Source organism: Dendropsophus ebraccatus, chromosome 15 (assembly GCF_027789765.1).
Source record: "Dendropsophus ebraccatus isolate aDenEbr1 chromosome 15, aDenEbr1.pat, whole genome shotgun sequence".
NCBI lineage: Eukaryota > Metazoa > Chordata > Amphibia > Anura > Hylidae > Dendropsophus > Dendropsophus ebraccatus.
In genome coordinates, this window is record NC_091468.1 from 49,333,172 (window position 1) to 49,477,350 (window position 144,179).

General features: G+C 44.0%; 2 protein-coding genes across 4 annotated transcripts in view; one reads left to right on the plus strand and one right to left on the minus strand.

Annotated features, from left to right (window-relative positions):
- Positions 1 to 2,915: 2,915 nt before the first annotated feature.
- Positions 2,916 to 104,540, minus strand: PAK5 (p21 (RAC1) activated kinase 5). 3 transcript variants are annotated; one of them, XM_069954674.1, is made up of 10 exons: positions 104,392 to 104,540; positions 71,473 to 71,696; positions 67,381 to 67,416; positions 32,779 to 33,561; positions 12,776 to 13,267; positions 11,287 to 11,420; positions 9,068 to 9,194; positions 8,810 to 8,935; positions 7,111 to 7,245; positions 2,916 to 4,955 (listed from the first exon to the last, which is right to left on the minus strand). In XM_069954674.1, the coding sequence occupies exons 1-10, from the start codon at positions 104,513 to 104,515 to the stop codon at positions 4,800 to 4,802; spliced, it is 2,337 nt and encodes a 778-aa protein (XP_069810775.1). In that variant the 5' UTR covers positions 104,516 to 104,540; the 3' UTR covers positions 2,916 to 4,799. The 3 variants fall into 3 exon arrangements, with proteins under 3 accessions (XP_069810775.1, XP_069810777.1, XP_069810776.1); XM_069954676.1 differs by lacking the exon at positions 104,392 to 104,540 and adding an exon at positions 84,242 to 84,306; XM_069954675.1 differs by lacking the exon at positions 67,381 to 67,416.
- Positions 104,541 to 132,049: 27,509 nt separating this feature from the next.
- The window catches only part of LOC138774302 (short-chain dehydrogenase/reductase family 9C member 7-like), a 17,743-nt gene continuing 5,613 nt past the window's right edge, over positions 132,050 to 144,179 (plus strand). The window contains exons 1-2 of the mRNA XM_069955042.1: positions 132,050 to 132,454; positions 142,876 to 143,028. Of these exons, the coding sequence (XP_069811143.1) occupies positions 132,085 to 132,454; positions 142,876 to 143,028 (523 nt within the window). The 5' untranslated portion in view covers positions 132,050 to 132,084. The remainder of the gene's footprint in view (positions 132,455 to 142,875; positions 143,029 to 144,179) is intronic.

Consider the following 144,179-nt stretch of genomic DNA (forward strand, 5'->3'; position numbering starts at 1 on the left):
CACACAGGCACAGAAGATGTAGGATTGTGACTATTGACAGTAGCATATGCAAGATTATTCAAAATTGAGGTTGAGAAATGCTTGTGAATACTGTTATACCCAAGGCCAGATTACCGGGGGAGCTCTTGGCCCCGAATTCAGGGGGGCGCTCCTGCCCACTGCCCTGTTTTGGCATTAGACTTGCCCACTAGGGATGATCGAACAGCGGAAAATCTTAGGTTCTATCGGACTCGAACCTAGTCGAACCTAGTTTGATTCCTGATGCCTCCCTGGTCCGTGGGGAAGGAGGAGACAGCCTGGGGGCCGCCTGGAATTCCGGGATTGAGATGCGGTGGGCAATTGAGATGTTTGATCATCTCTATTGCCCACCAGAGGATTGGAGCGTCGCCTAGTGGGCTCTGACGTAAGGGCCCTTTTACATGGAGGGATAAACTGCCGAATCAGAGCGATAGGCACAAATAGAAAATGATCAGCTGATAACAAGGATCATCAGTGTCTGTGGGTCCTGCTTAAAAATCATTGATCGCCGACCATACATCTCTGCATGTAATAGCGATGCTCGGCCAATGCCTGATGGCTGTGTAAAAAAAAAAAGCAACTTAAAGTAATATTGTCACACCCTTTTCTGTATAAGGACTTCTCTGCACAGCTGTAAAGCCTAAATTCTCCAGCCTTCATACCTTTCTTTACTATAGATTTCTTAGTGCTTAGTGTCTTTTATCATTGGTGTATTGTGCCACCTGGGCAGGGCTTTACGTCAGAAGCACCACTTAGCCCCGCCCCTCAGTGACATCACTGCCATCTAAGCCCTGCCCCCTTGACAGTCATTGGAATGGCCCGAATTAGGGGGGGTGGGACCTAGACCTTTAGGCCGGCCCTTTCCAATGGCTGCCACTGAAGATTCTACCCCTGTAGACTGGCTCTGAAGTTTCAGCGGTGGCTACAGTGAGCAGAGAGAACACTAGGAACGTGGACAGGTAACATATATACTACATTATTTACTATACATAGCAAGGGCTGCACGGACATGGCTAACGATGGGCTGCACGATTATTAAGCCGTGTAATAAGCTCAGTAAGTGAGCACCAATCTAGCACCTCAGCGCTTGTTCACATTAATGATGGGGACAGGTGATACGGCTCTTAGCCCATGGAAAGGATCCTTCAGTCTCATGGTGGGCAAGTCCAACAACACAGGGGGATGGCAGGAAGCAAGGCCACAGCGATAATCTGCGCAGTGTGGTAGCTTGATAACCAAAGGCAACTTTCTATAGCCACCAAAATACCTAATAATGGTAACAATTTCCAGTCACAGTTAGAAGAGCAAACTCGGAGAAACAATTTCCACAAGCCCCAAAATAAATGATGTCAATGTGAGCAGTAACACCTATAAATAGTCAATATTCTTCCAGTTCCAGATAGAATATAATTGGGACAATAATCATTTGATAACGAAAACCATGACTTGAAATGCATTGCAGATAGAAAAAGAACAAGATTTGTTTCCGTGATGAGTCTGAATGGATTTGCTGCTGTTTGGGTCACTTCCACAACTAGCAAACATTGCGAGCATTTCACAGGAAACTCGGCAGCGATAGATAGATAGAGCCGGCTAAAAATAAACAGCACAGCAAAGAGTACGAGCTGGAAAGAATGCAAACATAATGGAGTCATTTCATTCTTTCTTCCTCTAATCACAAAGATTGTCTCTTCATGGCTTCAGAATTAATAATTCTGCGATCCAGCATTGAATATCTATGAATCCCCAATTACCACTAAAGTATGTGATCACTTCATGTAAAAAAGAATACAGGCTCTTTTGTCAATTTCTTAAAGGGATAGTCCAAAAAATGTTAATTTATAGTTTATAGAACTATTCCCAGTATTGCTAGGATAGGCCATCACTTTGTGTACTATTACATAAAGCGATTATCGGCCAAGTAAGATCAATAATCGCTCAGTGTAATGGGGCCCTAATAGAGGTCCATATTATCACTATCTAAAGTTTACTATTTGATTGACTATGGGGGAGATTTATCAAACTGGTGTAAAGTAGAATTGTCTCAGTTGCCCCTAGCAACCAATCAGAATCCACCTATAATTTTTCAAAGAGTCTGTGAGAAATGAAAGGTGGAATCTGATTGGTTGCTAGGGGCAACTAACACAATTCCACTTTACACCATTTTTATAAATCTGCCCCTATGTGGGTTTTTTTCAGTAAATTATGGCATGGTTAGTAACTTTGTTGCAGAAAGAGTTGGAAATCCTAGGCTTGGGGGGTGTCTAGTGTGGCTTCATAATCCCCAAAATGATTCACACCCTTGCCCCCCCCCACCTGACCCTGATTATTCACTGAAAAGTACACATAGTCAAGCAAATACATTTACATTAGAGATGAGCGAATTTACAGTATAAGCGAAGTTAATTGTTTGTTAGCTCGGCAATCTGCTTATCAGCCTTCCGCTCCACTCTGAGTGGCTGGAAAAGTTGGATCCAGACCTGGGAAATTTCTGCCAGGACTGGATCCAGCTTTTCCAGCCACCCAGGGCGGAGCAGCATAGACTTCAAAGGCACAAGGCTGATAAGCAGATTGCCGAGCTAACAAAGCGATTTGCTTTGTTTATACTGTAAATTGGCTCATCTCTAATTTCCAGGAACAAATGGGTGCAGAGAGAAAGTAAAAAACTGGAGACAAGAGTGGTGCTGTTCTTGGAAGAAGGCGGATATGTTTTTCTAAACCTGGAAAACCTCTTTAATAGGCAGTTTTTTTTTCTAAAGATAAGAAAAGCCAAAACTTACTTTATGACTCCTCCCATATTAAAGGGGTATTTGTAAAAAAAAAACAGAAAAGACAACCATGCTCATTAATAAATAAATTTTATTTTGCATTGAAATAAATATGAATCAAGTGGCTGCAAAACACAAAGCTATCTAGGCCTAGAGTTGACATGCAAGTTCATTCAACAAGCAACACAAATGTATTGTCATCCATTTTTTTGACATTAAAAAAAAGAAGAAAAAAAAAAAAGACAGCAGCACAAGTGTATTGAGTCAAACACATCCTACAACATTATTACGATGAAAATATTCGGTAGATTTGGAAAATTACCCGCTTAAAAATGTTGACAGCACCTGTCAACTGGGACAGTAAATAACTGAGTATCTAAAGGAGAAAATAAATAAAATAAATAAATACTAAATATATATATAAATGCAATTAAATTAATAAACTAATACATGTCAAATAAATTAATAAATACATTTAAAAAATAATAAATAAATAAAAAATATAAAAAAAGGTTCCTCCTGGGTAAATTATAATGCTTGAGATTTTTATTTTATTGGTACAAGAAAAAGTGAACGAATTACCTACAATACCATTGGCTTTTGGAGCCCTACTTAGTTTATAGAGACAAATCCGCCTTTTTAAAGGGAAACCATCAGCAGATTATATGGTGATATGTCCCTATAGTGCACGGGACGCTAAGGATGAAGCTAATTTTTTTTACCTCAATCCTTCGCGCTTTTTTCGGGAGCCTTGTAATTTAGTAGATATGTAAATGAGGTGGTTTTGTGCACTGGGGGCGGGACTACTACCTCAGTGTGCCCCGGATGGCACGCCCTTCTAATGAATAGTTATCTGCCACTCTGTTGTGATGTGCCTGGGATTGATGTCACAGCAGAGTGCCACCCCAATATCCATTAGGTCAGGCTAGCTGGGACAGATAAGTGCACTGAGGGTGGTAATCCTGCCCTAGTGCACCAAACCACCTAAATTATAGAGGTCCCGAAGACGGCACAGGGGATCAAGATAAGCAGCTTACCTTCATCCTCAGCTCCCAGTACGCTATAGAGACATAACAGCAGGTTAGATGCTTCTTACCTGCTGATAGTTTCCCTTTAACTTTACATTAGGTTTTAATAATTGTTCTCAAATATGAATATAATAAGAAATAACACCCCCAATATAATTTTGTCAATGTTGGTAAATATGGATCATATAAATAGTTATATTTATGAATATTGTACATATTTTATTAGCATTAGACTTCATGGATTAAATACTGAATTTGTTGTATTATTCGGAATCGTAATTCTTATCGATTGGGTAACACTAAAGTCATGGCAGTAAAAGGGCCTTAACTATTCGCAAGCCACTCTATAGTCTTCAGATGTGCCGTTAAAGTTGGATGCAAGCAAAAGAGACAGTCGACACTGAAACAGAAGTGTGGGCATTTCCAAAAGGATTATAAAAAGTAGGAATTTCTGAAAATGTTTGGTAAATTACACCCGGTTTTTGGAACTGGCACAATGTTTTACAGAACATCAAAAAACTGCAAATTATCAAAAGTATTATACAGAAAATTACAAATTCATTTCAAAATACATTACACTCCTACCGTTGAAAAAAAGTGCATTTTACCTCAAAGAAGGATTTTACATTGTTCAAATAAATGACACTAAATTCCCTTTTTTTTGTTTTCAAATAAGCTTCGGGGGAGGAGGGGGGGAGGGAGATGTTGGGACTAATATCTAAATTCACGTCAAAAGAAACTTTTGTAAAAAGTCTGCATTGTCAATCAATTAAAAGGAAAAAAAAAGAAAAAAGAAACCAAAGCGAAAAGAGTGAAAAGTGAGGTTTCTGTTTCAGCGCACCCCAGCGTTTCATCTTGCAGTCATTGTACAGAAATATAGGCAGTAATGAGTATTAGCTGCTTTAGTTTTGCATTTTGTGTGTTTTCTAGAGTTGTTGGCGTTTCATCCTCTTCCTCCGCAGCCCCGGCCCTGAGGGGCAGGAGCTTAGTGATGTCTGTATTGCCGCATTAGTGGTATAATACATGACTGGGGTCCTGAGAGGTTCAAGAATGGATGTCTTAATAGGTCTTGTGCTGTTGCTCTCTGCGATGGTTCTCTCACCAACATCAAGTCTAGGAATCCACGTAGCACTAAAGAAACCTATGAAGAATAAGAGACATGTTAGAATTAGAAATTTTACATCTAAAGCCAAAAGCTGTATTTGGGGACAACTGGGGTCATCTACGGCCCTGTTCACGTCATATGTTGACAATGTATACGTTGAGAAGTTGACTTAGTCTGAACTAAATTTATTAGTGACTGACTACAAGGGTCCATTTCCTGAATATATCCAATATGAACAGAACTCAAACACAACTCAAAAACATGGATATGCGAAAGAAGAGCCCGTGGAGCCTCATTGAAGAGTCTCGAAACACAGGATTAGCCAGATATCCCTCCAGGAAGGACCCAGTCAAGGATTTCACTACATTGAGCGCTTTCATTAGCAGTCGGCAGTGTTATTGTTTGGCTGGTCTCCCTGAGATCAGCGATCTGTTTCTCTTATGGCTCTACAAGGCATTGCTCCCATCTAGCCAGAATCCTGCTCCACACTGATGAGGGGCAACACCCAGAAACAGCTGTATGCGGATGGATACCTGGCCTTGCTTTTTCCCTTGTCATTACATTGACTTATAGGGCCACTTAATATGGTGGTTTCCCTACAGGAGCCACCCCTTGGCTGGGTCCTTCCCGGAGGGATATTTGGCTAGTCCTGTGTTTCGAGGCTCTTCGATAAGGCTCCACAGGCTCTTCTTTTGCATATCCATGTTTTCCAGGGGGCAATGCACCTAGGATTTCACTGCATTGAGCTTTTTTTACTAGCAGCCGGCGGTGTTATCGTTTGGCTGTTCTCCCTGAGATCAGCGATCTGTTTCTCTAACTGTACACATAGCCTTATCTATGTACATAGTGTAAGACCTCATCTCGTCCTACAGCAGTACAATAGAGCTGCCAGCTGTCATTAAATTCCCTGCCCTGCAATGTCTCTCCCAGCCTATCCAGCAAAGCTGAAAAGGGAGCTAAAGACTACTGGGGCTGCCACTGGAAAAACTGGAAAAATTCAACATTTTAAATACATAACATGGATTGTTACAAAAACTAAGGGTGAGAGAGACTACAGAGAACTCTCATCCGGCTGGTTGTGCAAAGAGAGAGGCACTACACTCGCATACAAGTAATGGACTGAGGCCCCTCCCATGGAATAACAGGATTCTCAATGAAGATACAACTCCTTCACTACAATACACAGATGCTGGGCGTAGATACAACAACAAAAGTCGCATTTATTCAGACATGACGCGTTTCAAAGCCAATCTGGTCTGGCTTCTTTCTCAAGTGTCACCCTTGACACTTTAGGTGACACTTAAAAAAGAAACCAGATCGTCTGTGAAACACGTTGTGTCGGAATAAATGCTATTTACCTTAACCTGACTGCTTTCGTTGTTGGTTCTGCGTGTGGCACATGTGAATTGTAGTGGAGGAATTGTACCAACATTTTAAATAGTCACATCAAATGTGTCAAACAAATGTAGAGCTAGGAAGACGGTATTTACAGTAATACTCACCTGTGTGCTACAAAAGTATGCTTTTGGTACTTAGTCTGTTCATAATCCACAGCACATAATAGTGATACATAAAACTGTAAGCATTAAAGGGGTTGAATACTCACTTACCCTGCCCCCTCCCCACTGCAGAACTTCCTGATCTCAACCTCAACACAAGAAAGTACCCACTGATCAATGGATATAAGAGTGAAACACTTTAATCAGGTACTGGCACAGTGGGCACTTCCGTGTGTCAAAACAGTGTACAGGAACTGCTGTATTGAGGGAATGGCCTCCATTGTAAATTCTGTTGTGGGAGAACGGAGAAGGTGAGTATGTCTTCCTTTATTCTTTTATCCCGTGTGAGCCCATTTCCATTTGAAAAGTAAAAGGGAGATTTATCAAACATGGTGTAAAGTAAAACTGGCTCAGTTACCCCTAGCAACCAATCAGATTCCACCTTTCATTCCTCACAGACTCTTTGGAAAATGAAAGGTGGAATCTGATTGGTTGCTAGGGGCAACTGAGCCAGTTTTACTTTACACCAGGTTTGATAAATTCCCCCCTAAATCTTTGCACAATCGCTTTAAGGGGAAAAGCCAGGTTCAAGTGGTCGCCATCTTGCCTCTTCTCATCTCTTATGTTAGTGTCATTGACATAAATTGTTTGAGCAGTTCAGACTGTAAGCAAGTTGATCTAAATGTAATTACCTGATGAACATCTTTTACTCTTGGTGGCAAGTTATCTCGTATCCGACGCATTGCCTGCAATGGCGGTTCATTGAAGTAAGGAGGTTCTCCATCAATCATTTCTATGACCATGATTCCGAGCGACCATATATCCACCTAGAAAAGAGTAGGCATTTAGGGAAAGTCATCCTTTTCATGCCCCCTCAGGACCAGCTGATCATCAGGCAAGTGTCAATGGGAGTAATATATTAGGCAGGAACTGAACAGTTCTTGAAGTGGATATGTTGAAAACAATGCATCAGGGCAAGTGTAAGGATATGAGGGCTGAATGGTGATGGGTTGGAGCATCTATAAAACTGCTGATCTTGTTGGTGTTCCCAGTAAGCTGTGGTTAATGGCTACCAAAAGTGGACCAAGCAACTGGTGAAGGGATCAGCGGTGTTTAGACATGACTGATGTGTCCGTTTGCTTCTAAAGTAATGCTGGTTTAGAAATACAGGTAATACTAGACATAGGGCATTGCAGTTGTGTAAGGAACTGTGCAGTCAGAGACAGGTCAGGGCCCCCATGTTGACTACTGTCTAACGTAAAATAGGCATGTAAACAACAAAACTGGAACATGGAGCAATGAAAGATGGCAGACTAGTCTGATAATGTTTTCTTAAATCATGTGGACAGCCAAGTGAATGGGTGTGACTTAACTGGGAAAAGGACGGCATCAGGATGCATTATGGGAAGAAAGAAAGATGATGGAGGCAATATCCTTAAAGGGGTCAACCACTTTATAGTAAAATTGCTCAGTATTAGTACGGCCTCATTCACACGTTCAGTATGTGTTTCTGGTCCTTACATAATGTAAACAATTCTCCTCCTCAAGACACCAAAAAAATCAACTTTAAGGTAGCTCATCAATATCCATAAAAAAACATGTCTGCCATTGACTTCTATAAAAAAAACAAATACTGAAAGACTCTTCGCACTAGGACATGTCCTTTTTTTGGGGGGGTGTCACAGATTGGGGATCTATTGGGGATCAGTGTAAATTGCGGATCCACCATTACGGACACAACAATGGAAGATGTGAATAAGGTCTAAGTGTACTGCATCCAACTTCTTGGGCATCTGAGGAATCTGCTTGAAAACAAGTCAAATCCGAGTCAAGTCAAATGACGCACCTCACAACTTACAGGATTTAAAAGAAAGAGAAGTCCGGCAAAATCTAAAACTACAGTGCTGGCGGGGATGGGGAGGGACAAAAAGAAAATATACTTACCGGACCCCATGCCCTTCACAGCACCATGTCACCGGGTTCTTGGACCCCTCTTGATGTCATTTATCCCAGCTTTGGGGTTTGTCACAACCAGGTGGGAAATAAGTAACTGCCTGAGCGGGGCATCCATCAGCTGGATCGTTACTATGCAGGAGGGTGAGCTAGAGAATGCTGGCGATGGTCTAGAAGTGGGACATAGCGCTGGGAATGGGAGCATGGGGACCGGTATGAATACTTTATTATGCCACCCACGTGTCCCAAACTCTTTTTTGTTATTTTCGCCAGAAATCACCGTTAAAGGATTATACTGTGCCAGATACCATAGAAGACTTTCAGCGGTCTTAGCTGTTTGGGTAGGATTAAGGGGACCTACATTATATTACGCAGGTAGGTATAATATAATTGATTGGTATACATTATTCACGTAATAATAGTACATTGCATCCTAACCTCTGTTCCATATGGGAGTCTTGATATAACTTCTGGGGCCATCCAGTAAGGAGTTCCAACCAGAGATTTTCTTTTGGGAACCTCCTTGGACACTTGTGCACAGAATCCAAAATCAGAAAGCTTTATCTGCAAATACAAAAGAAAAAAAAAATGCTATCATAGTGACAGTCACGGATGTGTTGTGTAGTGTGCATAATACCACCACTATAATGGTCTCATTAATGGCGATAATAACTAGACACAGTAAAAGGCACTCACCCTGCCATCGCTGGTCAGCAGGATAGAGTCGCTTTTTATATCCCTGTGAATTACTCCCTGATTATGCAGGTAGGACAAAGCTTTCAGAACAGAGAAACACACCGTGGCTATTTGTTCCTCATTCATCCTGGAAAATAAGATGTCATTGTGAATGATAAACACTATTTTACAGATGGGTATTGCCACAATAACCATTATAACCTTAAAGGAGAAGTCCATACAAAATTTTTATTACAGAATTGTATTGTCCCCCAAAAGTTATACAAATCCCCAATATACACTTATTACGGGAAATGCTTATAAACTGCATTTTTCCCTGCACTTACTACTGCATCAAGGCTTCACTTCCTGGGTAAAATGGTGATGTCACTTCCTGGATAACATGGTGATGTCACGCCCCGACTCCCAGAGCTGTGCTGGCTGTGGCTGCTGGAGAGGATGATGGCAGAGGGATGCTTAGTGTCCCTCCAGTGCCCTGTGTCCCTCAGTGTCCCCCTGCCATCATCCTCTCCAGCAGCCACAGCCCGCACAGCTCTGAAAGTCGGGGCGTGACATCACTATGTTATCCAGGAAATGACATCACCATGTTATGCAGGAAGTGACATCACCATGTTATCCAGGAAGTGAAGCCTTGATGCAGTAGTAAGTGCAGGGGAAAAAAACGCTTTATGTGCATTTCCCGTAATGAGTGTATATTGGTGATTTGTATAACTTTTCGGGACAATACAATGCTTTAATAAAACTAAGACTTATCCTTTAAAATATGGCTGAATAACACAAACATTCGGCCAGGAGACTATACGGTTTACTAAATAAAGTCAGGTTACTGCATAGTCCAGTATGGGCAGTAGGAGAAAGTTACAAATTGGACTACTATTAAAGAAGAAATACGGCCATTTTAATCTGGCAGGGGTGAATTTAATAATAAGTTAGAACTTACCTCTCCCCATGTCTGTGGTGAGCGGTGGGATCGACCTTGGGAACCCCTGGAGAAAGGCATTTCCCCTGAGTTGTGATGACATCACAACTTGGGGGAAAATGCCTGTCCTGGCTGATGGACTGACTGCTCAGCCAATCAGTGACTGGAGCAGTGTCCCATCCCAATCACTGACTGGCTCAGAGGCCAGTCCATCAGTCGGGTTGTGACGTTTCATCGCTGGAGATCCTGGAGCCCCGCGAGGGTCCCGAGGCCTATCCCGCCGCTCACCGCAGGCACAGGGAGAGGTACATTTGTATTTGTCATCAAATTCACCTCTGCCCCTGCCGGCTGTTCGATTTTAAAGATGGTTGAACTTCTCCTTTAAGTGCACCCCTCTATTATAAAAGGTGGTCAGAAGAAGAAACCTATTATTTTTCTCTGCCATAAACAGCACTGAGGCAAAGGAAAGCATTGTTTTATCTCCTTCAGGACTTTACTATCTCGATTGCTATTAACTTGGGAGTGAGAACAGCAATTCATCACTGTCGAGGGATGATGTGAGATCATTTGCATTGTGTTCGTGACTTTTGCTTCTCAAAGTTAGTGGATCTTCTTAAATGTATGCCATGGTGCCGGCCTTCATAACCTTGGATGGGATTATATCTTACTATGTCTCACCTAAATGCAAAATACTTAAGAGACTCTAAAAGTGACTGTATTAATGTAGAGAATGCTAAGCACAAAACTAAAAACATTGTTCAAAGTCACCTCTATGTAGACAAATATACTAGGAAATACTCTGTAAAAAATACTCTGTAGTGCCTGAGACTGGACCCCTACACGAATTTGATGTGGTTCTAAGGATGGTCCTATGTAATCGATCGCCATCATGTTATAGAGCAGGAAGAGCTAAGTAGATTGGTATATATCTTTGTGGGGAAAAAATTCAGTATAACTTGTAACGTGTTGATTGAAATCCCTGCTCATTCTATGTTAAGGAGTCCAGTGGGCGGTGTCACTCAATGGACTGGACTCTTTAACATGGAAACATCAGAGAGTTCAATCAATACATTACAAGTTATACTGAATCCTTTCCTATAAAGAAATATATCAACCCACTCAGATTCTTCTGCTCTATATCATGATGTTGATAGCTTAGGTAGCACTTTCATGGTGACGAGTTCCCTTTAACTTTTTTCACTCAAATGAAAAGTGACATTTACACAGTTGGTGGTATAATGTAATCTACCCATAGATCTCAGTATTGTACAGAGCAGCCTTACCGTAAGATATAACATACCTCGTATGTGTCACAATGTCCGTCAGTGCTCCACCTTCAAGGAACTCCATAACAACCCATAACTCATCTCCAACCAGGTAACTGTTATACATGTCAACAACATTTTCATGATGGTAATCTCTCATAATCACTACCTGGGAACACAAAAAATATTCTATATTTAATTTAATTCTAAAGGTTCAGCTTAGAAAAATTGTAGAGAAGCCGATTTACAATTTTCAATAAATTATTATTATATATCACTTTTAGGATCTCTGCTTGCTGTTGTTCAGCTACTGTAGGAAGCAGTAGTGTTTTTTTCGAGAGGATGACAATCTGTCCAGGACTCACGGGTCCAGGGCTCATTACAGTTCACTTATCTGAGATCTTTATTGTAATGAGCCGTACAAGTCCACCTGCTGGATCATTACATGACCTGGACAGGTTCTCAAGAATAAGATATACCAAGGAACTTTCGCTTGAAAGTGAAAAAAATAATGATAAAAAAAAAAATTATATGACAATCATTAAAAAAAATTAAAATAATAATAATATTAAAAATAATTATTTTACTTTCAGGCAAAACCAGATTAAAATTATAAGGCAATGTTTTACGGTTCACAGTTTAAGGCTATGTTCACATAGCGTAAGAGACTGGCCGTCCAGTGACCCGGCCGGGTTGAGGAATGTCCGGTCTCTGAAAAGATTATCCCGTCCGCTTCTGCAGTACCAGACGGACGATCCTTTAGGCCACAGTGTTCTGATGCGGGCGCATGCGTGCGCGCCCGCATCAGAACTTTACACTGCACGCTATGGAGCGAGCATCCAGATTCGCTGGCTCCACGGTGTGCACTGACATGGGTTTTTGCGGCCGACATGTCAGTTGTTTGTGGCGCCGCTAGGAATCCCAGCTGGAGCGTATACTATGCGTATACGCTCCGGCCAGGATCCCATAGACAGCAATGCAACGCATATTTTCGTAATAATCACGGCCGTGATTTTACGAAAATATACGTTGTGTGAACATAGCCTAAATGTGTGTGCATGTATGTAAAGTATGTATATGTGTGCTGGTATATGCATGCACTATGCATATTTGTCCATGTTTATGACCATGACACCCAATTACAAAACTCTGTGCATGCCCCTGAATAGAATGGCTCTAAACTGATCAGCTACAAATCATGTTATATATGGCTGTCATTTTGAGGTAAAAAGATTATTTTTAATATAATATAATTTTTAATATAATGTGCTCTATTAAAGTCAATGGGAAATTGGCCGGCAGTGCACACATTGTACAGAATAACAGCTGTAACTGATTACTACGGTCCAAAAAATTAACATGCCTATAATTTACCACCTGCTTTTGAAAATTACAGGCGTTTTTTGTTTTTCACCTTTTTAGGCATTGCTTTATTTTCACTCACAATTACGACCATATTTTTATTTTTTTTTCCTGTGTGTGAACATAGCTATAAATGATAAATCCTTTATCCAGTCCTCCTACCTCATTAAAGAGCAGTTCTCGTCTCTGCTGTTTCCTGAGATCCATTTTTTTCACAGCGACTTGCTTTCCTGTGTGCTTTTCCGTTGCGATACAAACAATACCTGTTGAACCCTCTCCAATTTTAATAAAGTCATCCAGATATTCTCTAGGGTCTCCAGGACTGACCACAAGCTGCAGAGCTGCTCTAAACTGTTCATGGGACACTCTTGATGGCTGCTGATCTGAGGATGAGCCCCAGCTGGGAGGAGGGTAGATACTGGATGACGTACTTGGAGAACTGGGGTAAGAACCTGTAGACATGTAGTGGGGGCTCCCATGGAGCGGTGGCTGATGGTAGGGAGATGGCTTATGGTATACTGATGGGTACTGGTAACTGCTTGAGGGATATGTGGATTTGTTTTGTGACTGAGGTAGCTTTGTAGGACCTCGAGGATATGTGTCAGATCCAGTGAGTGGAGGGCTCAAGGATACCTGTGCTCGATCATAGTCTGCCTGCAAAGAAACAGAACAAATTTTTTTTCATCAAAAATACCATTTTAGGTCTCAGAATTGTTATACAATATGTAAAATCCCACAAAAGAACAGAAATGGGGTTTGAAGTCTATAGATATAAAGAAATAAAGATCAGAATAGACTTTTCCAATGAGCAGTACTTAAATAAAGTGATGACATAAAAAATAAAAAAACAGTATATATATATATATATATATATATATATATATATATATAGTTAAATTATGTACGATGTAAGTTTTTATTTTAATTTGGCAGCTCCAGTGATCCATTTAGTGCCCTATTGGGCTGCCCATGCTTCTGTATGTCACTCTGAGACAGTGGGTGGCCCCTGAGATCAGTGGGTGGCCCCTAAGATCAGTGGGTGGGCCCTAAGATCAGTTAGTTTACTCTATAGCAGTGCCTGGTTGTTGCCAATCATTCATTCTCGCTTCTCTGGGCCAGCTGACATGACTTGCTGTATTTTGTCTCTTTTTTGCTGTTACTAAAGACTAAATGGCCTTAGTGATGGGGCCTTGACTGCAGGTTTCCAGTAAGTGAGACACCTAGTGTACAGCCTTATTATTTAATTTATAAAGCGCCCTTAATTCCAGATCGCTATACAAGTGATCGGGGTTAACAAACAGGAATATTACAAGATCAAAACACATTACATGAAGGCAAATGGCAGACTGGTACATGAGAAAAGAGGACCCTGCCCGCGAGGGCTTACAATCTATAAGGTACTGGGAGAGAAACAGGAGGTAAAGTGCAGCAAGTCAAGTGTGATGCAGAATTATTATAGGTTGTAGCCTAGTATGAAGAGATGGGTTTTCAGGTTATTTTTGAAGGTCTTAATGGTGGATGAGAGCCGGATGTGTCGGGGTAGTGAGTTCCAGACTATGGGGGAGGCTCGGGCAAAGTCATGGAGGCGGTTGTGTGAGATACGAACAAGGGGGAGCACAACAGGAGGATACCGGAAGATCGGAGGTTGTGTGAGGGACGGTAGCGGGACATCAGGTCAGAGATGTACGGAAGGGACAGGTCGTGGATGGCCTTGTGCGTCATGGTCAACAATTTTAACGAATATGTTGGGCAATGGGTAGCCAATAAAGGGATTGGCAGAAAGGAAGTGAAGTGAGGGGAAAGGTGGATTAGTAGGGCAGCAGAGTTAAGGACAGACTGTAGGGGAGCGAGGGAGTTAGGTGGAAGGCCAAGAGAGGAGGATGTTACAGAAGTCCAAGCGGGAAATAATGAGAGCATGGACCAGCAGTTTTGTGGAGTCAGGGGTGAGAAAAAAGCGGATTATGGAAATGTTTTTGAGGTGAAGGCGGCAGGAGGTGGTCAGGGTCTGAATGTACGGTTTAAAAGATAGAGCAGAGTCAAAGGTGACCCCAAGGCAGTGGAGTTGGGGGACAGGGAAAGGGTGCAGCCATAGACTGTGATTGAGAGATTAGAGTATTGTATTTCATATAGAAACCGAGCACCAAAATAAATAAAAGTTATATAAGAATAAAAGTTATGTAGATAGGGGATAACTAGCCGATCAGTGGAAGTCTGATAGCTTGGTCCCCCACTGATCATGAGAATGGCGGGACTACCCCTATTACTCCCATAGTACAAAATGTGTTTAAAGTTGAAAAACGACTCGTGCAAACTTTCACTATGACTTTGTATGCAGCCGTCAAATGTTTTTTTTTCCACCCCTTTGTATTACGTTAAATATAGCGTCACGGCGTATAAGCCTATTTATCACTGCCCCTTCCCAATCATTGTGTATAGAGGAACTAACCAAAACTGAGCTGAGAATTACAATAGAGGAACTTTCAATTCAAGTGTGTTCTTTCTTCCTCTCTTTCCTATGGGAAGCATAATCTTGAGCCCATCTAAATTAACAGCATTGTACACTGGCATTGATAAATTGCAGGAAGAAAAGAATCCAAATGTTCTGCAGATTGCAATTCTAAATGTTAACATCAAAGGAATGATATTTATAACGTGTACATGGGCTATATCTGTGGCTAATGCAGTAAGTGCTACAGAGTCAAGCAGGGGACAATGGCTTCGAAAGGGGGTTAGAAAACCCTAATACCCTAGTGGTTAATGTTTATTTCAATAGACAGGTGCCATGTGTCAGCCAAGGTGGGGAGCAAACACTATCTTACTCTGGAGGATAGGCCACAAAGATCACTGTGATGCTGTCCTTGAATCACAATGTAAGATAATGTAATGGGACCTGACAATCACCAGATATCCATCCAGAATAGATTTATGGTCATGGTCGGCGAGTGACAACACAACCATATTTGCTTATATTAGCACTGATGCAACAAGGTTATGGAAGTTCTTATGAGCATCTTTGGACCAAAATCTATGGGTCCTATTACACAGGCCGATGTGGGCCCGTGTAATAGGACGCAATGGTCGTGCCTGGCACTGCAGCTTCTGGTCGGTGCTGGAGATCTCCAAGGTGATCCAGAGCTCCAAGCAGAGCACTAGAGTGTCACAAACATCAACCGGTTCAGATATATGAAAATATTTTTATTGAAGTCCCAGTAGACGTGTTTCAAATACAAAAGACATCATGATGATGATGTCTCTTGTACCTGAAGAAGAGGACTAAGAGCCCCGAAACGCGTCTACTGACACGTATAAAAATAAAAAGATTTACATTGATCTGGTTGATGATTGTGAAACTCTAGCGCTGCAAAGTGCTCTCCTTGGATCTCTGGGTCACTCTGGAGATCTCCAGCACCGATCAGATTATCTCCATACCCCCCTCCCCCTCCGGCATTTTGTGGCTACAGATCCCGCTGGACGCAACAAGGTGTTGTGCACTTAGCACAACACACATAGGCGAGTTCTTTTTAAGCTCACTGCTCCTTTATCTGCTGCTTAAACGCTACTACTCTATGGATGGTGTACTAGTCTTGCTAAATTGTACTGCAGCTGAGTACTATTCAAGTGAATGGGACGGACCTGTCTTGGCTAGTGATTGGCTGAGTGGCTGCGGTCTGTCAGTGCAGAGACCGGGGAAGGCCTCTGAGAACACCCGGAAACATGGTAAGGTGAGTTAATATTTAATTATTTTATACTACAATCATTAACTGTAGGCTGCGCATCCCTGTCACGCATAGCAACGCACGCCTGACGCCTGGGTACACGGTAGGGTGAGTTAATATTTTATTATTTTACACAAAAGGCAAGGGCTGCACGGACATCACTAACAATGTCCGTGCAGCCCTTGCTAAACGATTATCGGGCCGTCTGATAGGCCCAGTATACAAGCAGGTCGGCGCTTGTTTATAGCATTGATCGGGCCGCTATGGACCTGTGTAATAGGACCCGAAGAGTGCTTAATGTACCAAAAATGCGTTGGCATTGGGGGCGGTATCAGTGTGTGTGTGTTATTGGTGAAAGAAAATAAAGATGCAAAACAAATCTTCATTTACGCTGGAGTCAAGCCTTTTTCTTACACTCAATCTCTTCCTACCCTCTATCACACTATCTTTGCACAACGCTACCAAAGCCGGTTCCTCCTCTCTACATCTAGCTTGTATTATGTAATACCTGATAAGGTTATAAAATATTAAAACGTTCTCCTGTAACGGTTAGTCATCGCCACGCCGTACAACGGTTACAATGTGACTGTTACTCATCTAAGGTGAATCTGACACCCACGACTAATGTAATGCTTACAAATAATTATACTATTGAATTCATTTAATCAATCAATATCAGTAGCGGAGCACAGGGGTGTCCGGGGCATTCCACCGAACACTGCCATCACCTCCTAGTATTACCGCTGGCTGTCAGCCACAAGTCCCCTGATTCATGTTAGTTAAGCGAACATTAATCTGAATTTGGCAGCATAATCAAGGACCTAACTGAACTGTGAAATTGAATTCTGCAGTGGAACATCATAGGACTGTTTTATGCTAAGGCTGCAAAAAAAAAAAAAAAAAATTGCCGCAGAATCAATTTGTCACTGAACCCCCTCCACAATACATGTTTGCAATGCTGCAATCGGTAGGAGGGGAATGACAAAATTAGAATTACATGAAACAAAGCCACTCCGAAGACTTTGTCTAAAAAAAAAAAAACACGCAGCCCTCGGAGGTGAAACTGCAGTGAGGGTACAGAGTTGGCTAAATACAATTAAACGGAATAATCCTTTTGTTATAGACTTCGAAGCGCAGAAATAGCAGCAAATTTTATTAGGCGAAAAATGGCTTGTGATCTGGGGGGGGGGGTTGGATTGCTGAGCAAGCAGGGCGGCATACCAAAATATATTGGATTTTGGCTGCAGAATGGGGGCAAATAGAGCGATCATAACTATTTTCATGCAAATGGCTGCTTAAAGCTGCAGCTGAGCAAAATTAATGATGCTCAATGTATTTCACAGCTGAGCGGTAATTAGCATTGTGTGCGGCACGGGCGCCCTTAACCCCTTTGTGTAAAAAGTAAATAAATATATATATATATATATATATATATATATATATATCAGAAGATAGGAATAGGATCTCTTCTCAGAGCAGGGAAGGCAATGGATTGTAGACCTGAAGGACGCTCTGGGACTTTTTCGATCTTTCCTCTGCAGTATTTAATTAGGTTCCCCATGGAAGTGAACAGTAGGGAAGGTGGAGACTGCAGAAACCATTCAGGATCTGGGCAGCCAAGCGGACTGTGCTTTGACATGAAATCCATCACTCTACTGTGCCGAGATGCAATTGTGGGTCTTGTCTAAGAGCCGGGTCAACGATTCGTAGTACAAATGGATAACCGAGCGTGCTAATAACATTACGGGGTAGCCTGGAGGAAAAAGAAATCCTTATTTCCCTTATCCAAGTTTCTTTTCTACAGGACAAAGAGTAACACTTATATGTAAAAACCTCACCAAGATACATGTAACATCTACAGTCAAAGATCAGTCAGCTGAGCAGGGATAATATCTTCTTAATCTGCCATAAACTGCAGCAATTTTTGGTGCTTTGTGATGAAGTTTCTGTAGCTCCCCCCCCTCAAATACTATGTATTAATTTGTGATTTTTTTTTTTTTAATAACTTAATTTTTTTTTTTTAAACATGTGATTCAGGGATTTCTATTGAAGAACATAGAGTAAAACAGTTAGTTTTTTTTTTTAACGTTCTGTGTACAGATGGCTGTTGTTCCATAGATCTGAACTTGGCACATTGTTTTTTATACCTATGTTATGGCCATATATTCTTTTTTTTTTTTTTTTATTGTGTGTGAACTTGAACTAAAATCATTTAATCAACTGATCTATGAACAAGATGATTTGGGAAAAATGCAACTCAAAAATTTACCAGCAAAAAAAAAAAAAAACACAGGTATTAAAGGGGGTATTCCCATCTCAACTAACATAGTTGGGGTCATCAAGTTAAATACTTTAGCAAATGGATTAATTTAGTAAATTCTCATATGCTGCTCCTTCTCTACCATTGTTGATAGCTCATTGTGTGGGTTACAGACCACCATTCTGCTCTAAAAGCAGTGGCTGGCTAATATATATATATATATATATATATATATATATATATAGATAGATAGATAGATAGATAGATAGATATATTTAGCAGGCTGACCACTGCTTTTAGAGCAGAGTGGTGGTTGGTAACCTAGACAATGAGCTGTCAACAATGGGAGAGAAGGAGCAGCGTATGGGGAGAAGGAAATTTTTTTTCAGCTATTGTAAATGCTGCAGATTTTCTACACAGAAATTACGCAGCGAGAGATCCATACCATTTTTGCTAGAGATGACTCCACCTTTAGAAGTCTAGCTTGAAGAAAGGGTGAAAAATAATTAAAAGGGATAGGTAATGTCATAGGGCCAAAGGCTGTAGGTCATGTATATTTAGCAGCCTGTATCAGGGACAGTCAGTTCAATGCTACCTGCAAGAATAAAATGCTCTTACAATCTAAATACTTCTCCTTCAGAACCTCTCACTCCCACCTCCAAGACTTCTCTTGGGTCACGGAACGGTCGGTCTCTGGCCGGATCATCTCGGCCGGATGATCTTTCGGCCATGGAGCTCTGATGCGGGTGCATCAGCGTGCGCCGGCATCAGAGCTTGCCATAGCCCACAGTGAAGCAAGAGGCCGGAGCTGCTTGCTTCACTGTGTGAACTGACAGGTCTTTCTGCGGCCGGAATTCACTGAATTCCGGATGCAGAAAACTGACCTGTCAGTTTTTTGCGGCGCCGCATAGATCCCGGCCGGAGCGTATAGGATGTGTGTACGCTCCGGCCGGGATCCTATTGAAAGTAAGGTTATGTTACACCCCGCAGAACTACGGCTGTAGTTTTACGCACTGTGAACATAGCCTAAAATCTCATCTCTTTAGGCACGCTTATATTATTCCCTTAATGTGTCTACCCCACCTTTTACTCTATTATCTCCAACAATTCCATGCTTTTTGTATCTGTCCTCAGAGATTGGTGGCTCCCACTTATAGGCACTTTCGGATTCTATGTACAATGGCAGATCAGGTGGGGCACTGCTGCGGCCTGGGACTGGCTGAGCAGGTTGTCAGGAAGCAGATCGAGAAGCAGGGGACCAGAAGACATTACAAAGGAAGCTGAAGGGGGCCCAGGTAGGTATGCCTTTTATTTGATTTTAATAGCATCCTCAGCAACATATAAAACTATTTTATTTATCTGGTTAACACCTTAAAGGGATACTACAGACATTCACATTTTTATATACTGCTTGGGTTGCTAAAAAAAATAAAATAATAACCCATACTTACCTAACACGCTGCCCCGGTAGTCCTCCTGCCATGTCTTTGGGTCCCCCATTGAATACTCTGGCTTCTACTTTCAAGATGGACCTTCTCAGCCAATCACTGACTGAGGTGAGACTGCACTGTAACAGTGATTGGCTCAGCAGTCTGTCACTGACGAAACAAGTTCATCTTGGAAGTAGCGTCCAGAGCATTCAGCAGGGGACCTGAATACACAGCAGAAGCGCCCCTTGAGCAGTGTGTTGAGTAAGTATGAGTCATTTATTATTTTCTCAGCAACCCCAGAAAGATATATATATATATATATATATATATATATATATATTTATATAGAGAAATTTAACCCTTTAATAAACATGCCGGACCCAAAATCTATGATGCTAACATTTTTAAATGACTAATAGCGCGCTGGTGTTTTACCCTGCGGGAATCTAAACAATGTGAGAGGAATGAGAAGCACCAGATCACCTATGTGTACACTGATGGGGTATTGCATACAAAAATCTACAAACAACTGAATTTTAATGTTCTGCAAAATATCAGAACAGCTTGAGATGTTCACTCGCAGAATATCTTTCACGCTTCACTGCTTTTTCTTCAGGTCGGTGAAAATTACAAATGCTTAGCTATTATGTTGTCTCTGATGCCTCTAAGAGAATGCTTGATCTTCTGCCGAATAATGTTTTTTGATATTTGTAACATATACAATGTTCTGTGTAGTTTATTACTGGAGTATAACTTTATCTTAAAATTTGTTGTCAAGAAATTGCTATTAACAGGAATGGTGCAAAATGTTGGGGGTCCATATCAGGCTAAGTATCTGTAAAACGGAACATTATTTATTATGCTGTAATAAGAATCCAGAGGGTTACAGAAGTTATTTATGTGGGTTGCCGTACAAATTTAGCAAAACAAATTTTGGCCATGTTTTAAGGAAGAGAATAGCTCCCAGGTTCACTAGCTAACAGCAGCATAGGGACAATGTACAACTCCATCATTGGGCATTGGGAGACCCCTATGGACTGCTGTACAGTCTTAGGCTATGTTCACACAGCGTATTTTTGTTGTATTTCTACGGCCGTTGTTGCCGATTGCAACAACGGTCGTAATTAATACAAAAAAAAATACGTTGGCTTGCGGTCTATGGGGTCCCGGCCGGAGCGTATACACATAGTATACGTTCCAGCCGGGACCCCTAGCTGCGCCGCTAACAACTGACATGAATAGCAGCCGCAGAAAGCTCTGTCAGTGCACACTGTGGAGCGAAGGAGCAAGCTTCATAGCGTGCTGTGGTGAACTCTGTGACCCGGTAGGGCCACGGAAAGGCCGGGCTCTTACGCCAAGTGAACATAGCCTTAAGTCGGGTTCACACAATGTGAATCACCAGCCAGGTCACAGAACGGTGCTGAACTGGGATGGGGGCGCATCCGTGTGCATCCGCATCCCAATTTACCATTGAACACAATGGAGAGTGTCCGTTTTTTGTGCGGCCACTAGCGATCCCGGCTGGAGTGTATACTATGTGCATACACAGCATACATTACCTGCTCTGTGCCACGGCTGCATGTGAGGCTCCCGGCTCCCATCGGTCCCCATCAGCCAATCAGTGCATGGCAGCATTAATTGGCTGATGGGGACCAACGGGAACTGGGAGCCTCACATGCACCTGCGGCGCCAAGCAGGTAATGTATGCTCCGGGCCGCGGGGGGTAAAAGGGGCCGGGTTACATATGCGCAGCGGAATGAAAACTCCGCTGCGTGTGTCTAACCCTATTCAACTTCAACTACATGGATTTGCAGTAGACTTCCTTGCAAACTCGCAGCGTGAAATCCACTGCAAATCCGGTACGTGTGAAGGCACTCTTAAAGTTACTCTGTATCCAGCAACCAACAACACCAAACCACTAGTACCATCTGTTTGATGAGAGTCAATACTTACCGGTTGTGTCTTTTTAGATGTGCCCGGTGCCTTGATTAGAGCAAAAAATTATATTTTAATCTGCCCCAGGTCTGCGATGCCTCTCCTTTCTTCCTCCCCTCCCTCCTCATCATCATTAGGAACTCGCTCAGGCAGGATTTCTATTCAGCGCTCGTCTAAACAGTACATCTGTTAGAAATTCTGCCTGGGCGAGTTCCTAATGATGAGGAGGGAGGGGAGGAAGAAAGGAGAGACATCGTAGACCCGGGGCAAAGACACACCAGTATTACACAGCACTGCAGATTAAAAGATAGTTTTTTGCTCTAACCAAGGCACCGGGCGTATTTTAAAAGACACAACTGGTAAGGATTTACACAAACAGATGGTACTAGTGGTTTGGTGGATACAGAGTCAGCTTAAAGGGATTGATTTCCCAGGGGGCAATGTTCTAGAATACACTAACGTCGAGACATGTGATGGTGTCTCTGCGGTGTTTTGGTTGATCTCCCTGAGGTCAACCAGCGTCCTTTAGCTTAAAGGGATTGTCCAGGGAGCAGAAGGCGTTAGCCCCACACAAGCCTTTGTGGCCTAAGGCAGGTGTATATGGATCTGGGTGTTGTGTTGTACATAGTGTATGTATTCTTAGGCCATGTGCACACTATGTAAAACACCGGCCGTTCTGTGTGTTACTGAAGATCATGACAGCCGGTGCTGCAGTACTAATGAATTGGGATGCGGGTGCATCAGTGTGCACCCGCATCTGAATACCCCGCCGCACTGACAGGTTCTCTGTGACCGCTAATTATGTCAGCTCTTTGCATGGCCGCTAGCGTTCCCGGTCAGAGTGTATACCATGGGGGAGATTTATCAAACTGGTATAAAAGTAGAATTGTCTTAATTGCCCCTAGCAACCAATCAGATTCCATCCTTCGTTTTCCAAAGGACCTCTGATGAATGAAAAGTGGAATCGGATTGGTTGCTAGGGGCAACTGTGACAATTCTATTTTACACCAGTTTGATAAATCTTCCCCTGTGTGTATACACTCCAGCTGGGATTCCACAGTCGGCAGCACAATGTAAGTTTCATATTATTCACTGCCTTTTTTGCAAATCGGCAACAACGGCCGTGATTAATACGAAACTTAGGAATTGTGTGAACATAGCTTAACAGTGTTTTTTTTTTAATTATATTTAAAAATCTGTTAATCTAGTAAAAATGCAGAAGAATCTGACACTTCAATGTCCTGGGAAGATGTAGACAATAATGTAACCGTCTCCATCCACCTAAAGAGAACATTTAGTCGAGGTAATCCTCTAATGATATGTCATACATACATTGGATATCACATTGGTGACATGTCTCATCCAGGACTATCACCGATTTCCAAGAAAAAAAGACAACTAAAAATACATTACATTTTTTTTATATAGGGTTAGCTTTATACCATGCATGCAGTTTCTGTCCACTGTGGTAAATCCATGACGTGTTGGTTATTTTTAAAGACACAGCATGTCCTAGCATAGCGGTGTAGTTTATTTGCTGCTTTTTTCCCATTGATGTTTAATCACAGCAATAAAAAAAAACTTCATATAAAGAATGTGAACATCACAAATGCGGAAACTGCAGCAAAGCCGCGTGTAACTTAAATGTCCCTGCCTCTGACATCTAACCCCTGCAAATCTCTAGATAAAGCCAGGAGAAGAGCACTGCTGAGCACTTCACTCCCTGCTGGCTCCATTATAAGTCTAAGGAACCAAACTGGCTATGTTTACACTTTGTATGAAACCGTCCGTTCCGTGACCCAGCCGGGACATGGAACGGCCAGTCTTAGAAAAGATCATCCCGGCAGGTACTGCAGTACCGGGCGGATGATCTTTAGCGCCGCTGAATTAGGATGAGGGCGCATCCGTGAGCGCCTGCATACGAATTCCCCCCTGCTCACGATTGCGTGCACTAACAGGGTTTTCTGCAGCCGCTATTCAATGAATAGCGGCTGCAGAAAACTGACATTCAGTTTCTCGCGGCACCGCTGGGGATCCCAGCCAGAGTGTATACTATGGGGAAGATTTATCAAACTGGTGTAAAGTAGAACTGTCTTAGTTGCCCCTAGCAACCAATCAGATTCCACCTTTCATTTTCCAAAGGATCTGTGATGAATGAAAAGTAGAATCTGATTGGTTGCTAGGGGCAACTAAGACAATTCTATTTTACACAAGTTTGATACATCTCCCCCATAGTGTACACTCCGGCCGGGATTCCCCCAGCCTTCAGCATGACCTAAGTTCTGTACTAATCACGGCCGTTGTACTATGGAACTTACGTTGTGTTAACATAACCTTAGGAAGCAAGATGGAGATCGAAAGGAGCTTTGGTCCTAAACAACAGATTTATTTAAATGGGCAGTCTAATCACAGGCAACCCCCCTCCCCCCCGATATAAGAACTGTGGATCCAGCTTTGACATCCAGTGCATGTAATATACAATATAACCAGCTGTAGTCTGTGAGATCTTATAGATGGTCTCTCTGTTCATCCATATGCCCTGATAAGACATGCGAAGAGGAGATGTCCTTATAGCCCCTTTAAAGTGTCACTGTCATTAATTTTTTTTTGTTGCAAAAATCAATAGTCCAGGCGATTTTAAGAAACTTTGTAATTGGGTTTATTAGCCGAATATGCCATTATTTGCATGTAAAAAGACTTTTCCCAGGTCCCCCCCTCCTCTCCTTTCTGCTGTCCACTCCTCAGAATCAGGAAATCTCGACAGTTTTTTTCATCTCTTTCATCAGTCGGATCCTGTCTGGTCTATGAAGAGGGGTGGGGGGAGGGGGAGGGAGTGAGATTAGTGGGCAGCAGAGAGCTGAGAACAAAGGATTGCTCAGTGGGGGAGCTATTAGAGCCCTAATTAGTGGTCAGATAGTTCCATGGTGCCTGTCAGAAGAGAGAGCCCGCCATGTGAATGTAAATTAACTCTTTGTTGTCCTGTTTTTGCTGCCTTTACTTTCTCTCTCCATAGGAGAACAATGAAGACACGGGGGAGAGCTTCAAACTGCTTTTTCATGATAAAAATGCATTTTTCGGCTAATAAACCCAATTACAAAGTTTCTTAAAATCGCCTGGACTATTGATTTTTGCAATAAAAATTTTAACGACAGTGACACTTTATGACTTGGTTTCACATACGCGCATTACTTTTAGTCTCTAAACATGAAAGAATTTGTAGATTTCTCAAAATTGAGAAAATTAAGAGTTCTTTGGGTTTCTATAAAAGCTTTTTACCGAATTGCTGAACTTGGTTGGAGAAATGGATTAGACATGAAAATTCATGAGTATAATTTGAAACGTTTGCGATACGATACGGCTAGTCTTTCGCTGTGTGGCTTAAAGGAAAATATATATAGAAGCCAGTCATTAAGATTTAAGTCGATTTGCTTTGAACTAAGCCTTTCAGGATGGAGGAGCAGCTCTTGACATCTCCAAAAGATTCCTTGTCACTTGTAACGGGGAATTATTGCTCCTGACTTGAGCCGATTCATTGCAACATGGCGCTGACACCGACCTGCCAATTGCTAATTTAAGACCCCGAAAGCTCATTAGGTTTCAATAATTATGGTGTCACTTTTCATTTATAGTTCTTCATCTACTGACTGCTTTTTATCTATATGGTTTCAATGGTATAAATTGTTCTATAGGATCCGATTTTGCATCTAGAATTAATGAAGGATTCGTCCCTAGACAGATCACCGGATCAGATTTGATAAGTCCATATGGCCACTCCATGTAGAGTCTGTAGAGATGGATGGATGCATACACAGTATGGAAGGGGCCATCTGGGAACATTGTACGGCTTTAGATGAATATTAAGCAAATTGCCATTCTTATCCCAACCACAAAAAATGGGGGGGGGGGGGGGATTTTGCCTGGGAATTCTTTGTCTCAACTGTGCCGCAAATATGGGTCCCCGATGTTCCTGAGATCAGAAGATGCCTTGGCCAATCCATAATAATATTGGTTTGGGTGATTGGATGCTATGCTGTAAGCTGCTTGAAGGAGATTCTAGCTTGGCTTAACAGCTATCTCCAACACTGAGCCTGTATATGCCTATAGGGGACACTTGGAGATGAGGCATGGTCACATGCTCCTCCATGTCGGCCATCTTATGGACAGACTGACCACAGAGCAGGGCAGCACGGCCTGGAGGAGGGGAGCCTGATTTAGCTGTATGAGGTACACAGGGAGCTGCTGTCAGTATATACAGTGAGTACACTAATACTGTACACTGAGCTATTTTACTATAAAGTGGCCAACCCCTTTAAATATATCATATATATCTCTTAAAAATAACGTCATAGGAACGTATCCTAAGTTTCGATTGATGTCTGCCCGAGTGCCAAGACCTTCTCTGAGCACTGTCCCTATTTGTTTTTGCTTATAATTGCTCAGCTCTGCTCGAAGGGAAATGCAAATGGTGTAGAGAATCACAGAATGTCTAGATACTTTTAACAGACTGCCTGTCAATCGGTATATCAATAGTGCTACCCTCTAAACAAAATTAAAAGGGAACTCTGGACTTTTTTTTTTCTCAAATCAACTGGTTTCAGAAGGTTATTTAGGTTTGTAATTTACTTCCATTCAAAAATATCAAGCCTTCTGGTACTTATCAGCTGCTGTTTGTGCTGCAGGAATTGCTGTTTTCTGTCCATGACAGGAACTGTCCAAAGAGAGGTTCTCTATGGGTATTTGCTACTGCTTTGGACAGTTCCTGTCTCGGACAGAGGTGGAAGCAGAGAGCATACCTCCCAACTTTTGCAAAGAGCAAAGAGGGACATGTGCGCCTCGGTCCCCATAGCCACGCCCCCATAGCAACCCTCCATAGCCACGCCCCCATAGCAACCCTCCATAGCCACTCCCCTACAGTCACCACATGCTGCTGACTGAATAGTGCCCTATACAGTATCCAATCCCCCATTATAGTGCCCCACATAGTATCCAATCCCCCATTATAGTGCCCCACATAGTATCCAATCCCCCATATAGTGCCCCACATAGTATCCAATCCCCCATATAGTGCCCCACATAGTAGCCAATCCCCCCATATAGTGCCCACATAGTAGCCAATCCCCATATAGTGCCCCACATAGTAGCCAATCCCCCATATAGTGCCCCACATAGTAGCCAATCCCCTCATATATGCCCCACATAGTAGCCAATGCCCCCATATAGTGCCCCACATAGTAGCCAATGCCCCCATATAGTGCCCCACATAGTAGCCAATGCCCCCATATAGTGCCATACATAGTATCCAATCCCCCATATAGTGCCTTACATAGTAGCCAATCCCCATATAGTGCCCCACATAGTAGCCAATGCCCCCATATAGTGCCCCACATAGTAGCCAATCCCCCATATATGCCCCACATAGTAGCCAATCCCCCCATATAGTGTCCCACATAGTAGCCAATCCCCCCATATAGTGCCACACATAGTATCCAATCCCCCATATATGCCCCACATAGTAGCCAATCCCCCATATATTAGCCAATCCCCATATAGTGCCCCACATAGTAGCCAATCCTCCATATATGCCCCACATAGTAGCCAATCCTCCATATAGTGCCCCACATAGTAGCCAATCCTCCATATATGCCCCACATAGTAGCTAATCCCCCACATAGTGCCCCACATAGTAGCCAATGCCCCCATATAGTGCCCCACATAGTAGCCAATCCCCCATATATGCCCCACATAGTAGCCAATCCCCCATATATGCCCCACATAGTAGCCAATCCCCCATATATGCCCCACATAGTAGCCAATCCCCCATATATGCCCCACATAGTAGCCAATCCCCCATATATGCCCCACAGAGTAGCAAATACCCCCCATTTGTGTGGCCCCAGCGGAAAAAACAATAAACCAGTAACTCACCTGTCCGCCGGCCCCAGCAGCTCCTCTCCCGGCAGAGCGCGCACTCCCGTCATCCTCCGGGGCGGGCAGCGGGGTATACAGACACTGACTGTACCGGAAGTAATTCAGGATGGAGGCTGCAGGTCACTTCCGGTACAGTCAGTGTCTGTATATCCCGCTGCCCGCCCCGGAGGATGACGGGAGTGCGCGCTCTGCCGGGAGAGGAGCTGCTGGGACCGGCGGACAGGTGAGTTACTGGTTTATTGTTTTTTTCGCTGGGGCCACATATAATGCAGGACACTGGGTGCCGTTCCGGGACCGCGGGACAGAACCCCGAAAACGGGACTGTCCCGCGAAATCCGGGACGGTTGGGAGGTATGCAGAGAGTACTGAATTAAGAGTAACTTGGATTGAGAGCGCTTTGCAAGAAGAGCTCACAATTGTAACTTGGTTTAAGAGCATTGCTTTGGTTTAAGAGCTCACTGTACTGGGTTGGAAGGGGAGTGGGGGAGGGGCACGCTCTGCATAGGATGTTCTACAGCACTGTACTCTGACCCCCTATAATGTGCCTACACTCAAACTCAGCTTTACACACTACTGCTATAATGTTCCTGCACTCACACTCAGCTATACACACTGCTGCTATGTGCCTGCACTCACACTCAGCCATTCACACTGCTGTATAAAAAGTTTCTGTCACTGTCCTCCTGCACAGCTCTGTGATTCTCACTTCCTGATTGGTCCATGCTGAACACATGTGACCCCACAGACCTCTGACAGCAGCCCTGCTTCTCTATTCTAGCCTGTTGTACTACACTACTGCATTATGGGGATCTGCAGTTCCATCCTGTATCTACAAACTGCTGCTGTTTTTCAGGTTTATGCCCTTACTATACATTATACTCCACATACTGATTGCTATACTGTACAGTAACTTATAACATATTCAGCTGTTTCTAAATGTTTGTTTCATTTGTTTTACATTGTTTTATTCAGAATATAACATTATTTTAGGGGTGTGGAACCAATTGTCTACATTCAATAATTTCTTATGGGAAAATGTGCTTTGGTTTAAGAGTGATTTGGATTACAAGCTTGGTCCGGAACGGATTATGCCCGTAACCTAGGGCACAACTGTACTGGAAAACTTGAGATTTTTTCAATAAAAATAAATGACAAATCTAAACAACTTTCTGACATCAGAGTTCCCCTTTAAGTGATGACAGGCAAACAGGCGCTGAACACAATTGGTGGGGGTCATGGCTAACTGACTCACACACTAATCAAAAAGAGGTAGGTACCATTAAATCCCCAGTCAAGTTTCAAGGCTCTTTATTTGGTTGAACACTGACTCCACTTATTGTCTCTAAGGGTACTATTACACGGAACGATAATTGGCCGAATCGGCCCTGCAACGTGGATAGGTATTGTATTTAGTTAAGCAAGGGCTGCAAGGACATCGGTAATGATGTCCCTGCAGCCCTTGTTTAACGATTATCGGGCCGTAATAGGTCCAGTAAACGAGCGACGATCTAGCAGATCGCTGCTCGTTTACAGGTATTATCGGGCCCCCATCGGCCTGTGTAATACCACCCTAATAAAAGGCGCGAGAGCTATTTTACACACCCTTTATTTCCCATGGAGCAATGTGTGACCTATATTACTCAATACAGCAGGTTAAAGAGGTTGGTGGAAGTCTAATTTAACATCTTAGCTCCCCCTAGTGGTGCCACCAGACAACCAGCACATGTTCTTTCCACTTTATGTCTAGACAGGGGATTTACAGCTCTTTATCAACAAAACCGAAAACAGAAATGGAAATTCACTAAGTAAGTCATTAAATGAGTAATAAAATACTATTAACTCCCCTTTGACTTCTAAAGTCCTATCCTTCATAGCAGAAGGGCACTGTCTGGCTGAAGGTGATCAAGATGGCATGGAATCTTCATAAAGGCCCCTCCTAATATAGATAACCTTGTTAGGGAGCGGAGGGGATACAACCATCCTACACACACAGAATTATTTTCTGCACGTCAGATTAGTATCTGATGCCTTCCCAAGAAATACAGCAGTAAGGCCATAAATGCACTGGAAAAGCTGCCGTTCTTTCTACCAGACACAATATATGTTCAGAATACCTGACAAGGAGAACTCTGCATCCATTACTAGGAATAATGTTTGCATCGAGGGAATATTCCACAAATAATTTTGTTTTTATCTCTTATGCGTTATGAACACCTTCTCCAGACAGGAATGCACAGGCAAGACATAAGGTATCAGCACTTGAAATACTAAAGCCGTGGGAGAATACAATAGTGGGATCAGATGTTTTGTACTCATTACCCTATTAAAGGAAAATGAGCCTTGGTGCTCTTCCCTAGTCCACTAGACGCATTGTGACGTCTCGCTGCTAATGATCTCCCAAATTATTCTCCGTCCTGCCAGACCACATGTTTTCCCTCAGCCGTACGTTTCATCTCTTCTCATTTTATAGGTCCGTTGTTGCTAAAAATTTATTTACTGTCAAGGTTTTTTTCTTAGAGGGCCTCCGAAGACAGGGACCACAGTGGCAAGCTTAAAGGACAACTCCCGCGGGACCCCAAAAAAAAAAAAAACACAGACACACACAGACACCATACTCACCATCTCTCCGGTGACGATCGCCACTCGATTCGCCCGCCGTCCGCCTCTCCGTCGCCGCCTTCCGCCATCCAGCGATGTCTCCAACTTCCGGGTCCAGGGGATGGAAAAGGCTGCCAGCGCGCTTGCGCACCGGCAGCCTTTTCATTGGCTGGAGCGCATCACATGGCTTCCAGCAAGCTCAGCCAATCAGGGCTGAGCAAGCTGGAAGCCATGTGATGCGCTCCAGCCAATGAAAAGGCTGCTGGTGCGCATGTGCACCAGCAGCCTTTTCATCCCCATTCACTTTGCATGAAGACGCCGAGGAGGAAGAAGACCCGGACCGCCCCTCGGCTCTGACGTCGTCGTCACCAGATGCCGCCCCGGAGAAGAGGACCGTGACGATCGTAATAGGTAATGTATACATTCCTTAACTTCCGGGGTGGGGGGTCGGGGGTCCGAAAGTGGGGGAAGGGGGCCAGGCCGGGTATTTAACCACATTACAAAGTTATATAACTTTGTAATGTGTGTTAAATGAGCAAAAAAAAATTTTTGTGGGAGTTGTCCTTTAAAGTGACTCTGTATCCACCAACCCACCCCAACAAATAACTAGTACCATCCGTGTGATGAGTAAATCCTCACTGGTTTTGTTTTTTAAAATGTGCTCGTTGCCTAAGTTAGAGCAAAAAAATTATCTTTTAAACTTGCAGCGCTGTGTCATACTGGTGTGGCCTAGAGTGTCTGTTCCCCCAGGTCTGCAATGCCGCGCCTTTCTTCCTCCCCACCCTCCTCATTATTATTAACACCCCCTATCAAGATTTCTATTCATCGGGCACATTTTAAAAGACATGACTGGTAAGGATTTACTCTCATCATACGGATGGTACTAGCGGTTTGGTGGGGTGAGTCTCTTTAAGCCAATCAGTGATATTTAGAAGTGTATTAATGAGTTTATTTAGATCCTTCATCCTGCATTAATTTTCTATAAAACTATCCCTGGCTGCCATGAGATTGACTTGAAGAGAATCATGCATTGCTACCAAATTATTATGGGTAGCGATGAGTGAACTTGCCAAACATTCGGGTTTGGCTAAACCTGAATGCTTTGTATTTGACTCCCAGTACCTGAGAAGCTGGATGCAGCCAAAGGGCGTCCCTAGGGCTTCATCCAACCTCTCCAGTAGCTGGGAGTCAAATGCAGAGCATTTGGGTTTGGCCTATGGCTTTATCCATGTTTTCCAGGCCTTCTTCGGGTTGCATCCAACTTTTACAGCCGCTGGGAGTCAAAAGCAGAGCATTCAGGTTTGGCCAAACCCCAAAGTTCGTCAAGTTCGCCAATCACTAATTGGGGGTTTTGCATTTTTCTCTGTGAGAGTCTCCTTGGAACTTACTGTTGTCCAACAAAACAAATAACCAACTCACTGCCTTTCCTGTGTAACTACAATAGAGCTAAAATCAGACTTCCTGCTCCAGACTGTGCTGCCCTGCTCTGTGGTGATTCTGTCCATAAGATGGAGAATAATGGAATCATGCCGTGCACCATTAAGCCTGTATCTGCCTATGGGAGACAAAGGGGGATTAACATGGTCACATGCTCCTCCATTTCGGCCATCTTATGGACAGACTCACCACAGAGCAGGACAGCACAGCCTGTGATTTTAGCTCTATGAGGTACACAGGGACCAGCTGTCAGTATATGCAGTGAGTACACTTACTAATACTGTACACTGAACAATTTTACTATAAACTGGCCAACCCCTTTTCAGTATCACGTGATCAACATGTGACCAGAGTAGCGGGGGTGCTTTGTCTAATACAGCAAAATGCGAGTGAGTCCTCTTATAAGATCTCAGGGACCAGGCATGGCTTTTTCTAAAACCACAGGCTTCAGGCTGAGAGCAGGTCTTGATAGATTAGTTTGGTCTTATACAATTCCTCAAAACAGCCATTCTAATAAAAGTGATGAGATAATGGCAGAAACCAGTTTAAGAAGCTATAGATTCCCAATATATTGCATACTTAATAACTATGTACCACCAATGATAGTGTTGGGAATAAAAATAAGGAATAATTATAGTCTTTACCGATTGCTTAACATACATGTCACTATGTGATGAATCCAGCAACATTCTTTCATTGACAACAAAGACACATATAATTTAACACGAAACACAAGCGAACAACTATTTCTATAGTATATTCTTGTCTTCCGGAAACCAATAATTTACATAAACAATGATATGAGCATTGTCTTTGGGCTATGGCTATGTATAAATGATAGAAATCAATTATTTCTATTACCTTTGGAATGCACGCTGCAGTTTCCGACAAACGGGGGTAAGTGTATGAAGCGAACGAGTGCCCTTGCTGGTTTGTTTTTAGTGCACCATATGGTATGACTGGTTCTTGAAGGCCTGATCCCGACCTTGACCGTTGTCTTATGGCTGGTTGAGGGCTTGTTTGGGTTACATAGGACGACTTTGGCCTCTTATCGTAATCGTCCTTGAGTAGCCCGTCTCCCCATTCACTATATTCTAGTCTTTCTTTTGAGCCCTCGCTTAACATGACGGTCCCTGTAATAGATGGTGGGAAGTAGTCCCTGTAGTCCTGAAGAGATGCACCAGTGACCCTGTGGTAGTCCCATGACGTTCCACACTGATCAACAGATTTACTTTTTGCTTCCAGGTGTGGGTGGTAATCTGAGGGATAACTTAACATGTCGGCCTTCACATTTTTGACTTCAGGAAAATACGCTTCATAAGATCTCATTTTAACCGGATGCCCATTATGTCTGGTTGGCTTGCTTGCCCTGTAGTAGCCTTCTGCCTCCTCGGCGCTCAGGCTCCTTTCTTTGTATCGTTCAGCAATACTGCTTCTTGGGATTTCTGTTTCGCTGTAGTGGGAGAAGGTGAAGAAGCCATTTTCTTCCGGATAACTCTTCGAATGGTTGGAATGACCTTGGCGTGGGGTAGGTGGACTTTCTTTTCGAAGGGAATTTGAGCGTGTTACAGATATATTGTCAAAGTCTTCCAGCAAGCCATTGATGGAGGCATCTTGAGGAGGTTTACTGCCTCTAACAATAGTCTGGAGAGACAAAAAAATACAGTTATTTATAGCTATAAAATATACTATACAGAATAGAGAATCACAGCCTGCACTAAATCAGGGGTGTTAAAAATGTATTTGAACATCAATAGTAAAATTATTAATATCAGCTCTGAAAAATTCTTGGCCGTTTTCAGTTTGGGTGAGGGTTTTGCAGCTCAGTTCCATTGAAGTGAATGGAGCTGAATTATAATACCACACACAGCCTGAGAACAGGGGTGGTGCTATTTTTGCAAGAAAGTAACTGCATTATTTTTGATCCTGGATAACCCTTTTAAGAGCAGGGATGGGGAACCTTCGGCCCTCCAGCTGTTGCGAAACTACAATTCCCATCATGCCTGGACAGCCAAAGCTAAAGCTTTGGTTGTCCAGGCATGATGAAAAATTGTATTTTTGCAACAGCTGGGGGGCCAAAGGTTCTCCATCCCTGGTTAAGGGAAACACACTTTCATCGATAAATCGAGGTGACCAATAGCCACATTGCAAAATTCCCAATTAACGGCAGAATGTGTGCATTTTCATCAACAAGACTTAGGGTATGCGCACACTATGGAAATCACTCTGATAACTTGCCATGGATTCTGTCGCTCCCCTTCCCCTACGCTCCCACTTGAATTTCCGCCGGTCTAATAGGCTCCATTTTACGGTCAGGTGGATTCCGTTGTCCGCCCTAAGAAAGAACCTGTTCATTCTTACGTGGATGGCGGCGCGGGGTCAAGAAGCAGAATCCGCTGCAAGTTATCCGCAAGAATTCCATAGTGTGCGCATACCCTATGAAGCAAGTCAAAACCACAAAAGAAGCACAAAAACCAGAACTACCCTACATCGTGTTACCCCAGTCTAACACATTTTTAGGCCATTAGTGATTATATTGCTAAAATGAAATCCACTTTCTAAAGTTTTTTCTTTTTTGGAAAAATTTTTGCTACTGATATGAAATGGGAACCTGAAGAATCTGGTAAATACAACTGTGTGAACTTTTTGTAATGAATATGTCCAACTGTTTCTACTATAACTGACTACTATATATACAGCAACACTTAAAAGATCCAATGGAAACAATGGTTTATTCTCTCAATAAGCTGCTTATCTACATGTCTACAAAATATGCAGAAATTCATCATCCATAATAATACAATAGTCAGTGATATCACAATATAGTGAAATAATAAGGCTGTAGCTTAAATGTACCAGTCATTTTCTTAAGATGAATTGGCAGATGTGAACATGAGGAGCAGAACAAACAAACAAAGAAAATTTGATCCTGCTTCTCCATATCTCTATAGCACACCCTCAGATGCAGATGCAGCATTGAGGACATTATAGAACAGTACTGAGCAGTGTAAGCTCTACATTACATTTCATGTTTTAATGCCTTTAAAGACTGCAAGTACACCTTAATTATAGGGCTTTATTCTAAAGGGTCAGGTTTTTACAAGGCCATGTTCACATGTTGTATGAGACCGGCCATTCCGTGACCCGGCCGGTCTCATAAAAGACCATCCTGCATCCGCATCGGAACTCAGTGGCGCAAAAGATCATCCGGCCGCTACTGCAGTACCGGTCGGATGATCTTTTGCGCCACTGAGTTCCGATGCGGGCGTATCCGTGCGCCCCCCCCATCAGAACTCCCCACTGCGCACTATGAAGCGTGCAGCCGGAGCCGCTCGCTCCATAGTGTGCACTGACAGGTCAGTTTTCTACAGCGCCGCAAGGGATCCCGGACGGAGTGTATACTATGTGTTGTAACAACCGGCCGTGATTCCCACAGAACTTATGTAGTGTGAACATAGCCTAAAACTGTGAACAAAATAAAAAATAAATATAAAGAATATTGTAAAAAATAATAAATCCTAACAATCATACACAAAGCCTAATGCATTAACTACAACATGACATATCAAAACAAGAAAAATTTTACTTTTTTTTCTTTCCTAATTTAAAAAAGTTTTGAATGTAAAAAAAAAAAAAAAAACTTATTTTGGGTAAAAAAAAATTATAAAAAATTTGTTTAGGAAAAAAAAGACACAAAGAAATCTTCTAATTAACCATGCAAAAAATAAAAAAATTTAAAACTTCAAGTGTTCATTAAGGCCAAGAATCCATCCAGGGAAACGGGGTTAAACTCTTGGACAACCCTTTTAAATAAAATATGGCAGTAATAATAATATAATAATATAGAAGGATTCTGCAATAGTTTATGTTTAGTTTGACGTCCACATCTCCTAAATATCTGTTTGCTGTGGTTTTATTCTCTATTTTCCTGCTCTTGTCCCACAATGGCTCCCAGCAGCCATGACAGTGGCCATATTTCATGGAGTGCCTGTGCTGGTCTGTCCTCTAGTGATAAGCTGTAATGGATCTCGCTGTGAACACAGCTGTCTGCTCCTGCTCCAGCACAGGGGATGAAGAACGGCCCGGCTCCCCGCACACTGAATTACCACTGACAGTAATGAAGTAGCTCATTAACAGTTTGCCCTTAGAAGCCCTTACATGTAATGTCTTCTCAGATCACAACTACATAGACTTTACACAGGTGAAGGAAAAACAGCTGTTATCTTTTGTTATTTTATCGGTCACATTTGATAACATTCTCAAAAAAATCCAATGAAAAGTCCAGCACAGTACCAGCGATAGCAGTGTAATCCAGTATAGTATGTATTAGGACGGTAAGTCTACTACACTGTAAATTCATGGCCATGGATCAATGTTCATTACAATGAAATCCCCAGGCAGAACCTATGACCCTTCCCATAATAATACTTTATAGGGTCATCTGGTAATTTGATGCTTTATTGGAAAATCTGTAGTAGGACACCTCTTCCTCACATTACTGTTTGACAGTGGTTTGCTGGGCAGAATGGTGGCCACAAACACAAAAAGTAAAAAATAGAGATGAGCAAAGCGAAATTTTTGCGATTCTTTAATAAATTCACTAAACATGGCGGCCTAGGATTATCCATAAACCTTTACAGCCATCCAATCACCTGCAAGTCCCACTGTGATGTCACCATGTCCCTGTCCCCCTCATGCTCTATATCAGGGGTCCTCAACTGGCAGCTGTCCGGACCCCTCGTCAGACTTCCTAACCGCCCCGGATCCGGTCCAGGACGGACCGTATCCGGGGGTGGTTAGGAGGTTCTGCTCCCCACCGCAATGCCTCCCGTCCCATAGGCGTACTGTCCTTAGATGTCAGTACGCCTGTGGGGCTGGGGGCAGTGTCGGTCCGGCCCCCGGCTGATACATGCTCTCTGGGGACATCCCGGGGATTCCCCAGCAGAGCGTGCACCAGTGACCTCAGTGCCGGCCTGCTCTACCGGAAGTGCCGGCCGGCGGCGTACACTGAGGTCACTGGTGCGCGCTGTGCTGGGGAATCCCCGGGACGTCCCCAGAGAGCGTGTATCAGCGTGTGTCAGAATGACAGGAGAAGAGAAGACAGGCGCAGCGGGGGAGTGAGGTGCTAGGTGAGTGGTGGTTTGTTTGTCTTTTTTGTCTGGGAGGAGAGCTATATACTACAGGGGGAGAGCACAGGGGGGAGCTCACAGGGGGCTATATACTACAGGGGGAGAGCACAGGGGGCTATATACTACTGGGGGGAGATCACAGGGGGGCTATATACTACTAGGGGGACCTCACAGGGGGCTATATACTACTGGGGGGAGAGCACAGGGGGCCTATATACTACTGGGGGGACCTCACAGGGGGCTATATACTACTGGGCTGGTGAGAAAGAAAAAAATGCCAGTTTACCAGCTAATAAGCAGCAATTCTGTATGTAAATAGTTGAACGTTTGTGAAAAGTAACAAAACACGTTTCCTACTGATGTTCCGCTCGGACCTTCACCTGACAATAGACCCCGGTAAGTGGACCTTCACTAAAAGTTGTTGAGTACCCCTGCTCTATATAGTAAGATTCTATGGGGGAGATTTATGGGGCATCAGATTCCACCTTTCATTTTCCAAAGAGTCTGAGGAATAAAAGTGCCGTTAAATGGTGGCCATCCACAGTTTTTTTCAACCCACTCCTGGTTTTGGTAGCAAAATACTGTGTGGGAACATAGCCTGTTATTTTTATAGAACTCAGATCTGTTTGTGTGGTGAATAGTAGGACCCTACTATTATAAAATTTCTTTGCACCATTGTGGCTCTGAAACCCTACAATAGAGTAACAAAATGGTCAGTACTTCTAGCTTTTGATAATGGAGGGTGCTCCCTAAGGGCCCTATAAGACAAAGCAATTATCGTCCGTATTTGGCTAATTATAGGACGATAATCGCTTTGTGTAATAAAAGGTGACAATCAGCCGACATGCACGATGTTGGCTGATTGTTGTCTTGTCTTGTTGTTGAAAGACAAGCGAGGAGCACAGCAATGATCTGCTGCCGTTGCTCCGAGTAATAGCGGCGATGGCAGCAGACTGCCGCTATCTCCTATGGGCTCTCTGGACAATCTAAACATTGTCTGGGGAGCCCCTCCGGCACTAACCCACACGCTGTTGGCACGTGTAATAGCGCCGACATCGTGCGGGGAACGAGGAGCAAGGGAATGCTGATCTGATAGGAGCTTAAAGGGGTTATCCAGTGCTACAAAAACATGGCCACTTTCTTTCAGAGACAACACCACTCTTGTCTCCAGTTCAGGAGCGGTTTGCAATTAAGCTCCATTCACTTAAATAAAACTAAGCAGCAAAACCCCGCCCAAGCTGGAGACAAGAGTGGTGCTGTCTCTGGAAGAAAGGGGCCATGTTTTTGTAGCGCTGGATAAACCCTTTAAGTCCCTTCTTGTCTGCAGACTGTATGTAACAAAAGTGACTGCAATGTGATGTCAAATCAAGAGGCAAAATTACGTAAAATTTGTAACCAAGCAGAACTGGGAGTGAGATGGAGCAGCTGCATATACTGTGCAATTTAACTTTTAAAGAAAATCTGTCACCCCAATTTTGTACGCTGAGCTAGCGGCACCTGAAGATGCAGTTAACACTAATAAAACATTTCATAGTGGCATACCTGCCAAAGCTGTGTAAATGTTTTTTATTTTGTAAAAAATTCATATATTTAATTCAGAAGAGTGTCAAGTGGGTGTATCCTGCTCTGTGAGCTCAACAGCTGCCCACCAGCCCCAGTGTTGTTTTATTATGCGCTCTCCTATGAGAGTGATTGAGAAGCAGGGCTTGGATACTACTGCTTAGTGCACCTGCACCACTATCGGAAAACACATCACAGGTGTATGAATACAGCAACATAAGCCTAGCCCTGCATGTCAATCAAGGGGTGTGCATAATACAACAGCAACAGCGTGGTCTAAATTCATAGAGCAGCATAGCCCCGCCTCCTTGACACTTTCTTAGGGCCCTTTTACACAGCAAGATTATCTGACAGATTATCTGCCAAAGATTTGAAGCCAAAACCAGGAACAGACTATAAACAGAGATCAGGTCATACATGAAAGCCTGAGATTTCTCCTCTTTTCAAATCCATTCCTGGCTTTGGCTTCAAATCTTTGGCAGATAATCTGTCAGATAATCTTTCTGTGTAAAAGGGCCCTTAGCCTGAACATGTCAGTTACATTGTTACATAATTAGTACGGTTGCAATAAGACACATGTTCATCAAGTTCAACCAAGGAGGGGATGAATAGAGGATAGGGGGAGGGATGATGGACAGGTTCTATACATATGCATTTATATTATTTTGCTCTAAGAACTTGTCTAGGCCGGTTTTGAAGTCCTCTACTGTTTTTGCTGTGACCAGATCCTGTGGTAGACTGTTCCACAGATTCACAGTTCTCATGGTAAAGAAGGCTTGTCGCCCCCGGAGATTGAACCTTTTTTTCTCCAGGCGGAGGCAGTGCCCTCTTGTCCTTTGAGGGGGTTTTACCTGGAACATCTTTTCCCCATATTTCTTGTAAGGGCCATTTATTTATTTAAATAAATTAATTATATCTCCCCTTATACATCTCTTCTCAAGATTAAACAAATCTTAATCTCTCCTCATAACTAAGATGCTCCATTCCCCTTATTAGTTTAGTTGCCCGTCTTTGTACCCTCTCCAGCTCTAGAACGTCTTTCTATAAATCGGTGCCTAGAACTGGACAGCATACTCCAGATGAGGCCACACCAAAGCTTTATAAAGCGGTAATATTATATCCCTGTCCCGAGAGTCCATGGCTGTTTTAATGCATGACAATATCCTGCTGGGCTTAGAGGCAGCTGACTGACATTGTGTGCTGTTCTGTAGTCTATTCAATTTCAATGTAAAGGTTTGAGGTGACAGAAGTGAAACCAAGTCTTGCCGGACTGCAATCACATCTACTGGGAGGACACAAGCATCTAACACATCTCCCAACAGAGTATGACATAATCCAAGAGGTCACATTTGGTCAGACTTTGTAATCTTAGGCTTACAGATATTGAAATAATGGTCGTCCTAAGGAACTTTCCCATTCTGTTTCCTTAACAAAATGAATATTATACACAAAAAGATAAACAATGATGCCGGGCCTATGTGAGGTATGTAATTTACCACTCTTTACAGCAGTTTTTCAATTTTGTGTTTCCATAACAACAGCAGAAACATGTAATTACAATCATGCTTATCTGCAATGCATTAGACATTATTAAAAATAGAACATTGTGGGAATATTCTGCAGAGGCAAGAAAGTCATTGTCATTGTGCTATCTGGTCCTGCTCGCCTTGTAGCACACATGAAAACTGATCAAAAGAGCATCAGGAAGCTCCGAAGGAGCAGGAAGGTGTAAAAAATGATCGGTGTAAAAAGGTCCTGTACACTGGTCACAGGGGACCTGATCCTTTGCTATCGAACAGCTGGGATGTGTTGCACTTCCTTATCTTGCGAAAGGTGTTTCGGAATAAATATGTATATAGTGAGAATTTAGCAAACTGCGCCAGGTGCAAATCCTACAAACAATTTGTGGCTTTTTGCTACATCTGGTAGACAGGACGGTTTAGTCCCCTGCCTATAGGTCTTTTTAAACGGGCCGATTATCGGTAATAAGCGATACTAGGAAAGACCATTTAGGCTGTATCCACACGTCCACATGCGACCAACAACTATAGATTTAAATGTCCGCTGTTGTTTGTATGGCCCGGCCACGCAATTCATCTAGCATTGTGAAGGCTCTACAGAAGAGCCCCAATCTTGCTGACCAGCACTAGTTTGCTGCCTACCATCAGACTGCTTGGCACAGCACCCTCCTGAATTTGTGTGCAAATCTCGCATCAAGTCTGGCACGACTTTAGGTTGTTCTCGATAAATTAGCCCCAATATCAACGATCGGGAGAATCTAGTCTAAGGGTATGTGCACACTGTGGAAAAGGTGCAGAGACTTCAAGCGGATTCCTCCGCATGGTCTCCGCTTGAAGTTTCGACCATCCCATAGACTCATGATATTCACCGGCGAATTCACCCGCCCAAAAAATTGACTTGAAGTCTCAGTGCGTATTTCGTAGTCTGCAAATGCCGGGGGCAAAGATTCAGTTTTGTGCACCTCCACCTGATCCTAGAAGAAGCTGCTTAGCAATCGGGTTCCTGGCGAGCAGGGAGATAAGGCTGGTGTTTGCCAGGAAAAATCTGCCTCTTTTCCATGGCCTACCACTGGGATTTTGAGAAATGCCCCCCTATGTTCTCATACCACTATGGAATTTTGTCTGTATCATTATCTGTATGTCATTATCTGTATGCTTCGGGGGTTACATGGCAGTCAGTCATTTATTCACTGCCTATTTATTCTTCTTTATACTTCACTTTTATTTTTATTATACTTCTGCTGGCCACTTACCTTTACTCATGTTACCAGTCATCTATTTTTCCCCATCCATTCTTGTTAAATATATATATGTATGTATACACATAGGAGTCCTTCTCTGTACCTGCTGTGAGCTAGGCTCTATGCATATTTTTATTCTTTCACTTCTGTCAATTAGTAGTGAGGAGTTCTGTGTGCTCTGGGTTTTATAGTCCCTATAATGCTGTTTTCTGCCTCCTTTCTGATTTGTATTTTTGCATTGGGATTCATGAACTAATTTTCCTCATTTATTGTCCCTTCACCGCAACGTAAAACAGGCCATAATGGGTTAGAAATAAAGTTTTCATTATTCCGGGTGTAATCCTAGGTGTTTTACCATACATGGCACACATTGCCAAACATGGTACTTACATGGTACTGGCAAAATCACATGCATCCCTGTTTATTACAAACTAATATTATGACATTCTAGACCATTCCTCAAAAAGAAACTTTCCCCAGATTTATTATGCTGTAAAGTAGTGACATTGACCCCGATTTCAGAGTTGTGCCACTTACATGTCAATATGGGGTCGTTTTTATAGAAACACAAGGAAGAAAATAAAAAAACTTTGAATTCTTAGATGGTGTAAACTTTTAAGCTATGTCCACTTCCCATTTACACCATGCCCATTTCCATTTTCCTTTTGAGAAGCATGGCTCAAAATTACACTAAAAATTGTAATGAGTAAAGTGATGAAAGATTGTTTATGTTAATTGTTCCCCTCTACATTAATTGTCATCAATCAACAGGGGTTTTACTACCACAGGGTTTTAGGCCTTATTCACATATCCTGTAAAATTGTCCATGGTTGCAGATCTACGACAGTGGACAATTTTAGGGCCCATTAAATCCTATGTGTGCATTCATACCATCCGTGCCGTGATCCTTGCCGCGAAAAAATAGGACAGGTCATAGTGCAGATGGCGGCACAGATGCCTCTCCCTGCTCCTGTCACCCGCTGCCATCTCCCCCGCTTCTATCACCACTCCCGTCTATTCCCCGCTCCTGTCACCGCTCCCATCTCCCTCGCTCCTGTCACCACTCCCGTCTCTCTCCCGCTCCTGTCACAACTCCCATCTCCCTCGCTCCTGTCACCACTCCCATCTCTCTCCCTCTCCTGTCACCGCTCCCGTCTCTCCCCCGCTCCTGTCACCGCTCCCGTCTCTACCCCGCTCCTGTCACCTGCTCCCATCTCCTCCGCTCCTATCACCACTCCCGTCTCTTCCCCGCTCCTGTCACCGCTCCCATCTCCCTTGCTCCTGTCTCTACTCCTGTCTCTCCCCCTCTCCTGTCACTGCTCCCATCTCTCCCCTGCTCCTGTCACCACTCTCATCTCCCTTGCTCCTGTCACCACTCCCGTCTCTCTCCCTCTCCTATCACTGCTCCCGTCTCTCCCCCGCTCCTGTCACCGCTCCCGTCTCTACCCCGCTCCTGTCACCCGCTGCCATCTCCTCCGCTCCTATCACCACTCCCGTCTCTTCCCCGCTCCTGTCACCGCTCCCATCTCCCTTGCTCCTGTCTCTACTCCTGTCTCTCCCCCTCTCCTGTCACTGCTCCCATCTCTCCCCTGCTCCTGTCACCACTCCCATCTCCCTCGCTCCTGTCACCACTCCCGTCTCTCTCCCTCTCCTATCACTGCTCCCGTCTCTACCCCGCTCCAGTCACGGCTCCCGTCTCTCCCCAGCTCCTTTCACCTGCTCCCATCTCCCCTGCTCCTGTCACCACTCTCATCTCCCTTGCTCCTGTCACCACTCCCGTCTCTCTCCCTCTCCTATCACTGCTCCCGTCTCTCCCCCGCTCCTGTCACCGCTCCCGTCTCTACCCCGCTCCTGTCACCCGCTGCCATCTCCTCCGCTCCTATCACCACTCCCGTCTCTTCCCCGCTCCTGTCACCGCTCCCGTCTCTACTCCTGTCTCTCCCCCGCTCCTGTCACGGCTCCCATCTCTCCCCCGCTCCTTTCACCTGCTCCCATCTCCCCTGCTCCTGTCACCACTCCCTTCTCTCCCCCATTCCTGTCATCACTCTTGTCTCCTCAGCTTTTGTCTCTGCTCCCCGACCCCCAACCCAGCGCTTTCAAAGGAATGCAATCAACAGACTGTTTTTCATGGAGCGGACAAAATCATGCTCTGTGAAAAAAACACTGGACATGTAAATGACATGTGTCTACGTAACTCTATAGTAAAACTGACATAATCTCTTTATTCTATACGTTAGTCCAAATGCAACAATGTTTTGATATTTTATTTTTTTTACAACTTTTTTTTTTTTTTTTTTTACACATAATGTATGGGATGTCATTGCGTTATGATCTCTAGTTTTTGTTGGTATCAAATTTGTGTATTTTTTTTTTACATATATGTATATGTGTATATATACAGTGGTACCTTGGTTTAAGAGCGTTTTGGTTTAGGAGCTCACAGTTTTTCAAAATTGTGACTTGGTTTAAGAGCATTGCTTTGGTTTAAGAGCTCCCTTTGCTGGGTGGGAGCGCGAGTGTGGGAGGGGCATGGTCTGCATAGTGGGGTCTATAGCACTGTACTCTGACCCAGGAAGTCTCCTTCACCTTCCAAATCATAGCAGATCCACTTCAGACTGGGGCTCACATCAGGGGACAGGACTGGCGGTAATCTCTCCATAGCTGTACCCTCTCTCCCCGGACAGAGAGTGCTGCATCTACTGTATGTGCCCACATCTGCCCTGCTCATTCCTTCATACTCCCTGCAGTCTCTGTCCGCCATTGTGTTTCCCATCCTCTCCATTACTGTACAGTAACTTATAATATCACATTCTGCTGTTTCTGAATGTTTGTTTCATTAGTTTTACATGTTACTCAGAATAATAAATCATTATTTTTGGGGTGTGGAACCAATTGTCTGCATTTGTATGATTTCTTATGGGAAAATTTGCTTTGGTTTAAGAGTGGATTTGGATTACAAGCACGGCCCCGGAACGAATTATGCTCATAATCCAAGGCACCACTGTATATATAAACAATAAATCAGCAATCCTGGTGTTTTTCTCCTCTTCTGGTTTATACTGTTCAACATACAGGTATAATCTTGGCATATATTAATAGATTGGACTATTGGGCACAATATAATATATAATATTTTATTATTTTTATGTGTTTTATTTGTATAATGAAAAATGGGGGTGATTTAAAGAGACACTGTCACCCCCTATTTGCATTTTGACTGTTCTCCACAGGTGTAAAGGGTAAATGTTACAGCTTTCATCACTTTTATATCACACCTCATGTGCTTGTTCTGGTAAAAAGTTTTTCGTTTTTATCACTTGTGGATTGATATATGTGGGCGGGGCTTCACAGCATTTGTGCCACATTGCTCCGCCCCTAGCGCCCCTAGCGCCACTTAGCCCCGTCATCGTTGCATAGGCCCCGCCCCCTCAACAGCCATTGGAAGGTGTTGAGGTGTGATATAAAATAAGTAATGAAAGCTGTAACATTTACCCTTTACACCTGTGGAGAGCAGTCAGAATGCAAATAGGGGGTGACAGTGTCACTCAGTAAGCCTAATTTATTATGGGTGGAGAACCCCTATAATTTTACATTACACAAGCTGCCTGAGCTTCAACTTTGGGTGCTGAATTTTTATACAGGATAAAACGCTACAAATCTTTACAATTTTTTTTTTTTTTTTTTGCAAAAGCATGAAAATTGTAATGCAGGGAAATTATTCATACAATCCCACACACTGAGTAAGGCACCAGTATGGGCTGTGAGTCAGATAACTCTATTAATAATGTATTTTATCTATGTGCCGCACAGATGCCGGCTCTCACTGAGGGATAGATGGAATCTCACCAGTCAGCTAATGTACATATCCAGTAATACCGCTCTAATCTCGCCTGTTAATGCCGTGATTCACATTAGTGGGAGGACACAGATAAAAGGCTCCAGTGAGTCATTCACTCTCATTTTCAGATCAGAAAGCTCTTTTCTGGTAGAGTAAACTTAAAAGGGGTTATCCCGGGAAGCATTTCCATACCAAAAGTCCAGAAATTCATTGCTATTGCTGCTAATGTGTGCTGCTGGGGGACGTCACTAAGCAAAAGTGGTCTCCTTCCCCCCTCTGGCAACCCCTTCTTCTTTTCCAGCATATTGTAGAATTTAAAGCGACTCTGTACCCACAATCTGACCCCCCCCAAACCGATTGTACCTTCAGATAACTGCTTTAAATCCAAGATCTGTCCTGGGGTCCGTTCGGCAGGTGATGCAGTTATTGTCCTAAAAAACAACTTTTAAACTTGCAGCCCCGTGCCCAAAGGGAGCATCTGTGCCCTAACTTTGCACCACCCCTCTGTCCCTCCTCCCACCCTCTTCATCATTAGGAATGCCACTGAAACATTTACTCCTGTCTGAACATTGCACAGCTGCTTAAAGATCCAGCCCATGTGTCATGCTAACACAGCTGATGAATAGGAGACAATCTGCCAGGAGCATTCCTAAAGATAAGGAGGGCGGGTGGTGCCATGCTGTTTAAAGAAATGTCATAACTCTTCATTGGATTGTGGCAAACTTTGTTCATTCTTTCAGCTATGCAATAATAAATAAATAAAAAGCCCCCTCCCCTAATAAAAGTCAGAATCACCCCCCTTTTCCCAGGTTATAAATAAAAATAAATAAATAAATAAATAAACATGTTTGCTATCGCCGCGTGCGTTATCGCCCGAACTATTAATTAATCACATTCCTGATCTCACACGGTAAATGACGTAAGCGCAAAAATATCCCAACGTGCAAAATTGCGCATTTTGGTCGCATCAAATCCAGAAAAATTGTAATAAAAAGCGATCAAAACGTCGCATATGTGCAATCAAGGTACCGATAGAAAGAACACATCATGGCGCAAAGAATGACACCTGACACAGCCCCATAGACCAAAGGATAAAAGCGATATAAGCATGGGAATGGAGCGATTTTAAAGATCATATATTTGTTAACAATGGTTTGAATTTTTTTACAGGTCATCACATAATATAAAAGTTAAACATGTTACATATCGTTTTAATTGTAACGACTTGCGGAACACATATAACAAGTCATTTTTACCCCAGGGCGAACGACGTAAAAACAAATACCCCCAAATAAACAAAATGCTATTTTTTTTTTTTTCATTTCACTATAAGTTTATTTTTTTCCTGGTTTCGCAGTATACTTTTTGAAAAAAATCAGCCTGTCATTGCTAAGTACGATTAATGGCGCAAAAAATAAGGGCTCATGTGGGTTTCTAGGTGACAAAATGCAAGTGCTATGGCCTTTTAAGCACAAGTAGGGAAAAAAACGGACGTGCAAAAATCGAAATTGGCCCGGTCCTTAACCCCTTCGGGACCAGGCTAATTTTCATTTTTTCATTTTCGTTTTTTCCTCCTTGTGCTAAAAAGGCCATAGCACTTGCATTTTTCCACCTACAGACCCACATGAGCCCTTATTTTTTGCGTCACTAATTGTACTTTGCAATGACAGGCTGAATTTTTGCATAAAGTACACTGCGAAACCAGAAAAAAATTCAGTGTGGTGAAATTGTAAAAAAAAAACACATTTCTTTTATTTGGGGGGAATGTGTTTTTACGCCATTCGCCCTGGGGTAAAACTGACTTGTTATGCATGTTCCTCAAGTCGTTACGATTAAAACGATATATAACATGTATAACTTATATTGTATCTGATGGCCTGTAAAAAATTCAAACCATTGTTAAGAAATATACGTTCCTTAAAATCGCTCTATTCCCAGGCTTATAGCGCTTTTATCCTTTGGTCTATGGAGCTGTAAGAGGTGTCAGTTTTTGCGCCATGATGTGTTCTTTCTATCGGTACCTTGATTGCGCATATACAACTTTTTGATCACTTTTTATTACATTTTTTCTGGATTTGACGCAACCAAAAATGCGCAATTTTGCACTTTGGGATTTTTTTGCGCTGATGCCGTTTACCGTGCGAGATCAGGAATGTGATTAATTAATAGTTCGGGCGATTACGCACGCGGCGATAGCAAACATGTTTATTTATTTATTTATTTGTTTACTTTTATTTATAACCTGGGAAAAGGGGGGTGATTCAGACTTTTATTAGGGGAGGGGGCTTTTTACTATAAACAACATTTTATTTTTTTTTTTTACACATATACTAGAAGCTGGGGGACTTCTAATGTATACACTTTGATCTCTCATTGAGATCTTTGCTGTATAGATATAAATCACGACTCTTTTACATCAGACAACCCTGTGTAACCTATGGAGAGGGGAGGGGGGAGGAGGGAGATTAGTCGGCAGCAGAGAGCAGAGAATAAAGGATTACACAGCAGGACCTGTGTGAAAGCCTCTATTCAGAGGTCAGTGCTGACTTCAGAGGAGATAGCCTGGTGATGTAGCTGTAAATTAACTCCTTGTTGTCTTGGTTTTGTGCCTCATCTCCCTCCACCCCTCCCCTCTCCATAGAAAACCATGAAGACAGGGGGGGAGAGCTTCAAACTGCTTTTTCATGATAAAAATGCGTTTTTCAGCTAATAAACCCAATTACAAAGTTTCTTAAAATCGCCTGTACAACAGAGCTGCAGGCGCTAGGGAAGGCCTTAGAAGACACCAGGGAATGTGGTAAGTTAATACTTTATTATTTTATACTACAATCATCAGCCATCAGCCGTACATTGCTTTTACATGTAGCGATGTGCAGTCGGCAGCTGATGAGTTTAGGTCTGGACTCAAAGAAACGATCAGCGGATGATCGCTTCATCGGCTGATCGTTCCCTCTCTATTACACAGAACGATAATCAGGCAAATCAGCAGATTATCACTCCGTTTAATAGTGCCCTTACTGTGCAAAGCAGAAGCAGATCAAGCCAGTGGTGGGTGGATACTACAAGACAGGGGCAGGTACCTGGCAGCTGGCTCTGAGGTGCAATGCATGCTGGGAGATGTAGTTTCCCGTCCGGGTGTCACAATGGAGAACTGGGGTGATTTGTAAAAGTTTGAATCCGGGGCTAAGAGCAGCGTAGACAAGTGGGAAAGGTGTCAGACTATCAATGAGGATTGTTAAGTGCGCCTATATGCTTTTTGCGCATTTTATTTATGGGCTCGCCAGTTTCCCTGGCCAATTTCTTATGTTCCTAAAATGCTTTCGAACGAAAACCTGATACACAGATAGTCGTCTTTCCCAGCCGAATACTTGGCCGATACTTGTCTAATGCTGCTGTTTAACTATATAGTTAAATACACCGTGCTGGCTCCACCACATACAGCTAATATAGTAGGGTTTTATCATTTACATATCACGCCAGGTAATGTTTCATTACGATAATCCATTTGTGAGGCTCTGGTCTCCGGAGATAAGAATCCCGAGAAGTAGATAAGACTGATGTCCCCGTGAGACACGCAGGAAGCCATGGTTCACGCTGTTCACTATAAATTCTTTTATGAAAGGTGCAGAGTTCTATATCCTGCTGGAAGCTAGAAGACGGCACGTCCCCTGAGCACGGCGATCTCTGACTACCCTACTAAGCTACGACAAAGGGAATATAAATGACTCCATACACACTAAGATACCTCATTCCCACAGGCAGCTCTATACTACTGCTTATGTAGATAACCAGGTAAGACAGGTGGGGTCTCTGCTGGGTACAGTAAGGGAATACGTGTATATCTGGAGATTAGGCGAGATGTTGGATATTGTATAATCTGAGCAAAAACAGACAAACAGACAAAGGATGAACTTACAAATCCTGGGCCCTTGTACAATATCTGTCACAGGGCCCTCCGTCTGCCATGTGTGATTTATAATACCAATCTGGACCACCTCAAGCACTTAATGCTGCGTTTACACAGAACGATTATTGTTCGAATTTTCACGATAACGATCGCATTTGAGCCATAATCGGCTCGTGGAAACACAGTTCTCGTTGGTTGCTAAAATTCACAGATCGCTGGGTGTAAACAGTCTTTCACCGATTCACCCTTATGTGTGAAATGGGCTTAAGCAATCTTAAAACGATCGCAATAACGAATTTTCCAAACGATATATTGTTCCATCTAAACGCTGATCGTTATAAAAAAACATATTGTTACTACGAAATTGTTGATCGTTCCATTGGGCGAATTGTCGCTCCGTGTGAACGCAGCATTAGGGTACAAACCCACACACCGTATACACAGCAGATACGCAACAAATACGCAGCAAATACGCAGCAGATTTGTTGGTACAGATTTGATGCTGTGTTCAGTTATTTAGATCTAATCTGCTGCGTTTTTGCTGCGTGTTTGCTGCGTATTTGCTGCGTATCGCAGCAGTAAATACGCTGCATATACGGTGTGTGGGTTTATACCCTTAGGCACATTTATTATCTGCACCCCTGGGGTATGCCACAGAAAAGGCCGTACGTTTGGGCAACAATCTGCACCATTGCCGAGGCGTAAATGAGCGGGCAAGGGGGCATAGCAAGGAGGGGAGGAGGCAAGAACAGTAAGGCTACATTTATACTGGGTTTCCAGTGGGCACTAATTTGGCCAAATGTCAGCAACCTGTCAAACAGGAAAATTCATTGATATAGAGCCTGACATGGCCATTGATTTTAATGGGCCAAATGTAGTCTACTAGTTACTATATTTGGTTCATTTTCTAACTGTGTCCGCTGTCTGAACAGGGCTCTGAATTATAGAACATTAAAGTAGAAGTCCGGCCACAGCTAAAAATGCATTGTAGGCATAGGGGATGGAAACATAATAAAAAATCTATACTTACCCATCCCGGCAGTCCCACTTCTCTGATAGCTGCCAGATTAAATTTTTTCCTGGCTTCCTTGTATGTCACAACCCAGGGGAAAGTACCCACTCAGCCAATCAGTGACTGCAGAGCTTTCTCTTCCCAGTCACTGACTGGCATCTCTGAGCCCTGGTCATGATATTGCAGAAGCCAGAGGAGTCCAGCAGGGTCCTGGAGTGGCGAAGTGGCACTATGGGGGCACAGGGACAGGTAAGTATACATTCTTTATGTTCCTGCACCCCCCTTCCTGCAGCAGATTTTTAAATAAGGCCAGACTTCTCCTTTAAAATCAAGGGGGGGGGAGGTAGGGAGTATGCATGGCCTCCTCCCTTGCCTAATTTATTAAAGGAGAAGTCCGGTAAAAAATTTTATTAAAGTATTGTATTGCCCACCAAAGTTATACAAATCCCCAATATACACTTATTACAGGAAATGCTTATAAAGTGCTTCTTTCCCTGCACTTACTACTGCATCAAGGCTTCACTTCCTGGATAACATGGTGATGTAATTTCCTGGATAACATGGTGATGTCACTTCCTGGATAACATGGTGATGTCACGACCCGACTCCCAGGGCTGTGCGGACTGTGGCTGCTGGAGAGGATGATGGCAGGGGGACACTGAGCATCCCTCTGCCATCATCCTCTCCAGCAGCCACAGCAAATGGCGTGTTTTCTAACATGAGTTTTGTTATTTTAGTTTTTTGTGACGTACAATAAAGTAATTTGATTTTATGAAGCCGTGGATGCACAATTTCCTCATTTTACTGGATGGACCAGGTTGCGGCCTGCAATATAGTTCCTGCGAGCTTCAGAATTACGGAGGTCGATTAAAATGGTGAAGCAAGGCTAAATTGGTGAGCTGACACAAGACTTCTTTTGTTTCCATGCTTATCCAGGAAGTGACATCACCATGCTTATCCAGGAAGTGACATCACCATGTTATCCAGGAAGTGACATCACCATGTTATCCAGGAAGTGACATCACCATGTTATCCAGGAAGTGACATCACCATGTTATCCAGGAAGTGAAGCCTTGATGCAGTAGTAAGTGCAGGGAAAAAACTCTTTAAAAGCATTTTCTGTAATAAGCGTATATTGGTGATTTGTATAACTTTTTTTTTGGGGGGGGGATACGATAATCGTGTTGCCCCCACAAAAATTTTCACCAGACTTCTCCTTTAAGGTTTAAGCATAAACCCTTCAAAAATGTACACCTGCTCCGGAACAGATGTAGATTTCTGCTCAATCTCTTTACTAAGCCGGCCAGACCTACACCTGTGTGTGTACCTCTTAGTAAATCCAGCCGGGTACTCGCATGCCGATGTGAATGTGGCCTAATCCAGCACAGTCACTACAATATGGGACAGATGTATTATTGCTATTCCACATGTAAATTCACACAGCAAATCTGCAGCAAATTCCATTACCAGCAAAGTAAATTGGAATCTCATCTACTCACAGCAGAAGCTTTCCAGACTGAAACTGATCTGCAGATATAAAATCTGCATTGTGTCAATTACTTCCAGGAGGAGGTAAAATCCGCAGCCAATCTGCACCAAAATCTACACCGAATGTTGTGCAGATTTCTGCAGATTCTTCTGCAGCAAATCTAGGATAATGCTAATAAAATATAACCTAGTGTGTACAAGTAGCAAACACACTATGATATCAAGGTTCGTGTGATAATTGAGAAGAATTATAGAACTGAATTAAGAAGATATATTTTACACTCGTACATCTAGTCTGATGTTTTTTCATACATGTAGGCATGTAGATTGGCAATGATTGTACTGAAGCAGGAGGCAAATCTATTTTCTACAAGACTCTTTGCTGCCATCTTGTGTTGGAATATGAATTTGCAGGTGATATTAAAAAAAATTTAGACTAAATTAAAACGTGTCACTGTTTGTTATAAACAGAGCAAAGTAAAACCCTCCTATACTCCTCTATTCCCTAGAATATTACCAATTACCTGTTTATCTGTTCTATCATAAGCATCCCCATCCAATCAACCAGTAACAGTATAGACAGGTATATCATGTACTGTACTGAATCCCACTAATGTATAAAATCTAATGTGTATCGGACCAGGAGAACTGGATATGTGAATCTGATAATATCCTGGGTCACATTTAGAGTTTTTAATATTTTTTCTTTAATCTACTATGTTGTATCTGCAGAATAAATATCCTGTATTAGGGGTTGTTCAGTCTATTTTAGTGAATAAAGCATAGATAGGTCCTCCCTTACCTTCTCATGACTCATATATACGTGTCACACGACGACTACGTTTAGAAAAAACACATGATATTGCAATGTGCTATGTGAGGTATGTGCTATATGTGTTTACATGTTGCCACCTAATGGTTGTGATGTGAACTGCAGCCTGGTAAGGGGTTCGCTAGCATATCACAATATTGTATTGAATTTGCTTCATGAGAAATTTGAAGCCAAAATTATTTTTTATATATTGCTGGGACTGCAAAGAATTTTTTTCTTTAAAAAAAACATAGTTACTTAAAACACTCCCTCTGGGTCCTCCTGACATGTCTTTGGATCTTCTAGTAAACACTCTGGCTGCTACTTCCCAGAGGTCACAGGAGGATCCCCAAGGCAGTGTGTTAGGTGAGTATTTTTTATTATTATTATTATTATTATTATTTTCTTTGCAGCCCCAGCAGTATATATAACGACTGTGTCTGGAATACCACTTTAAGTAAATTCAGGAACCATTAAGAATCTGTTTTTGTTGTGTCATGAAATTTACTTATTTTTTCAGTACACTCTTGGGGGGCCATTTATTAAGTCCGACGTTTTTTACGCCCGACTTATAAATGTCCCCGCATCTCCGGCGATTTATGTACAGGCGGAATGCCTCTACATAAATCCCGTGCGCGTCGGTGCGCACAGCCGAAAACCTACGCCACCTGAAAGGTGGAGTAGGTTTTCGGCGTATCTTTTAGTGTGAAAAATGATAAATCGCCCCGCTCCGCCCCAAGTCACTGCTAAAGCAGTATCATCTATTATCTGTGTCACAAGTGACTAGTTAAGAAATAAAAGCATTGTTTTGTGATATTCTATTGTGTTCAATTTGCATCATGAGAATTTGGAATTTAAAGTGTCACTGTTGTTTATTTTATTTTTTTTGCAGAAAACAAATGTAGAGGCGATTTTAAGAAACTTTGTAAATGTAAAAATGCATTTTTATCATGAAAAGCAGTTTGAAGCTCTCCCCCTGTCTTGATGGTTCTCTATGGAGATGGGAAGGTTGGAGGGAGATGAGGAACCAAAACAGGACAACTAAGAGTTAATTTACAGCTACATCTCTGGGCTATCTCCTCTGAAGTCAGCACTGACCTCTGAATATGGCTTTCACACAGCTCCCACTATGTAATCCTTTGTTCTCTGCTCTCAGCTGCCGACTAATCTCCCTCCTCCCCCCCTCTCCATAGAACAGACAGGGCCCGACTGATGTAAACAAGTCGTGATTTCCTGAGCTGTGAATGAGAGAGGGGGGGGGGGGACCTGGGAAAAGTCTTTTTGAATGCAGATAATGGCATAATTGCCTAATAAACCCAATTACAAAGTTTCTTAAAATCGCCTGGACTATTGGTTTCTGCAAAAAACAAAACACGACAGTGACACTTTAACCTCTTAAGGACATAGGACGTACCGGTACGTCCTATGTCCTCATTAGCACTTCAAAGCGGGGCCGCGCGGCGGCCCCGCTTTGAAGTGCCGCGATCCCGGGTGCCGCGTGTAGCCCGGGACCGCCGCTATTAGCGGGCACGGTCCGATCGCCGTGCCCGCTAATTAGCTAATCGGAGGCAGCTGTCAAAGTTGACAGCTGCCTCCGATTACCGGAGGCAACGTTTCCCTGGTGTCTAGTGGGGGAGATCGCTCCTCCGGGACCTTGTCCCGGAGGAGCGATCTCCGTTACTGATGCCGGCCGGGGACGCGTCCAAGATGGCGCCGTCCTCGGCTCGGCACTCGTTTGTTTCCGGCTGCAGCAGCCGAAAGCAAACGAGTGCCGATCTCATGGATCTCTGCAGCATATCTATGCTGCAGAGATCTCTATGAGAGATCAAAGTGTATATACTAGAAGTCCCCCAGGGGGGCTTCTAGTATATGTGTAAAAAAAAAAAAAAAAGTGTTGTTAATAGTAAAAATCCCCCTCCCCTAATAAAAGTCTGAATCACCCCCCTTTTCCCAGGTTTTAAATAAAAGTAAACAAATAAATAAATAAATAAACATGTTTGGTATCGCCGCGTGCGTAATCGCCCGAACTATTAATTAATCACATTCCTGATCTCGTACGGTAAACGGCGTCAGCGCAAAAAAATCCCAAAGTGCAAAATTGCGCATTTTTGGTCGCATCAAATCCAGAAAAAATGTAATAAAAAGCGATCAAAAAGTCGTATATGCGCAATCAAGGTACCGATAGAAAGATCACATCATGGCGCAAAAAATGACACCTCGCACAGCCCCATAGACCAAAGGATAAAAGCGCTATAAGCCTGGGAATGGAGCGATTTTAAGGAATGTATATTGGTTAACAACGGTTTGAATTTTTTACAGGCCATCAGATACAATATAAGTTATACATGTTATATATCGTTTTAATCGTAACGACTTGAGGAACATGCATAACAAGTCAGTTTTACCCCAGGGCGAATGGCGTAAAAACACATTTCCCCCAAATAAAAGAAATGCGTTTTTTTTTTCAATTTCACCACACTTTGAATTTTTTTCTGGTTTCGCAGTGTACTTTATGCAACAATTCAGCCTGTAATTGCAAAGTACAATTAGTGACGCAAGAAATAAGGGGTCATGTGGGTTTTTAGGTGGAAAAATGCAAGTGCTATGACCTTTTAAACACAAGGAGGAAAAACCGAAAACGTAAAAACGAAAATGGGCCATGTCCTTAAAGGGTTAACTAAATCCTTAAAGTGTCACTGTCGTGAAATTTTTTTTTGCAGAAATCAATAGTCCAGGCGATTTTAAGAAACTTTGTAATTGGGTTTATTATCCGAAAAATGCATTTTTATCATGAAAAAGCAGTTTGAAGCTCTCCCCCGTCTTCATTGTTCTCCTATGGAGAGAGCTAAAGAAAAGACCAAAACAGGACAACAAAGAGTTAATCTACAAATTCCTCACGGGATATCTCCTGTGACAGTCACCAGTGACCTGTCTGAGCTCGGATTACAGCTGTCACCCAGCTCCGTGCCTGTAATCCTCTGTTATCTGCTTTCTGCTGCCGGCTAACTCCCTCCTTCCTCCTCCCCCCTCCCCTCTCCCTAGAGCAGACAGGGTACGTCTCCTGCAACAAGTCACAATTTTCAGATTTTTCAGAGTGGATGAAAAAGAGGAAGGAGGGGGGGGGACCTGGGAAAAGGCTTTTTACATGCAGATAATGGCAGATTTGGCTAATAAACCCAATTACAAAGTTTCTTAAAATCGCCTGGACTATTGATTTCTGCAAAAAAAAAAAAAAAATACGACAGTGACTCTTTAAAGAGGTAAGGGTGGGCACAGGATCATGCCGATATATCATACTATAAGTAGAAGTGTGACTTTCATTCCGGCTTTTTTAACATTATTAGGTATTGTCATTGATTTCCAAAAATTTCCAAACATACTTTATTACCCTTTCTTGCTCCCTACAGTGTCTGCACCCCCTACACAATATGTGCGTTGTCATGGGTAATCCGTCTTCACCCACTGGGGGCATACTATTGTTTACTGAGTATCCATGTTGCTGACTGCATTGTGCAAGGTGTTTTTTGTATCATTTACTGTTTTTGTGTGTTCTAGTTCATAGATTCCTGTCCAGATGCATAATGTAATTTACACCTCTGTGTAGCTTGGCCTATCTATCTATCTATCTACTAATCTATTTATCTGTTATTTATCTATCTATCTCCTATCTATCTATCTATCTATCTATCTATCTATCTATCTATCTATCTATCTATCTACTAATCTATTTATCTTCTATTTATCTTCTATTTATCTAGCTATCTATCATCTATCTATCTATCTCCTATCTATCTATCTATCTCCTATCTATCTATCTATCTATCTATCTATCTATCTATCTAAGTAAAAAGGTAAAAATATTCCGCAGCACTTCCATTCAGGTGAAAAAATACAAATTTTCATTTTCAAGCATAGACAACGTGAGGTCGCACCTATAAATTATTGCTGTGCTGTGCACCTGTTCTTTATTGCTGTGCTGTGCACCTGATTTTTTTCACAAAATAAATTTGGATTTTTTCACCTGTATGGAAGTGCTGCGGAATATTTTTACTTTGTTAATCACATGGTCCGGTGTCAAGACCTATCTGCTGGCACCCGCCCACATCGTTTTAAAGAGTGCTGCTTCATGATTTGAACTCTATCTATCTATCTATCTATCTATCTATCTATTTATTTATTTATCAATCATCTATCTATTATCTATCTACCCATAAATAGGAAGAAATAAATACATAAATAAATTAAAAAAGATATATATATATATATATATATATATATATAATTTTATTATTATTATTTTTGCTGGTGGTATATAGAAGCCATAAAGAGCTCATCATATACAGTATGTCATCAGTGTCCCCCACTGACTGCAGAGCCTCCACTTCCCACACGAACTCATCCCAGGAGTGACAGCCTACCCAGCCAACAGGGGGACACCAGCGACACCACAACAGGATACTGGGGAAGCGTAGACAGGTAGGTATGAGCTCTTTATTGTTTTTTTATATACCGGTTACCTAACACCGGACAACTCATTAAATGGGGTTTTCTAATTTGGCACAGGTCCGTGTGTTTTAGATCATGGGGGGATCCCGTCTGCAGTCAGATATCACCTGTTTAGTAGATAACGTTGCCTGATAGGAAAACCTATTTAAAGGGTTTAACCTGAGAAGTCTGAGAAGTGATAAATTCAGAACACTTCTATTCCCAGTATAATCCTGCTCCTTTAATACCCTATACTTCAAATGCTCAAAGCCAAGGTACAACACACTGAGCCGGGGAAGGAGTGAATGAATGTTTTTGATGTCGGCCCACTATAACTTATTCATCTATGTTAAGTCCAATCTAATCCACCTCTAGTTAATCCTGCATTTTATATGGCTATTTAAATGCGGCTCATGTCTCATTTCGGCTCGGACAGGTTCCCTCCTACCTTTCCTTGACACGTCTTTTACAGCCAAGTCTCCTCTAAGCCAAGACCAGATTTAGACTGTATTATGCTTACCTCCAAATGTGCACGACACAATAAAGGCCAAAGCCAATATTGAAGTTTTAACTTTGCTATAATGGATTACGGTAAAAAGTTTAGTGTGTTCAGATTCTCTAAACTAAGGCATGAAGTGTCCTCTAGGTGGCAGTATATAATCACTTGCCTACTAAACACATGTAAATCTTAGCAGGATGCAAAGAAGCAAACTTTACCTTACCTATCACATGAAGCAGAACTCAAAACAGGCATTGCCCCTATGCTGGAGCAGGGATGGGGAACCTTCAGCCCTCCAGCTGAATTCCCATCATGCCTGGACAGCTTTTGGCTGTCCAGGGATGATGGGAATTGTAGTTTTCCAATGGCTGAAGGGCTGAAGATTCCCCATTCCTGATCTAGAGCAGTGTTTCTCAACCTTTTCAAGTCGAGTACCCCCATGTGATGAGAAGTTATAGCCGAGTACCCCCAAGGTACCCCGATTAGAAACGTTGCCTCAATAAGGCAGAGATCACACTGCTGCCATAGTCTCTGTATTAAGTCTCTGTCAGCAATTGATTTCCAGATCAGATCCCCCCCCATAACAATGTGACTGATCTGTATGTCCCAGTAATAATGCCTCTGTAGTCAGCATTAATGCCCCATTCCCCAATAATAAATTCCCCTTCCCTAGTAATAATGCCCCCTGTAGCCATTATTAATGCCCCCTTCACAATAATAACAGCCAATGTGGCCAGTAATAATGCCCACCATGTAGCTAGATGCAATGCCTCTTGCCTATGGCCCATTTAGCCAGGTATGACGCATGCAACTAAGTATGTCCACTGCAGCTATATACGCCCATTGTTGCCAGGTATATCTACTGCAGCCAGATGTGCCCCTTTCAACTAGGTATGCCCTTGCAGTCACATATGCCCCTTGCAGCCAGATACGTCCCTCGCCAGGCATGCCTCCTGGAGCCAAGTAAGTCCCCTGCAGCCACATATGCTCCTTTCTTCTAGGTATGCCCACTGCAGTCAGATATGTGCCATGGAGCCAAATATACCTCTTGCAGTAGGATATGTCCTCTGCAGCCAAATGATCACCTAGACAGGTATGTGCCTGAAACTGGATATGTCCTTAGCCAGGTATGACTCCTAGAGTCAGATATGTCCCTTGCAGCCAGATATGTAGATGCCTGTAGATTGATATACCCCTTTCTGCAGGTATGGCCCCTGCAGTAAGATATGTTCCTTGATGCCAGTTATGTCCACTGGAGCCAAATATGCCCCGAGCCAGGTATACCCACTGCAGCTGAATATGCCTCTTGCAGACAGGTATGCCCCATGGAGCTGGATATGCCCTAAACCAGGCAGCCAGACATGTCCCCTCACATGCAAATGTGTCCACTTGCAGCTACATATTTCCCCATGTAGCCATATCCTCCTTGCAGATGTCCCCTAGCAGCCATATATACCTCCTCCTTGTAGCCAGATACAGGCCATATACCCCCCCCCCCCTTGCAGACAGATACTTCCCCCCTGTAGCCAGATACAAATCCCCATGAAGACATATACCTCTCCCCCTGTGGCCAGAAAAAAGGCCCCTTACAGCCGTATAACCCCCCTGCAGCCAGACACGTCTCCTTGCAGCCAGATATACCCCCTATATATCCTTCCCCCCAAGCCAGATACGTGACCACTTACAGCCAGACACTTTCCCCTTGTAGCCATACATGTCCCCTTGCAACCATATACCCCCCATATATCTTCTATGCACAGTTAGCACTTTATTTATTCATGAATCTGGATGTATGTTATTTAGTTTGCATCCTATAAATATGGACCATTGACCATCATGCATTGCTTGAAAATGGCTGAAACGTTGCTTTCTTTGGATGGAATGAATCACTTAGGGGGAGATTTATGGTAGGACCGTTCTTTGTTGCCCATAGCAACCAATCCCAGCTCACATAGCAACCAATCACAGCTAAGCACTTATCACTGATTGTAAGCAGATACATAAACAACAGCGGCAGTTATGATGACATCACAAAGACAAGGCTCATGATGTCACATGGTGCGGAGTATACAGCTGTAGAGCTGAGGCTTCTGCTGTTAGTTACAGGTCGGCAGCTAGAAGAGGACACGGCCAGGTAGGGAGATCTTCGCTGAGGCCCCGTTCACACATGGAGCTAAAATGAGTTTAGTAAACAACTTATCTGGGCTCATGTGTGAACCTGGCCTTAAAGGGGTTTTCCAAGGAAAGTTGAGTTAAAGTCTATGCACAGCATTGGCCATCATTCCCTGGAAAACCCTTTTAAAATGGCTGTTCTTATGCAGACAGCCCCCTCTCTGTTGTATGTCTGCTGTGTGGTAGGTTGTATATTAGATTGTAAGCTCCTTCGGGGAGCAGGGCCTCTACACATGTAGCTTGTGTTACCATGAAATGCTTTGTGGTGTTCATGTTAACACTGGCGACATCTGTACCGTACATTGCAATGCAAGCTCTTAGGAGTGGGGTATTGTAGTGTACATTAGATTGTAAGCTCTTCGGGGCAGACATGTAGTCATGTATTATATATAAGCCTGTAAGCTCTTAAGAGCAGGTCTCCTGATCCATATAGATTGTAAGCTCCTAGGAGCAGGACATTGTATATGTATATGTATTGTATATGTGATGGATATATATGTAATAATAATTATTATTATTTCTATAGGGACAACATACTGTGCAGCATTACTGTCTCTGTCTTTCTTTCCTTACAGGGTCCTGATCCTATATACTCTATACAGCAATATGCAGCAGGCTAGTCGTGATCCAGGGAGATCAGATCCGATCGCCACTTGTGGGGTCAGGAAGGAATTTTTTTCCCCCCTGAGGTAGAAGTTTCCGGGGGGTTTCTTCGCCTTCCTCTGGATCTTTGGTCCGGTGACTCAGACCAGGATAACAGTAGACGGGTGGGAATGACTGCGGCACGTTCTGTGGTCTACACCAGACCTGACCTGAGAATCACCGGATCAACTGGTTATTAAAGGGCCGGTAAAATTTCATTACAATGTTGCATATTGCTTTTTTTTTTTAAAGAATAAAGAATTTGAATTTATGTTGGTGTTGCTTCATTCTTGTCTGCATTTCTGTTTACTATATTGACCATGATCTGAACGATCGCTGCCTCTCGGCTTAAGAATACTGTAAGTACAAGGAACTGGATTTAGATTATTATTAACAACAATAACAACAACAACAACAACAATAATAATAAAAGTGTTGAGAAGTGCTAATTACTCTAGTTACACTTAAATGCTCGAGTGCTAGTTACTAGTGTTGAGCATTTTTCAATGCTCTTGTGCTTGGCTGGAGTAACCAGCAATATTGAAATCAATGGGAGACTCGAGGACTTACCCAGGTGCACCAAACTCGAAGTGGAGGGTACCTGGTTCACCATTTTTACATTCTAATTTTTGTATATTTTGTCCCTTAAAGGCATGTGTAAATGAGATATACAAAAATTAGAACTAAAAATGCTATAGGTTTCTGCAAGACACATTAGAACTCCGGCAGTATATTTCTAATGTGTCTGGCAGAAGTGTATTGCATTTTTTTGTTCTAATTTTTGTACATTCCCTTTACACCTCCCTTCAAGGGACGTAATATACCGTGCAAGAATTAGAACAAAGAAATGCAATATATTACTGCAGTGGGCAGGATATATAGCTGACAGCCGAACGATCGTCTGTCAGTTATCGAAGGTGTATGGCCACCTTTACACAAGCACCTTTACAGTCAAGCTTGATCGATTACCCCAACACTGGATCGAGTGCTCGCTCAACACTACTGAAGAACAAAGAGGACATAAGGAAATTTGTAGTGTCATTTGAATAGCTACATTGCCACAAAAAAAAGTTTTTGAGATTTTTATTTAATTTAAAGCCTAGAGCCCTCTGGGTTAAGGCGCTATAACACAAAACGATTATCGGCCATATTCGACTTATATCGTTCGTTACTGCCGATAATCATCTCGTGTAATAGAAGGCAACGGTCAGCCAACAAGAGCGATGTCGGATGATCGTTGCAGTCGTTTTTCTTTCAACATGTTGAAAGACAAACGACTTAGATAACATCTGCTGCCATTGCTCCATGGAATAGGAGCGGTGGCAGCAAACCACTGCTATTTGCTATGGGCTGCCCGGACGATCTAGCGATCACCCAGGCAGCCCCCCCGCGCCCCCCCCCCCCTGTACTCACCTCCGGGGAACGGGGATAGGGTCTTTAGGGAAGCTTAATTTAACTAACCCTGTATACTGTATATGAATAATTACTGATAACTTTTCTAAAGGCTACTTGTAGTGTCTACGGTTGGATGGGATTTTTCCTGAAGCTTTAGGAAGAGATGAATAAAAAGGAGTTTAATTAAAAAAAACCTGTAACCTGCTAAAGTAAATCTCTTATCACTCCATCACTCATCATTGCATAGTGGGAAAATTATGTAAACTTTTTGCGCAAACACAATCTTTCCACAAAAAATATAGCTCAAACTCTGATAATCACGAAAAAAAAAAAACAGTTTAAGCAACAATTTTGCCAATCTTCATTAGAATACGAAATGATAACCTCAACCCCCACCCCACACCCAATGTATAATGTAAGAGTAGTCACAGGGTTGCTGTCACACGCATGCAGAACGTATACAGGAGGTGTAGTCACACAGATAGAGGACTTCCATGGCGGTAGTAGTCACACTGGGGGAGGGGGGGGGGGGGGGGGGGGACATTGCACACATGGAGAAAGGACACCAATGGAGTAATCACACAGATCGAGCGGTTTCATGTCTGTATTTATTGAGGGTGGTCTGTATTTGTTTAGAGTGACTATTTTAAGGGTTCTGTTAAGGAACTTTGGTTTGCATTTAGTCGGGTCTGGTGCTTGAATTTATGAATGTAGGACTATGAATTTATGAATTTATTTAGGGACTAGTTTTGGGTTTAAGTCAATTTGTGTTTTACAGTGTCTGAGAATGGCTGCAGATAGGCCAAAGATGCCTTGACAACAAATTCTGGAGTCATGAGAAGGTCATCATGGCTGTTTGGGCCTCTATCACATCTCTCTGTAGCCAAGCCTAATTGACAACTATGGTGACCATTACCATTCTGCTAGTCAAGAGGATGTGTTTCTACACAGGTGACTAACCTTCAATACACATCTAATGTTTAACCCCTCATATACATTTTAGATACAGCTCAAATTTCAGTCAAACCCAGCCATACCAGAAAAAAAAATCTACAGGAAACCCCGTGAAGAAGGTGCATGAAGAAATCCTGAAAATGTTATCTTCTTGGGGTCTTGAAGACTGGAGTTGATGAACTGTGATCTAGACAAAAGATGTTTTTTCAGACTGTAACAGTGACCATGTGATTAAAAGGGTTACCCAGGATTAGACAAGACAGCTACTTTCTTGCAAAAACAGCGCCACCCCTGTCCTCAGGTTTTCTGTAGTATTACAATTCAGCTGTGCAAAACCCCACAACCAGTACAAAAGAGGCCACTTTTCTACAAGAAAGTGCCCATGTTTTTATAAGCCAGGACAAACCCTTTAAAAAATAAGTAGGGCATTTATGAAACTTACAGCTGAAGCAGATGCTAGGGAGAAGGCGCAGATTCACCTCTTCTCCCGGGCGTACACCTGCCGTATCCCTTGCTTGCCTGATGGATGGGCAGGGGGGGCTGGTGGGGGTTGTTGGCAAGGCGGGGAGGAGGTGTAGAGATTTATGAAATTAAGGGCATACACCACGGACGTAGGGGTTGGACGCACAGCTGCCAAATTCAGTAAGGTCCGCGCCTCTTAGTAAATTCAGCCGTGGGAAAGGAAGCGGGGTCTAATTTATGACTGACGTTCCCCAAAGCCCTCAACCTTTCACACTGTTATGTAAGTCGTTTATGTGTCTAAAGATGAAGGTTACAAAAATATGACTGCTTTATACCAAAAACAGCACCACTGGTTGTGCCTGGTATTCCAGCTTAACTACTTTACCAGACACTGGCTGCTGAGTGTCACTGTTTTTGGAAGAAAGCTGCCATGTTATTCTAATTTCAGTCAACCCCTTTAATGTATCTGGACCTTTAAAATTTGAAAACTAAAATAAAAATGTGCTCAGTGTTCCGCATCTTCAGCATCTATTAAGGAAATCAGGCTTTTTGGTAGAAACAAATAGAATTGTGTTCATGTACAGTAGGCAACTTGCTGTTCTTTTCCATGTATTCAGCAGTGGCTTAAAGGGGTACTCAGGATTTTTTTTTAAATCAACTGGTGTCTAAGTTACATACAGATATGTAAATAATCTTGTACCAGCAACCCCCCCCCATAGAAAACCTCTACTGTCTCTGGACAGTTCCTCACACGGACAGAGGTGGCAGCAGAGAGCACCATGTCAGACTGGGAAGAATACAGCACTTCCTGCATTACATACAGCAGCTGATAAGTACCGGAAGACTTGAGGGTTTTTTTTTTTTTCAAGAGAAGTCATTTACAAATCTGTTTAACATTCTGACACATTTTTTTCTTTAGAGTACCCCTTTAGACTGAACCAAACTATTAAAGGGGGAGTATCAGATTTTATTTTTCAATATAACTTACAATGAGACAGTTGCAGAGGATTTAGTAAGCTCTTAACCATTGATGACTTAATGATTTATGAGCACATATTCCTTTCAGTAAAGGAGGCGGGATCCGTTTGAAGTCCACTCGGATCCCGCCTCCTTCACTGAGTGGCTGAGCGGCCCTGAGACGTAGCGTCTCGGGCGGCGTCAGAAACCAGGAAGCGGCCGGGAACCGGGCACCAGAGCGCCGTGATGCAGGACCCGCCGCTGGAACTGGGGAGGTAAGTTGGACGTCTTTTATTTCAGCCACCTCCTCCCCGTTCCCCAAAAAAAAGTGCCCCCACGCTGGAGCACCCCTTTTAAGTGAATGGAGCTGAATTGACAATCACTGTTAAGGCAGTTTCCTGGCATATAAAAGTGTAAATTTTTTGAACAAGGGGCAGTTATGCAAAAACATGCATCTTTTAGTAAGTCTACAATGTAGTGAAGTAGAATAAAGCGTTGAGCACTCACCCAAACAATGCAGGCGCCTTCCACTGGCGACGACTGTTTTGGGACTCCACCTTTCTTCTGGTCAGTGGAAGGCGCCTGCATTATTCTCCTACTGCCACACTTACTATAAAGATTTCAATTAAAGACTTGTCTTGGAGCTGCTTTGGGTGAGTGCTTAGTGCTTTATTCTACTTCCCAACATTGTTGCCACACTTGCTGCTGTTGAACCCTCTATACCACATAGTTGTTTGCTGATCTATACCTGGATTTGCTACCTTATACCTGGAGCCTATTGATTGCACTGTGTTCACTGCGGTGATGCTGCGTATGATTACTCCACACCTGTTTTATGTGGGTCTGTCACAAAGGAATGTGACGCTTCTGCCCCTTCAGGTCAGAAAAGTGGTGTAAAGTGAAACTGGCTCAGTCGCCCCTAGCAACCAATCAGATTCCACCTTTCATTCCTCACAGTCTCTTTGGAAAATGAAAGGTGGAATCTGATTGGTTGCCGGGGGCAACTGAGCTGGTTTCACTTTACACCATGTTTGATGAATCTCGCCTGATTGCCTGATCCTCAGCAAATTGGATCTTTTATGCTGCACTAAAATCTATTGGCTGCATATCTCTCTGTGTAAAAAAGGGATGTGTGACTGACAGCAATACATTTAAATGGCCACACAAACCAGCAGCGTGATTGATCGTGCCTTCTGAAGGGCTGCAAACTAGCACAGATCTAGCTATCGGCACTCATTTGCTTCTGTAGACGGCCCTATAGTGGACCAAGTAAAAGGACCATAAGCCCAGGTGTAGACAGCTTTTCATTAGTGATGGGCACATAAGAAGGGTGAGGGGGTTGCCCTATAAGTACTGAAGAAAGCTCTTTTCCCTGATAAGATATATTATAGTTTCTTACATCTGCTTGTATTTTGCTCTGAAAAATAGTTTGAGATGATAGTTACCCTTTACATAAACACTTAATTCAAAGAGGATGTGTCACTGAAAAAACATTAAACCACCAGCACTGTTACTTACATCACCATAAAGGCATAATGAATGATCATACCTGTAAAATCTTTCTGTGTAGGGTTATTTAGCTGAAATTCGTAGTCAGATACTGAAACATTATCTTTTTTTCATCATTTTTTTCTGATTGTAATTTATTTGAGGTATATGGCGGTAAGGTCAGTGTAAATTATTGTTCTGTAAACAGGCACATGGAAATTTTATTTGGTCAATGCATAGCACTATACAGGGATATAGTATATAATGTACAGCCCCTGTATAGCTCTTACTCTACTGCCAACTCTACTCAGACTCTTACTATAGTGCCAACAATTAGGGCTATACTGTGGCTACACCACTAACCACCAGGCGCTTTATTTTCACCATATCACAAACGTCCGGGGACCAGACTGTGAATACATTACTAACTACCAGAGACTAGACTCTAAATAGGCTGCTAACAATTAGGGACTGGACTCTGACTGTACCCCTAACCAGCAGGGATTAAGCTTTGACTATATCACTAGGCACCAGACTCTGACTGTACCACTAACCACCAGGGACTGGACTAAGTATGTTACTAAACACCATGGACCAGATTCTGACTATAACACTAACCACCAGGAGCCGGACACTGACTGTATCAATAACCACCAGGGTTGGGACTCTGGCTATACCACTAACCACCGGGGCCTGGATTCTGACTATAATACAAACCATAATTAAGCTCAGACTAACCTCCGGGGCCAGACTTTGTGTATACCACTGGTAGTCTGAAACTCTGTTACTATACCATTAACAATTAGGGCCAGGATTCTGACTATACCACTAACCACCAGGAACCAGACTCTGACTATGCCACTAACCACCAGAGAAACAACTCTGACTGAAAAACTAGTCACCAGGAGCTAAACGATCAGTTTCATTGACTAAAAAATAAATTGTTACATGTTTCCTTGGCTACTAAGGTCCAAATGCTGAACATTAGATGAAACACCAGACGCAGGACACTTTATGTAATAGTCATCTCTATATACGGTATTGTACACTGTCACTGCTGCCACAGGGTCATTTGTCATGAGATCCCGTGAATTCTAGTGATACCTCTGCTCCTGTTAATGTAAATGAATTACAAAACACAATGACAGACATTTCATAGGGTGGGGTTAGTCTAAGTTTCTAGCATTACATAGGGTGGGATTAGCCTAAGGGTCCATTTACACAGAAAGATTATCTGACAATGGATGTGAAAAGAGGAAAAATCTCAGGCTTTCCTTTATGACCTGATCTCAGTTTTTTTTCCTGACACCTGGGAGTAGGTGGCAGAGGGAAACGACGTCCACTCACCTCCCCGGTTCCAGCGGCGGGTCCCGCATCACGGCGGTCTGGTCCCCGGTTCCCGGCCACTTCCTGGTGTCTGACGCGGGCCCAAGACGTGACGTCTCAGGTCCGCTCAGCCAGTCAGTGACAGAGGCGGGATCCGTTTCAAGTCCACTCAGATCCCGCCTCTGTCAGTGACTGGCTGAGCGGACCTGAGACATATCGTCTCGGGCCCGTGTCAGACACCAGGAAGCGGCCGGGAACCGGGGACCGGAGCGCCGTGATGTGGGACCCGCCGCTGGAACCGGGGAGGTGAGTGGACGTCGTTTCCCTCAGCCACCTCCTTCCCGGTGTCAGGAAAAAAATGCCCCCCCCCCCCGCCGCCGGAGTACCCCTTTAATCCTTCTGTGTAAATGGACCCTTAGTTTCTGACATTTCAGAGGGTGCGGTTAGTCTATGTTTCTGACATTTCATAGAGGCTGAAACATATCCATAATGATATATACACATGTTGGGAAAATGTGATACTTCCCCTTTAATATATCAGACATTAGGTTTCATATGACATGGATGTATTGCCTACCTTGGTTGAAGCTTCCCGTTCCAGTTTTATGGGGCTCTGAAGGTGAAAAGATTATACACACACATCAGCATGGACTATGAATAGAAAATGTGGATATAGGTTTTCATAATATTTTATATGATGAAACGTATTGGCAACCCTCGTGTGATAGGATTGCTAAAGACACAGACTGAAAAAGCGGAACACTCTTCTAAAAAGAGGATAATGTCATAGTGACTGGATGTGTATTCTCTAACTATGGAAGTATTGAGGACTTTTTGAAGAAAATAATGTGTACATTATGTCCGATTATATGAGGTCAGCGCAATGAAAAGGAAATGCCTAATAGGTAACATGAAAACATAGATTCGGAGAGATTCACTAAGCAAGTGGTCAGGATGGGGACAGAAACCCATGAGGTTGAAATTCATCCAACGTTTATGTCAAAGACTGTACATAAAGTCAGAAGTAAGAACCTGTATCTAACTACAGTATATAGAGAAGGATCGACAAGCATTTATCCATGCAAAGGAAGAGAAGAAGCCGCCTCGGGAGAATGAAAGTCTTTCACAGGCTGGTGATGGTCACCTTAGGACTGCACAGAGCATATCACAGGCAACTAACATTGCTGTTCTTTGTCTCCACCGCATTACCAAGCATTCACCAGTATGAGTAACAATAGGCAGTAAAATACCACTGTAGCGTTTTTACGACTATAAAAGGTATAAAAAAAATTAACAAAAATCAGAAAAACCTTTCACCCCCCCCCCCCCAAAAAAAACAGAGCCTGTCTTAGACATAGCAACTCTGCCCCCCCCCCCCCCCCCAACCACTTGTACCTTCAGATAGCTCCTTTTAATCCAAGATCTGTCCTGGGGTTCGTTCGGTAGTTGATGCAGTTATTGTCCTAAAAAACTACTTTTAAACTTGCAGCCCTGTGTCAAATTGGCGTGGCCTAGAGTACCCGTGTCCTAGGATTGCGACACCCCTCCGTCCCTCCTCCCCGCCCTCTTCATCATTAGGAATGCCCCTAGAACAATTTCTCCTATTTATCACCTGTGTGAACACATGAGTTGGATCGTTAAGGCACCTGTGCAGTGTTCAGACAATTGATTAATAGGAAAAATCCTGCCCGGGGGCATTCCTAGTGATGAGGAGGGATGGAGGGGTGGTGCAATTCTAGGGCATACACACTAGGCCACGCAAGTATGACACAGGGCTGCAAGTTTAAAAGTTAGATTTTTTTAGGACAATAACTGCATCACCTGTCAAACGGACCCCAGGACAGATCTTGGATTAAAAGCAGCTATATGAAGGTACAAGCGGTTTGGGGAGGCAGACTGTGGGTACAGAGTCTCTTAACAGCTCAGCACTTTTTATATAGAACAAAACTCCAATACTAGAGTTGTGCTATTTTTATAAGGAAAAAAAATTATGTTTTAAATTCTAGGCAATCCCTTTAAATCTAGCAACAAGCAATTTTCAAGAACATCCGGTAAATACTGCAACAAGCCAATTTATGTAGGACTGTCACTGTCAGACTCACTAGCTATAAATCCATACACTCATTATCATGACGGTCGTCCGGTCATCAGTTAACTCTTCTGTCCGGCCCCCATCCTCCCCATATACAGAAACGTTCGGCACGGCTGAGCGCTACTGTGTTCTTTATAGGGGGGGTTCTGACTTTTGCTTATATTCCCCAGAACAAAGTGGTCAGGCGGTGATTTTCCATCACACAGGACCCCTTATACCCCTGGGAATTCAGCACCTAATGTCCTTAACTATAATTTTGATCTTCTACTGCCAAATTAGTCTCTCCTGAAATCCTGAAAGGCTAAAGAAAGCCTAGGCTGTCAACTGGACAGTCACCAATGTTCATTTCTTAATAGGAGAGCCTCAGGCTCATGTCCCATTGACGGTGTAGGCCATCATTAGTTTACTGGGTAACTTATAGCGAATGTACCATCGGGTACATTGTCTTTAATATGACCCACGGATAGAACAACGCCGGCGCGGGGAAGCCTGTGCTGCAGCCTTGTTCACGTGTATGCCCACCCCCAGTGTGATAATGAGCCCTTCCCTCTGTGACGCTGCTCCATTAGAATCAATAATTTGACTGAACTTTTAACACATTTGAAAAATCTAGTTCCTATGGCACCCCGACATAGCTTACTCTGTGTTGTTTATTACAATGTGAAAAGAAAATACTGATTGTGGGTACATCAGGCGCAGCACTATATGTGACTATTAAGTATCCTATATATAACATTTTCTGCAAATTTTTGCTCTACAAGCTAAGGCTATGTTCACACACCATCAAAATGCCGCTTTTCTTAGACATCCATTATTTAATAAATAAGAATAAATAACGCTGTTATTTGTCCTTAAATGACGGCCGCCCAATAGAAACAGTCGTCATTTCAGAGCCTTATTCTCTCTCAGTTTTCCCAGAGCTGATAGTTGCAGCCTAACATCTATGGTGTCTGCACACACAGAGAAGGAAATCCTTATTTTTTATGTCTGAAAAGCAGCATCAATAGCATGGAAGCCATGATAAAGCTGTAGTGAGCAGTCTAAATTGTGGATAAAGCTCTGGGGTAAGATATCTTGCTTTTAGGGGTTATCCACCTAAGAGCTAAAATATGAATTGCTAGCTGCTGCCATTCCTGAGTTACACATTTTCTAAAAGACTGTCTATATCCAAGATGGTGCTGGGGGTGGGGAATGTAGTGTAGGTTTAGATCTCTGCTTGCTGACTGTGAATAAAAACATTCTAGTTCCATCCAGACTCTAAAAGCATCCATAACACAATATACAGAGCTGTGACACAAAGAAAGGCCTGCATTCACTGACAGCAAGCAGAGATAGAACTATACCTTTTCATATTACAGAAACCTAGGCTCAGGGACACATGTAAGTCTATGGAAGCAGCACAGGTGCATGGAGATGATGCAGATAATGCCTCCTGGGGGTCGGGTTACCAAGTCAATAGACAGCTAACCCAACCCCGAGAGAAGAGATCATATGTCCTGTGACTACAAAGGGAGGGGGAAGAGGGACACAGAGGAGATGACTTTAGAAAGGGAAAGGGTACAAGATAATACATGTATATTAGACATAGGGTGGTATTGGTAAGGGGGATCGTTTAGAATATTGTTTTTCTTACCCGAATAACCCCTTTAAAGAGCTGTCTCTTAGGGCCCTATTACATCAAGCTATATTCTGCTGATTATAATTGAGCTGTGTAATAGGCTCAGTAGATCGGCACTTGTTTACTAAAGTGAACAGGCCATGCGATATGGCTCTTAGCTATCTTCCTCTGCCTCAGAACCTAGGCTCCCCCTCTCCCATCTTCCTTCTTCCCTGCTCCAAGTCTTGCTTGTAACTTGATGTCTACGCTAGCTACAGGACTGGGCTGAACTTATTTTTTATGGATGACAGTTTAGCAGAGAGTGAAGGAGAGGTAAGATGCTTGATAACAAAAGGAAGCATTTTTATCTGATAAGATATATTACAAAGTTTCTTACATGTTTTTGTACTATTGCTCTATGCAAAGTTTGTTAAAACAACAAGGCCTGATTTAGATACCAGATGATAGATATACAAAGACGCCTACAGCAAATATTGGGAATACAGGCCGACCTCTTTGTTGCCACTACTGTATTTAGAAGAAAGAGCTGAAAATATATCAAAGTACAGTTCTGTCTGGATCATCCTTAGAGAATCTCTCCTACAGTGTAAATATGAAGATTATGTCTCATTGAACACTGGAACAAACCATGGCTTGAAATGAAGGCACCACAGTTGGTTAGATGCACCAGCAGCAGATATAAGGGATGGACACAACAAGCGAACATGCACCAACACTCAGCAACAGAGATCATGGCCAATGGCCAATTATGGATTCCTATTGTGAAATATCTGAGAACAAACACCACATTACATATGTTATGATCTAACAGTGTTCCTATAGAAAATATGTAGACAAAGAATTTTATTGTGTTTTTGTATATTGTCTGTTTTTAATTAGTTTAAAAGATAATGAACACGATTATTATTACTATACATTTATAGTGAAATAGAATACAATGTAACAATAAGATATCTTACCTTCATAGGTGCCAGCTGTATGGGTGTAATACAGGATGGATCCACCATAGGCTTGGGCCGATTGGCTGTGTCTGCCAGCAAACTTTGCCATTGTTGTGGAAGGCCAATGAACTTTTGCTCTTTGTGATCGAATCCAGTGTGAACCCTGTGTTCAAAGTTTGAAGGCCCTGATATTTCTATTTTTTTCTTTTTCTTCCCAAACATCTTGGGCAATCCGGTTAAACCTAAAGAGGACATGACATTTCTTTAGTAAGGGGTTTTATAGCAATCCTTTCTGTCAGGGAAATGAAACCGTTCTCTGAGAAAAGAGCAATGTTACGTCAGTGTATAAAATACAAGTATTCACATTTTTAGAAGAAAAGTAGCAAAGGCGAATTACTGAGCACCAAGATACTAAAGCCATCATACAAACCAGATACATATACAGAATAAGCTGATACACTTGCTGCACCCTTGCTTTCTTTTCATCCTTAAAGGGGTACTTAAAGGGGCAATTGATTTTAGGTACATTAATGTTTGGTATGGAAACACTGCACAGGATAGGCTCCTTTGTTCTGAATAGCATGTGACCCTGTTCAATATCTATGGAGCTGCCGGAAAAGAGATGAATGCTCTATAGAGAATGAATAGAGCCACAAGTTTTGTGCTGACCCACGGCTCTACTGAGAACAAAGAAGCCGGGGGCCAATCGTGAGATTACTGGAGAGCACAGAGGTTGGACCCCCCGCAATCTCTTACTTGTCCCTTATCCTGTGGATGGCGGACAAGAAAGTTTTAATCAGAAATTTTCTTTAAGCCCAAAAGGTGCAGTAAGTATAAAGTATGAACGCCTTAAGTGACACTGTATAGTTAACAGTACTGAAGGGTAAAGGGTGGGCACTTATTTGCCTCCATGATACTAGAACCATCCTAAAGGTGAATCTAAAAATCCTGGGCGGAAAGGGGGTGGGGGAAGTATAATAAAAAAAAAATCTATACTTACCTGTCCCCGTGCCCCTGCAGTGCAGCATCACTGCTCATGGACTCTTGGTGCCTCCCTGCAGCTTCTGCAACGTCACTCTTGCCAGGACTTTGCAGGAAGACGATGCAAGAAGCTGGAAGAAACAGGAGACCAGTGGCTGTGAGTAAGCTGGTGATGCTACACTGCGGGGTCATGGGGACATGCCCACGGTCCCTGAAGATCCCAGCAAACTGGCTGAAACGGACGTTGGAGAGGGACACAGAACGAGGACTTGGTATCATAGGGGCAGTTTTAAAGAGGTAGCACGGGGTAGGAGTTCCCCTTTGCGGGGTTAGCTCCATATGCCCTGAGCGAGGAGGGAGAGCCGGCATATTGGTGTTTGCCGACCAGCACTATGGCATTTCGGTTCAGGGACCCATATAAATCAAAAACTGTAAACCATGTATAAGTTAATAAGCTTTGATCATAATGTACGCTCCTGATGTTAGTTATAAATTTGCTGAGAGGCAGCGGGTCAGTGCATAGCATGTGGATGTGCGGCCATGTTTTTTTTTTTTTTTTTTATCCATAGAATTATATATTTTGATGCAGTCAGACACTAATGACTGACTGAGGTCCACCCAGCAGAGTGCAGTCATTGTGAACAGATATAGTTTTGCCCCAAAGGAGGTAAGATATAATAAATCATTTATTTAATTCCGACCTGCCACATCAATGCGGTGCCATTACTCACCATGAAAAATACATACAAGATCTCCACCGCAGAATTCCTTCTATGAGCTTTTCTTTACTCACTCAACACTATCAAATATTTATTTTCTGGCCAATATTGTATATCTTTCATGTATATTTAATATACCAACTTTTAGAGAACAGTGGGAACACTTATTATACATACTCTACTGCCCTGTCAATGTAAAACTGCATCTCATAGTCACTGACCACTTACCCATGTCTTCATATACAGATGAGAACCCAAAGAGCTGACAATCTAAGGCCAGCTTCATACCTCTATAACTATATGCCGCTATAAGTACATCACATTACTATTGACTTCCACTGGAAAAAAAAAACAAAAAACAGTAAAGCGCACACAATACATCTGTATCTATTGGATACAGATACAAAGCTAAAGCTCTGGCTGTCCAGGCATGATGGGAGTTGTGGTTTTGCAACAGCTGGAGAGCCAAGGTTCCCTACCCCTGCTATATAGCATGTTCCCCAACCTACGTCCCTAAAACTGTTGCAAAACTACAACACCCATCATGTCCTGTTGGCCTGATAACAGGCAGCACGTCGCTCCACCCAGAAAGTTTCTATGGATATTTTTTTTTTTACGGAAAGTAGAAGAAACTTACCCCCCAGGTAAATCATCCCGCCTCCGGCGCTCCCTTACTCTGCCTCTAAGCACATAATCTTTGATTGAGAGTATTTCTGGAGCTCTATAAGATTATTCAAAGAAGGATGAGCTTACTGATGGTCGCTCACTGAGTTAAAATGAGCAGTCAGCTCCACTGCTTGTAGAGATGCCAGCAAAAGTGCAGACGACAGCACAATCATTCAAGCGGCCCTGTCCATCGCATTACTGGAAGTTGTAACTAGATCATTGTTACCTTCCAGTCACAGTCAGCCGCTTTAGGACAAACTTTTGTTAGTGTCCAACCCATTCCTGACCCATAGGAGTGTGTGGAAATGACAGGAGTTCCAATCAAACAGCTAAAGATTCCTGGATATCCATTGGCATGCCTGGTTTGCAGAACACGCTTTTATGCAACAGGGTACTATAACATAATCTGCTTTCATTAAAGTGTCACTGTCGTTTAACATTTTTTTGCAGAAATCAATAGTACAGGCGATTTTAAGAAACTTTGTAATTGGGTTTATTACCCCAAAAAATAATTTTAATCATGAAAAAGCAGTTGAAGCTCTCCCCCCTGTCTTCATGGTTCTCTATGAAGAGGGTAGGGGTGGAGGGAGATGAGGCACCAAAACAGGACAACAAAGAGTTAATTTACAGCTTCATCACTGGGCTATCTCCTCTGAACTCAGCACCGACCTCTCTGCCCTCTGAATACCGGCTTTCACACAGGTCATGCTGTGTAATCCTTTGTTCTCTGCTGGCGACTAATCTCTCTCCTCCCCCTCCCCTCTCCATAGGTTACACAGGGCTCGACTGATGTAAAAGAATCGAGACTTCCTGATAATGAGCATTGAATGAGAGAATGAGAGGGGGGGGGGGACCTGGGGAAAGTCTTTTTGAATGCAGATAATGGCATATTTGCCTAATAAACCCAATTACAAAGTTTCTTAAAATCGCCTGTACTATTGATTTCTGCAACAACAACAAAAAAAAAATACAACAGTGACACTTTAAAGTCATTCTTCTATTAGTCATGTCATCCCAATACAATATGTGACCATCATTCATGCTAACAGGATACTATTGTGTTACAATGAATGCTGCATTCCCAGGCCATGGAATAAATCCTCATCTATTAGGCTAATAAAGTCAGATGTAGACAATTTTAGAACTTAGGTATGTGCACACTAGTGAATTATCGCAGATAACTTCCCTTAGATTCCGCTGCTCGCCCCCAAATGACTCTCCGCCCGTCCCATAGACTCTATTCTATGCTAAGATGGATTCAGCCATTCGCCCAAAGAATTGACTCCCGCTTGACTCTCTGCCCATCCTATAGACTTCTTTCTATGCTTAGGCGGATGTCAATTATTTGTGCGGATGGCGGAATCCACCTCAGCATAGAAAGGAGTCTATGGTACGGGTGGACAGTCAAGTGGGAGCGCATGGCAGAATCCACGGGAAGTTAGGGTATGTCCACACAACGGAATTCCAGCGGATCACCTGCCACGGATTCCGCAGCTCAACCTTGCGCGCATCTCCACTGGTCCCATAGGCTTCATTCTATGGTTTGGCAGATTGTACCGTCTGCAGGAAGAATGAGCATGTTCATTCTTCAGGCGGATGGTGGAATCGGCCAAACCAAAGAATGAAGCCTATGGGATCAGCAGAGATGCGCAAGGCCGTGAGCAGGGGCGAGCTACGGAATCCGCGGCGGTTGATCCACCGGAATTCCGTAGTGTCAACATACCCTTAGGGTATGTGCACACTGAGGAATTGGCGAGGAAAAGCGAGGAATTAAAACAGCACTAGCGGAAGAGGCGAGGAATTCGACTGGAAAGCGGAAATGTAATGACTTCTATGGGATTCCGCCACTGAAATCAGCCAGAAGAATTGACATGTCAATTCTTGAGGTGGAACGCAGAGCTGCAACGGAAAAGTTTGCACAGAAAGTCTGCCATGTGCACAAATGCAATGGAAAACACAATGGAAAGGAGCAATGTTCATATTTTATGGGCGGAATTTGAAGCAAAGGAATTCATGGCAAATTCCGTGCCTATTCCTCAGTGTGCACATATCCTTATACTCAACAACTATGATCCTCTAAGCAGATGACGAGGATCTAAAAAAAACTGAGGCATAATATTTCTTCTTATTTATTATTATTATCATATTACATGAAGTCCCAATACACATTACAGATATTCTGAACAAACCTTCAAATTTCGACTATCAACGTCTTCCAACTCCATCCCAAAAGCTGAAGTCAGGGGAAATAAGGATCAGACGTTACATTTAAAAACCTGATCCATCCTTCTGTTCTCTCTGGAGAGAAGATACCACCACAGGTAGCAGCGTACTCTCCTCTCCCAGTAAAAATACTTGTATGCTTGGACGAGCCAAGTGTGTAACAGTATGGGGTTGGGAGAAATAGCTGTTGGCTGAACGAGGGCTCATCCATCAGCTTCTGAAGGTATATGGGTCCCTGAAGGATCCCCTGTTCCAGGGGGGTTGAGCTCTACACTATTAGCTAGTTAGTGGACAACATTGTCAGATTGGAAAACTTCTTTAAAGCGACTCTGTACCCACAATCTGAAACCCAACAGCTTGTACTTTATTATAGCTGCTTTTAATCCAAGTTATGTACTGGGGTTCGTTCGGCAAGTGATGCAGTTATTGTCCTAAAAAACAACTTTTAAACTTGCAGCCCTGTGTCAAATTGGTGTGGCCCAGAGTGTCTATGCATTAGGCCTGCACCTGCAAGCTTTAGCTTTGGCTGTCCAGGCATGATAGGAGTAGTAGTTTTGCAACAGCTGGAGAGTCACGGTTCCCTACCCATGCCTTAAAGCACTGGAGGTCTAGTAGAGAGTATCAATCACTGTGAATACAATGACAGGAGACTACTATTCCCATCTGTACTATCTGTCCGTGCAGCTGGTATCAAGCCTTGTAATGTTTGTATGTTAGTTTATCATGTACAATTACTATTGCTTTGCTGGTTGCATTTGTATTTTTTCACCTTTACCTCTGGACATTCTGCTTACAAGCTTGAGATGACATACATAAGCAGACGCCTATGACTATTTCTGGAGTATATAAATACATACAAAAGAGCTTCAAGTACCTTCTAAGTGTCAGGCTCTTCATTTCATCGTTTCTATAAAAAGACTCCCGGCTTTATCATATGGCGTTCCAGTGCTTGTGAGTGTCAAGTTGGATTTTGTTAAATATTTGAGCGGCTTTGGCCTAGATTCATCAAGCGGTGGGGGAAAAAATGGATTTTTAAATGAGGCGGAATGATATTAGGAAATGTTTGCATCGCGAGGATATGGTCGACCCAGGGCATAGTCATAGAGCAAGTCTGGTTTGGAGAAAAAAATATATATTGGGGACCTATATATATCACAGATCCTAATAAAATGGTATACAGGATATTCCTGTCCGCAACTAAGAGCTGATGTCCATAGAAAATAAAGTTTTTTTCTCAGGCTTTCCTGATTCTTCTGCGGTTCAGTAGGGAGAGTGATACGAGCAGGGACAGCATCTGAATTTAGTAAGGCAGCAATATTAACAGTGGTAGTTAATAACTGAAGGGAGGGAGAGCTGACCGGAGGGAGGGTGGGTGACCGAATCCAGCGTTTTAGCACTATAAAAATTAATTTCTTAACCCTGTAGTGACCAGGCGCCCCCTGTGAAAAAAACGTAAGAAGCCAACAGTCCATTTTAGAGCAAATTTATACACAGAATTAGAATTACAGTGGTACCTTGGACTGAGCGCATTCTGCAATAAGAGCTCACAGTTTTTCAAAATTGTGACTTGGTTTAAGAGCATTGCTTTGGTTTAAGAGCTCCCTGTACTGGGTGGGAGCGCGAGTGGGGGAGGGGCATGGTCTGCATAGCGGGGTCTACAGCCCTGTACTCTGACCCAGGAAGTCTTCCTCACCTTCCAAATCATAGCAGATCCACTTCAGGCTGGGGCTTACATCAGAGAACAGGACTTGGGAGGTAATCTCTCCCGGACACAGAGCTGCATGTATGTGCCCACATCTGCCCTGCTCATTCCTCCATGCTCCCTGCAGTCTCTGTCCGCCCTTGTGTTTCCCATCCCCTCCATTACTGTACAGTAACTTATAATATCACACATTCTGCTGTTTCTGGATGTTTGTTTCATCTGTTTTACAAGTTATTCAGAATAATAAATCATTATTTTTGGGGTGTGGAACCAATTGTCTGCATTTCTATGATTTCTTATGGGAAAATTTGCTTTGGATTAAAGAGGATGTACCACCAGGTACATCCTCTTTAATTTAACACACTGATAGAACGGCGCCGTCATGGCGACGTTCTATCCAGCGGTATCAGCCGATGCTCAAGCGCTGGAGGTCGGCCGGCCCGCCCCCAGTGGAGGGAATTCCCTCCCCTCTATAACGCAGCTCCATTGATTGTAATGGAGCCGCGTCATAGAGGGGAGGGAATTCCCTCCCACTGGGGGCGGGACAACCGACCTCCAGCGCTTGAGCACCGGCTGATACTGCTGGATAGAACGGCGCCGTACACGGCAACTGGGCCGCGGTTCTGAAAACAGACCGCGGCACCGGCTTCCCCATTCTATTGGTGTGTTAAATTCAAGAGGATGTACCTAGTGGTAAATCCTCTTTAGGCTGCGTTCACACTACGTATATTTCAGTCAGTATATGTATATTTCAGTCAGTATTGCAACCAAAACCAGGAGTGGATTAAAAACACAGAAAGGCTCTGTTCACACAATGTTGAAATTGAGTGGATGGCCGTCATTTAATGGCAAATATTTGCTGTTATTTTAGAACAACGGCTGTTATATTGAAATAATGGCCGTTATTTACTGTTATATGGCGGCCATCCACTCAATTTCACCATTGTGTGATCAGATCCTTTCTGTGTTTTTAATCCACTCCTGGTTTTGGTTGCAATAGTGACTGAAATATACGTAGTGTGAACATAGCCTAAGAGTGGATTTGGATTACAAGCACGGTCCCAGAACATATTTTGCTCGTAATCCAAGGCACCACTGTGTATATATATATATATATATATATATATATATACATACATACACTCTTTTTTTTTCTGTCTGGCTCTGCTGTGTGGCAGTGATTGCCAGTATATACGCACGGGCTATTAAAAGATACGCTAATGCTACACACCTGGTAATTGCTCCGCTATTACGTATTTTACATTATCTGTTCGTGAATGTTCGGCAAGCAGGAACCGATCACAATCATTTTTTTAATTTGTGTTCAGGATACGAACCAAACATCAGGGTGCTCGCTCATCACTACTGCAGATACTGGTGCTGTGTCGGGGATAGAATCAAGGATTTAGGGGGTAGTAGCCCCTTATATCGTGTCGCACTCCTGAAGCTGGGGGGAATTTTAAAGGTTTTCTTTCAGGATTGGAAAAAGAAGATGCCAAAATTCCGCCAAACTAATGCAGACATAACAGAAAGTTTCCCAATATTGCAGCATTTTCAGAGAGTCTATGTCCTAGGGTACTGTGTCACATTTTAACTATAGACACTTTTTGCAGAGAGTCTCACACACCCAGTTGGAGAACAATGCCTTTCATGGCCCCAGCTTCTGCTCCGCATTCAGACTCTCAGTATGACAACTGGTTATGTATGGTCTCCTGCTGCTCAGACTGGCACTTCTCACTCAGCTGGCGTCCTAATTGGCTTAATGGTATCAGGACCCTGACTCGTGATGGCAGCATGTCCTTCCTGCCTAATTGTGTGTTTTGGCCTCTCTCCCAGCGCATCACACACTGGACAGACCAGAAACTCACACAGACCTCAAATCCTCTTTTACAGTCCTCCTATAGGGATCAGCACTTTGCCTTGCTGGTGGTCTTATTGTAATTGGGTTTTACACCCTTGCCAGGTTTAGACCCCCGGGTGAGCAATATGCCAGAGCTACAGAATCAAGTGTAAAGTAATCTGCACTATTGTAGAGATCCCCCTAGGCACTGGGAAAAAAATAATGGTGTATGCTGAATAACCGGTGTATGCTGAATAACCATGGTATTAAAGACACATGCTTTTTCACTAATGGAGTTTTGCTGTATAGAACTTAGACATATGACTCCAAAATGCAGCATAAGATCAAGTGAGCACATTTTCTGTGATCAGTATCAGTGTGAATTTACATTAGAAGAAGGAAAGTCAGACGATGTGAGTTATGTGATACTGTCACTCCCCACCCCCTGAGCCTGTGCGATCCTGGCACAATAGTGTTCTTTATGAAATTACCCTGTATTCTGGTATCTGTGTAATGATTTGGGCAAAAATCATCACTTTATTATTGGTGGAGAGTATCATGGGGACCGTGTGTATTGGCCACTGTGCCCTCCATCATGCCTCGGCCCATTAATGTAAATATCATCATTGAGCCCTGGCCGTCATGGATTGGTTCCAAGAACACTGAAGCATGTTTTTCCTGCTTTTACCTATGGCGAGAAAATTTCTGGAGGGCACCATACCACATGGGTCAAATAGTTATGGATTGAAAAAATGACTTCTCTTTGCTTCCCTTAACAGTTCCTTGAACTTAAAAGGGTTATCCAGTGCTACAAAAACATGGCCACTTTCTTTCAGAGACAACACAACTGTTGTCTCCATTCAGGTGCGATTTGCAATTAAGCTCCATTCACTTCAATGGAACTAAGCAGCAAAACCGCGCCCAAGCTGGAGACAAGAGTAGTGGTGTCTTTGAAAGTGGCCATGTTTTTGTAGCACTGGATAATCCCTTTAAAAGGGAACTATCAGCAGGTTAAAAGAATCTAACCAGCTGATAGCCTCCTATAGCGCTGGGATGCTGAGGAGGAAGATAAGTGTCTTACCTTCCTCCTCGGTGCCGGACCCACGCTGTTAGTCCATCTCTCCCAGAGAACCATTAGGAGAACTGCAGCTTCATCCTGCCCCTTCCAATAATAGTCAATGGAGGGGGCTGGCCGGATGACGCGGCTGTGCTCCTAACAGTACACTGGAGCGAAGATTACTCCAACTAACAGCGCGGGACCAGCGCCAAGGAGGAAGGCAAGACACATATCTTCCTCCTTAGCATCCCGGCCGGTATAGGGGGCTATGAGCAAGTTGGATTCATCTTTGATCCCCATTAGAGTGTGTTCACATGTACAGGATCTGCTGCAGATTTAATGGCTCAGGTTTGATTTGCATTGAATCTGCAACTTCAAATCTGTACCATCACATCTGCTACAGATCCTGTATGTGTGTACACACCCTGAGGCTATGTTCACACTGCGTAAGTTCCGTGGAAATACACGAAACTTACGTAGTGCTGCATACACATGGTATACACTCCGGCCGGGATCTCTAGCGCGCCGTAGAAAACTGACATGTCAGTTTTCTGCGGCAGCTATTCAGTGAATAGTGGCTCAGGCCGCACGCTCCATTGTGTGCAGTGGGGAGTACTGATACGGGCGCGCATGGATGCGCCCGCATCAGAACTCTGCGGCTGCAAAGATCATCTGGCTGGGAAGATCTTTTCAGCGACCGGCCGTTCCATGACCCAGCCAGGTCACGGAATGGCCGGTCTCATACGCAGTCTGCACATAGCCTTAGGGTGCGTTCACACGTACAAGATCCGCAGCAGATTTGATGCTGTGTTTATTTAGATGAAATCTGCTGCGGATCCGCCCCATCAAATCCTGAGACAGAAGGTCGGTACAGACTGTCTGGAGTCTGGACCTCCATCTAATGTGCAGCACCTATAAGAAGTGATCACATCTGCATAGGCCAATGTTCCCGCATAGGATGGGTACCTATAATAAGGTGGTCATTCAGTGTATAGGGCGCCTGGAGAGAGACAGCCCTAGAATGAGAACCTGAAAGTGGTCTCCATAATTACTGGTGTCGCAATATGGAAAATGTAAAGTCATAGAAATAAGATGTGACACCAACACCTCCTATTTGAGGTGGTTGGACTATGGGGGTGGTGTCAGGTAGTACCTCAAAAAGACCTTTTTTTTAGCTTTGTACACTTTCCCTACCTATCATTTCCAATCTCATTTAGTACATTGATTTGTTAGGTCATATAGCCATCCTACTGGAACCTTGACACCCACCACCTTGACACTTTGCCAATGAATAAACCTGTATATCACATAGAGCGTCTGGCAAGGAGTGATATATGAGAGGCAATTACTTGATCACCATATAACAATTTACAGCATAGAAGGCAAACGCCGGGTAAATAAATAACCATGATTCAGATTTTTAGTTGCTATTACTCATCATAGTCCCCAGGGAGCTAAATGTCAGAGCTGTGATGCTAGTCATGTAGATGGTATACAAGTTGTGAGGGAAGACTCATAGCAGGAACATGTAGTGCTCCTCCATAGAAAACAGATGAGTGCAATGCAAAAAGCATTAGGACAGGGTTTGCTAATAAAAAGTAGTGGGGACTGTTACCACATGATACAATAGCACAGCTCTACATCGAGAGATTTTACAGAATAAGAAAATGTTAACATTCCCTAAGGCTATGTTCACACTGCAGCAGGCTGTGTGTGTGTGTGTGTGTGTGTGTGCTATGGCTGAAGCAGGCTGTGTGTGTGTGTGTGTGTGTGTGTGTGTTATGGCTGCAGCAGGCTGTGTGTATGTGAGTGTTATGGCTGCAGCTGCAGTGTGTTTGTGTGTGTGTGTGTCTGTGCTATGGTGTGACCCACAGTGACCCCTCTATATCACTATGTGTGACCCCTCTATATCACTATGGCTGACCTCTATATTACAGGTATTTGGCATTGTTAGCAGTATATCTTTAAGTATGGTGAATATTAGTTAGAAACATAGAAGATTGTCAGCAGAAAAGACCACCTACTCCATCTAGTCTAGTTATGAGTAATTCAGGACATGGGGGCTGGAGACTGGCTGCATCCACTGAACACACAGGAGAAGCTGCTTTATAGCTTTCCTTATTCCCTCAGAAATCGCCCCAGGATCATGTAGGACATTAGGGAGAAGCTGCAGAGCCAGTGATAAATGATAAATAACTCCCCTGGTATCTGACTAGCCATTTATAAAGGAGCAGGAGTCGGAGTCGGGAGTCGGTCCTGATAAAATTCAGGAGTCAGAGTCGGAGCTGTGGCTTACCGACTCCACAGCCCTGCTTACATGTTCACCCAGGTGATACTGCAGTATCGGCCGAATGAGCATTGTTTTATTTTAATTAGACTGCGGCCCTGCACTCTAATTAACCATTGACCTGAATATATTATACACCCATGAGAACGGCCATACATTGCGTAAACAGAATGTGAACAACGGCAGCTGTTCACAGTCTGCTGGACAGAAATAGTTGGCATGTCAATTATTTCCACGGCCGTAGGGGGAACAGCGGCCGTTGTGCAATATATTGTGTGCACAGCGGCAGCTGTTCCCAATAGGATTCTACCGAGATTTTATTTATTTTTTTACAAGAATGGCTGTTGTTATAATCCGCAACAACGGCCGTTCTTAACAATAAAGAATACACTCCTTCTGTACAACTCCTTATATATACTAGGTTAATAAAATTAAAGGGGTTGTCCAAGTAGTAGAAAAAAATCAGAAGCCTTCTGTTCCCTGGCATTCACTTCAGGCGATAACACATTTCTGAAAGTAAGCCTTACAAGATGTAGAGGGGCCGGGTGCACATCCCAGTCACTGTGCACAGGTGAAAGCACCTACGCACAAGGGGGATTTATCAAACATGTTGTAAACATGGTGTAAAGTGAAACTGGTTCAATTGCCCCTAGCAACCAATCAGATTCCACCTTTCATTCCTCACAGACTTTTTGAAAAATGAAAGGTGGAATCTGATTGGTTGCTATGGGCAACTGAGCCAGTTCTATTTTACAGCAGTTTGATAAATCTCCCCCATGGTGTAAAGTGAAACTGGCTCAGTTGCCCCTAGCAACCAATCAGATTCCCCCTTTTATTTTCCAAAGAGTCTGTGAGGAATGAAAAGTGGAATCTGATTGGTTACTAGGGGCAACTGAGCCAGTTTCACTTTACACCATGTTTGATAAATCTCCTCCCATATGTCTAAGGCTTCACAAAAACGGATGGAAAAAACGGATGCAACTGTGTTTTTTTTTTTATAATGGAAGTCAATGGAAAAACGGATACACACAGATGCATATGTTTTTTACATCCGTTTTTCATCTGTTTTTTTTTTTGCAAAAAAAAAAAACAGATTGCAAAAACATAGTGTGAACCCAGCCTAATAGCTACACAATGTCACCGTGGTTGCTGGCACACTGTGCAGCTAGCGGATATTGCATGTGGACATGCTTTCCCCGCACACGACGATCAGGATATGCACCCGCCCCCTCCATGTCTCGCACGGATGTATGGATGCCGAGATGATCAGCTGTTATTAACCAACATGGCCTAATTACCCACCCAATCTTACCCGATGTGACTTCTGATTATGTTTTTTTTAAGGGTCAGGTCTACCATGGCCGACCTCCACTGGCATTAGATCTGAAGAATACAATTTGTCCGTATGTTGTTGGTGGAAAACATGTTTTTGTGAATGAAGAGCGTTGTTGAAATCCAAGAAGGACATACTGAACTGAACATTTGTAATATGATTTGCATAGCTACAGCGCCACCTAGTGTCAACTTTTTAATGAATGTCATAATTGGAGCAGTAAAACTATATAATATATACAGTTTAGTTGTAAAGTAAATGGATACCTGATATACTGTATTAAATACTATCCAGAAGGCTGTTAATAGACAAGGGAATTTTTCTGAATACATATACCGTGCAAGAATAAAAGAAGCAGTCGGATCATGTACCATGGGATATGGTGTCATAAACCAAAGCAGAGCTGCTGCCATTCATGTGATCAGGACCAACAGCAGCTACCATCAGAGACTACACCACCCCTGTACACATAGCCTGCCACTGTATTATCAGGGTATCCCTCCTGCTATAATCCCAGTATATCCCTCCTGCTACTTTAATCCCAGTTTGAGGGTAAATGATGAATTTTAGTGATTCCTATAAGGTTTCTGTGATACTTCTGAAGCATTTATACAACAATTAGAAAATTTCCCATCAATGACTGACCATGCCGCAGCAACACCTGACAATGGATCCAAGGTATAATGATGCATCGCTTTTGTAGGTGATTTTTCTGTTAAAAAAATAAAATAAAATCTGTATTTTTTGCCATTCGGACTGGCATGTGGTCAACATCTAATGTTAGAAATGGAACAAAGGATCCAAGATAACTGTAAAGTTGTCCTGCAAAACCTCTGTGTAAAAAGATTTCCACATTTTTTGCTGTTTTATTCACAGATCACAATTATAAGGGTGTTTGAATGGCTTAACAATGACCAGCAAACCCTATCAAAACATATTAGCGTAGAAACATTGCGGCACTCACCACGTTTGTTGCAAATCCGGTTCCTTTATTGATTAAAATCTAACCATAATAACAGCAGGTAAGACGACAGTGAAAAAGCAATGTGCTTTTTCCCTGACTCCTTACCTGCTGTTACTATGGTTTGTTTTTATCAATAAAGGAATTGTGGATTTGCAACAAACGTGGTGAGTGCCGCAATATTTCTATGCTTATACTGAATGTTGTGAAGTTGGAGATTCTGGTTTTATCAGCTGAGCACCCCACACGACCCTCACCTGTTTCAACCTACCTGTAAGTGTTTACTCTTGGTATGGACTAAAAAGAGTACGTTCTCCTAGAAAGTAATTTAACTGCTGTGCCGGCACTTTTTCCTTTTGTAATCCCTATCAAAACTTCGACCGGTAACACAGAAAAAAAACCTATAGACACCCAGCAAATTTCAGCTTCTAGGGCTGAACTTGGGCTATTGGTTCTAGTGTTGAGGTCTATAACCCTAAGGCTATGTTCGCACTACGTAAAAGTATGGCCGTTGTTGCCATCGGCAACAACGGCCGTACTTTGTGCGGTGTGGACATAGCCTTATCTTCTGCGGGATCCTGGCAGGAGCGTATACACATCGTATACGCTCCGGCCGGGATCCTGTACGGGGCTGCAAATAACTGACATGTCATTTTGGCCGTAGGATACCCTGTCAGTTCACACAATGAAACAAGCGGCTGCGGCCACAAGCTTTATAGTGTGCTGTGGGAGGTATCAGAACCCTGCGGCCAAAAGATCATCCAGCCGGTACTGCAGTACCGACCAGGATGATCCGTGCAGAGACCGGCCGTTCCGTGACCCGGCTGGAGTCCCGGAACGGTCGGTCTCTCACATTGTGTGAACATAGCCTAAAAGTGGCTATTTTACAGGTCTAAACTTTAAAGGGGTACTCTGAGGGAAAAAAAAATCAACTGATGCCAGAAAGTTATACAGATTTATAAATTACTTTTGATAACTATTCATAATTCTTAAACCTTCCAGTACTTATCAGCTGCTGTATGTCCTGCAGGAAGTGGTATATTCTTTCCTGTTACAGTGCTCTCTGCTGCCACCTCTGTCCGTGAGAGGAACTGTCCAAAGCAAATCCCCATAGAAAACTTTTCCTGTCACAGAGAGAGGTGGCAGCAGAGAGCACTGTGTCAGCAAAGAATATACCACTTCCTGCAGGACATACAGCAGCTGATAAGTACTGGAAGACTTGAGATTTCCAAACAGAAGTAATATACAAATCTATATGACTTTGTTATGCCAGTTCATTTGAAAAGATTTTGTTTTCTCCAGACTACCCCTTTAAAGAATTCATAGCCTACAGTATTCTCAGGGTCAACTCTCCGCACATCCAACGATCAGGGGCCGCAACAAATTTACAGATGTAACCTTTTCCCTCCTCAGCCACTTTTCCTTTTTGGACTTTTGTTCTTTCCTCCTTGTGATTAAAGGGAACCAATCAGCCCAATTGGGGTGATATGGTTCCCAGGAGTGCTGTATAAAGCTCCTGCAGCAGCCATGGCTTGTACAGGAGCTTTATACCAGAGAAAAAAAGAGTTTTATTCCTTCGGGCGCGTGACAAACACAGGCGGGGAAGTAGTCATCTGGGTGGCTCCCCGCCCGTGTTTAGTCACCACACTTTGCCTGTCAATCATCCTGCAGAGCGCACTGACAGGCAGAGAGGTCAGTAATGGACCTCTCTGCCTGTCAATCATCCCCTCCGAGCGCGCTGACAGGCAGAGCGCACTGACTAGAAACGGACGGGGAGCCACCCAGATGACTATTTCCCCGCCCGTGTCTGTCACGCGCCCGGAGAATAAAACTTTTTTTTCTCCAGTATAAAGCTCCTGCTGCAGCTGCGGCCGATACGTGCTGCGGCTGCTGCAGGAGCTTTATACAGCGCTCCTGGAAACCATATCAGCCCAATTGGGCTGATTTGTTCCCTTTAAAAGACTATAGCGTTTGCATTTGTTCACCTACAGATGCATAACAGTTCTTATGTTTTGCAACACCAATTGTACTATGCAATTGTACTAAGCTGTTCACCCTGTGGTAAAACTGACATGTTATCTATGTTCAAATTATGTTTCATGTACATGATTCTGACTTCACAATTTTGTAATGAAGAGTCAAAAATGACTAACGGGAACCAATCACCTCTATGAGGAAGTGTGACGTGACCCCAGTTCCTTATAGCTTCCAGGCACAGCTCTCCGACACTGAGCCCAGCAGTGCGGCAATTTCAGAATAAGGATCTTTAAGGGTGGTATTACACGGGGCGATTATTGTTTGAAAAATCATTAGATTGTTCGGATTTGAATAATTGTTTAGTGTAATAGACAACGATTAAACAAACAACGAGAGATCGTTGGTCGTTTGATAGAATTTGGACCTATTTTTATCGTTGATCATTTGCAAATCATTCGCATGGAATAAGACATCGTTCGGCGGTTCGCAGTAGCGCCGAACTCAGTAGTAAAGACAGGACGACCGCAAGAACGATCATAAGTAACGATCATCATTCCGTGTAATTGGGTGAACGATTTCAGGTTGTTCGCCATAGCGGTCGGTTGAGATAGTTTATCGTTGAAAAATCGCTTAGTGGAATAGTACCCTTCCACTAAATGCCAGCTCCTGGTAACTAGACATCAGGGCGGAGCAGCCGCGGCATGTAGTCACGCCGATCTCTTCACAGCCACTTACACTTGGTTGGCAGTCTGTGTGGTTGGGAAGAGGGGGGAGGGCAGAAGATATTTATTTTGAATCAATGCCCTGCTGGAGACCGCCAGGCACAGTGTCGGAGAGCTGTCCAGCAGCTGAAAAGAATCGGGGTCAAGTCACAGTTCCTCAAAGTAGTGACTGGTTCTCTTTAAATAAACAAAAAAAAAAAAACAGACACTTGAGTAAGGGTCCTATTCTACGGGCCGAGGAGGGCCCGATCAACGATGTAAACGAGCGGCGATCTGCTAGATCGCCGCTCGTTTACTGGTCCTATTCCACAGCCCGATGATTGTTGAGCGAGGGCTGCAAGGACATTGTTACCGATGTCCTTGCAGCCCTTGCAGCATCATACATTACCTCTCAGGTCTTCTCCACGCTGTCTTCATCCCCGGGTCCCGCGCGCTCTATCTTCAGAATGGCCGGTCAGCTGACCGGCCAAACTCAGCCAATCACAGGCCGCGGCGGTCCCGGCCTGTGATTGGCTGAGCGCTCCGTCAGCTGACCGGCCATTCTGAAGATAGAGCGCGCGGGACCCGGGGATGAAGACAGCGCGGAGAAGACCTGAGAGGTAATGTATGATGCTGCAGCCTGTCAAATCGTCGGTCGCCCGCCGCACACCGCTATTCAACCGTAGCGATGCGCGGTGGGGGAACGATGATTTTAGGTCTGGCCCTAAATGAACGATCAGCCGATGACACGATCATCGGCTGATCGTTCTCTCTATTTCACCAAACGATAATCGGACGAATCGGGCCAAATGGGGCCGATCTGGCCGATTATCGTTACTGTGGAATAGGGCCCTAAGGGTACTATTACACGGGCCGATGGGGGCCCGATAATAACAGTAAACGAGCGCTGCTAGATCGGCGCTCAATTACTGGGCTTATTACACAGCCCGACAATCGTTTAGCAAGGGCTGCATGGACATAGTTACCGCTGTCCTTGCAGCCCTTGCTAAACTGGCATACATTACCTATCCTGGGTCCAGGGCTCCTCTTGCGGTCGGCTTCTCCCCGGGTCCCGCGTGCTGCAGCTTCAGAGCGGCCTGTCTTAACTGACAGGCCCCTAAGCCAATCACTGGCCGCGGCGGTCCCGACCTGTGATTGGCTGAGCGGACTGTCAGCTAAGACAGGACGCTCTGAAGCTGCAGCGCGGGACCTGGGGAGAAGAGAAGCAAGAGGAGCCCTTGACCACGGATAGGTAATGTATTTATTTAGCAAATTGTCAGCCACCGGCCGCGCACCGCTATTACTTGTAGCGGTGAGCAGTCGTGGCTGACAATTATAGGTCAGAACCTATATCAACATTCAGCCGAAGACAATCAGCTAATCGGTGTGTTTATTACAAGGAACAATAATCGGTCGGATAGGGCCGATTTGGCCGATTATCGCTCCGTGTAATAGTACCCTAACAAAGAAGGCAAGAAGAGAAAGTGAAGCATGTAAACATACAAGGTAGAACTGCACAAAGCTGCATCATGTCAAGAAAAGAGAAAAATGTAAAAAAAAAAAAAAAAAAAAAAAACGCTTAAAGAGGTTTTTCACCCCAAACTAACTTGGATAGGGGACAAGTAAGATATTGCATGGGATCCAACCTCCATAATCCCCACCAATCTCCAGAAGGCTCTATTCATTCCTATGGAGCCACCAGAGAGAGCCAGGTATCGAGTACTGGAGATCGGCAAGAGGGTAGGGAAGTTGGACCCCCCTCCATCTCTAACTCGTCCCTTATCCTGTGGATAGGGGTAAAGTTAGTTTCGGGTTAAAGGGGTTATCCAGCACTACAAAAACAAGGCCACTTTTTCCCCTCTCTTTTCTCCAGTTCAGGTGTGGTTTGCAATGAAGCTCCATTTACTTCAATGGAGTTTGAAACCCCACCCAATCTGGAGACAAGAGAGGGGAAAAAGTGGCCATGTTTTTGCAGCACTGGACAACCCCTTTAAGCATGGTATGTTACTACTGGGCAGGGAAAAGTTTTGCCCGCAGCAGCTCTTTAATGCAGTTGATATCGTAACTCTTGATGCACGTTTTATGAGAAGAAATCTTGGCCTCTCTCCCGCCTTCCTTCCCCGGTTAATAACATTAGCACATTATTTACTACTTCAATGAACAGGGAAAGTATTTTAGCAGCCTTCAGGATCAACTAGAAAGAAAAGGCTTTAGATGTCCCCAGGAGATCACTGACAACCTGCTCAGATCTGCATTCAACCCTTCACCCTTTCTAAGCAACAAAGTCTATGAATAAAACTCATACAGTAAAACTCGGTAAGCACTCATCTGGGCGGCACTCACGTCTCCAATACCTGATGTTGTTCCAATGGTGACCCTAAAGGCCCTAACTGATCTCCCTGGTACTATTGGAAAGGCAATGGATCTGTGAGTAGTTGACTGCTGCCTCTTTTCCCACTAGACGACCCCTTTAACTACTTACCCCACTGGCATCAGTTACTAAATATTCATATTAAGTTGATGGGAAACATCAACTTATTACTTTACAAAAACTTTCTGTGTTGGCCTATGACCTGATATAACAATGTTGTACATTAAACCCTCTTGATAACCAAGCAAATGCCATTTGTTTTTTATTTTTTTGTCAATTTTAAAATGCAATCTTCCAATTGCTTGTAAAATCCAATACACTACTATTATACTGCAGTGTATTACTCTGTCAACCTAATGCTGAGAGGCGTTTTTAAGCCCCCTGCTGCCACTTAAACCCATCTACATCCCAGCAATTGTGTCGTCCCAGTGCAAATGGGGTGACAAACGCCCAGTAATTACTTAAAAGGGTATTCTGGGAATAATTAACTTTCCTGTGGATAGGGGAAAAGTAGGAGGTCATGATGGTCCGACCACTGAACCCTCCCGGCGATCTGCTGGCCCCACTGGCTCTGTTATGAATAGAGCCCTGGGTTGGCACGTGACCCGCGGCTCTATTCATTCCTATGGAGTGACGGAAAGAGCCGAGTACATCGCTCTTCTAGCATACTTGTCTCTTTCCGCCACTCCATAGAAATGAATAGAGCTGCGGGTTACGTGCCAACCCAGGGCTCTATTCATAACAGCCGGGGGTTTAGAGGTCGGACCCCCCAAAACCTCCTATTTTTCCCCTATCCTGTGGATAGGGGAAAAGTTAATTTCTCCTAGAATATCCATTTAAATGCCATGGTGACAATCTGACCACAGCATCTAAGGGGTTAAATTACAAGGATCAGCGGGTTCAATTTAGTTGGAGCAGGGGGATCCTGCTGTCACATCAGCCCCTCAGCTCCCATGATATTCTGCACCAGGAGACCAGTGCCATACAACTTTTCCCCACCCACAGACAAAAGATGTATTGCGCTCAGTAAGGCTGGGTTCACACTACATTTTTGCAAAAAAATTGATAAAAAAAAACCTGATGCATTTGTGTGCATCTGTTTTGATCCGTTTTTCCATTGACTTCTATTATTAAAAAAATGGATCAAAAGGGATCCGTTTTTTTTTTAACGTACACAAAAACGTAGCTGACCTTACTTTTGTGTCCGTTTAGAAAACGGATCAGTTTTTTTATAATGGATGTCAATGGAAAAACGGATCAAAACGTATGCATACAAATGCATCTGTCTTTTTCATCTGTTTTCCATCCGTTTTTTTGCAAAAAAACGGATGAAAAAAACGGATTGCAAAAACGTAGTGTGAACCCAGCCTAAGAGGTTAATGTTCTCAACTTGAAATAAAAAGAATACTGAAAAAGAAAAGGAATATGGCACACATGGGCTATTGGGAAACTTTGGGAAACACAATTTTTCTCAGACACTAGGAGTGGGTGGAGCTGCCTTAAATATGCATCACTAAGCTAGGATAGGAAAAGGACAGGTTTTGGGTACTCACACAGAACCATAAAAGGGGTATTCTGCCCAAGCACAGAATATAACAAACAGCCTATTTTTACCTTTCTGTGCTCCCCAGTGTGGTCCTATGTCACCTTTGATCCCCCACTGAACGATCGAACTTGTCTGGCAGTGACTGCCTGCTCAGCCAATCACTGGCTGCGGCACTGTCCCATCTCAGTCAGTGATTGGCTGAGTAGGCTGTCACTGCCAGACAAGTTCGTCTTGGAAATGGAGGTAGCATCATTCAGCCGTGGTCAAAGATGACAAAGGAGGACACTAGGGGAGCAGGGAGAAGTGGGAATAGGCTGTGTGTTATGTTTTGTTCCTGAAAAGCCACATATTAAAAGTTATTTCTTAGCGCAATACCGCTTTAAATACCAGATAAATAAGAATGCAAAGCTTACGGGTCAGAGGTGGAACTACAGTGATCTATAAGCAAAGAGTGGAGCAAAATGGAACAGGGGTGTGACAGGATGTCGGAGTCAGCTGGCTCTCAGTGCTCTGATCTGGAGTCTGAAAAAATTCAAGCATCTGTTCTTTTCTATGGTAATTTGGGGGTCTAATGTTTAAAGTAATTTTGGAGTCTTGACGTCTAGGGTCTAATTTAATTTTGCTGTATGGAATCTGAATTATTTTGGGCTCTGATTTAGTTGTGGGCTCTGGCATCTGGGGTCTATTAAAAAGGTTGGGAACTCCTGCCCTAGGGTATGTGCACACTGAGCAATTCTCACGGAATTCCGTGCGGATTCCACTGCAAAATACGTGCGGAATCCCGCCCGTTTAAATGTAACATTGCTCCTTTCTATAGAGCAAAATGGGAATTCTGTCTGTCTGTTCCATCTGGAATTCCGTCCAGATTCCGCTTTCCGCCTAAAGAATGAACAGGTTCATTCTTTGGGAGGATTCTGCTAAAGGAATCCTACAGAAGTCAGCGGGGCTTAAAGGAGAAGTCCAGCTAAAATTTTTATTCAAGTATTGTATTGCCCCCCAAAAGTTATACAAATCCCCAATACACACTTATTACGGGAAATGCTTATAAAGTGATTTTTCCCTGCACTTACCACTACATCAAGGCTTCACTTCCTGGATAACATGGTGATGTCACTTCCTAGACAAAATGGTGATGTCACTTCCTGGATAACATGGTGATGTCACTTCCTGGATAACATGGTGATGTCACTTCCTGGATAACGTGTTGATGTCACTTCCTAAACAAAATGGTGATGTCACTTTCTGGATAACATGGTTATGTTAACGACCCGACTCCCAGAGCTGTGCGGGCTGTGGCTGCTGGAGAGGATGATGGCAGGGGGATGCTCAGTGTCCCTCCAGTGCCCTGTGTCCCTCAGTGTCCCTCTGCCATCATCCTCTCCAGCAGCCGCAGCCCACACAGCTCTGGGAGTCGGGTCGTGACATCACCATATTATCCAGGAAGTGACATCACCATGTTATCCATGATTTCCATGATCATCACCATGATTTATTGATGGAAGTCTCAAATTACAGATTTTCTTCTGTTAAATCAGTGTTTAAAAAGGTTTCTCTAACCTACACAACCCCTTCAAGTCAAGTGTGAGCTGTTCATTAAAGTTGCTTACAATAAATGGAGTTTCTGAGATAGGTGCAGTACTTGAGAAGGTGCACTTGGCCCCTTTATGCAGTCGAGGGAGTCTAAGCTCCTGGACTCCGCTGATGTTATATATATATATGCTATAGTTCAAATCAAAGCTTCTCTTTAATATATTTTGATATATTCACTTTTGTTCTATTACACGTTTTTTTCCATTAACATTAGTTGTCTTCCACGTGAGTCATAAGAACATTTGTTCCAGGGATATTCCTGTGGTGGGTGGGCGGCAAGTCTCACCTCCTTCTCTCATCAGTATTTGCTGCAACAACCCACAGCGTGGAATCATGCCATGCATACAGAATAAACGCTTAAACAACTGATGGCCAGAAAGGGATATCATGAACCCACAGTCTAAGAACACTTTTTTAGTTGTTTACACTGTTTGGCTACATTTTTGTTTTCTAATTGTCAATTTTTTACAGTTTTTTAACCCTTTTGTTGCTGGCAGACTGGGACAATTTTTATACTTCTGACCAGATGTGGCTGATGATTAATGGAGACAAATCGTTTCATCAACCGGTGATCGTTCTTTGTGACTCACAACAAGTATGTTCCTTGTAACATGCCAACATCATACACTAATGATTAAACTAGAGATGAGCAAATTAACAATAAGTTTGGGTTTGCAAAACCCCGAACACTTAGCCTTTGACTTCCAGTGGCTTTAGGAAACCTTCTCCAGCCACCGGGAGTCAAATGATGAGCGCTGAGAACCGGGAACTTACTGTAAATTCACTGATCTCTATTTAAAGGGGTTGTCATCTCTATTTAAAGGGGGGCCGAAGACCTTTAACCAAAGAATATCAGATGATCAGAGTAAACTTTTCTACATTTCTCATGATGATGGCGCATTATACCGGTTTTCTCACTGATGTAGCCGCTGGCACGTATACTCACCACAGCTGATCGGTGTCCCGCGGCGCGGCTTCGTTCCGGTCCCACGGTGCCGTTCAAATCCGGCGCGCACTCACTTCAGCTTCTGCAGTGAATCCTCTTCTCTGCCTTGTAATTGAACGCCGTATTCTCTATGTGAGCGTGTGAGATCCGGCGTATAATGACAGGAAGGGAAGAGGACTCACAGCAGAGGCGGATGTGAGCGTGCGCCGGATTTGAACGACGTCACGGGACCGGAACAAAGCCACGCTGCAGGACACCGATTGAAAATACAGAAAGGCTCTGTTCACACACCATTAAAATTGAGTAGATGGCCGCCATTTAATGGCAAATAATGTCCTTTATTTCAAAACAATGGGTGTTGTTTGAAAATAACGGCAATTATTTCCCACTAAATGACGGCCATCCACTAAATTACAACACTGTGCGAACATAGCCTTTCTGTGATTTCAATCCACTCCTGGTTTTGGCTGTAAAATACTGAGATAGGGTGCGTGCACACTACGGAATTCCCGCGTATGACCCGCGGCGGACTCCGTCGCTTGTACCCGCTCGCGGCGGCGCACATCTCCGCCCGTGCCATAGACACTATTCTATGCATGGGCCGATTCTGCAAAAATGCCATACGAAACTATTATGTCCATATGCATATATAGACTTCTCAATATATTTCTATTAAAGAGTTTCTTCAACTCTTCAATAGAAATCCTGGAATCACGTTATATAAGAATCACATGCAGGAGATAATACACCAGCAATAAAAAAAAATGCCTTCACTTTTTTTACATTAAAAAGAGAAAAATGGCAGAAAGAAAAAGAAAACAGGGAAAAACTGCTGGCAGTTTTTCTTGTAGTTTATTGCATTTTTTCCATCCAAAGAAATGCTTTTCAAACAGGTGTCTGAGGAAAGCCTAAAACACCTTGGAAAAGTACATAGAAGCTATAAATAAAATGTGCCCAAAAGCCCTTTAAAGGGAATCTGTCAGCTCCCGGGCACTACCTAAGGTGTTGACAGTGTGCTGTAGCTGGCAGTCCCCCAGTAAGCATGGTGCCTTTTTGGTACTTTTCCGTGCAGCGGATTATGTACAATCTTATGTCTACTACTGTCACAGAACTGTTGTTTGTGCCACACTTGTCATGCATCCTCCTCTCTCTTCATGAATAATCAATGCTGCCCGGCCTCCTGCTCGCTCAGCTGTTAGATTGCAGATCAGTCCACTGAATCTTTCCTCTGTAATGTGTTGGAGCTGTGGTCTAGGGGTAACTCACTTGTCTAGAGACCTGACAGCAGTTTATTCTCTGGTTCGAATCCCCTGATGGAAATTAACTAGATGTCTTTTTTTTCCTCATTATTGTATCATTTTTAAGGCTATGTTCACACACACACAGTATTTTTGCTTAGTATTTTGCTCAGTATTTTGCAACCAAAACCAGAAGTGGATTGAAAACACTGAAAGGCTATGTTCACACACTGTTGAAATTGAGTGGATGGCCGTCATTTAATGGCAAATAATTTTTTTTTTTTAAAAAACAACGTACAATATGTGCCATTAAATGACGGCCATCTGCTCAATTTCAACAGTGTGAGAACATAGCCTTTCTGTGTTCTCAATCCACTCCTGGTTTTGGTTGCAAAAGACTGACCAAAATACTAAGCAAAAATACTGTGTGTGAACATAGCCTTAAAAATGATACAATAATGAGAAAAAAAAGGCATGTATTTAATTTCCATCAGGGGATTCGAACCATAGAATGAACTGCTGTCAGGTCTCTAGACAGGTGAGTTACCCCTAGACCACAGCTCCAACACATTACAGAGGAAAGATTCTTTCAGACATAACCTGCCTACAGAGGACTGATCTGCAATCTAACAGCTGAGCGAGCAGGAGGCCGGGCAGCATTGATTATTCATGAAGAGAGAGGAGGATGCATGACAAGTGTGGCACGAACAACTGCTCTGTGACAGTAGGAGACATAAGATTGTACATAATCCGCTGCACGGAAAATTACCAAAAAGGCACCATGCTTACTGGGGGACTGCCAGCTACAACACACTGTCAACACCTTAGGTAGTGCCCGGGAGATGACGGATTCCCTTTAAGGCAGTGATTTTCAACCAGTGTGCCGCGACACATGGTCGGGTGTGCCGCAGGGAAAGTTCCCCAAACTATGTTGCCCCTGTGTTTTGTTCCCTGGCAATGCGCAGCGATCAGTGGTGGATTATAATGTGGGCGGTTGCGTGGTGCACCACGCTCCCAGTCTCCGCTGATTGGAGGAGCACGTTCGGGCCCTATGGGCGGCCAGTAGGTGAGGCGGACAGCAGCGGAGACCATCTCAGAGGAGGTGAGGAGGGAGGGGGGGAGAGAAACAGCGGAGAGAAGCAGGGGGGAGAGAAGTATGATGGAGAGAAGCACAGGAGAGAAGCACAGGAGAGAAGCATGGGGGAGAGAAGCACAGGAGAGGAGCAGGGGGGAGAAGTATGGTGGAGAGAAGCACAGGAGAGAAGCATGGGGGAGAGAAGCACAGGAGAGAAGCAGGGGGAGAAGTATGGTGGAGAGAAGCACAGGAGAGAAGCAGGGGGGAGAAGTATGGTGGAGAGAAGCACAGGAGAGAAGCAGGGGGAGAAGTATGGTGGAGAGAAGCACAGGAGAGAAGCAGGGGGGAGAAGTATAGTGGAGAGAAGCACAGGAGAGAAGCAGGGGGGAGAAGTATAGTGGAGAGAAGCACAGGAGATAAGTAGGGGGGGGGAATTATGGTGGAGAGAAGCACAGGGGGGAGAAGAAAACAGGCCCAGGTTTCACACTGAGTGAGTATAAATACATTTAGAATCTATATTATTAACTATATGTATAATATGTACTGTTTTAGTGTCATTTTGTGCCATTTTGGTTTGTGGTGTGCCCCGGGATTTTTTAAGTATAAAAAGTGTGCCGCGGCTCAAAAAAGGTTGAAAATCACTGCTTTAAGGCTTATGTCCCCACACCGTTTTGTTTTTTTTGGCCATTTGACGGCTGTCTTTTAGGTCGGCCATCATTTTGAGGCCAAAAAAGAAGACAATAGCTTAAAAAGCAACAAGAAAAGCAAGAAAGTTTGAGGCATTTTCTTTATAAAAAAAAGAATATTTCTGTGTGAAGATGTTTTTACGTGTTTCATATTGCTACCTTCCAAAACACAAAAGGTCAGAATTAATTTAAAGGGCCACTCCAGCATTTTTTTCTTTCAAATCAATTGGTTTCAGAAAGTTCTATTGATTTGTAAATTACTTCTTATTGAAAAACTCAAGTTTACCCAGCTGCTGTATGTCCTGCAGGAAGTGGTGTATTCTTTCCAGTCTGACACAGTGCTCTCTGCTGCCACCCCTGTCCGAGACAGGAACTGTCCAGAGTAGTAACAAATCCCTATAGAAAACCTCTCCTCCTGTGGCCAGTTCCTATCACAGACAGAGGTGGCAGCAGAGAGTACTGTGTCAGACTGGAAAGAATACACCACTTCCAGCAGGACATACAGTAGCTGATTAGTATGAGAAAACTTGAGATTTTTAAACAGAAGTAAATTACAAATCTATATATTTTCTGAAACCAGATTTTCCCTGGAGTACCCCTTTAAGGCTCATACACTTCGCCGTAATACAGTTATAGAATGTTATAGGGATTCTTTCGGACATTGAGGCCTCTATCGGACCTCCGTATGTCGCTGATTTCATACAGAAGCCTGTGGAGTTTTCTCCGCAGGCAGATCCAAAAGGAAATACAATTTTGGCTTGTTCCACTGGACGCCATTTCTTGCCAAGCTATTCTTCCTAGATAGTATACTAAGGAGCCGTACAACCAGCACGCCCTGACATACAGGATCTGCGTCCGTGTGAACGAGACCTTACGTGACTGGTTAATCCTGCAGTGTGTTCTACATTATGGGGAACCTTCGGCCCTCCAGCTGTTGCAAAACTACAATTCCCATCATGCCTGGGCAGCCGAAGCTAAAGCTTCGGCTGCCCAGGCATGATGGGAATTGTAGTTTTGCAACAGCTGGAGGGCTGAAGGTTCCCAATCCCTGTTATATAGCATGCGTTGGATTGTACAGCTCCATTCGGCAGGCAGTATGCATGGCTGATCACCACCTAACATACTCATCCTATGACATAAAGTAACAAGCCTTCAATAATTTACAAGTGCAAAAGTGGAGCGAGGAAGACGGTACATACCAGCAGCGCTCGTCGTCTAAGAACAATTAACCTCATCTTCCTATCTCGTAACGTTTTCAAAGACGACTATTGTCAGATCACAATAAATATCACAAAAACAGGATTTGCGGAGCCTGACCCTGATAATCTGGAGCCATCTGTTCTACTTAATAGTCGCTTCTCATCACCACGGAAACAAGTCAACTGTGCTGGCAAAAAAGAATGGGAGGCAAGAGACAACTGGGGCACGTCCAGGCAGCCTAGAGAGATGCCTACAATCCATATGAGCATGTGGGAGCGCTGCAAACAGCGGAGGGTGGCCATATGGAGCGCCCGCACAGCTCTGCTATACCACAGGGCCGCCAGGAAACTAGCACTGGAATAACATTGCCTGTTTGCTTACGCTTTTCCTGAGAAAAACAAATGTTTTCAGGTCGTCAAGCGAAGGTCGGTCCGACGGGAGACGAAAGAACCTTTTTGTTATGAAAGGTTAAGAAATACGTAAAAGTAAGTTTGAATAGTATAAAAAAGTATAAAACACATAATCTGTAACATAAAGTTGAATTACTTCTATTTAAAAATCTCAAGTCTTTCAGTACTTATCAGCTGCTGTATGTCCTGCAGGAAGTAGAGTCTGACACAGTGCTCTCTGCTACCACCTCTGTCCATGTCAGGAACTGTCCAGAGCAGGAGAGGTTTTCTATGGGGATTTACAACTACTCTGGACAGTTCCTGACATGGACAGAGGTGGCAGCAGAGAGCACTGTGTCAGAACGGAAAGAATACACCACTCCCTGCACTTTCTTTTTATTTATTTTTTTAAATAGAAGTGATTTACAAATCTGTATAACTTTCTGACGACAGTTGATTTAACATTTTTCTACCCTAATAAAAGAGGGTGTAAGAGGGAATTATCAGATTATAGAAAGCAGGTGTAATCTTATACATTGCACATGAAGTGTAATACATGGAATATATATTGCAGGTCATATATTATATATATTATATATAATATATATATATTTATTTTGCAGGTCACCAAGAAGTTGCCCATAAACACAATGCTGCAGGCTAAGTACATAAGATTATAAATGACTTATGTTATTGATCAGTTATAGAATAGTATCGTTTATAGTACATTAGTCCCTATAGTACACACCCCAGTTGCTGCAGAACCTCTTTGTGAAGAATAAGCAGAACCCTCTGTCTGCTATTTATCATTTCAAAATGGTCCGCAGTATCCAAAGCATAGGGCTTCATTAGCACATTGGAGGCCAAAGGAATATACGTTTTGGCTGTCGCCATAATACCTCAGTATACTACTACAAATAAAGTTTATAATAAAATAGTAGACTATGGCATTCCGCATGGAATCTAGAAAAAAAAAAGTATCCCAAGTGATATAGGATTTTACAACATGGGAGCCTATAGTAGTATTGCAAGACTCCCTACAAGATAATCTTTTCCCTTCTTTTTTGAAGCTCCTACCCTCAGTCAGAGAAGTACTATGTGACAGGATCCTGGAGAGCAAGTATAGGTGAAAGGATCCCAGAGAGCAGGTATGGGTCATGAGAACCTAGAGAGCAGGTAAAGGTGACAGACTATGGGAGAGCAGGTATGGGTCATGAGAAACTAGAGAGCAGGTATGGGTGACAGACCCTACAAACAGGTATGGGTGACAGACCCTACAAACAGGTATGGGTGACAGATCCTAGAGAGCCGGTATAGGTGACAAAATCCCATAGAGCAGGTATAGGTGACAGGATCCCATAGAGCAGGTATAGGTGACAGGATCCCATAGAGCAGGTATAGGTGACAGGATCCCATAGAGCAGGTATAGGTGACAGGATCCCATAGAGCAGGTATAGGTGACAGGATCCCATAGAGAAGATATGGGTGACAGGATCCCATAGAAAAGATATGGGTGACAGGATCCCATAGAGAAGATATGGGTGACAGGATCCCATAAAGAAGATATAGGTGACAGGATCCCATAGAGCAGGTATAGGAGAAAGGATCCCATAGAGCAGATATAGGTGACAGGATCCCATAGAAAAGATATAGGTGACAGGATCCCATAGAGCAGTTATAGGAGACAGGATCCCATAGAGCAGGTATAGGTGACAGGATCCCATAGAGAAGATATAGGAGACAGAATCCCATAGAGAAGATATAGGTGACAGGATCCCATAGAGCTGGTAAAGGTGACAGAATACCGGAGAGAAGGTTTAGGTGACAGGATTTCATAGAGCGGGTATAGGTGATGGAATCCCATAGAGCAGGAATAGGTGACAGGATGCCATAGAGAAGATATAGGTGACAGAATCCCATAGAGCAGGTATAGGTGACAGGATCCCATACAAAAGATATAGGTGACAGGATCCAATAGAGAAGATATAGGTGACAGGATCCAATAAAACAGGTATAGGTGACAGGATGTCATACAAAAGATATAGGTGACAGGATCCCATACAAAAGAGAAGATATAGGTGACAGGATGCCATAGAGAAGATATAGGTGACAACATTTTGGGAAGCTGTGACAGGATCCCAGGGAGCAGTGTTGGGTCATGGGACCTGGTGCCCTCCATCCTAAGCAGCTTCATGGGACCCCGGCAAGGACTGGCTTACATGCCAAAGAAGAATAGGTGAGACAAACAGTGCAGTGCCATCAGGAGTACCCTCCTCCTCCTCCTCCTCCTGCTTCTGCCACTGGACCCCTGATCACCACCACAACCAATACAGCACTGCCCTGGGCTCCAGTGTTGGGGTACTGCTATAGAGAGGAAAACAAGAATATATATATCACTATATGCCTATACAGAGGGAAACATTGTAGCCTCCAGTCTGCACTATATAATGGGCATCCTTTTAACGGATGTCCCAAGTGAAATAAATATATAAAATATTCCTGGAATATTTTCGGAATATTCTTTCCTGGAAGAACATTTAACAACAGATAACATCACATAACTCTCTGCCAAACTCTCTTTAAAGTGACTCTTCGTTGTTAGATTTCACCTGAGGAATGATAAGTTTGGTTGAAACCATCCATTTTCATCAACTTAAATGTGTATGGGGACCTTATTTAAAGGGATATTCCAAGTTAAAGGGGTTATTCATCAGGATCCCTTTAAGGGGTGTCCAACCTCTGCCGCTAAATGGCTGAGCAGGCCTGCTACGTCACATCCCTGAACATAGAAGTGTCAGCACAACGTGGGCTGGTTTGGAAGAGTATGGGCAGCAGTGCAGGAGCCAGGGAGGTAAGTGTATGTTATTTTTTTTACTCATCCCCTCCCCAGACAACATGCAGAAAGGGGTCTTGGCCGGCCTACCCTTTTAAAGTAACTTATTCAAAGGATAAATTCCAAATTCCAACAGTCATACCCCTTGTGATTTTCAGAACGGGACCCCAAGTCTTTGCTATGAATGGAGCGGTGAGGTCACACGTGTAGCTAAGCGTTGTGCTCGGCTATCCTCAGCAGCTCCATAGACAATGAATGGAGCGGTGAGTCATACGTGTAGCTGAGTGTTGTGCTCGGCTATCCTCAGCAGCTCCGTAGACAATGAATGGAGCGGCGAGTCACACGTGTAGCTGAGTGTTGTGCTCGGCTATGCTCAGCAGCTCCGTAGAGAATTAATGGAGCAGTGAGTCACACGTGTAGCAGAGTGTTGTGCTCGGCTATCCTCAGCAGCTCCATAGAGAATGAATGGAGCGGTGAGTCACACGTGTAGCTGAGTGTTGTGCTCGGCTATCCTCAGCAGCTCCGTAGACAATGAATGGAGCGGTGAGTCACACGTGTAGCTGAGCGTTGTGCTCGGCTATCCTCAGCAGCTCCATGGACAAGGAATGGAGCAGCAGTAGGGCTCAGAGGTTGACTACCCACATGTGATCTAGCAGGAAGGAATGAGCAGTGTCCATGTAGTGCCATATACCTCTATATAATCATCAGGTTCTGACATCACAATTTGATGTTTTATACAAATATCATTTACAGACAAGTCAATGGACAATCTAAACCAACACCATGAAAACTCTTAAAATCCCAAGCGCCAAACTAGACCAGAGATTGCTCCAGCAGCCTAACATTACAGGTGGCTTTCTATGGAGATCCAAGTCTTAAGTGGCTTCATATGTCTGTATTACTTTGGCCTGAGGCTGCGTTCACACATTCAGGCAAATCCTGACGTAAATTATACAAGGAATCCACAACGGAAATCCGAGGCTATCAATTCATGACTATCAAGTCATTCAATGGGGGTCAACCACATGACTGTCCGTGCAGAATACACAGCATGGATTCGGGGTATAAAATACTTTATTTACTTGCACTTGGTACAGAGCAGTATAAGATTTTATGGGGATTTTGTTGCAAAGTCAAAATCCTTATCTAATCCTGAATGTATTCTGTATTTCTTACCTTTATCCTCTATACAATGCCCAATACAGGGATAATTACCCAGCTGTCCTAGAGTCCTGAAAGTATTCTGTATTTCTTACCTTTACCCCCACAACAACCAGTATGGCCAACAATTCAGCTTTCCTAGAGTCCTGAATGGCAAGTCTGCTTAGTCGTCTATCTGTCCTGTATGTAACAGCACAAATAGGCAGTTTTCATGTGTTGTCTGACAACCCTAGAAGACTGGATCCACAGTCACCATACTGAGTGTCACTAATAGACAGAAATAGCTTGTACCTGCTAGGAGTATACAAGATACAGATAACACAGGAGGTCTATGGACGAGTTACATCAGCAGCTTCCAATGGAGCAAATAAATAGTTGTAATTTCTTTTTCTCTATGTAATAATAATAATAATAAATATAATAATATAAATAAAATAATGACAATAATAATAATAATATAAATAAAATAATGACAATAATAATAATAACAATAATAAATATAATATAAATGAACTAATAACAATAATAAATATAATAATAATAATAATAATAATAATAATAATAATAATAATAATAATATAAAATAATAATAATAATAACAAGGTGACAATAAATAAGGTAACTCCAGATTGTAGCGTTGCTGGGTGGGAGCTTGCGGCAGGCGCTGTGTGCCAGGGGGGCAACAACAAGTCCCTCTACCTTGGTTGGAGTATATATATATATATATATATGTGTGGAAACCCTTGTTCTGAGCAAACTGCTGACACAAAGTGAACAAGACATTGGGTCAAAGTTACAGCAACTGACTTAAGATCCATATATAAAGTAGATAGAAAATACAACAAAGGAAACAACACACAGTTCTGCCAGATACTTAGAGGACACCAAGAGAATAAAGTGCAATAAATCCCAGGATGCTACCAGGGCTGGGTGGTAATATGATATATATGTATGGAAACCATCAGCAAGCAGGTGCCTGGTGGGATACAAGTGTTGGATGGTGGGGTGGTAGTATATGAGGCCACATGATAAGTGACATATAACATGGAGCACATGGAGAAGGCCTGGAGAGCTGTGGAGCCCCATAGCGGCAGAGCCCCCCGGAGTGGCGGGACAAGGTGACTGGTGACCGGTCACCGGGCAGAGGTCACACCGGGGCCGGTGGGGAAAGTGATGGCTGAGAGTCCTGGACTCCACATAAGTACAGAGCGCTCCATGACCGGGAGCAATGGCGAGATGTATGAGCCCGGGCACAGCAGCTCCGTGCCGGGGAGGCCGAGCAGCCAGCACCGGGGGGCACCGCGGGGAGGACGGGGCCGCCGCTACATCACCTTATTACACGGGGAGAAGAGAACAAAAGGGAGGAAGCGGCGGAGGAGGCCGGTGCAGCTGCGGGGAGGATGCTCGGGCCCGGCTGCCGCTGCTGGTGCTGATGCTGCCGCCTCTCACACCTACCCGCTGCCGTCATGAAATCCGTGGCATCCCGCCTGCTCACTCGGCTCTCAGCGCCATCTTCCCGCTGATCCCCGGGGTCCGGGCATGTGCCGGCCCAGGCTGCTCGCTCCCGACCCACGGCCATCCCACAACGGGGGAAAGATAGGGAGAGCACGGCGGAGAGGAGGCGCGCCCCCGACCTCAGGAACGCGGCTGTGCAGAACCGGAGGCGGGCGCCGCGCATCCTCAGCACCGGCCTGCACCAGCCGGGGCCGTACCGGGAGCCGGGGCCGCATACTGACATATACCGGGCCATACCGACGTATACTGGGCCATACTGACATATACTGGGCTGTACTCACATATACCGGGCTATACCAATGTATACCGGGCTATACCGACGTATACCGGCCATACTGACATATACTGGGCTATACTAACATATACTGGGCTGTACTCACATATACTGGGCCATACTCACATATACTGGGCAATACTTACATATACTGGGCAATACTTACATATACTGGGCTATACCGCCGTATACCGGCCATACTGACATATACTGGGCTGTACTCACATATACCGGGCCATACTGACATATACCGGGCCATACTGACATATACCGGGCCATACTGACATATACTGGGCCATACTGACATATACTGGGCTGTACTCACATATACCGACGTATACCGGCCATACTGACATATACTGGGCTGTACTCACATATACTGGGCCATACCGACTTATACCGGGCCATACTGACATATACCGGGCCATACTGACATATACTGGGCCATACTGACATATACTGGGCTGTACTCACATATACCGACGTATACCGGCCATACTGACATATACTGGGCTGTACTCACATATACTGGGCCATACCGACGTATACCGGCCATACTGACATATACTGGGCTGTACTCACATATACTGGGCCATACCGACTTATACCGGGCCATACTGACATATACCGGGCCATACTGACATATACCGGGCCATACTCACATATACCGGGCCATACTCACATATACCGGGCCATACCGACATGTACTGGGCTACACTGACATATACCGGGCCATACTGACATATACCAAGCCATACTGACATATACCGGCCATACTGACATATACTGGGCTATACTGACATATACCGGGCCATACTGACATATACCGGGCCATACTGACATATACCGGGCTATACCGGCCATACTGACATATACTGGGCCATACTGACATATACCGGGCCATACTGACATATACTGGGCTATACTTACATATACCGGGCCATACTGACATATACTGGGCTATACTTACATATACCGGGCCATACTGACATATACCGGGCCATACTGACATATACTGGGCTATACTGACATATACTGGGCCATACTCAAATATACCGGGCCATACTTACATATACTGGGCAATACTTACATATACCAGGCCATACTGACATATACCGGGCAATACCGACATATACCAGTCCATACTGACATATACTGGGCCATACTGGTATATACTGGGACAGTATATACAGACTGGTATATACTGATACATACAGGTATATACTGACTCATACTGGTATATAGTAATTGGTACTAATACATAATAGTCCATACTGATGCATACTGGTATATAATGATACGTAAGGCTATGTTCACACTACATAAGCTACATAGTAATCACAGCTGTTGTTGCATATTTGCCGTGATTGCTACGTAGCTTAAGTAGTGCTGCCTTCTATGGAATCCCGGCCAGAATGTATACACCTACAATGAATAGCAGCCACAGAAAACCCTGTCAGTTCACATAATGGAGCGTGCAGCTCCGGCCGCACGCTCTATTCTTTGCAGCGGGAAATGCGGATGCGGGCACGCACAGATGCACCCACATCCAAATTCAGCAGCTGTAAAGATCATCAGTACCGGCCGGGATGATCTTTTTTTTTCTGTTCGGAACGGCCGGTGTCTTACAAAGTGTGAACATAACCTAAGAGTCCATACTGGGGGACGATGCTACATACCAGGCCATACTGACATGTACTGGTCCATACTGACATATACTGGTCCGTGATGGTATATGATAGACTAAACTGCTACCCTGTTTCTCCGAAAATAAGACATCCTCTGAAAATAAGGCATAGTGGAGGATTTACAGGATAGCTTAAAGGAGACCTGTCACCCCTCGTGTCGGGGTGACAGGCTCCCGACCCCCAGCTAGATCCCCTTATACTGGGCTCATCTCGCCGAGTCCCACTCCCGGAGCCGGTCCCGGGACGGAGATATCCTGGTCAGAAGCCGGAGTGTGCGTTGTGGAGATAGGTCCGGCGTCCATAGAGAATGAATGGAGCCGGACTCATCTCTGCAGCGCGCGCACGACTCCATTCATTCTCGCCGGAAGCGGGATCAGGTTAGTATAAGGGGATCTAGCTGGGGGGTCGGGAGTCTGGGGGGGGGGGGGGGGGGGCGGGGGGGGGGACAGGTCCTCTTTAAAATAAGGCATCCCCCTAAAAATAAGGCCTCCCCCTAACGTAAGACCCCCACCGCCACCACAGTTATGTCTGGTTATGCTGGTTTGTGATGACAACTACTGTATAGTATATAATAAATGTACGTTTTTTTTTTTGTTTGGAAAAATAAGACATCCCCTGAAAATAAGACATAGTGCATCTTAATATAAGGCCCTGTCCTATTTCCGGGAAACATGGTATATAATGATGCATAACCGCTCATAATGATATAGACTTATATACTAATAGATACTGGTATAAAATAATTCATACTGATACATAATAGTCCATACTGATACATACTGGTATATACTGGTCCATGATGTTATATGATAGACCATACTGCTATATAATGACATATAACAGCTCATAGTGATACATACCGGTATACACTAATTCATAATGATACATAATAGCCCATACTGATACATACTGGTATATACTGATCCGTGATGGTATATGATAGCTCATACTGTTATATAAGGATACATTACCGCTCATAATGATACCTACTGGTATATACTGATACATACTGTTATCTACTAATTCATAATGATACGTAATAGTCCATGCTGATCCATACTGATACATAATAGTCCATAATAATACCTACTGGTCTATACTAATACATATTGATACATAATAGTCCATACTTGTCCATGCTGTATGTGTATATATGCTAGTGTATAATGGTATATAATTGTCCACACTGATACATACTGGGGTATAATGGTATATGATAAGCCACAATGATGCATAATATTCCATACTGACACATACTGGTATATACTAATTCATACTGATACATACTGGTCTGTACTGATATATAATAATACAAAACAGCTAGTCCATACTGATACATACTGGGGTATAATGGTATACAATGGCTTAAAGGGGTTATCCAGCTTGGGGGCACTTTTTTGGGGGTGGTTGAAATAAACGTCCACTCACCTCCCCGGTTCCAGCTGCAGGTCACTCATCACGGCGCTCCGGTGCCCGGTTCCCGGCCGCTTCCTGGTGTCTGACGCTGCCAGAGATGCTACGGCTCAGGGCCGCTCAGCCACTAAGTGAAGGAGGCGGGATCTGAGCGGACTTCACACGGATCCCGCCTCCTCCTGACGTCTCGGGCGGCGTCAGACACCAGGAAGCGGCCGGGAACCAGGCACCGCAGCGCCGTGATGCGGGACCCGACGCAAAAAAGTCCCCCCAAAAAAGTGCCCCCAGGCTGGATAACCCCTTTAAATTGTCACTGTCATAAGAACTTTTAAAACCTAAATCCTCAGTAGATGTGATACAAACCATGTTTGCAATTTACATTCATTATGTATTTATTTTTTTCTTATCATGGAAACACTTCCTGTATTTAGACTCCTTTAAAAAAAAAGTCTAAACCAGGCAGTCCAGTGTATCCCAGGCCATCTGAGCGCTCACAGAGAGAAGGTGACTGATGGACACATTGAGCCGGGACTCTCTGTACTTGCTGGGACTTCATGTGTTTAGTCTCTTTTTTTTTTTTTCCAACCAGCACAAGACTAAAAAGCTTCAGGAGACTGGACCTGGATTTCTGGTAAGTATAACGTTGTTTTATAGCATGATAATAAAAAAATAAATAATGAATATATATTGCAAACTTGCTTTATTTCACAATTACTGTTGATTTGGATTTTGAAAGTTATAACAACAGTGACACCTTACACTGATGTATACTGGCCCATGCTGGTAAATAATGACACATACTGGTCTGTATTGGTTTGTTATCATTATTATTATTCATTTATAAAGCGCCCTTAAAGTGTCACTGTCGTTTAATTTTCTTTTCTTTTGCAGAAATCAATAGTACAGGCATTTTAAGAAACTTAGTAATTGGGTTTATTAGCTGGAAAAATGCATTTTTATTATGAGACAGCAGTTTGAAGCTCTCCCCCCTGTTTTCATTGTTCTCTATGGAGAGGGGAGGGGTGGAGGGAGATGAGGCACCAAAACAGGACAACAAAGAGTTAATTTACAGCTACATCACCAGACTATCTCCTCTGAAGTCAGCGCTGACCTCTCTGACCTCTGAATACCGGCTTTCATACAGCTCTCACTGTGTAATCATTTGTTCTCTGCTCTCTGCTGGCGACTAATCTCCCTCCTCCCTAGGTTACACAGGGCTCGACTGATGTAAAAGAGTCGAGAATTCACGATAATGAGCAGTGAATAACAGAGAAGAGAGAGGGGGGACCTGGGGAAAGTCTTTTTGAATGCAGATAATGGCATATTTGCCTAATAAACTCAATTACAACGTATTTTTTTAAAATCGCCTGGACTATTGATTTCTGCAATAAATAAATAAAATTGAAATGACAGTGACTCTTTAATTCCACAGCGCTATACAATGGATGGGGTTAATAAACAGGAACAATACAAGATCAGAACACATTACATGAAGGCAAAAGACAGACTGGTACATGGGGGAAGAGGACCCTGCCCGCAAGGGCTTACAATCCATAAGATACATGGACCACTATGATACATACTGTCCATGCTGTTATATAATACTGTTATATAATACATAATGTTCATTACTGATACATACTCAAGCATGGTATGACAGGGTGAGTAAAAGAGAGGGCAATGTAGAGGGTGCCCAAACACCAGCCATTGTAGTTGTAGTGTTGTAGGCCGGAATGAGACTGTGAAGAGTTGTTGTTTGTCACCGCTCAGCCCATATGCCAGAAGAGAGATGACCTGTAAGTGCTGCCCGTCACCACTATTGTAACCAAGCCCCCTCCCATTGCATGGAACTTTATGTGTTGGGGGTTGGCATGTGCAGGTGCCCACCCGGCCAATCATTGGCCACAGTGGTGTTCTGCCTAACTACTGCTTGGTTGAGCCGGCACATTCACATGCCAAACCTGAGCACTGGAAGTGCTGTGCAAGTAGAGTGGCTATGTGATACTGGCAATGGCAGGGGGAATGAGAAAGGTGAGTATACTATTTTTTTTTTGTCCACTATTCTAGATAAAAGTTATTTTCTAGAACAGCCAAAGCTGCCCAGGCATGATGGGAATTGTAGTTTTACAACAGCTGGAGAGCCGAAGGTTCCCCATCCCTGCTTTAAAGTTATGGCCTACTTTATGGTCTGCATCTAAGACAACAGATAATCTATAGGCTCCTTGGGGGACATTTATCAAACATGGTGTGAAGTGAAACTGGCTCAGTTGCCCCTAGCAACCAATCAGATTCCACCTTACATTTCTCACAGACTCTTTGGAAAATGAAAGGTGGAATCTGATTGGTTGCTAGGGGCAACTGAGCCAGTTTCACTTTACACCATGTTTGATAAATCTCCCCACTTAAATATAAACACAATAAGGCTATGTTCCCACTACGTAAGAGACCGGCCGGCCCGAGCTGCTCGCTTCATTGTGTGAACTGACAGGTCTGACAGGTCTGAATTGCAGCCGCAGAAAACTGACATGTCAGTTCTTTGCGGCGCCGCATGGGATCCCGGCCAGAGCGTATACCATGTGTATACGCTCCGGCGGGATCCCATACAAGAATAGGCAGTGTTCCACCCGATGGCAACAACGGCCGTACTTTTACGTAGTGTGAACATAGCCTAAAACTGCGTTTTTTTCCCCCATAACAGTATATAGTTACTACATAGTTTTTACCAATGGAGGTTCAGAGCGTATTTCATATTGTGGTCTACCACTAATAGGTCACTGAGTTATGAGGCAATCCATGACTGTAGGAGAATGCCAAACATTGAGTCATTGGGTTAGTGATAGATGGACCTGGGGGTAGTACTCGTCATGAGCTGTCCACTCTCATTTTCTGCTCCACTGAATAGATAGGTGACCACAGCAAGAAATGAAGTCCAAGTAAGGCTTCATATCATGACTGAGTGATGATGCTCTGGGAACATCCTAAGGTCACCGAGATGCTATTTTAGGCATTTACTAATAAAAAAAATAAATGATAACTGTATTTTTCCTTTGTAACCATGAAATATGGAATATTCGGGTACGGAGAAAAGACCAATGATGGCTTTGGTATCCCTTATAGTTACACTGAAAACAATAATTAAGGCAATTTATTAATGAAACTGTCGAGCATTTTCTTACAACGTGCCCTGTATGTTTTACTGGTTTAGTGGCCAAGTTAAAGGGGTAGTCCAGCGAAAATATTTTGCTTTCAAATCAACTGGTTTCAGAAAGTTATATAGATTTGTAACTTACATGCTGTATGTCCTGCAGGAAGTGGTGTTTTCTTTTCAGTCTGACACAGTGCTCTCTTTTCAGTCTGATATCTGCTGCTGCTCTGGACAGTTCCTGACTCGGAGAGAGGGGGCAGCAGAGAGCACTGTGTCAGACTAGAAATAATACACCACTTCCTGCAGGACATACAGCAGCAAAAGTAATTGACAAATTGCTGGAGTACCCCTTTGAAGTGCATTCCCCCTATTATTTAACACCATATTATTTCCATTAGAGAAATTTTAGTTCACTTCATCTTACAGTCCAAATGGGTCTGTTTATTTATTCGATATATTTGCCCCCACAACATTTACAAATATGCAAATGTATACATATAGATGCCGAATCTGTGTACAATGGCTGGGCGATGTGCAAATAAAGTACTTACTGCCTCTTCTTTCGCCCCCAGTCCTCCTCATCTGTAAGTTCTTGAGCAGGTCCCTCACTCCTTTTGTATTGTTATTGTTAGTTTTTTTCCTCCTCGCCTTCTAAGAGCCATAACTCTTTTATTTTTCCACCTACAGGGCCATGGGAGGTCTTGATTTTTTCCAGGAACAGGTGTGGTACATGGTACATTTTAATCTACCATAAAATTAATGATGGAATCCCCAAAATATCATTAATGGGGTAAAATTGAGGAGAAAAAAGCAATTTCGCAAATTTTTCTTTGGGGGGGGGGGGGGTTTACGTTATGCACTTTACGGTAAAACTGACATTTTTTCTTTATTCTGTAGGTCAGTCTGAATACAGGGATATGCAGTTTATATAGCTTTTCTAATGTTTTATGTTTCTTATTAACAGTAAAACGTATTTTTTGCAAATAGGTATTTTTGTGACTCTTATAACACCTTTATTTTTACACCTATGAGGCTGTATGGGCCGCCATTTTTTGTGTCACAATCTTTAGTTTTTATTAGTATCACATTTGTATAGATCGGCCATATTGATCCCTTTTTATAAATTTTTTTACTATTTAAAATGTAATAAAAAATCTGCAATCCTGGCATTTTTTACCGTTTTTTTCGTTCACGCCGTTCACCGTACGAAAATAATATTTTATTTTAATAGATCAGAAGATTACCCATGCTACGGTATATTAAATGTTTATTTATTTTATTATTTTTATGTGTATTAATTATAAAATGGGAAGGGGGAGGGGCTATGGTGTTTTTAAAAACATTTATTCTTTTTTTTTTTTTTTTACACTTTCGAAGTCTCCTTAGGGGACTTTTACATTCATACATTGGATTACATACACTGATCCCTGCTATGCAATAGCAATAGCATAGCAGGGATAGCGTTATTGGCGATCTTCTGATACAGCGTCTGCCACTGGCAGGCTGTATCAGAAGATCGCCAATAACGCTATCCCTGCTATGAGATAGAGTGCTATCAGAAGAGTGAAGACTTGACTGCACAGAGCAAGATAAGAGACCTCCAGCAGTCAGGCCATGCGATCGAGACCCCTGCAGACACGCTGCGGGGGTCCTGACCGGTAATTGACAGGAGATGCTCCTGTCACTGACACTTAAACGCCGCAGAGATCACAGTGTTTAAAGGGTTAAAGGCGGAGGGCCGCACGATCGCGGCAGCCCGTCATTAACGGTGGGGGCCCGACTGGTGATTGCAGCCGGTCCCCACCTGCTAAGAAGCAAGCTCAGTTCCTGAGCTCGCTTCATAGTGGGGCCCCCATACATTTTTGCCCTTTTGCAAAAAAACTAAATAAAAACTATGCGGAATATGGCACTATACAAATATTTTTGTAAACACCAAATATGCCCAACAACCAAATTATGCAATGATAGTGTTTCAAATATTTGGGGATATAAATAAATCATCATGGGGAAGTGCAATGTACACTGCAAACAATCATTCCTGCTAATGTGACCAGAACCCCTCCTGGTATCCTTACTGTTAAAGGAGAACTCTGGCCAAAATCAATTTTTTTATATGTTATTTCTTAAGCAAAGTTAGACAAATTCCTAATGTACACTAACTATGGGAATGTACATATAGTGCTATTTCCCTCAATTAGTAGATCAGACAGGCTTCAATTTCTCAATTGCTGAAGGGTCCAGCAGGGGGGGGGCGCAATATATGTAGAAATTACATGTACAAAATGATAATAGAGCCCTTCCTGTGCTTTCTGCTGCTGAAGGGCCACTCTATCACACCTTCACCTGCCACCTTCACTTGAACCCCCAGCTCCATCCGCAGGCAGTGAAAAATCATAACATGGAGAATCTGGCTACACCCGATTTCGATTTGTCAGCATTAGAAAATTGTCTATTTAAGTCGTCAGACTTTTACATTTTCTTTTCAAATGTTCTATAATCTTCTGTACAATGTTTTTCTTCCTGCAAATAAAATTACAGTGGTGCCTTGGATTACCAGCATAATTCGTTCCGGGGCCGTGCTTGTAATCGAAATCCACTCTTATACCAAAACAAATATTCCCATAAGAAATCAGTGATGTGCAGACAATTGGTTCCACATCCCAAAAATAATGATTTATTATTCTGTATATGTAACATGTAAAACAAATGAAACAAACATTCAGAAACAGCAGAATATGTGATATTATAAGTTACTGTACAGTAATTGAGAGGATGGGGCACACAAGGGCGGACAGAGACTGCAGGGAGCATGGAGGAATGAGCAGGGCAGATGTGGGCACATACATGCAGCTCTCTCTGTCTGGGGAGAGAGGGGTTACAGCTATGGAGAGATTACCTCCACAGTCCTGTCCCCTGATGTAAGCCCCAGCCTGAAGTGGATCTGCTATGATTTGGAAGGTGAGGGAGACTTCCTGGGTCAGTGTACAGTGCTGTAGACCCCGCTATGCAGACCATACCCCTCCTCCACTCCCGCTCCCACCCAGTACTGAGAGCTCTTAAACCAAAGCAATGCTCATACACCAAGTCACAATTTTGAAAAACTGTGAGCTCTTAAACCAAAGCACTCTTAAACCAAGTTACTCATAAATCAAGGTACCACAGTACTGGAAAAATAGTTTTTTGTTTATTTTAATGTTGAAAAAAACATTAGGTTCTGATTAGTGATGAGCGAGCAATACTTGAGAAAATATCATCATCCGTTTCCTGTAAGTTTCGGCGCTTTTTCTCAGCCAATAAACATGCAGGACACTCTTTGGTACATCCTGCGATCACGTGGGACCCATACATGTCGATAGCAGCGATTGGTTGGCCAGATCAGATGACCCTGCCATGTAAAAATCTCAGCTGCCGACGCTCGACTCACATGCATGCTGGAAGAGATTAGGGACAGAGCTGCTGCTGGTCAGGGAGAGCGTTAGGGAGGGAATTAGCGTTCCAGTAGGCAGGAAATACTAGCGAAACAACCAAACAGCCCTTGTAAGGGCTTCAAATCGTTTTTAAATTGTATTACTACAGACTGCTGGCTGGGACTTGCAGTGCAGCTACCACGATTTCAGCAGTACACTGTGGTGATCGGCTGCTGGCAGAGCGGGGACATTAGGTGTTGCATACACACCCCTAAGAAGTGCTCAGTACTATTTTATTGGGCCCTCTACTATATTCTCTGATTTCTGTATTTCTTACACAAGGCATATATCTAAGTTCACTACTGCTTGTTCAGTGTAAAGGGGGTGTCACAGAGTGTGTATAGGCGCAGCCACCAACAGATTGTATCCCACAGCCCCCTAAAAACTAGTGGGCCCTCTACAATATTTTTCTGATTTCTGTATTTCTTACGCAAGGCATATCTAAGCTCCATACTGTGCAGTGTCCATAAAATGGTTAACCCCAGGGGTAAGGGTCGAGGACGTGGGCGTAGCTGTGGGATTCCAAGCGATGCAGTTGGCAGTGGTTCAGGGCAGGGTGACACAGCAGCACCTGTTGAGGAGGTAGCAGTGGCACACCGCAGACGTCCACTCCCTAGCTTCTTCACCCAACTTACGGGGTCTCATGGCAGACCGATACTGAAACCGCAGCAGTGTGAACAGGTGATCACGTGGATAGCGGATAATGTGTCCAGTAACTTATCCAGCACCCAGTGTTCAACGCAGGCCGTCCACGCTACCCAAGGGAGTATAACCCTTGCTCCATTAGCTCAGCCTCCTTCCCCACAGCCTGGCCCTCCAGGGAAAGAAGGGATTCAGATCCACCACCATGCTCCTAGGAACTGTTTTCTGGACCCTTCCCTGAGTCAGAGCAACCGGAGCAGTCGATCTGTCCTGATGCCCAAACTATGCAGCTTACGCAGTCAGTGAGTGATGAGAGTGGGGACTTGCAAGCGGGGTTGGAAAAGATGTCTGATGATGATGATGAGACCCGGTTGTCAGACAGTGAGGTTGTTGTCATGGATGTAACTCAAAGTGGGGAGGAGAGTGAGGAGCTGGTGGATAAGGACAAGGGGTGGGCAGAGGGAAAGGCAGGGGCAGAGCGGGTAGATCAGTAACTGTTTCACGGAGTCAAACTCCCGTGGCCAGGGCTAGATGTTCCCAAGTCTAGAGGTTTTTTAAAGAAAGTGCGGATGACCGACGGACTGTAGAGTGCAACGTGTGCCACGCAAGGATCAGCAGGGGAGCCACCACTACCAGCATGCGCAGGCATATGAGTGCTAAACACCCCACTCAGTGGAACCAAGGCTGTTCAGCGAGTGCAAGTCGCACACCTGCTCCTTCCCCTGTGTCACGTGCTGGCTTTGTCAGTCCCCCCACCCAGGCCACAGGCACAAGCGCCTCCTGCCTGTAACGCCCGGAGTAGTGGATCCACTGGACCGGCACCAGCGATGGCACAAACCTCACCAGGGAGCGGAGTCTAAGGGGCCGCTGGTTTTCACCAGAGCCCGCCGCAAGGCGGGATGGACTTGCTGCGGCAGGCGACCCCCAGGCTTGGTTGCTGGTGTCGGCAGGCGAGGCGTGGCAGGAGATGGCACAGGCAATAGTCTGCAGATGAGAGAGCACGTGACAGGCTGGACACAGGAACAGGTGGAGTGACAGGGGAACAGGAACCAGGAACAGGGACTAGGGACCAGGTAACGGACAGGACTCAGGAACAGGGACTAGGGACCAGGTAACGGACAGGACACAGGAACAACAGGGAGCTGGGCCAAACGCTATGGGAAGCATGTAGAGGCTCCAACACCTGTAGTGGGGCAGGGCTGGAATAAATAGGGAGTGATTGGTGCAACTGGCCAATTAGGTGCGGACTGGCCCTTTAAATCTGAGACAGCCGGCGCGCGCGCGCCCTAGGAGGCGGGGACGCGCGCGCCGGCCGGCACAGACGGAGGCAGGAGCGGGACCAGGTAAGGCGCCCCCCGGGGCCGAACATGTAGCAGCGCCGGGTCCCTGCACCGGGACCCCGGCAGCTGCATGAGATGGGGGGAGGTCGCGGCGGCGGCCCGGAGCATGGGACGCCGCCGCGGCCGTGACAGTACCCCCCCCCTTTGGCCTCCCCCTCTTTCTAACCTGCAGGAACCTTTTGATGAGATCTTGGTCCAGGATGTTAGCCTCGGGTTCCCAGGACCTCTCCTCAGGACCAAATCCTTTCCAGTCCACCAGGAAGAACCTTCTCCCTCTGACAGTTTTCATGGCCAGAATGTCCTTAACAGCGTAGACGTCGTCAGAGACGGCTTGAGGAGTAGAGAACGAAGATCTATCGGAGAACCGGTTCAGGACCACTGGTTTTAAGAGGGAAACATGGAAGGAGTTCGGAATCCGCATAGTGGGGGGTAGGCGGAGTTTGTAGGTGACAGGGTTGATGCGTCTTAGCACCGAGAAAGGACCGAGGAATCGAGGACCCAACTTGTAGCTGGGGATCTTGAGTCGGACATATTTGGCCGAGAGCCAGACTTTGTCACCTGGGAGAAAATTCGTGGCAGGTCTCCTCTTCTTATCAGCCTGGTCCTTCATGCGTTCAGAGGCTTTGAGTAAGGACTGTCGAGTTTGTTCCCAGATCGATTGCAGGTCAGATAACAACTCCTCCACGGCTGGGACTTCAGAGGATGGAGAGAGAGGCAGAGGAGGACGAGGATGATGCCCGTAGACCACATAGAAAGGGGACTTGCCTGTGGAAGTCGAGTCCAAATGGTTATATGAGAATTCTGCCCATGGGAGTAGATCGGACCAGTTGTCTTGGCGGCTTGAAACAAAATGGCGTAGGTAGTTGCCCAGAATCTGATTGACTCTCTCCACTTGCCCGTTAGTTTGAGGATGATAGGCCGATGAGAAGTCCAGCTTCACTTGGAGTTGCGAGCATAGGGCACGCCAAAATTTAGAGACAAATTGGGAGCCTCGGTCGGACACAATGTGAAGAGGAAGTCCATGCAGGCGAAAGATGTGTCGGAAGAACAACTGAGCCAGACGAGGAGCAGAGGGCAGACCAGGAAGGGCCACGAAGTGAGCCATTTTAGAAAAGCGGTCCGTCACCACCCAAATAACTGTATTGCCCGCAGATGGAGGTAGGTCAGTGATGAAATCCATCCCAATGTGGTGCCAGGGATGATCCGGGACTGGCAAGGGCAATAGTAGGCCGGCAGGTCTTAGACGGGGAGATTTATTCCTGGCACAGACTGCACAGGAAGCCACAAAATCCTTGACATCCTGGAGGAGATTGGGCCACCAGTAGTGACGGGAGATCAATTGCCCGGTCTTTTGGGCTCCTGGATGCCCGGCTACCAAAGAGGAATGCCCCCACTTCAAGATGCGTTTACGGAGTGCGGGGCGCACATAAGTCTTCCCGGGAGGCAGTCTCTGCAGAGCAGAAGTGGCAACTGGTACTAGGCGGTCGGGAGGTATTATGTGACGAGGAGATTCCTCTTGCCCCATGACATCGGATGCTCGGGATAATGCATCGGCCTTTAGGTTCTTCTCGGCTGGACGGAAGTGGATGGTATAGTTGAACCGAGAGAAGAAGAGGGACCACCGAGCCTGCCTGGGGTTGAGGCGTTGAGCCGATTGGAGGTAGAGGAGGTTCTTGTGGTCCGTGTAGATGTTAACCGGGTGTTTAGCCCCCTCTAATAGATGACGCCACTCCTCCAGTGCCAACTTAATGGCCAGGAGTTCACGGTCCCCAATGGTATAGTTCCTCTCGGCAGGGGAGAAAGTCTTAGAGAAGAACCCACAGGTTCTGGTCTTGCCTGATGTGTCCCTTTGCGAGAGAACGGCTCCTGCGCCCACAGAAGAAGCATCGACCTCGAGAGAAAACGGCCTGGAGACATCCGGGCGGACCAGAGCAGGAGCAGAGGCAAAGGCAGACTTGAGGCTATTGAAGGCTTGTTCGGCCTCTGGAGGCCAACGTCTGGGGTCCGCCTTCTTTTTAGTGAGGGCCACTATGGGTGCGACCAGGGTAGAGAAGTGAGGGATGAATTGCCGATAATAGTTGGCGAAGCCAAGGAAACGTTGGATGGCTCTAAGTCCCACAGGGCGTGGCCATTGAAGGACAGCTGCGAGCTTGGCTGGATCCATTTGTAGACCCTGGTCGGAAACGATATAGCCAAGAAATGGAAGACTGCGCTGATGAAAAACACACTTCTCTAGCTTGGCGTATAGATGGTTAGCCCGTAGTCTTCGTAGGACTTGACGCACTTGTGCCACATGAGTCTGCTGGTCCGGGGAGAAGACCAAAATATCGTCCAAATAGACAATGACGCAGACATAGAGGAGGTCTCGGAAGATATCGTTCACGAATTCCTGGAAGACCGCTGGGGCATTGCATAGGCCGAATGGCATGACCAGATATTCGTAGTGCCCATCTCTGGTGTTGAAAGCGGTCTTCCATTCGTCTCCTTTACGAATACGGACCAAGTTATACGCTCCCCTGAGATCCAGCTTGGAGAAGATCTTAGCACCACGAAGACGGTCGAATAGTTCAGGAATAAGCGGAAGAGGATAGCGGTTCTTAACGGTCACCTTATTCAGGCCCCGATAGTCTATACATGGGCGGAGGGAACCGTCCTTCTTCTGAACAAAGAAAAATCCAGCGCCAGCTGGAGACGTGGATTTACGGATGAAGCCCTTTTGTAAGTTCTCCTGGATGTAGGAGGACATGGCTTCAGTCTCGGGCACAGAGAGAGGGTATACTCGACCACGTGGAGGAGAAGCCCCTGGAAGAAGGTCTATAGGGCAATCATAGGCTCGATGAGGTGGTAGTGAGTCCGCCTCCTTGGCCGAGAAAACATCGACAAAGTCTTGATAGTCCTCTGGTAGCCCGGATAGAGGCTTGACATTAGCAGGTGACCTTGTAGAGCACTTGGATTGAGGGGATCTCAGACACCGGTTATGACAGTCCTGGCCCCAGCTGAGAACCTCCCCAGTTCTCCAGTCCAGCCTAGGGGTATGGAATTGCAGCCAAGGAAGACCCAGCAGGAGGTTGGAAGAGGAATGGCGCAAGACATAGAAGGAGATCTTCTCCTGATGTAAGGCTCCCACCTGGAGGACTAGGGGTGCCGTCTGGCTGTACACCGCTTCGGTAAGAACCTCCCCCGTAACCGAAGAGATAGACCGGGGTTGGGCTAGCTGGATCACGGGTAGCCGCCATCTTTGGACCAACGAAGCAGAGATGAAACTGCCAGCAGAGCCAGAGTCGATGAGGGCAGTAGTCTGGAAAACTTGCCCAGAGGGTGTCTGGATGGAGACGGGCATAGTCAACCTTGGAGAGGTGGCATTCACACCTAGGGAGGCCTCTCCCACCGGACCTAGGTGCGGGCGTTTCCCGGACGCTGAGGGCGTTGGGGACATCTCTGTCGATAGTGATCCGCGCCACCGCAATAGAGGCAGAGATTCTGGTCCAGTCGACGGTTCCTCTCATCAGTCATCAGGCGAACACGTTCCACCTGCATAGGAACCTCTGGAAGCGACTGGGACATAGGAGCAACAGGATTCTGGAACACCGGTGCCAGCCGAGGATGGCGACGGGGCAGACTCAGACGCCGTCCTTGCCGGACCTCCTCCTCTCTCTCGGAAAACCTGGTGTAGACTCTGGTAGCCAGTAGAATAAGATCGTTCAAGGAGGTAGGCAGATCCCGGGCAGCGAGCACATCCTTCACTTGGCTGGACAGGCCCTTTTTAAAGGTGGCAATCAGAGCGGCCTCATTCCAGTCTAGTTCCGCAGCCAGGGTGCGGAACTGGATGGCGTAATCACCAACGGAGGAAGTCCCTTGGGATAAATTGAGGAGAGCAGTCTCAGCCGAAGACGCACGGGCAGGTTCCTCAAAGACAGAGCGGAACTCGTCCAGGAAGATTCGAAAATTGGCAGCAACCGGATCATTACGGTCCCATAGTGGCGTGGCCCAGGCCAGAGCTCTTCCCTCCAATAGGCTGATAATGAAAGCCACTTTAGAGCGCTCGGTGGCAAACTGACTGCTTAAAAGTTCGATGTACATAGTGCATTGGGTCAGGAACCCTCTGCACAACTTGGGGTCACCTCCATATTTACTTGGGAGAGCCAGTCGTAGTTTTGAAGAGGCTGCCGGAGGTGATGACTGCTGAGCTGTGGTATGCTGTTGAACGGCTGCAGTCAGTTGTTGAATCAGCTGTGACTGTTGTTGAATCTGTTGAGCCTGTAGGGCGACCACTCGGGCTACCTCGCGGATATCAGGCACCTCGCCGGGATCCATGGTTGGAGCCTACTGTAACGCCCGGAGTAGTGGATCCACTGGACCGGCACCAGCGATGGCACAAACCTCACCAGGGAGCGGAGTCTAAGGGGCCGCTGGTTTTCACCAGAGCCCGCCGCAAGGCGGGATGGACTTGCTGCGGCAGGCGACCCCCAGGTCGCTACCCCTGGCTTGGTTGCTGGTGTCCGCAGGCGAGGCGTGGCAGGAGATGGCACAGGCAATAGTCTGCAGATGAGAGAGCACGTGACAGGCTGGACACAGGAACAGGTGGAGTGACAGGGGAACAGGAACCAGGAACAGGGACTAGGGACCAGGTAACGGACAGGACTCAGGAACAGGGACTAGGGACCAGGTAACGGACAGGACACAGGAACAACAGGGAGCTGGGCCAAACGCTATGGGAAGCATGTAGAGGCTCCAACACCTGTAGTGGGGCAGGGCTGGAATAAATAGGGAGTGATTGGTGCAACTGGCCAATTAGGTGCGGACTGGCCCTTTAAATCTGAGACAGCCGGCGCGCGCGCGCCCTAGGAGGCGGGGACGCGCGCCGGCCGGCACAGACGGAGGCAGGAGCGGGACCAGGTAAGGCGCCCCCCGGGGCCGAACATGTAGCAGCGCCGGGTCCCTGCACCGGGACCCCGGCAGCTGCATGAGATGGGGGGAGGTCGCGGCGGCGGCCCGGAGCATGGGACGCCGCCGCGGCCGTGACACTGCCTTACACGCACCCCTTCCCCTCCACTATGCTCCAGACCCTCCAGCAAGGTGTCCAAGCGCAGCGTTCAACTGTCCCTGCAGCAGACCTTTGAATGGAAGCGCAAATACACTGCCACTCACCCGCACACACAAGCCTTAAATGTGCACATAGGTAAACTGTTTAGCATGGAAATGCTGCCCTATCGGCTGGTAGAGACAGAGGCTTTTAGGAAACTCATGGCGGTGGCTGTCCCTCGGTACTCTGTCCCCAGCTGCCACTTCTTTTCACGGTGTGCCGTCCCAGCCCTACACTAGCATGTGTCGGATAACATCATCTGTGCCCTGACCAACGCGGTCAGTGACAAGGTCCACCTAACCACGGACACGTGGACAAGTGCTGGCGGGCAGGGACACTATCTCCCTGACGGCACATTGGGTCAACTTGGTGGAGGCTGGGACAGAGTCTGACTCTGGTTCCGCTCATATGCTGCCCACACCGAGGATTGCGGGGCCTACCTGGACACGGTCTCTCATGATTTATATACCTCTTTCTCCTCCTCTTCTTCCTTCTCCTCTCTATTACCCTCCACGAGCACGTCGCCTCCATTTCGTAGCGCTAGCTGCATCAGCACTGCGGTGGGTAAGCGCAAAACTGCTCAGCTTAGGCAACAAGAGGCACACAGCCCAGGAGCTGTTGCAGGGCATCACGGCGCAGACACATCTTTGGCTCGTGCCACTGAGCCTCAAACCAGGCATGGCAAGTCAACCACAGATGCTGCCACCCTTAGAGCAGTTCAAAGGCGCTTGCAACTGCCGGCTCACAGACTGCTGTGCGACGTGCCCATGAGGTGGAATTCCACCTTCCAGATGGTAGCCAGGGTTTACCAGCAATGCAGAGCCATTGTGGAATGCCAGATGTCAACCTTGGTGCGAAGCGGTAGTCAGGTCAGTCAGCTACCTCAAATCTACAATGAGGAGTGGACGTGGATGTCTGCTATCTGTCAGGTACTGGGCCCCTTTGAGTAGTCAACACAGATGGTCAGCGGCGATGCCGCCATCATCAGCCTCACCATCCCGCTGCTGTGTCTGCTTCAAACCTCCCTGCTCAGCCTGAAGTCTGACACTTTGCTTTCGTCTGAGGAGACGGGTGAAGAACATCCGCCTCTTCTTCCGCCATGCTGTGTCTAGCCTAATTTTTTGGAGGCTCACTTGCTACCTCACTCACTTTTAATGGTTCTCTGTGTCCTCACTCCCATGCTCTGACGTCACTACCTCTAGGGAGGACCGGGACTGGTTGCCAGGGGCCCAACGATTGCGTCCCCGGCAACCAGCCAGCTGTGTTATCTGTAAAACAAAAAGGAAAAACACCATCATTGTGACAGGTGTTCTGCACCTTACAGTAGGCAGCATCTTAGCAGATGCTGCTTACAGTATGGCACACCAGGGGTTAAGTGAGGATGCATGGCTTAATCCCTTGTGTGCCAGACTGAACAATGTGGCCCCCAGGGGGTTAAGTGAAAATGTATGGCATCTTCACTTAACCCCATGGGGACCACATTGATGTACCAATCCGAGCAAGGAGGAGATTAATTGCCTCCCTTCCTTGCTGGGATGGGTGCAGTGCGGGGGGGGGGGGGGGGGGCTATTTATACTCACCCTGACGTCTTCTTGCTTCAACAGAGCCTGGCACACTGAGATACAAGTGTGCCAGACTCTACCTCTTCAAAAGTGGAGCCTGGGAATCAACCGCTGCAGAAGGGACACTGCTTCAGCCGCTGATTGGCCACCAATCAGCAGCTGAAGCAGTGCCCCTGCTCAGCCGCTGATCAGAAAAAGACAGGGAGAAGATTGGAGGGTAAGTTAATCCTCCCCTGACGCCCCCCTAGAGCACAGTCTGGTCCACAGGGGGTTCATTTAACTCCCTGTGGACCAGATTGTACCATTCTGCATCCCTCCCCCCGAGACACAGCACAAAGAAAACTCTGTGTGCCGTGCCTGCCACCCGCTCCAGCAAGGAAGGGGTCACTTAACCGTCCAAGGGGTCACTTAACTGTCCAAAGTCTTATAGAGACTTTCGCACAAAAAGGCAAAAACGTCATGTGTCACATTGGCGTTATTTGTGGGGGCATAAAAAACGTCCAAAAAAAACTGTGTGAGGGCACCCTGAAAAATGTAAAAAGGATAAATGGGGCAGAAGATATTGAGTGAATGGCAAATACTTTTTGACTGTAGAGACAACATGATGATTCCTGATGCACCGACAGTAAAGACATACAGTACTCACACACATATCTGAACAGAAATTGCAGATATCCATGTGCTTGTGGCCAAATGTTAGCTGAGAGTCAATAGGGAAAAATGAAATGCAACACCCAAATGACATTTTTTGCTATGGCGTTTTCCAGTGCGCTTGCAGTTTTGTGAAGTCACAGCAGGGCCTCAAATCTGCGTTTTTTCCATATAAATGTTGATGAATTGCCAAATCTGTTTCTGAGGGAAGCCTCAGAATGGTGGTGTGAAGGAACAGTAGTAGACATGAGCAGCAGGAAAACAGGAAAACACGCCCATTTTATTTATTAATTTTTTTAAATACCAACTGTTATTTCGTAATGACGTCCGTAATTTTTTACAGCCATTTTTTTTTTTCAATTTAAAAACCAGTGTGTAAGCATAGCCCCAAACAATGGCCCAAATCGATAAACCAAGGTTGCCCAAAAAAGTAAATTCAGTGTGATATTAGGCAAACAAGAAGTAATAATACAACCAGTAATGCTGGTTTCACACATGGCAGTTTCTTGGAAAGCTGACAATGCAGTTTTTGTGCCAAAACCAGAAAAGAAGTCCTCTCTTTATAGTTTCGATTCCCATTTAAATACACTTTGGCTTTGACACAAAGACTGCACTGGTAGTAAAAATAAAAAAATAAAAAACTGTCAAAGCATCCTAAGGCTATGATCCCACGCAGTATTTTTGGTCAGTATTTTGCAACCAAAACCAGGAGTGGATTGAAAATGCAAATATTGGCAGTTATTTTAAAACAACAGCAATTATTTGTCATTAAATGCAAAATACTGACCAGAAATACTATGTGGGAACATGGCCTAATAGTAAATTCCGCCAACTATGTATTGTTAGAACTTTAGGTGTAGGACAGAGGAACACAGGGAAAAAAATGGCACAATTATATTACTGTTGGTCAGATGTTTCGTCAAGTGTTGCAGCGCTCCTCAGATCCAGCAGGTGGCAGCAGGTGAAAAATAATGTGGAACTCCCATTTTACACTACATTCACGACTGTATCATGCCTGTAACTTCCTACTGTATTTTATCATTTCCACTGTCTTGTTGGAAGCACTGTAGAAGAAAATACACACAAAAGGCATAACTATTATTCTGAACTATCACTATTATTATCAATAAATGCTTTTATATATATATATATATATATATATATATATATATTGTGTTTCCCCAAAAATAAGATGCCCTCCTAAAATAAGACACCCCAACTACCCTACCAACTAGCCTAAAGTAAGGCATTGCCCCCCCAAAGGGCACCCCTACTCTAAACTAGGGCACCTCTGAAAGTAAGGCCGCCCATTGCCACCTGCCATCACCCAGGGTGTTAACCTAATCCCCTTGTGGACCTTCACAGCCGGTGCCTCAGGTAGCCTGGTCCATGGGCCCCCACGTCCTCCGCATGTCCCGCTGCACAATGCCATCCGTCCTGCCGAGATGTCCCGTTGCTAATGACAGTGTTATCCAGTCACAGTATGGCGGTATTGGTCAGGTCTGGTATGGCGGTGTCATCCAGTCACAGTATGGCGGTATTGTTCAGGTTTGGTATGGCGGTGTCTTCCAGTCACAGTATGGCAGTATTGGTCAGGTCTGGTGTGGCGGTGTTATCCAGTCGCAGTATGGTGGTATTGGTGAGGTCTGGGGTGGTGGTGTTATCCAGTCACAGTACAGTGGTATTGGTCAGGTCTGGTGTGGTGGTGGTAAATGTGAGGCCTGGTACTATTACCTACCAATCTACCAATCCTGTGGTGAGAATTCCCTCAGATAATATGCAGACGGCTCTAATCATTGATTCAATATGGAAATTTGTTTCTGTTTTAAGCAGCTAAAAACGCGATGCTTCTCCATGTAGAGAAATGCATGTGGCCGAAACCACGCTCCCATTTCTTCCCCAGTAGTCATGTGCTGTTACCAGGATTATTGGCCATGTGCCTATTGGGTACCACATGAGGGTCTGGTTTCGGCTGCATGTGGTGACGTACAGTAAATGTGGCTATACGGCCTAAGACTGATCAGATATCAATGTGATGCTCAGAAACTAGAAAATCCTGATGCTAATTGGTGCGTGAAGATGGGGCGTTTTCAGGCTTAGTGCCTAGGGCAGCAGCAGCTGGTAATACGGCTCTGGCTATATTGTGTTTGTAGTGTATAGTTGATAGGCTGTGATAGTGGCGTAATGCTGTGACTTTGGCATGTTAGACTTTAATGGAATTCGATATTCGATCGAATAGTCAAGTTTTGGGGTCTACTCGACTTGATATGGGATGTCTGCTCTGTTGTTCACACGGCAGAAATTATGTGTGGAGTGTTCCACAATGGATCTGCTTTCCACTTATAGAATCAATGTGTCAATTCTTTGGGCAGATTCCGCTAGAGAAATCCCATAGAAGTCATTGGAGTTTTGAATTTCGGTTCAAATTCCGTGCCTATTCTCCGCCAATTCCACCAATTTCAAGCAGAAAACTTTCCTCTTCAATTCCTCGCCTATTCTTCACACGTTCTCCGCAAACTGTCCGTAGTACGGACGGTGTCCTGGTTCCAGGGTCGAGGTACATGAAGAAATACTTGACAAGGATTCTCTCCAGCTTCAGTAAAATAATCTCAATTCTTTATTTTCATAATTAAAATACAGACGCATTTCGGACAATCAGATCCTTAAAGGAGAAGTCCAACCAACTATGAAACCTGTAGGCAGGCGGGGATGGGTTTGAAAATAACCAACGAGTTAACTCACCTGTCCCCCGTGGCTCCTAGCACCGACGCCGGGTTCCGTTCGCCACAGCTGGGGTCCTTCAGCTCTCTTAGCTGCAACATCATGACCCCGGCTGACATCACTGACTGGCTGAGTAAGAGCGTGCAGAGCGTACCTGACGTACCTGGTTTCCTGTAGAAAATGATGTCCGGAGGGCAAACGGGAAGTCAGCAGCGGCGTTACGGGAGATGGGAGAGATAATTTGTTTGTTATTTTCACACACACCCCGGACTGCCTGCAGATTTTAAAGTGGGTGGTACTTCTCCTTTAATCACGGTTCAGCTATATTCATATATATTCACACGGAATAGTGGTTGTATGTCAAAGTTCTGGCGTGAGGCTCACTAGGCTACCGCTGCACCAGACGTTTCGTTGGGCAGTCCCTTAACCCTGTACTGCCTACACAAGTTGGGAGACTCTACATTGTTGCCTTAAAGGGGTTATCCAGCGCTACAAAAACATGGCCACTTTTTCCCCTCTCTTGTCTCCAGTTTGGGTGGAGTTTTGGAACTCAGTTCCATTGAAGTAAATGGAGCTTAATTACAACCACACCTGAACTGGAGACAAGAGAAGGGGGAAAAGTGGCCATGTTTTTGTAGGGCTGGATAACCCCTTTAAATCTAGTCAGCATTCTTACCTTTTTTCATGAACATGCTGTTATACTGAAGCCACATTACATCCCCTGGATTTACAAGACATTGCTTTTTCTTACTTACCACCAGCCCCTTGTCTCATTTTTTGAGATGGCTCATCTTTCTGCAGAACTGATGGTGTCACTCTAGCTGGATGTACTGTGGTAAATTGAGAAGGGAAGATACCGCCAGCCTCAATAATTCACTCGAAATCAACATCTACAATGACGACATATGTAGCTGGAGCTCACTGTTCACTAGTCCACTGTTTGCCTAAGTTTTGGTAAGAATTATATCTGCAGTAGGAAAAGCTAAAGCATAACCTTATGAAAGGCTAAACAATATGACACCAAACAAAGAAAAACATACAAACATCAAAATTACAAATATATTTCTGCACATAAGTTTGGGCAGAAGATAAGGTAGCGTTCAGCCAACAGTTATGTCTCCAGTCTTTCCCATACAAATAAATGCTCAGCACAGACAATCATTTCTGTGATCTCTATGGGGTGAAGTAAGGCAGACAGCTCTGGCAGCGGCTTAGGAATCGGACAGTGAAACTCCTTACACTCTATGGGCTGGATACTCCACACCTGACCCAGGGAATGTGAGGCCGAATCAAAAACAAATTAATTGCTCAACTCGAACAAAACTTACTTAAAATTGGTGCTGCAAAAAAAAAAAAAAAAATGCAGATTGCAGAGCTCTGATACTACACAGAGGAAGAATTCTTGGCTCAGCAGTTGCGGTGGGTAACAGTCAGGACCCGCCGTGGATAGAACTGGAACAGCTTCTGCGTCTGTTTCATCCAAGGAAGTAACTGTACGTCCATTAGCTGTAATGCACTGCAAAAATGGAATTACAGTTAAGTCCTCGGTCAGGAATGGGTTAAACCTTTTCTGCTGTATTACTAGCTGCAGTACCAGTGAGCGCACTAAAAACTCCCGCTCCCCTGTCCCTGCAGGTGTCCCGGTTCTTCCCTTCAAGCACAGGAAGCTTGTGTTACAGACGCTGCCTGTGCCAGAAGTCCCGACCACTGAGCTGACAGGTGGGCAGGACTTCCGGCGCAGGCAGCGTCTGTAACTAATGCTTCCTGTGCCAGAAGAAAGAACAGGTAAGAGAAGCGCTGGAGGACCTGCAGTGATGGGGGAGTATGTGGGAGATGAGTTTTTTTTTCTCTATTCTATTTATCTACACTCGGGGCTATCAACTAAAAGGGGGGACTACACTTGGGGACATGGACTAAAGGTGGGGGCTACAGAGGGGACCATCTACTAAAGGGGGACTATACTGGGGACCATCTGCTAAAGGGGAACTACAACGGGGGCCATATACTGATGGGGGTACTGCACTGGGGGCCATATCCTGAGTGGGGGCCAGCTACTTAAGGGGGACTACACTGGGAGCCATCTGACATTGACACTGACTACATGCTACTGATTGTTTCCTAGAGTTATAAAAAGTACTCTATGCAGTGCTTAAGCTAAAGGTGGGGACGTTCCAGAAAGAAGCAAAGTGCAGTTAAAGCCAAAGTATTCCTATGATCTTCACTCGGTCATCTTGGGGAACCTTGAGTGGGTAGTTACACAGGGTTGTGCAAGCCCGAACTTGTACTAACAGACCTGGCACTCAGGGCGGCGGGGGTGGCGATTGGGGTGGCGGGGGTGGCGATCAGAGCGGCGGCGGCGGGGGTGGCAATCGAGCCGGCGCAGGGGTCTGCGGATGAGCGGGGGGGCCGGGCTGCGAGCGGGGGGGGGCGGGGCTGCGGGGGGCCAGGTAGCGGGCGGGGCTGCGGGCGGCCGGACTATCGTGCGACGACTGTTTACACGGAACGATCGGCGATTTTTTTGCGAACGACGATTTGATAACATGTTGAAAGATCAAAATGAACAATTTCTCGTTCGTCGTTTGATCGTTCGCTGCGTTTACTCGTACGATTATCGTTCGAATTCGATCGTTATCGCGCAAATTCCCACAAGAATCGTTACATGTAAACGCACCATTACACTTATATACCTCAAGTACCCAGTGTAATCCTTAGTCCATCAGGAGAAGGGACTATTGTTCACTTTACCTATTTTTGCACCTTCTTGCCTACAACTGTATTCTTGTGTATTTACGTAGTAAACTGTTCAACAGGATTAAGTACTGGACTCTGGACACCTACACTTGTTCTAACCTTACAAAGCCTAGTGTTAGTAAACATGGGGGTGGGCATACCACTCCTGGCCGCCATGACAAGTGCCTAGTTGGTACACCTCGCTCACTGCTTATACAACACCTCGCAGCCCCAGGTTACTGCAATGATTGTGCAATTATGTGTTTTCAATTATGTGTTTTCTTTTCACGTTGTAAAACAGGTTTTCCCGCTTGCACGCCGGCCTATTTTTCCAGTCTATCAGCACATTTTTGCACGTTTAAGTACGGGCACTGCTGGTAAATGCATTTCAAACATAACCCTGTAGGTATAGATGGGAGTCTGATTGCACCAATTGAAAGATAAAAAAAAAAATTAAAAGACATTCTCACCTGCTGCACAGGTGCAAAGCTGCTCTCCAGCTTTTCTTTTCTGCTCACTTCTCATTCTGCTTGTGTGCGAGAGCGCTAGGGAAGAGAGCTGGCTCTTGTGGCTAGTGGTATAATGCTGCCTCCAGCCACGAGAGTCATTGTCAGGGTGGGGAGCCAATGGCTCCTCATCATGTCAAACACAGCTCCGCATTTAATTTTATGCACTGATTAGCAGTACATACAGTTAAAGAGCCAGGCATACCACCTGGCGATACTTACCTGGGTGCTGACTCCAGCCTGGATTGGCTGGTAACGCATCCAGAATGAGGGACAGTTTCTGAATGCGCATCTGGAGTTGTCCGGAATTCTATATACTCCCATAAGCTTCTATGGGGTCATCTGTGCCTGAAATCCGGACAAAAATAGGACCTAAAATTAGGACCGATTTTCCGGAACGGACACCCTTCAGGGAAAAAACTGAAGGGTGTCCATGCCAAATAGAAACCTATGGGTCCAGAAATTTATCCAGATTTCCTCAGAAGAAATCCAGATAAATTTCACGAATGTGTGCATGAACCCTTAGAGTGCCGGCATTCATGTATTTCGTGAAAAGAAATTAAAACTGTAAGACTACAGTAATTCACAGTAAAAATCGATATTGGTGTCATACCGTCACCATCTGAACATACCCTCAGAAACACACATGGCAGATATGCTGCAGGGATATATAAAGGAAAATATTAGACCTCCGCTTTTCTGCTGAATCAACTTCTGCCTTGGTTATTACTACATTGTAAACAGGTCTGTATTCCGGCTGCAAGTCCTGGTTTGGCTGATCGTTTCTTATGTCCAGACCCACAATCATTGGCCGACGGCTGGCGACTGAACAAACAGTTTACATTTCTTTAGACTAGTCTGTCCGAGCTGTAGGCCGCTCAGCCAATCACTGGCCGTGGCAGGCCCGGCCAGTCATTGGCTGGGCGGCCTGTCAGCTCAGATAGACTGGTCTAAAGCTGCAGCAGCGGGAGCGGGGAGGAAGCAGAGCACAGGGGAACACTGGGAACATGGACAGGTAATGTAAACTGTTTGGGCAAGGGCTGCATGGACATCGCTAACGATGTCCGTGCTGCCCTTGCTAAATGATTATCGGGCTGTGTAATAGGTCCAGTAAATGAGCACTGATCTAGCAGATCCTACAGTATTGATCGGACTGTCATCGGCCCGTATAATAGGATCCTAAGTCTGCGTTCACACATCCATGATATATGGATATGGTCTTCACCTCATATGGGACTCCCTGCATCATAATTTATTATGATACAGTGAGCCCCAGAACAGTTAAAGCACTACACTATTGAACTGACACAGCCCAGTCAGTTCAGTAGTGTAGTGCTATAGCCACTCGGGAGATCAAAATGAATTATTAAGGAGAGAGTCTCGTAAGAGGTGAAGAGTTCAAACCCATGATATACATCCAGCATATGGACCGTATATTGTGTATATGTGAACTCAGCCTAAGGTTATAAGCAATGTGGCCAGACAAGGACTTTTGTCTGTATTACAGACAGCAAAAAAGCATAACACCCGTGTCTGTGAGGAGCCAAAGCCATAAAAAAAAAAAATCGGCAATGTGTTGACAGATAACTTTTTTTCATGTGCCACATTTTTGTGAATGTGAACACAGCCTTAGATAGTGACCCACATGCCCTTGCATAAAAGGTTGCCAATTTGAGTCTGCACATACATGTAGGGATTAAGGGTCAGTTCACACTGAGGAATTCCAAGCGGAATCCCTGTTGAGGACTCCGCTCAGAATTATGCCTGCCTCAGTGTCTCAATGTAAGGTATAGGGCGCCTCCGCTCTCCGCGCCTCTCTGCTCATAGAATTGACATGTCAATTCTTTGAGAGGAGAGCCGCGGAGAGCGGAGGCACCCTGTACCCTCCCTGAGGAGCTGAGGTAGCTGGAATTCGGAGCAGAGTCCGCGACAGGGATTCCGTTTGGAATTTTGGTGCCAATTCCTCAGTGTGAACTGCCCCTTACAGCAGAAATGAGACTGCTGGCTTTCCACTCCATGCTGATCCCCCCCACACCCGAGTTCTGGGAAAAGCTGGATCCAGTCCTGGTAAACTTTTCCCAGGACTGGATCCAGCTTTTCCCGGCACATGGAGCAGCAGACTGACAAGCTGCAGACCAATCCTTTGCTTTACTACTGTAAATTCGCTTATCCCTTCATACATTGTATATAGCTGGAATAGTGGATTAGACTAATAGAAGCCGATAGACTTTGTTCTTTTATCTAAATTCCATTTGAGAGGCTGAACAGCAGGGAACAGAGATCTGATCTCAATGCCCTTATGTTATTGTCTTCTCACAATGTGATTCAAGGGTGTGGAGTCCTGAGAAGGGGAGTGTTCTTCCTCTGGTAGCTGACACTTAACATCAAGCACACTTACGCTAGCTGGGGCTATGGCTTCTATCTCTTGGCTGTGGTCTTGCTGCCTTGACATACAGATCCTTACCTCCTTATTGCTCCTAGGACTGTTAGGTATTGTGATCCGTACAAGGTCGAGAAGCAAACATGTTTCATTGGATCCACAGGGGAGAGCGGTGCTGATCACTGGCTGTGATTCAGGTTTTGGAAACTTACTGGCACTCAGGCTGCTGGATATGGGTTTCACAGTCTTTGCTGCTTGCTTGTTTCCAGATGGAGAGGGAGCTCAGGCTCTGCTAACCCATTCATCGCCCGGGCAGGTAAAAGTCCTCCGCCTGGATGTGACCAGTGATAAGGAGATGGAAGAGGCAAAACAGTATGTACAAGACAATCTCCCTGAGAAAGGTAAGACTTATTACTGACACACACATAATATATATATATATATATATATATATATATATATATATATATAATGGGACAACCCATAGCACATGCTATTTTTTTCATTTGTTATTACCTTATTTGTCAAAGAAGTCCTGCACTAATCTATTCCGATCCTTCCTGGTCTGTAGAGATCAATTCTCAGCATTCAGCAGTTTCAGCATTACTTTCTCAGGTTGGATTACAATGAAAGGTAACACATCCATTGTACAGCTGGAAGCAGAACACATGGGATCCATCACTGATAACAGGTGATGGTGACAGCTGAACCTCTCTCCCCCTCTTGCACATTGACTTGTGCATATCACAGAACAAGTGGTTGCCCAGGCATGCTCTCCTTAGCCATTTGACATTGGATGTGGAAGAACATAGATGCATGCTGGCTTCCAGCCAGTACGAATCCTGTATAGGTCCCTTTAACTAGACTAGGACCCATGCACAATACATTCAATAGATTACAATACTAGGACCCATGCATAATACTAGGACCCATGCACAATTCTTTCAGCCAGTACGAATCCTGTATAGGTCCCATTAACTAGGCTAGGACCCATGCACAATACTTGGCAACAAGAGATGAGCGCAGCTCCAGTATGCTTGAGTTGAATCGGTCATCATTTAAATACCGGTGGCTGAAGTTGGATACAGCCCTAAGGTTGTTTGGAAAACATGGATACAGCCTTAGGTTATGTTCACACTATGTATGTTTTCGTAAAACTACAGCCGTTGTTGCCGATTGCAACAACGGCCATGATTAATACGAAAATATACATGCCGTTGCCGCCTATGGAATCCCGGCTGGAGTGTATACACATAGTATACACTCCATCCGGGATCCCTAGCGGCGCCGTGAGAAACTGACATGTCAGTTTTCTGCGTCCGCTATTCATTGAATAGCGGTCGCAGAAAACCCTGTCAGTGATCGCTGTGGAGCGAGCGGCTCCGGCACCTTTTCTGAGACCGTCCTGTCACGTCACGGAACGGCCGGGCTCTTACAAGGTCTGAACATGGCCTTAGGCTGTATTTAATTAAAGGAAATCTGTCAGCACCCGGGCCCTACGTGAGGTGCTGACAATGTGTTGTAGCTGGCAGTCCCCTTGTGAGCATGGTACCTTTTGGTAATTTGTCCGTGCAGCCGATTATGCACAATTTTGGGTCTCGTACTGTAAGTTGTGGCTCAGTGTTTATTCCACACTCACCACTGCTTCTTCCTGCATCTCCTTCATCAATGCTGCCCGGCCTACTGCTTGCTCCGCTGTCAACCAGTGTATCTGATTGCAGATCAGTCCTTTGTAGGAAGTTTATGTCAGGAAGAAACACTCAGGTAGACCTGTCTAGAGAACACCAGCAGTTCATTCTTTGGTTCGTTTCCCCTGATGGATTTACTTATTTCTATTTTTTTGCTCAATATTGTATCACTTTTATAATTGGAAAGAATTCCCAATCGGGTCCAAATTTGTTTTAAAATTCTTTTTTTTAATACAATGATAAGAAAAATAAATATATAGTTATTTTTAATTTTTTTCATCATTGCATAAAAAAACTAAAATGACTGGTCCTTGATTGAAAAAACAAAGGGCGACAGCGCTCCATGGCGAGGATCAGAAGGGCAAGGTGAAAAAGGGATAGGGGTGCACGGCAACCCTCACCTGATGTGGTTGTGCAAAGGGAGGCACAACACTCTGCAGCGTATATATCAAGGACCGCAGCCACTCCCGATATCCAACAGGAAACAATGATGCAAACAACCTCCAACTCCAGACTACACGGATTATGGGGCGCAGGTCCAACTTGAGATCGAGGCACAGTGAGTAATAAAAATATATTTTATTGTGGAGACTCAACGCGTTTCGGAACCGCACCGGTTCCTTTCTCAAGAGTCATGATACTGATAAAACAGAACAGCACTATATATCACAAACCAAGATGACATCAAAAGGGGAGGAGGACTCAGAACCTCCCACTTCAATCAACACAGACACCTGTAACACCAATAAAGAAAGGCATATAGCTATATACTACATTGCATTGAAATACAATAATATATAAGAGTATATAAAACGAATATGTATATAAATAAAAATAATGTGTAGAAAATGTATAAAAAAAAAAAAAAAAAAACTCCAAAAAAACTTTAAAAAAAAAAAAAAAAAAATTTAAAAAAAAAAAAAAAAAAAAAATTAAAATTTTTTTTTTTTTTTTTTTTTTTTTATATATATATATATATTTAAAAAATAAGTATATAAAGTTAAAAAATTATACCTTCGTATTTTCTAGTGTCTCATTTAAGCCATCTGGTAACAAAGAGCAAAGTTTAAAAATCCAGTACGATTCCCTATTAATGAGCTGCTTGTATCTATTGGGAACATTCTCTCCTATACGTTCCAAAATAGTGAGTCTCAAACTACTAGGGTCAGAATTATGCTTAAGAAAAAAGTGTCGAGAGACACTATGCAATAAAAATGAATTTTTAATATTAGCTCGATGCTTGTTCATGCGGCACCGCACCGTCTGAATGGTGCGTCCCACATACTGCAGGTGACATGGGCACTCTAGGAGATAAATAACATACTGTGATGAACAAGAATACATTTCACGGACAAAAAATATCTCATTGGTGACTATAGAGGTAAATGTTGGTGCTGGGGTATCTGTTATCCAATTGCAGCATAAGCACCTCGCTACATTGCAGCGTACGGTGCCCACAGATCTAGTTTTTGTATTATTATTTTTGTTTGTATTATTACTATTTTCCATATCTGAAGTAATTTTACGGAGTTTGCTAGGTGCTAGATGGCTACGTAATGTTTTAGTTCTACGGAAAATAACATTAGGTTGTTTGGGAAGAATTGATTTTAGAATAGGATCACTGAGAATAATACCCCAATGTTTCGTTAAGACCCTTTTAATTTCCTGTGTACCACAATTATATTCTGTAACCATAGAAATGCCATATTTATTGAGATCTTCAGAAGTAGTTTCATGTTTGTGGTTATTAGTCATCTTATCTAAAATCTTTTTTTGTGTGGTACATTTATTTTTACTGTAAGCATTGGATAGTAATCGTTTGGGATAGCCTTTGTTGGTGAAACGATCACATAAAATTTTTGATTGTTCCTGGTAATCAGTATCCAAAGTACAATTTTTTCTTATACGTTGGTATTGCCCGTATGGTATATTTTTTAGCCAATTCGGAAGATGGCAACTCTTATAATCTAGGAAGCTGTTAACGTCCACTTTTTTAAAAAAATTAGAGGTGATGATACTGTTAGATGGAATATCTTTCTTAATTAAAAGATCCAAAAACTCTATACTAGTGTCACTATAGTTAAGGGTAAATTTAATGCCCCATTCATTCTGGTTTAGAAGATGCACAAACAGAAGCGCATCATCATTAGTCCCCGTCCACACCATGAATAAATCGTCGATATAACGACGGTAAAAAAACACAAATTTACTATACAATTCACACAGTCCCAAGTCTCTGAATTGTATAGTAAATTTGTGTTTTTTTACCGTCGTTATATCGACGATTTATTCATGGTGTGGACGGGGACTAATGATGATGCGCTTCTGTTTGTGCATCTTCTAAACCAGAATGAATGGGGCATTAAATTTACCCTTAACTATAGTGACACTAGTATAGAGTTTTTGGATCTTTTAATTAAGAAAGATATTCCATCTAACAGTATCATCACCTCTAATTTTTTTTTAAAAAAGTGGACGTTAACAGCTTCCTAGATTATAAGAGTTGCCATCTTCCGAATTGGCTAAAAAATATACCATACGGGCAATACCAACGTATAAGAAAAAATTGTACTTTGGATACTGATTACCAGGAACAATCAAAAATTTTATGTGATCGTTTCACCAACAAAGGCTATCCCAAACGATTACTATCCAATGCTTACAGTAAAAATAAATGTACCACACAAAAAAAGATTTTAGATAAGATGACTAATAACCACAAACATGAAACTACTTCTGAAGATCTCAATAAATATGGCATTTCTATGGTTACAGAATATAATTGTGGTACACAGGAAATTAAAAGGGTCTTAACGAAACATTGGGGTATTATTCTCAGTGATCCTATTCTAAAATCAATTCTTCCCAAACAACCTAATGTTATTTTCCGTAGAACTAAAACATTACGTAGCCATCTAGCACCTAGCAAACTCCGTAAAATTACTTCAGATATGGAAAATAGTAATAATACAAACAAAAATAATAATACAAAAACTAGATCTGTGGGCACCGTACGCTGCAATGTAGCGAGGTGCTTATGCTGCAATTGGATAACAGATACCCCAGCACCAACATTTACCTCTATAGTCACCAATGAGATATTTTTTGTCCGTGAAATGTATTCTTGTTCATCACAGTATGTTATTTATCTCCTAAAGTGCCCATGTCACCTGCAGTATGTGGGACGCACCATTCAGACGGTGCGGTGCCGCATGAACAAGCATCGAGCTAATATTAAAAATTCATTTTTATTGCATAGTGTCTCTCGACACTTTTTTCTTAAGCATAATTCTGACCCTAGTAGTTTGAGACTCACTATTTTGGAACGTATAGGAGAGAATGTTCCCAATAGATACAAGCAGCTCATTAATAGGGAATCGTACTGGATTTTTAAACTTTGCTCTTTGTTACCAGATGGCTTAAATGAGACACTAGAAAATACGAAGGTATAATTTTTTAACTTTATATACTTATTTTTTAAATATATATATATATAAAAAAAAAAAAAAAAAAAAAAATTTTAAGGTTTTTTTTTTTTTTTTTTTTTTTTTTAAAGTTTTTTTTTTTTTTTTTTTAAAGTTTTTTTGGAGTTTTTTTTTTTTTTTTTTATACATTTTCTACACATTATTTTTATTTATATACATATTCGTTTTATATACTCTTATATATTATTGTATTTCAATGCAATGTAGTATATAGCTATATGCCTTTCTTTATTGGTGTTACAGGTGTCTGTGTTGATTGAAGTGGGAGGTTCTGAGTCCTCCTCCCCTTGTGATGTCATCTTGGTTTGTGATATATAGTGCTGTTCTGTTTTATCAGTATCATGACTCTTGAGAAAGGAACCGGTGCGGTTCCGAAACGCGTTGAGTCTCCACAATAAAATATATTTTTATTACTCACTGTGCCTCGATCTCAAGTTGGACCTGCGCCCCATAATCCGTGTAGTCTGGAGTTGGAGGTTGTTTGCATCATGGTCCTTGATTGGGAATTCTTTGCACTTTTAAAAATGATACAATAATAAGAAGGAAAAAAAAAATAACTAGATTTCATTTCCATCAGGGGAAATGAACTAAAGAAAGACCCACTGGTGTTCTCTAGAGAGATGATTTACCCCTAGACCACAGCTTCTAAACAGGCCAGGTGATTCAACTATATTTGATTGCAGATCAGTTTCCTGTTGGCAGATACTGTCTGACAGCTGAGCGAGCAGGAGGCTGGGCAGCACTGATTATTTATTCATGAAAAAGAGGGAGGAGAAAGGAGTGGTGAGGTGTGCCAGAGTGCGGCACAAACGCTGAGCCGCAACTCCTCTTTGACTCTTCATTACAGTAGGATACCAGAGATTGCACATAATGCGCTCCACAGACAAATTACCAAAAGGTGGCATGCTCAGTAGGCGACTGCCAACTACAGTACACTGTCAGCAGAGAGACTCCCTTTAGTAAATTTCTTTTTGACAGTGTTTCCTTATTGGCATGTAGATTAAATAACTGTATAAATTTTCATAGAGATGGCAGTACATGTGCGGTAAGGTCACATCTGGCAGACTTTTCTGTTTCATACAACTGAATAATTTGCATGCACTTTTACATATCCCATTCAAATAAATGTGACAGTCATAGAATGGGGCTAATCCACATCTACAACCATGTAAAAATTCATAGCAATAAACAGTGAGATGCACAGCAGAAATTCAAGGGAAAAATACTCCATACTTATACTTATAGATCTAGAAAACCTTTTAGATTTCTGCACATATATCCTGACATCGAATGGAATAGGTGCCAGCTGTAATTTCATGCACAGCTCACCTCAAGGTCTACAGACAAGACTAAACAATGGTGCACCTTGTGTGCTGTGCCAGGTTTGTTCTTACTGTCTTAAAGGGGAACTCCCCATAAGGAAAATTTGTTTTCTATTAAAAGTACATTAAAAGTTAATGTATTACCGTATCTGTGCAGTTCTGCCACACTGGTAGCTGATAGAAATCCAGGAAATAAAGAAAAATGGCCTCTGTGCCAATTCACATTGTCTCCTGCTTCCACTGCTCTCCCACCTTAGGAGACAAATATTTCATGCCTCTGTCTCACATTGTGTGTGTTTGCTGAGCACAGGCTGATGATGCAGACAGGGGGCAGGGCGTGATGTCACAGGAGGCTTGGCTGGATTCCCCAATCCCCTGAGTGATGAATCATCTTTGACCGTCCAGAAGAATCTGCTGCAATTTCGCTGATTGTGCAGAAGTGTGCCTTGAAATTAGGGCTATGTTCACTCAAGTTGGATTTTCACTGCAGTACTGCAGAGTATTCACAAAAATGATGCAGTAACACAAGTAAATGATGCTAAACGGCAGAGAGGATCAGAGTCGGCACTGCCAATCCCACCTGGAGAAAAAACAAGGCATAAACAGTATATCCCATGTAAGAACCTCAAAGATAACAGATGCTTGATCATAATATGTGCGTGGAAATGAAAATAATTTTTTAAAAAAAATAATTCTTTACTTTATTCCAATATCAGCACTACAGGTAGAGAATACAGCGTGCTGTGTGGTGTTACAGGTAGAGAATACAGCGTGCTGTGTGGTGTTACAGGTAGAGAATACAGTGTGCTGTGCGGGTGTTACAGGTAGAGAATACAGTGTGCTGTGTGGTGTTACAGGTAGAGAATACAGCGTGCTGTGCGGGTGTTACAGGTAGAGAATACAGTGTGCTGTGTGGTGTTACAGGTAGAGAATACAGTCTGCTGTGTGGTGTTACAGGTAGAGAATACAGTCTGCTGTGTGGTGTTACAGGTAGAGAATACAGTGTGCTGTGTGGTATTACAGGTAGTAACTGTGCGGTGTTACAGGTACAGAATACAGCATGCTGTGTGGTGTTACAGGTACAGAATATAGCATACTGTGTGGTGTTACAGGCAGTAACAGTGTGCTGTGTGGTGTTACAGGTAGACAATACAGTGTACTGTGTGGTGTTACAGGTAGAGAATACAGTGTGGTGTTACAGGTAGAGAATACAGCGTGTTGTGTGGTGTTACAGATAGAGAATACAGTGTGCTGTGTGGTGTTACAGGTAGAGAATACAACGTGCTGTGTGGTGTTACAGGTAGAGAATACAACATGCTGTGTGGTGTTACAGGTAGAGAATACAGTGCTGTTTGGTGTTACAGGTAGAGAATACAGCGCTGTGTGGTGTTACAGGTAGAGAATACAGTGTGCTGTGTGGTGTTACAGGTAGAGAATACAACGTGCTGTGTGGTGTTACAGGTAGAGAATTCAACGTGCTGTGTGGTGTTACAGGAAGAATATACAGCGTGCTGTGTGGTGTTACAGGTAGAGAATACAGCGTGCTGTGTGGTGTTACAGGTAGAGAATACAGCGTGCTGTGTGGTGTTACAGGTAGAGAATACAGCGCTGTGTGGTGTTACAGGTAGAGAATACAGCGTGCTGTGTGGTGTTACAGATAGAGAATACAGCGTGCTGTGTGGTGTTAGGGTACTATTACACGGAACGATAATCGGCCGAATTGGCCCGATTCGGCCGATTTCCCGTGTAATAAATGCAACGGTCAGCCGATGACAACGATCATCGGCTGATCGTTGATATAGGTAAGACCCTATTTTTGTCGGGCGCCGACCGCGCACCGCTGCGTGTAATAGCGGTGCGTGGCCGGCGACTAACGATATACATTACCCATCCACGTTCCAGGGCTGCTCCTGCCGTCCGCTTCTCCCGGGGTCCCGCGCGCGCTCTAGCTTCACAGCGGCCTGTCAGCTGGTAGGCCCCTCAGCCAATCACAGGCCGCGGCGGTCCCGGCCTGTGATTGGCTGAGCGGCCTACCAGCTGACAGGCCGCTGTGAAGCTAGAGCGCGCACGGGACCCCGGGAGAAGCGGACGGCAGGAGCAGCCCTGAAACGTGGATGGGTAATGTATGCCAGTTTATCAAGGGCTGCAAGGACATCGGTAACTATGTCCTTGCAGCTCTTGTCAAACGATTATCGGGCCGTGTAATAGGCCCAGTAAACGAGCAACTATCTAGTAGATCGCTGCTCGTTTACAGGTATTATCGGGCCCTGCTCGGCCCGTGTAATACCACCCTTACAGGTAGAGAATACAGCATGCTGTGTGGTGTTACAGGTACAGAATACAGTGTGCTGTGTGGTGTTACAGGTAGAGAATACAGCGTGCTGTGTGGTGTTACAGGTAGAGAATACAGCGTGCTGTGTGGTGTTACAGGTAGAGAATACAGAGTGCTGTGTGGTGTTACAGGTAGAGAATACAGCATGCTGTGTGGTGTTACAGGTACAGAATACAGTGTGCTGTGTGGTTTTACAGGTAGAGAATACAGTGTGCTGTGTGGTGTTACAGGGAGAGAATACAGTGTGCTGTGTGGTTTTACAGGTAAAGAATACAGTGTGCTGTGTGATGTTACAGGTAGAGAATACAGTGTGCTGTGTGGTGTTACAGGGAGAGAATACAGTGTGCTGTGTGGGTGGGAACACAATGAAATGATAAAGTACTGCAAACAATTCAGTAACACAATGAAACTGCAATGTGTGAACACAGCCTAGATGTTCTGCAACAGATTTGGGCGGGGAATGGGCAGGGTGGAGGACTGTGATGAACAGCTGGGGGAAAGCATTGCATTCTGGAACCAGTACTGCATTCTGGGAAATGCTTAACCTGGAAGTACAGAAACACAATACAGAACAAAACCCCCCAAAACAAATGGATTTTTGGTAGTTTCAAAACTGGGATGGATAGGTAAGTAATGCTATATGCTTCTGCAGAAGTTTCTTTTTTTTAACCTCTACCTGGAGTTCACACTACGTATATTTCAGTCAGTATTGTGGTCCTCATGTCAGGTCCTCATAGCAACCAAAACCAGAAGTGGATTGAAAACACAGAAAGGATCTGTTCACACAATGGTGAAATTGAGTGGATGGCCGCCATATAACGGTAAATAACGGCCATTATTTCAATACAACAGCCGTTGTTTTAAGATGACAGCAAATATTTGCCATTAAATGACGGCCATCCACTCAATTTCACCATTATGTGAACATAGCCTTTCTGTGCTTTCAATTCACTCCTAGTTTTGGTTGCTATGAGGAGCACAATACTGACTGAAATATACGTAGTGTGAACCCAGCCTAAAGGAAATGTGTCATTAGAAAATGGCTTATTGTTTACATCAAGTGTTCACATTTTTTAAGAATATTTGGTAATTTTTTTTCCTAATTTTTCTGTCTATATTATAAAATGATCCTAATTTTCAAAAGGTCTAAAGCTAAGCTGAGACTTCCTGTAGTAAAAATATGAGGCTGTTGATAGTAAGACAATAGCAGCTCCCTGTAGAAAGAGTATGCTCAGTAATGATTCACATTGTAGCCCGATGCTCAAGAAGAGAACGACACAGAGCGTGAGAACCAGGCTCCATTTTGAAAAAGAACGCACCACTGTGTTACCCGCACCGGTGCCGACAAGGTAGTGGGGGGGGGGGGGGGGGAATCACTAGTCATAATGGTACATTCCCTTCAAACTACAGTCATTCTAGCCATAGAAACAAAGAAAAAAAATCCTATAATTTTTGCACCTTTGTTTCCCCTTGGTGTTGCTTCTACAATGTGGGGTGAGCCCTAGAACTAAGGGCCCTTTTACACGGAAAGATTATCTGACAGATTATCTGCCAAAGATTTGAAGCCAAAGCCAGGAATGGACTATAAACAGAGAGCAGGTGATATAGGAAAGCCTGAGATTTCCCCTCTTTTCAAATCCATTCCTGGTTTTGGCTTCAAATCTTTGGCAGATAATCTGTCAGATAATCTTTCTGTGTAAAAGGGCCCTTAGATCTGAAGAATCAATACAGTTCATAAGTGACATCTCACCAGCTTTCTCTGCCCCATATATTATGCTATATAGTATTAGGCCCCCTCTGCACCACAATATATTGCAAGGTCCTCACTGTGCCCCATATATTGTTAGGTTAGTTGCCTCCATATAGTATAAGGCTTCCTTTGTGCCCCCATATAGTAGTTAGGCCTTCTCTATGCACTTATGAGGAATAAAAACGTGCCTACCACTGCGCCTCTTTGGCTCCAGGTTAATTACAAGCTGATTTTTATCTTCCTAGGGCTGTGGGGACTGGTAAACAATGCTGGTGTGTCCATGTGGGGGATGGTTGAATGGCTAACAATAGATAAATTCCAGAAGGTTCTTGATGTCAACCTGTTGGGAACAATTAGGACAACATTGGCTTTTGCTCCACTCATCAGAAAAAGCAAAGGTAAGATGTGTACCATAATAAAAATAATGTAATGCAAAGTAATTGCGTTTCCCATAACATGAAGTTATAACCTTGGGTCAGTAGTGACGGTGAAGTTTGCTTGGAAACAACTAGTAATATATGGAATGTTTATACTATAGGTAGGATACTTAAAGGGGTACTCGGGCGAAATTTTTTTCTTTCATATTAACTGGTGTCAGATTTTATATTTACTTCAATTTAAAAATCTCAAGTCTTCGAGTACTTATTAGCTGCTGTATGTCCTGCAGGACACTGTGTCGTCTTGTTCTTGAGTTAATTTTTTTTCTAAAAACACTCCCCCCTCCCGAAACTTATTTAGCCTCCAGAATATACAGATTCAAATCCTTAAAGGGGAACTATTAGCAGGTTAGACAAACCTAACCTGCTGATAGCTCCTTATAGAGTCCGGGACACTGAGGAGGAAGGTATTTGTGTTACCTTCCTCCTTGGTGCTGGTCACGGGCAGAGTAATCTTTGCTCTGGAGCACTTTTAAGAGCACTGCCACATCATGGGTCTGCTCCTTCTAATGATAATCAATAGAGTGGGCGGGCCAGATGTCGCAGCAGTGCTCCTAACAGTGCACCAGCGTGAAAATTACTCTAACTCTGACTAACAGCGTGGGATCGGTGCCAAGGAGGAAGGTAACAGACATGCCTTCCTCCTCAACATCCCCGGCACTATTAGGGGCTATTAGCATGTTAGATTTGTCTTGCTGATAGTTCCCTCTGTAAGTTTTTCCTGATAGGTTTTATGCCTGACACCCTCCATCATTTTTGTAGCCCGTTCTATTTTATCAATATCTTTATGTAGGTGAGGTCTCCAGAACTGGACACAGTATTCCAGATGTGGTATCACTAGAGCTTCTCTATACAGCGGGATGACAATTTCCCTCTTCCTACTGGTTATACTTCTAGCTATACAGCCCAGCATACGATTTGCTTTCCCTTTTACCTGGTTGCACTGGTGACTCAAATCACTACCCCTAAATCCTTCTTTTCTAAAGTCTTTGCCAGCACAGAACTACCGATATGATTGATGATCGCAAGTGAGAACTGTGATGCATATCCTCTTTGACTCTCGCATGGAGACTGAAAACGTATATTGTGGTGCTCTATGGACAACCGGTCAC

Coding starts and splice junctions, on each gene's coding strand:
- PAK5 (XM_069954674.1), bottom strand. CDS start 104,515: ATGGCCGTGGGTCGGGAGCGAGCAGCCTGGGCCGGCACATGCCCGGAC. Junction 8,936..9,067: donor TGCTGACCAGCGATGGCAGG/GTGAGTGCCTTT, acceptor TTGTATTTGCAG/ATAAAGCTTTCTGATTTTGG. Junction 7,246..8,809: donor GACTCCCATATGGAACAGAG/GTTAGGATGCAA, acceptor ACTCTTTTCTAG/GTGGATATATGGTCGCTCGG.